Source organism: Megalobrama amblycephala, linkage group LG4 (assembly GCF_018812025.1).
Source record: "Megalobrama amblycephala isolate DHTTF-2021 linkage group LG4, ASM1881202v1, whole genome shotgun sequence".
NCBI classification, from domain to species: Eukaryota; Metazoa; Chordata; class Actinopteri; order Cypriniformes; family Xenocyprididae; genus Megalobrama; species Megalobrama amblycephala.
The window spans coordinates 14,000,770-14,144,948 of record NC_063047.1 but is presented as its reverse complement, the minus strand read 5'-3'; the positions used below and the strand labels follow the sequence as shown (position 1 = coordinate 14,144,948).

At 37.5% G+C, this 144,179-nt stretch overlaps 5 protein-coding genes across 8 annotated transcripts; 3 read left to right on the top strand and 2 right to left on the bottom strand.

The window, feature by feature from the left end:
* Positions 1-32,704: 32,704 nt before the first annotated feature.
* adamts15a (ADAM metallopeptidase with thrombospondin type 1 motif, 15a) lies at positions 32,705-58,380 on the bottom strand. Its single transcript, XM_048187721.1, has 8 exons — positions 56,985-58,380; positions 47,006-47,138; positions 42,613-42,780; positions 41,118-41,404; positions 39,487-39,664; positions 39,139-39,314; positions 37,495-37,670; positions 32,705-35,935 (listed from the first exon to the last, which is right to left on the bottom strand). The coding sequence occupies exons 1-8, from the start codon at positions 57,918-57,920 to the stop codon at positions 35,119-35,121; spliced, it is 2,871 nt and encodes a 956-aa protein (XP_048043678.1). The 5' UTR covers positions 57,921-58,380; the 3' UTR covers positions 32,705-35,118.
* Positions 58,381-60,687: 2,307 nt separating this feature from the next.
* On the top strand, positions 60,688-75,146 carry adamts8a (ADAM metallopeptidase with thrombospondin type 1 motif, 8a). Its single transcript, XM_048187718.1, has 9 exons — positions 60,688-61,678; positions 63,582-63,821; positions 64,774-64,906; positions 65,643-65,810; positions 68,357-68,655; positions 70,237-70,423; positions 70,567-70,739; positions 71,259-71,434; positions 72,714-75,146. The coding sequence occupies exons 1-9, from the start codon at positions 60,959-60,961 to the stop codon at positions 73,447-73,449; spliced, it is 2,832 nt and encodes a 943-aa protein (XP_048043675.1). The 5' UTR covers positions 60,688-60,958; the 3' UTR covers positions 73,450-75,146.
* A 574-nt stretch (positions 75,147-75,720) lies between these two features.
* Positions 75,721-92,570, top strand: zbtb44 (zinc finger and BTB domain containing 44). 2 transcript variants are annotated; one of them, XM_048187720.1, is made up of 6 exons: positions 75,721-76,053; positions 78,633-79,750; positions 82,921-83,005; positions 85,309-85,460; positions 86,756-86,839; positions 89,670-89,806. In XM_048187720.1, the coding sequence occupies exons 2-6, from the start codon at positions 78,664-78,666 to the stop codon at positions 89,693-89,695; spliced, it is 1,434 nt and encodes a 477-aa protein (XP_048043677.1). In that variant the 5' UTR covers positions 75,721-76,053; positions 78,633-78,663; the 3' UTR covers positions 89,696-89,806. The 2 variants fall into 2 exon arrangements, with proteins under 2 accessions (XP_048043677.1, XP_048043676.1); XM_048187719.1 differs by having other exon boundaries at positions 75,722-76,053; positions 86,756-87,056; positions 89,670-92,570.
* A 24,022-nt stretch (positions 92,571-116,592) lies between these two features.
* On the bottom strand, positions 116,593-117,356 carry timm8b (translocase of inner mitochondrial membrane 8 homolog B (yeast)). The gene is made up of 2 exons (XM_048187716.1): positions 117,114-117,356; positions 116,593-117,027 (listed from the first exon to the last, which is right to left on the bottom strand). The coding sequence occupies exons 1-2, from the start codon at positions 117,306-117,308 to the stop codon at positions 116,860-116,862; spliced, it is 363 nt and encodes a 120-aa protein (XP_048043673.1). The 5' UTR covers positions 117,309-117,356; the 3' UTR covers positions 116,593-116,859.
* Positions 117,357-117,888: 532 nt separating this feature from the next.
* On the top strand, positions 117,889-143,641 carry LOC125266748 (succinate dehydrogenase [ubiquinone] cytochrome b small subunit A, mitochondrial-like). Of its 3 annotated transcripts, XM_048187714.1 has the most exons (14): positions 117,889-118,047; positions 118,265-118,381; positions 128,476-128,526; positions 134,544-134,724; positions 135,075-135,286; positions 138,619-138,734; positions 138,814-138,916; positions 139,013-139,141; positions 139,363-139,523; positions 139,775-139,942; positions 140,227-140,364; positions 142,458-142,640; positions 142,736-142,846; positions 142,999-143,641. In XM_048187714.1, exons 1-14 carry the CDS (start codon positions 117,999-118,001, stop codon positions 143,113-143,115), a joined length of 1,836 nt encoding a protein of 611 aa, XP_048043671.1. In that variant the 5' UTR covers positions 117,889-117,998; the 3' UTR covers positions 143,116-143,641. The 3 variants fall into 3 exon arrangements, with proteins under 3 accessions (XP_048043671.1, XP_048043672.1, XP_048043670.1); XM_048187713.1 differs by lacking the exons at positions 117,889-118,047; positions 118,265-118,381 and adding an exon at positions 123,506-123,649; XM_048187715.1 differs by lacking the exons at positions 128,476-128,526; positions 134,544-134,724; positions 135,075-135,286; ... (7 more) ...; positions 142,736-142,846; positions 142,999-143,641 and adding exons at positions 121,335-121,485; positions 121,643-122,448.
* Positions 143,642-144,179: the final 538 nt, after the last annotated feature.

The following is a 144,179-nucleotide window of genomic DNA, read 5'->3' as shown; positions in this document are numbered from 1 at the left end:
GCAATATTATTTGAAACTGTCTTTACTAACTGATAAAAGACTATTTATTAGGTGCACTGAAAGGAATAATATTAATATACATCATCTGTGCACGAGGTAGGACCTTAAAAACATCAGCCAATCGTTTACGCGATCATCATGTAAGCAATTGGCCCTCTGGCTTGTCAATCACTGCCATTACGTTCCTTGTGAAAGACGTGCGCGGATTGGCCCTCTGGCTTGTCAATCACTGCCATGACGTTCCTTGTGCGAGACGTGCGCGGCTGCGCGCTCCAGTAACTTTCCACACTCTACAGGCGCCACATGCAATGTTTTTGTCAGGAGACAGGAGTAACAACTGCAGATTATGAGTTACCTGCGGTGAGTCCGACATAATGAATCCACTAACACGACACAGTGAATGCCGGTGGTAAACACTCGTGTTCCAATACTCGTGCACGCGTTTTGGGAGGCGTTCCCTCAAAATGAGCTGTGAAGGAGGGGGGTTGTTCTTACGCATGCGCTCATTTCAAAAACTCACTAACAGTCTTTGGTTTCTCAGTCGACGAAAAGATCCTCTTTAGCACCTTTAATATTTTTGTGGAAACTGATTTTTTTTTTTTTTTTCAGAACTCTTTGATGAATAGAAAGTTCAAAGGAACAGCATTTATTTGAAATATATAAATTTTTTGTTAATATGTAAAAATCTTCACTGTCACTTTTTATCAATTTAAAGTATCCTTGCTGAATAAAAAGTATTAATTTCTTTTTTTTTTTTTTTTTTATTAAATCTTACTGACCACAAACTTTTTTTAAAGCTATATTAAAGCTATTTGTAGCAATTTACTTTAGTCCAGAAGTTCTGTTCCATATCTTTCTGTTCATATCTACTTTTTTGTTTGGAATGCATTCAAACTGCACAATGAGACCCTGCAGCAAATCTAAGATGATCAAGAATTATTGCTAGATAAGAGCCAATGACTGCTTTGATGCTGTCCAGACAAGACACAGGCTCAAGAACCTGTCCAAAAAATCTTGTGAGGTCTGCATATTAAAAATATCTAAAAAGCTGTTACAAGACTGTTTTGACATTTACAATGTGCACACTTAAGCATATTCAGATATAAGTCTGAATGATTGTTATGACTCTCTTTTGCTTCTCAGTCTCTTGTTTTGATTAGTGCATCACAGTATCAAATAGATGGGATAAATTGCAGTTTCTCATTTTTCTGATTTTTGAGCTCCTACAGCCATAACTTTTATCAGTTTTGTAGCTGTGCCCAAAGCCTGGCCCTTGGCAGAATACAGCTGGCTAGAGTATAGGAATCTAATCGTGCCATTAGACTGAGCGACCCTGGCAGTTGACACAGCGACGCTAATCATCAACAGACCGCACTGCGTTGTTAATATGTCACGTTCCTTGATCATGTGTGCTCTTTTTTAAGGGTACTATAGACTTTATTAGTTGCTGTTGGCTTTTCTGGCATTGTACACAGAATAACAGGAAGTATATTTGGACAGACTGAAGTTTCATGATCTTAGCAACTAACTATAAGTCTAAAGCCAAGATGGAAACTTAATGTAACAGTATTTGAAATGAAATACATGAAATTACACACACACACACACACACACACACACACACACACACACACACACACACACACACACACACACACACACACACTGTAAAAAAAATCCCGTTGTTTCTATGGAAAAATACCGGCAGCTGTGGTTACCAGAACAATACTGTAAAAATGACATCAAACCGTAAACATACTTACGGAGTTACATGTGAATTTTACATTTTAAATATGTATATTTAACATTGGATTTCAGTACACTGTAAAAAAAAATCCCAGTAAAATTTACGGTAAAATAACATATTTCATTAACTGATATAATGTTAATTTACCAACCTAATGAAGTACTAATATCTGTTTTGTATCTTTATAATACACTGACACTAAGACACTAAGAGTCACAAGATGAATCAAAGTTCATCACAAGCAGCTTTTCCACAAGCTGAGGAGGACAATGCTAATATATAGAAGGAGCACACAGTTTCATTCACACACACACTAAACACCATCATGGTAACATGCATGAAATTTTAAAAATGCAATAAACATTAATTTAACAACATTAGATGTAACATAAAACCCTAATGTACATAACTGATTAGAAAAAAATGAGAAAAACTAAGAAGAAACAGAGTTATTTCAACAAAAATATATCAAATGTGAAGTGTCACGCAGGGAATTGTGGGAATGTCAATTTACGGTTTTTCACTGTAAATTTTACAGTGAATTGTTATTTTTCACTTTCAAAAACTGTGAATTTAACGGTATTTTACCGTAAAATTACATTAAATGTATCGTTAGATCTATTACAGTTATTCACCGTATATAGTACGGAAACTTTCTGTAAACCAATTAACAGTTTTTCACCGCAGCATTTTTACAGTCTTTTACTGTTAAAATCACGGTAATTTTTTACAGTGTGTGTGTATATATATATATATATATATATATATATATTAGATATACAGTCTTTAATTATTTTGCACAATATCTCAAAATATTCTGTGTTTATCTTTTGGCAAATACATAAGGATGAAGGGTAATTTGGCCCATACACTGAAATTAAGTGTAACTTTTCTTTGGGATGGTGGATTTTAGCTGCTTGGAAAGGGAGAGTCTGGTTTTGCTGAGATGGTTCAAGCCAAGAAATTTATTCCAGTAAAAGCCTGTTTGGCTCTCTATAAAACACTGCATGGGTGGGGTTCTATTTCCTCTGTCAAATTAACAGAGAAACATTCAAAACCTTCACGTCACGCTACTCAAGAACCACTACAGGGCTCAATATCTTAGGACCCCTTGGTGGATAGAGAAACTGAGCATAAGAAAAACACATGTAACGTGCAAGCAATGCATTTCAAGCCTGGCACTCCCCTTCAAAAGTTTGGGGTTGGTTTTATGAAAAATACCGTACAAACAGTAATATTGTGAAAATATTATTACAATTTGAAATAAGTTTTCTTTTTTAATATATTTTAAAATGTATTTTATTCCTGTAATGGCAAAGTTGAATTTTTGATGAATAAAAAGTTCAAAAGAACAGCATTTATTTGAAATAATTGAAAGTCTTTACTTTAGATCACTTAAATGCAAATTTGCTGAATAAAAGTATTAATTTCTTTAAAAAAAAAGTCTTACAGACCCAAACTTTTGAAACTGTAAAGTACATTACAAAGCCATTAAAGTTATCATTATTGATGTTGAGACTTATATGCTTCACTTTTTCATAAAAAAAAAAATAATAATAAAAAATCTAGTTTAGTCATGAAACTCTAGAGGATGCAGTCACATTACTGCATGGCACAAACTGATTGGCCTCTGTTGATCCTGCAGCCAATGAGATTGCTTGCTCAACATAGTTTGCTGTAAGCTAGTCTTTCAGCATGCTATCAGAGTTCCTCTGAGAACCTCCACCTCCCCCAGCACCACCTGCCTAGATCTGCAACAGGATTTATGTCTGTCTATTTATGCAGCAGCATATCTTACATGCTTACAGCAGTGTGTCTGTGTATTTATTAGCAGTAGCAATTCTGTACTTGCTCTACAGTAGCAGTAGCAATAATCAGGAGCAGCAGCAGTGTAGCAGATCTAGTTCGCTAAGACCAAATTCATTAACATTGCCATATTCAATAACATGCTAAAACTATTCTGAGAGTTGTCATGATTGAAATTAGTTTGACATCAAGGGGTCAGCATAATTGGTGGACATCCTGTAGTGATGCAGCAGACCTCCTGTTGAAGACCCCTTAGTCTGTACTGTAGACATAATCTCAGTAAATTCCAGCTTAAGGAAATTGTTTGCTGTTTATTTTGAGATAATATGCCTGTCTCTTGCTGATTATTTCTGCAGGCTATAGGAGGAAATGTTTGTAAAAGCAAGACCACATTTTCTAAACCTCAGCATGCCAAACCAAACAAATATCATTAATGGCATCAAGCTGATTATTAAAACTGTTTGATCTTTTCACCAGAATACCAGAAGTAAAACTTTAGGTAACACTTTACATCAATGCTCAATTCATTCATAATTTATAATATTAGTTAATGCATTTGGTATCATGAAGTAACAATGAACAATACTTTTAAAGCATTTATTAATTTTGGTTAATGCTAATTTCTACATATACTATACATATTTTGGAATGACTTGAAACCATTCTCATATGCTGTGCAATTTTTTTTTTTATATTTCCTCACACAAGTACTTCTTATACTTTTATAATGGCTATTATTGTTCATTTAAATATTATTGTTCAATAAATATTTTATTTTCACCAATAGTGATTGTGATTTTCGACTTCAGTCAAAGTTACATTATTACGCCATTAGATGGCGCCAAAGACTGTCTTTATCAGTGAGTCAGTAGCAAAGACTTTTATATTGAAAGGAACTGAAACAAGGTTCTTTGGAGTTATTTTTACTGTAAACCACACGTTATAAGACTCGTATGACAAATGTATTGAGTAGCTCTGTCATGGGAAATACCTTTAACTGATTTTTAAAAAATTTTTTTATTATGGATATAAGATTGACCTGAAGAATGAATGTTATATCAGACCAGTGTTGCCAAGCCTGCAGCTTTTCCACAGAATTGGTCTGCTTTAACTCTGTTGCCGCGAGTTGTTTTTCATGTCTGCGGGTTGAAGCGACCCCAAATAACATGATATTTAGCCCCTGGAATGCGAATTTTACCAGGGGAACCCCGCCAAAAACTCCCCCAGTTTTTACCCTCCAGTTTTTTACCGGAACGTGATTGGGCTAGTTTTGGGTAGCAATTGGGCGGGTTTTGTTGTGAAAACCTGGCAACCCTGTGTCAGACACAGGTAATACAGGTACTACTTAAAAATAAAAATAAAATAAAAATAAAATAAAAATGGCGTCAAATAAAAATTTCAGATAAATGAATCTGGAAAGTTGATTCAGACCTTCGCTTGCTGATGTGGACAGTAGGCCAACATCCAAATAACTCTTTCTTGTATGTTCAGACCCAATCGACACAATAGCACTGATGTCCTTAGTTAAAGTTACAGAAATAACATCACTGGCACTAGCTCACACAATTTAAGAATAAAACCAACAAAGGTTTTGTGTAGCATTTTACAATAAGGTTCAGTTACTTATTTTTTTTTATTTAGCTTTTTAATATTTTAAAAATATTAAAAAGCTAAAATATTAAAAAGCTAAATAAAAAAAAATTAAGTAATAAAGTGGATTTGAGGCCACTCTTCGATAGCCAAGCAGTTTCATAATGTTTGTGTGTGTGAATCTGTTGCATTTTAGAAGGGTTTAGGGGTGGATCCAAGGGAGTTCGGGGTGGCTGTGGTTTCAGCTCCTAAACTGAGTTCCCGGTACAGTCGCGCTGACTCCACATTAGACAACCACACACCAGGCCATGACTCATCCTGCTGGAGTGGATCCAGTGTGTGTGTGTGTGTGTGTGTGTGTGTGTGTGTGTGTGTGTGTGCACAGAGGGGGCCTGCTTGAGCGTGCATAGTTGGACCCACCATCCAACCATGACTATCAAGTGCATATGCAACTATTCAGAGTCCAGCTCGCAGTGCTATAGCTGATGCACTGATGCAAATGTTTTATTTGTGAGTGGGTCTTTATAAACCATAAGCAAAATGCATGTAAAAGAAACAGGTTTAGAAATAGTTTCGTACTATTGGATACAAATGTACACATGCATGTAAACACTTGCTTGTGGCCATCTGCCTGATATTTCTTCTCATCCAATGTTTTATTTGTTTAAAATGGGTCATAACCTTCATGCTTTCAAATGCACTGTAACCCAAAGCCTTTAAATATTACATCACTTTCTCACATGGTTTCTTGCCCAACGTTCTACTTTTATGGGACCTGACATTGTGCACCGGAGCATTTTTACATGTGGAACTAATCTACAGGTCATTAATGACTTTAGCAGGTGAAGCAAGGCAGTTCATTCTCCTATAAGTTAGAGAAGGGGAGAGATAGAGGTAGCGGATCTCTTTAGAAGCTCCATCAAACCTGCTTTAATTGGTCCAGGACTCTTTTGTAGTGGAGTACTGCACATTCCTTCCCTAGAATATGTTGATTGTCTTCAGTGAAAATAATCTGATCAAGAGCTAAATGCAAATGTTTCGGGATGCAAAGAAGTAATCGAGTCATTTATTCTTAAATGTCTGTGCTTTATAAGTGAGCTTTATACAACAAACAGTAATTACCCATGTGTTGAGTTTAATCATGTGTCTGCATCTTCAGCACAAGTAGAAACATCTGTGGCAGCATTTAGGCTCTCAGCTATTGCAAAAATTGTTCAATATTGGAATAGAATAGAATAGGATAGGCCTTGGAGATCAACAGGTCTGCGTAAACCTCTTTTCATCTGATCAAATACACCAACAAACATTTCTTAATCAGATCTTTGTTTTACTTATTTCAACGTTTTAGACATTTTGTTATCCATCTGGAGCTAAAATGACAGATGATTAACTATAGTCCTGTTGAGTCCAGAAATAGGAACATGTTTGAGACTTGTCCAGTCACATTGTTAACAGTTTATTTTTCTCTTTCTGCTCTCAATTAGGTTCAATTCAATAGAAAACAAAAACACATATGGATGGTTACCACAAGCCCTGCTGGGGTCAAATCAAACGGGTTTCTGTGACATTAAAAAGTTTGAAGTCTGCTGGACATGAATGATTCAGTGAAAGCATAGTCATCAGGGGCGGTCAAGCTCCAAAAAGAACAAAAAGCAACATAAAACAATGCAAAAGTGGTTCAGTTGATTTATGCACTACATTGCAATTCTTCTGGATCAACACAACAGCTTTGTGTAAAAAAAAAAAAAAAAACAAACTGAAATTTAAGTTCCAAATTTGGTCTGTTTTTCACTCAGAGCAATCAAATGGTTTCAGAAAACTGTCAATTTAATGCACAAGTCATATTGCTTTTTTTGAGCTTGGCAGTCTTTGCTCTCTGTATCAGCCAGTAAGTTTGTTAATCAGGGAAAAACTGCAAAATGCTCTTGAATTCAAAACATTACTTAAAAGGTATCACATGTAATCATGACCCTCAGCTTTCCATTAAAATACTGCAAATCACTGAAAGTTATACTTTTCTTAAGAGCAGGAGATTGGCTTATTTCTCATTCGTTTCCTTATCCATATTAATCCAAACTAACTAAATGAGGGAAGTTGGTGTGCAGATCCAAGTGCATTTGCCAAAAACAACCCAAGGGTTTTTTCTTTTACTCTGATCAACATTATTTGTGGTAGAACATTAAAATTGATTACTTTAATGAAACATTATTTTTCTTCTCGTTGTTTTAAAAGTGTGTGTAAATGTGTTGCATTTTTTTTGTATCTTTCCATTTTAGAATGTCTTATCAATACTCCTGGCAACAAACTGCCTCAGGCTCTGGATACCAGAACTGGCGGTACTTGCCTGGAATCATGCTGTTAGCATTCCTGTTAGCTGAAATAACGTGTTTGCTGAGGTTGTGTTTAACAAAAGTCTAGCAAAATGATGAAACATCTTTATTATAATGACAGTTTGGATAAAATAATGTGGGTAAAAGAAGCTTGCTAGCATGAAGCACTTAACTTCTTCCTGATTTGCTTTCTTGTTTAACCAATCTTAGCTAATAAAGGTTTGCTGTTGATAGTTGGATACTCTTCAAGGACTAGCCTCACTAGCCTAAATGCACAGCATACTAGGAATATATGTACACCGACCTATTCTCTCACCACAAACAAGGCTTTGTTTTCATCAGCCACATCAGTTTTGCTCAGTGTTAACACCTGTTTTAACTGCACTGTTTCAGACCCGGGCAATTGCTGAAAGAGCCCGGAGGGCTACAGTGATAGTCTTGATATAGGAACATCTTAATCAAAGGACCACAAACTTTATCTTAGTGCTGCTGGGATGGAGACAGCCAGACTCTCTGTAGAGGTGATGACTGAGGTTTGGGACATATTTACAGATGTAGGTACCTCCTGTCCTAGATAAAGTGTAAATATGTGTTAAATGCATTAAAGGATTGTTCTACAAACCCTATAGATATTCCAATTACCTGTTGTGACCCCTATATACATTGTTAACAATATGTTTACAGTTGTATAATTATCTACATGAAAAATTCATGAAAAGATTTGTGAGAGGAACAGACTAAAATGTAAGTTGTTAAATTATAACAAGTTTTTGATGTAAGAAACAAACAACTTTAAGACTAAGGTTAAAAAAAATATTCAAACTATGTAGTTTGTATGTAAAACCGTTAATTGATTACTGTCAAACATTTGAACATTTGGTGGACTCCACCAAGAAAAAGATTCTTGAACTATTGCAGATATTTGTATTCCCGCTCTGTGTGTTTACAGACTGATCGTGTGCAACTCCCATGTCATACAGCCCAGCAACTTTGAGTATGTTCTTGACAAGAGACAATAAAGGGGTAATTCACAGCTAGCATGATAGGCGTTTAAAACTTACCTGTCAATGCAGTCGAAAGGAATTTTGTTGTTGTTGTTGAGATCATGTGGCATGCATTTTTACTACACAGACAGGGAAACTTTAATGCCAGTAATACAATGAGCTCATTGCTGACTGTCTGTGGGCAGGGATAGTAGTATTTTTAACAAAAGCACTGTAGCTGTCAAATGCGTCATCCGACCGACTTTTGCTGACAAATAAACAGTGGAATCTGAGTGCAGGTAACATGGAGAAAGATTACACTGTTCATATACATATACTATAACACTATAACAATTCAAAGCTGGTTGAAATTTTGGCATACTTAATGCTTTTTTTGTTTTACTTTTGTGTACAAAGTGATTTATCCTATTATTCCAGATGTAAATCATTGCTCTTTGCCTATTTTGTTTAGAGTTTCCATTTGCCAATCTATTGATTTGTGTATTGATTTGCTGTTATGGTGTGTTGGTATTGTGATTAAAGCTATTGTTGTAGTTTATGTGGCAAAAAGTGCAAGGCAGGTTATACAGTTCATGGAGTAATTTGTCATAGTATACTATGTTTTATTTTCCTTTGTGTTCTATCTCTAGCATAGTGTTTAATTTTCAGACATTATTTCTTGTTATGCTTATAGTCAAAAAAGAAAAAGAAAAGATGACCATGATGTTATGACAGATCTTCTTGGCCCTCTCTTGTAATTAAGCAGGCCATTTCAATTGCATCCTTCCATTAGTGCTTTACTGTTCAGCTTAGGCCCTCTGTAGCTTGGACATGCCATGTCCTTGTAGATTACAGAAATGTATGTGCTATGGCCAAAATTGAGCTTATACAGCTATAAAAAAGTTACTTAGCACCACATCCACAGTAAATGCAATGTACCTGAATAGTGTCTGCCAGCTCATACAGCTTTATGAACTCAGTGCGTTTGGTGGCTACATCTAGTCTCATGCTGAATGTTGGAATTCTTCCCTCTGTGCTTGATTGAGGGGTTGTGACATTGACCCTGGAGACTTGTCCCTGGTCATGACCTAATTTAAACTTGGTGATCAATCATAAATCAGGCCTTCAAAACATGTCTGTTGAAAAGAAAGCAACTGCACTGAGTGATTCCTCTGGAGGGTAATCCAACACACAAGTCTAGATAAGCAGGACTTCTTAATTGTCCAGAACAACTAAAAGGCCAATCTGGCTTTTACTAGTGTTCTCATTTGTGTCTTGTATGATGGCTGTTGTATGAGTAGTCTTGTTTGTGTTTCTTAGAACCTAAAAGCAAGCAAGCTGCGTAATACTAACTGGTAAAAGCTATCCCACACTTCTTATTCCATCTGTCCATTTTTTTCCCCCCAGGAAATATTTACTATTCAACACAGTACAAATTTGATTTATGGACTTTTATGAACCTGTACAGTATGAATAACACTATTAACAGTAACAATTTGCAATGGCACACAACAAAATGCATAAATATATTTTACACTGCAACCTTATAGTCATTGTGAACACTTTGCTCAGTTTTTTTTTCTTATAAGCCATCCCATTTGTTATCCTCCCTCAATACACAAGCAGTTCTTAAGAAAAAGACAAATGTTTCGGCTGAGAGAGATCATTGAACTTGCAATGCTCTATAATTTGTTTATAAAACAGGATACTGCTGTCTGAGAGCAGCTATTAATGCTCAGAGTTCAAGGATTCACTTATTTTAAGTATATACTCTAGTGTGTAACTGGTAAGAAGAAATAAATCAAATAGGAAGGTGAGTAAATATCTGAACCCCATAATGTAACCAACAGGGTACTGTAGTTCATAAGAGCAATAATTTAGTAATGGCAGACAGTAATCAGAGGTTACAATCAGGGAGATGAAGATTTTATGAGCACTTTCATTGGGCTCAGATGTTTCTAATAAAACCTAAATCATTTTGGACTATTTTTCATTTATCCAAACCCTGAATGCCCAAGGGCCTCCTAGCTGTTTTTCACAATCTAAAATTTTAAATGAATGTTTGATGATAATTATTATTATTATTTTGAAATTAATTCATTTAAAATCATTTTCCCAGACTGCTCTGCAATTCTCTCTCTCTCTCTCTTTTTTTTTTTTTTTTTTTTTTTGAGGCTGGCAGAGAGTCAAAATCACAGTAGGCTTGGAAATCCAGATAACAGCAATTTTATTAAATTTGAGGAAAATAAACATTCATTTTTCTATTTGTTATTTATTTTAACTATTTGCCAAGTGCAATTTTATTAAATGTGATGTCAGATGCTGGAAAAAACATAGGCCTGTTAGCAGAGGCGTAGGTATGATTTTGCATCTAGACAAACGGGTGGACCAGTCAAATATAAAATAAAAATTAAAACCACGAATTGCAATTTTATTTGCATGAATGTAGAAAACAGAGTCTGATGCAAAATGAAAAAATAAAAATAAGGCCCATTTATTTTCTCATCTGTGTATATTTGTATCTATACTATATGGGCTCTGATTGACTTACTCATGTTGGGGGTCCAGTTGAAGTATTTCAAATATAAGTTCATTGAAAACTTGCAATGTTCTATAATTTGTTTATAAAGCAGGAGACAAGGAGCTTATGAAGAAATCGATCAAATACTGTAGCAAGGTGGGCATGGTTAGTAAAATATCTCAGCCAAACAGTGCATGATATTGATTGATTATTTGGCAGTTAATTACTTTTTATTGTTTTTCTAAGCATTAATCAGTGTAAATAATTCCCTCTGAATACAAAGAAAGATATTTTGAAGAAGTTTGAAACCAGGCCGCTTTGGGGCACCATTGACTTCCATAATAGGAAAAAAAATACTATGGAAGTCAGTAGTGCCACAGAATTGTTCAGTTTCCCACATTCTTCAAAATATCTTCCTTTGTGTTCAACAGATCAAAGAAATGTATACAGGTTTGAGGGTGAGTAAATGACAGAATTTTCATTTTTGAATGAACTATCCCTTTAGGTTTTATATTGCCCATACCCCTTGTGCAAAATAAATTAGATTGATGAGGTCTTATGTGTTATTGGTTTCTTTCAAGAAAAGATATGTGGTTAGCAGTGTCCTTTTTAGCTGATTATGTCCTAATCTTTTTTTCTTGTGTCTCTCTTTGAGTGTTTCAGCTTGTGTCTGTGCTAAATCATGCTGCTCACTTGCCTCACATTTAGAACAAAATATTTAAATATGTTGCCAGTCTTTGAAGCTTTGGGTTTGGGTTTTACCAGTCACAGTCTTTGTTGCAGAGAATGATTTTAGATTTGGCTTGGGTGGAGGCTCATCAGTTGCATAAGTGTAAGTGATCATTGAACACAAGCCCACCTGACTTCAATTCCATTCCATTTGTGGTGTCATAATTGAACAGTTCTCAAAAGCTCACAGGCCGCCCCACTTTAGATTCTGAGTAATATTTAAGTTTACAACATTGTGCACTGGGATGACGAGGGCCTGCTATATGCCTTTGCTGTTAGTATATTGGGATAAGATTTGCTTAGGGGGAAAACTGTAAAACTGAAGGCTTTTAATGGTTACAGTCAAGGGTGGGACAGCCTAGAAGAGGTCACTTGGGTTTAAATCTGTTTAGCTGCAGATGCTGGGAGAGAAAGGTTCTTTAAGGTTAAACAGCAGGGTGGGGTCTCATTCTAAATTTGATTTGTTCTCTCTAAACTCTTGGAGGAGAGTCTTTTATTTAAGCTAAGTGAATCAGTTTTATGTTAAGCCCCCAAATCTGTCAGAATAGCCAGCTTAAAATCAATTTCACCTTCTAAAATTGGTCCAGTGTCAGTTCATGTCTTGGTTTATACAGCACAAATGTAATCTTTACAGTCACTTTAAATCTCAAATTCAGGTGAAAATAATGTTAAAATTGGAGCTACACACACATTGGCAAATGGCTGGATTTAGGTAAACAACATAAAACTGAAAAAAAATCAGGAAATTCCTTACTTTCTTCACCTCCAGACCACATCAACAATACAGATCTGCCAAAGTCTTGTCAGTTGAGCAAAATGTGGTGAGATCATTTGAAATGGGTTGGAGCAGGACAGCAGGTGCAGTGGTTTTGGTGGGTTGATGCCTATTTTTATTTTTATTTTTTTCATATAAATGAAAACAGAAAAAGGCACCCAGTTCAAATTTAAAACAGCCTTTCACTAAATGTCATTTAAAGCACTTGTGTAGCCTACAAATTAATAATGTCATCACTGTGGAAATGCACTGTAGATATGCTTGTATTGTATAAATAAAATCTGGAAGAACTAGTTATTCAACCCAAACCTCAATCGCAAGAACGACTTGAGCAGGACGTTTCTCAGTGACGCGCTACTCAGTTTGTCATACATTATGAGATGTTGCAACTGTAATCCTCACCATCAGCATTAACAAGTGTATGTCCATCAACAAACCGATGTGTATATTTCTAATTTATTTTGGTGCACATGTGGGAACTGTATTATTAACGGTATCAATAACAGTGCATATGATAGCCGAGCACTAATGTGAATGACTGATGTACCATTAACCCTTAAACGCATACCTCGTTTCTTTAGCGACCCGAGATGTCATTCATTACCCTCCCTCTTGTTCATTTTTTTTCAATTTAGACACTATTCTTTTAAGTATTCCTCAATCTATTCATTTTAAACAATATGACAAAAACATTTTTAAATAATAATAATAATTTAATTAAAAAAATTAAATTATAAAACAATTTCTGTTTTCTAATTAATTTTTTGTAGAAAGTGTATAGGGTCACTAGCGACCCGTGGTATGTAATAGTGCAAGTATTTTTTTTCTGCATAACAATAATTGAATCTCTGATGACTCAATAAGTGCAGTTCACCTTTATTCCTCAAGGTGGCAATATCTGATTCAGAATGATGTGATGCTTCACTTAAAACAAAAGAATAAGCAAGTATCAGCAAAACTTAAAATGTCTCAGCGATTTACTGCAGAGCAAGTGCTGTACGCAATCAAATATTAGTGTCAGTGTCACTTGACAGTGGATCTGGTCTTCACCAGATGCTTACTAGGGAAAATAGCTCTTACTGTGACGATGATGGTAAAAAGCATCTGCTTAAATCGAACCCTTGCAATTCCAAAAGGTAATGAAATAATGCTATTGTGGTGGTTAGAGATCCATCCATTTTAGATATAGATCCGGGTCACCAAAGACCTGGATATGTAATAATGATTGGTAAAACAATTATGCACTTAAGGGTTAATGTTTGTCAAAAAATCTTGCTCCATCCTTTATCATTACTCAAAGTAGAAAGAACAACAGACAACCTGCATTAATTGACACAGTTTTAGGTAATAATGGGCCCACAGCTGGTTAGCTGGAGACTTACACAATATAAAACACAAAATTATGTATTTTGAACACCCGGTAGAAAATATATACATCAATAATTAATCATACTTACAGGTTGTTATTCTGTGGAGCAAGTTGTCCATCTTTAATGGACAAGCATTTTGTAAATCCCATTTAGACCTTTCAATTTGAGAAGCAATCGTTAAAAGGGTCTACTGCTATTGTATTACTGTTGTAATTATAACCTCATCCTCATCCTTTGGAAGTGTATACAAAGAGAATTTGGTTTTGCAGCGCAGAAACGGCGTCTTCTCGACACGTAGACAGCAAGAACCAGCTACAGTGTTTGAGAGCGGGTCAAAGTAAACGTTCGCGTACAGCCAATGAAAACCATAGGTGGCCATTATGCAAATTTGCTACATTGTTACCTACAGTATGTAAGTTAAGGATGTAAGGATGGAATTACTGACACCTCGTTTCGGCAGTTCAGAATCAGTTCTTTTTTTGGAGAGACAATGACTCCATTTATCTGCACTTTGATCTTTAAAACTTTGCAGACTTTTTACTTTCACAAACAGCTATATTACACACTGCATGAAAGGTAATATCTGAAATAGCATAATAGGGGCACTTTAAGTATACATTTCCAGAAATAGACACTGTCTTAAACATAGCTTAGAACTTGGTTAAGACTTAGTCATGCTCTCTAACAGATAATACAGTTCTTTACTGTTTGGACTGAATTTCATTCTGGCCTTAGCTGAGACTCTGATGAGTCAGTGTTATTCTTCAATAAGAAAAAGTAATGAATTGTTACACTGGCCAAAGTTATGGAGACAAAGCTGACTCTTTATTTGATTGTGCTCAGGGTTTACCTCACCCACCATAAGAGCTGATGTGAGAACGCACTTCAACCCAATAGAAATGAATTCCCAGCCTCTCGTGTGAAGAGGCATGAGTAAATTGATGATGTTTGCATTTGCTTTTTGGTTGATTTTGTCTAAGCCACACCATTCTCTCCAAAAGTAGTCAAGTGGCTTATTTGCATGTAGGCCTATGTCTGGAACAAATAAACTTTTGAGCCAAGAAACTGTGTGTAAATACTGATGAGTCCCACTGAGTTCATTGACTGAGACCTCCCTGATCGTCTGTGTCAGCATCCCTGCACTTAATTAATGGCTGTACATATCCTGCTCCTCTCTTTTTTATTTTATCTCTAAACGGGGGATTTCCTGATGGTTTATGACTTTTACTTTCATAAACAAAATCCCAAAATTAAATATGAAATCCATCTCTATTCTAACAAGACTTATTAAAATGAGAATTTTACCCCTCTAAGTTTATTAAACTATGGCCTGGTTTCACAAACAGGGCTTAGGCTAAGCCAGGATTAGGCCTTAGTTCAATAAGGGCATTTAATTAGCTTTTATAAATGTTCAATAGAAAAAAAACATTACTGGTGTCTATCTTGAGACAAAACAATGGCACTGACATATTTTAAGATCTGTCAGTAAAAGTTACTTTCAGTTAAAACAGCTCATGCATTTTAGTCTGGGACAAGCTTAAGCCTTGTCTTTGAAACCGGGGGTAGATATATTAGATCATTTGTTTAGAGTCACAGTTCAGTTGAGGCATAAAGTCTCTAAAATCTCATTTTTATTTATTTATTTATTTATTTTTTGATCATGGATTTATTATTGGAAATATAGTTTCTATAACCCCCTTTTGGAAGAATATGTCCCATTAAACAGCATGAGAAAATAAATGTAAGCTGAGGTGTCTTGTATCACCCTGAAGGGGTTTATTTTGCAATAACGACTGGCTGACTGTACATTATCCAGCTTATTGTAAATTAAATACATGGATATGAAACTTTAATTTGAACTGAAATTATTTTACAATTTTACGTCTATTTTCTTAAATCTTCCTCTAAGAAAAAAAAAACACTACATGATTAGCAGTCCACAAAATGTGCTATAAAGACAACTCTCTAAGAATGCTCAATACAATGTTCGAAACATCCTAAAGACACTAAAACAATATTACAAATATTCAATACAATCTATTATTGAGATGCAGGATCACTCTAGCTGTTTTTGTAAGAGACCGCAAATGTGCGGTGATACGAGAGATATGAAAGTATCGCCAGTTTCAGTTTGACAGCCGACTTATATATGGTGTTAACATATCTGACCACTGAATGTGCAGAATGACCAATCAGAATTGGGCACTCTTGAAGAGTTGTCTTTGTAGCTTATTTTGCAGATTGTTACTTTCTCTATTACCATGTAAGTGATTATCCACTATTTTCTATAATTTAATGTTTTTTTCTTTAGTGTTTGCATCTTTCATTAAATACCTGTCATTCTTTTTGGTCAATGTTTTAGCATCTAATTATGTTAAAGTTCTGGAGCTTTTGGACGTTTATCAGTCAACATATAATCAGTGTAAAAAATCATTACCTTTATTAGTGCAGCCCCCAGGCCCAGGTTTATTAAGTCTAACTGGTTGTTGTTTGTTCACCATAAAAGTGCATAACTCAGAGCCTCAAAATGAAAACTGCATGTTTGTGTTTAGAGTCCAGATTTCCATCTGAGAGAAATTGGGAAAGCAGGAATCCCCTAACTGTGTCAGGTTGTATGAACCTCACTCCTGCAGAGAGCTCTACTTGTAGGGATTTATAGCACATATGACTTCATTCCCCCCCCCCCCCCTTCATTTTGTGGTACGCTTCCCTTAAGATGTCCTGCATTGCAAGCCATCAAGCGAGTCTTCAAGGTCTGGCAGGCAAATTAACATGGCCAGAGCCCAACTGCTCTCAAACCGCATGCTAAAGAAAGCCAAGCTATGAGGCGAAACCCCAAGTGCAAATGAACATTTAGATGACAGTATAGTATCAGTTCACATTTCATTCAGAGAGTCAATAAACTAAAAAGTAAACAAATGTAAGTACTTCAACCATAGGAACAGCAGGACGTTATGGATATGTTTTGGGTGATTTCAGCATATTTCTTTTATGATCTTTAGTCAAACCTCTCTTGAGGCGGGTTAATGTGTTTAGGTCTAGTTCTCAGAGTCGCCATCACCATCTATGTCATCATCGTCCGGCTGCTCAGATGAGAGCCAACTGATATCAAGTCTCTTCTTGGCCTTCTCATTATTTAACCACTTCTCAGATCTTTATGAAGCTTCATCATCCATCTTGTCCTCTGATTCTTCTTTTCTTCTCTTTGTTTTGTCACATTGTTCTCAATCCCAAGGCAGCAATGGGCAGTAATATGTCAAACTTCAAACTGCAATGTGTTTAGGGAAATTAAACAAAGTGATTTTATTATAAGGTCTTACTGCCTTCTCAAATGTCTCCATTTGATAACAACAAAAGTATTTCTCTCTTTTTGTTAAAAATCACTTGATACATTTTGAAAGCTCTTGCACCCTTTGGAGATGTTCTGGCAATGGATGTTTTGGACAGATAAGTATGATAAAAGACGTTTGGCTGATTCTTAGAAGTCAATTTTATTTGCATAGTGCTATTCACAATACATTTAGTTTTAAATCAGTTTTAAGGAAAATGGTTCTCTATTACCTCCAGGAAAGCATGGAAAAATAATGAGAAGCCAAACTTTCATGTGAAGTGAAGTTAGGAAGGATCTTTTTTGGCATCACAATCTTTTTTCATTTGTATCTTATTGATGTGGCCTTAGGACTGTTTCACAACACATGCAAAGGCAGCACATATTATTTTGACAGCCATATTAAATATTTACACTGCAAGCATCAGTGGCACAGTGCTGTGTAATACTGACTATATTTGCCATTCATAGCGAATGTGTTTGAACACATTGAAATATGTTGGGCTTGATAAAGTTCCACGTGCAGTTTCAGGAACCCAGAGCACTTTCTAGTCAGTAAATCTGAATAAATCCATACAGTATGCAATATGCAATTTATAGATACAGTTTAGAGTTTGGCTTTATTGTAGATTCATTGTCATTTAGACAATGTAACTGTACATTGTAAAGACAACAGAAGATGGAGAATAACCCAGTTGCGGGAGTTAATTGCAAAACAAGATGATAAACCAGGTGTGTAGTGTGAGGTAAGTTTGCAGGCAAGTTTAACAAGTCTTTTAAACAGTCCTTTGAGGAACACACAGGTAAGTATTTACAGGTAAATTTTTCTCAAACAGGAACTTAGAATATCAGGTTCTTCATGAAGACAGGTCAACAAAACTTAATCCGCAGGAAACAGGGGGCTATACCATGATGGAAGTTAATCAAACTCAGGGTTACAGGATTAGTTTCAAGTTCACAAAACCAAACCAATTCAGTCAGGCTTTGTTGGTACCATGATACTAATCATCAACTTTCTCTTTCAACTCAATCTCTGAATCTGAGTTCAGCAAGTGCACATGAAAGTGTAACATCAGTTGTGAACAGCCAGTCACATGCCTTGAAACAGAGAAACGTCTCGGTTACGTATGTAACCCTCATTCCCTGAAGGAGGGAAGGGAGAAGGAAGTGACGCGTCTCTGGTCCCTCCTCCAGGGTACAAGGGTTACATACGTAACCAAGACATTCCCTTTCAGTCAGACACGTTTCACGTCGTGTCGGAACGTACCAACGAATTGGGATCCCTAACAAAGTGCCACTATTGCTGCCCCTTCCATGCCCTCTAGTAAGCCATCTGATCCCCCCACACCTACTAGGGCAGAAGATAGGACAGGGCTTATGTGTAGAGAGCCTATAACTGTTGTTCTGCTTGACCCATAAAGTAAGACTATTGGATAACACTGGGAAAGCATGCCCTTTCAAGGGGAAAGGAACGCTACAAAATCCACATCCTGCCTGCAAGGAGGTATCGTGTGGAGTTTACACATATGGACTGGGCATTAATCTCTGAGGTGGCTCCGGCCTAGTTAGGAGAGAGACAACACCGGCAGGGACGGTGGACTCTGCCAAGGGAAAGACACAGGCTCAATGACAGGGGAACCATACCGTTCAAGAATACACATATGGGATCACCGTGGGGATCACAACATATGGACACCTAGCCTAGCACCGGGGTCAACCAATGGTTCAACCAAGTGTTAGGCCTGGCATTGGACGCTCCGCCACGTGCTGTATGACTGCCGAGGGTGATGGAGGAACTCAAAAGGGTTCGCCATGCGGGGAACTGGACGTATCCAGTCCTTAGAGGCGAAAAGTGCAGCAAGCGAGACACCGAGCGATCTCTCCAGTGTTTACTGGCTGCTTGAGGTGAGTACATGGGAGGACACTGGCTCTATACAACCCTACCTATCAAACGTTTTGGGTGTTGCTTAGCCTGCAGCTCTACATATATCTGTCAGCGATATATGGTAGAGTGAGATCTCAACCTGAGGGGGCACGGCACACCTTGGGTTTGGTACGCCAAGATGATGGCATCCACTATCCAGTGGGCCAACCTCTGTTTGGAGACACTCTTTCCCTTCTGCTAGCCTCTGTAACAGACAAAGAGCTGCTCTGAGGTTCTAAAGCTCTGCATTCAGTCCGTACATATATACGTATAGGCGCAAAGCGCAAATCGGACAGAGAAAGCTAGGGCTGGGTCTGCCTCCTCCAGGGGCAGTGTTTGCAGATTCACCATCAGATCCCTGATAGGCGTGGTGGGAACCTTGGGCACATATCCGGGCCAGGGTCTCAGGACAACGTGAGAGTTAGCCAGCTCAAATTCTAGGCATGATTCATTGACCGAAAATGCCTGCAGGTCCCCTACCCTCTTGATGAAAGACAGTGAAGTTAGGAGCACTGTCTTAATTGACAGAATTTTCTGCTCTGCAGACTCGAAAGCTCGAAAGGGGTTCTCTGCAATGCAGTAAGCACCAGACAAAGATCCAAAGACACACCCCTCAGAAACCTGATGTTCAGGTCATGCTTTCCCAGAGACTTACCATCTACAGGATGGTGATGTGTGGCAATCGCTGCAACATGCACTTTTAGGGTGGAGGGAGACAGCCTTCACTCCAACCCCTCCTGGAGGAAGGAAAGGACAGCTCTGATTGGGCATCTCCGGGGCTCTTCCTGGTGAGAAGAACAACACTCAACAAACAGGTTCCACTTCCAGGCGTAAGCATACCTCATAGAGGGTGCTCTCACCAAAGTGATAGTGTCTACCATCGCCTGGGGTATATCACCTAGGACCACCACGTCCCATCTAGAGACCACACGTGGAGGTTCCAAAGGTCTGGACGTTGGTGCTTCCACAGAGGAATCTGCCAGGGAGGGGCTGTCATAAGGAGCATCAGTTCTGGGAACCAGGTCAGGTTGGACCGGTAAATCTAGAAACTGAATCGCATAACTGAGTCTGATGGTTCGAATAAGCCAGCGAGATAGGCTGGGGAGAGCTAGCCAGGCTACCAGAGACCATGCAAGCGAGACCGGAGGAAACACAGATGTACCCACAGTGGAGCATCGTGGAGCACAGGGACCCAACTCAGAAGGCATAGCGTTCCAAATTGGAGTCTGAGTGTGTGGTGCAACAGTTACCTGGCTCCACGGTTGGACAGGGGGCATGGGAGAAGGTATAGCGTTCTTGAACTGGGCCCTGCTGCCTGCTGAACAAAAGATTCTCCACCCGGCCCTCCTCCGGGGGAGGGAGCTGTTCCCACTATCTCTGGGTCGTCCATCTCAGGGTCTCTTGCTTTTGCACTAGACTCTCTGTTTGATGGTGCCATCTTCCTGTGGCCAGCTCCCCATTGTTGCCTAGGTGGATGCTGCTGCTAAGGCCATGCGGGGGAAGGAGGAAGCCACAGGGAGGCGCCCTCAGCGACTAGCAGGCGTAGCAGCTGCAGCCGGCAGCAGGGCAGAAGCAGCAGCGGGCTGCCGGAGCAGGATGTGTCTGATCGCCTCCATCTTCCTCTGGGCAGCCAAGAACTGCTAGGCAAAGCTCTCGACTGCATTGCCGAAAAGGCCGGTCTGGGAGATAAAATGATATTTGTCGGTCTACCGCATATCTGCCAGGTTCAGCCAGAGATGGCATTCCTGGACCACTAGTGTGGTCAATGTCTGACCAAGGGAGCACGCAGTGACTTTCATCGCTATTAGGGCAAGGTCCATCGCTGTGCACAGTTCCTGCATCAGCACTGGGTCAGAACTACACTTGTGCTGCTCTTTTTCAGACCGGTTTCGGGCAGAGAAAGGTGTCGTCCATGATCTAGTGGCCTCCTCATGCACTTCCAGAAAGAATGGCACTGGAGTGGGGGGCTGAGAACCAGCCCGAGCTGGCCCGAGATACCAATCGTCTAACCTCAAGAGTTTGGGACTCACAGGGGAAATGGCCGCTGCACAGCTAGCAGGGAATAGTGCAGCTTGCTGTGTGCATAAAGCTCTTTTCGGCTGTATTAAACAGCAGGAAATGTGCTCTGGAAGATTGCAACCACCACTGCAGCGCTGTCACACCCACACCGGAACAGAAGAGGCTTCTTCCTGAAGAGCACTCGCAGACACTCGTAGAACACTCTTGCAGTGACAGACAAAGTTGAATAGTTGAACCACTCATCTCCGAAATGAAAAGCTGAATATGCATTGCACGTGTATAATTAACATATATTTATGTAAACTTTGACTAAATGTTTAATAATAATTATTAAACTAAAATTGCTTTTGTTTTTAGTGACCTGTAATTTGCAGCAAGAGAAACTTCGTGAGTGACTTTATTGCATCAGAGGTGTGTCACCTTGCTCACAGCTGATCCAATTTCGGTTTGAGATCTCTTACATAGAACATAACCTGCCACAGAGCAGGTTAGCCATGAGGCGTGAGTTACCATGGCAATTAATACCGCTAAAAGCCGAGCCACTTTCATGGTGCCTAAAACCCAGGGTTGCTCTCTAATTACTCTCCTGGTACTTTGATGTCATACACCGATCGGTCTGCGCAGCACCGCTTCAAGTCAATCTCACCTTCTGAGTGAGAGAAGGGCAGAGTTCAGAGTATGCATGTGACATACATACAATATATTTTGTTTTTTGTGTTAGTTCAAATGACCAGTAGGGGTCATTGTGTCTGTTTTTTAGGGGGACTCATATTTTGAAGTGTTATCAGGTTTCTTCTGCCCTGTCTTCCTGTTTCTTGTGTTTCCTTTTTCCGATTGTAATTATTAGCACCTGTGTCTTGTTTAACCTGATTAGCATGTTATATATAGCCATGTGTTTGTTCCAAACATTTGTCCAAAATAAATTTGTTAGATGGTTTCCATATTGAGGTCTGTTTTCAGGTCTTTCTTTTTTTCTTGTTGTTTATCTTGCTCGTGGGGGTTGGATATATTTGTAATTTTGTCATTTTTAATAAAGAGCTGCACTTGGGTTCAGACTGAAGTTGACTGACAATGAAGAGATGATAGTGAGATAAAATGCACTACTACTACACAACATACCTGTTACGTGGCTGTGTAGTTTGTTTTAAAGACCCATAGGTGGCGTTGAGCTCTGGATTGGTGGAAGCATGATGACGTCACCGAGTTTCCGGCATAAATAAGCATGGATGGCGTCAATGGAGTCTCTCTCACTGGGCTGGTCTCGCTGGTGTCTCTCTCTGCGTTCTTCCCTCGATGCGGTGCCTTTGAACATCTATCGTCCGCTCTTATGGGGCGCTTAGTCTGTGTTTTGTTGTAGTTTAGTTTGTTTTCTTGATTTTTCATTGTTTTGTTCGATATGTTTTCTTTATATGGTTAATGTTTAATTTTAACAGTAACGGGTAGAGGATTTGCTTAAACAGGTCACTGTTTATTAATGTAGTAAGTATAGTGAAGGAAGCAGAGGCCCGGAAGACTCACTCTTTTGCTTTATCGGAAGCTAGGTAAGAACTATTGGTGAGAATAGCCAGGCAGGCGTTCTTTGTTCCTTTGGCGGTTTTTCCCTACCTGTTTACTGTTAATTCCTTTTGTTAATATTTTGTCTAATTTTGTTTGCAACATTATTTATGAATTGTTTATTCCTTGTTTCTATTATAATTAAATGAGGGCAATCGATTGTCCTGAAAATTAACTACTGGTGTCTGTGGCTCTTGCATGTGTGCGGTCCATGTCCTAATTGGAGTTATTATTTTAAACGAGCTGTTAACTTGGACATGGGCCGTAACATATTTGGGGGCTCGTCCGGGATCTGGATTAATAAGATCTGGATGATCTGAATGATCCGAATGATCTCGATTTTTGCGTGGCTTCGTTTGATCTTTTGATCTGTTCACGCGTTTCGAATTTGTTACTTCGTAACTTCGTTGAGTCACAGTTGCTTGGTGTGAATTTCGGCTCGTGTAGTGCATGTTTTATTTTTCTCTTCAACGTTTAAAATCTAACCATGTTTGAATTAACGGATTTTATTGCAAATCCGACGCAAGCGGAGCTGTTTCAAATTAATAGAACTGATCTTATGAAAATTGCTGCTTATTATAAGGTAAGTTTTCGCAATACTGCATCTAAACGCGAACTGCAGATTTTGCTTGTTGATTCGTTATATAAACAAGGCGTCTTTGGTGATGAGGAAAGGTTGGTAGACTATCCCGAATTAGTTGAGGGTAGTTCAGAGGATCTTGCACTGCAAGTTAAAAAGCTGGAGTTGCAAGCTAAAGAGCACGAAAGAGGTTTGTTAAGAGAAAGGGAGGAATGGGAACGTGAGAGAGAGAGACGAAGAGAGCGTGAGAGACATGAACTTGAGTTGAAAAAGCTTGAAATGGAACAAGCGTGCCGCCTCAAAGAAATGGAGTTGAAAGCTCGTGAAAGAGGTGTAACAGATAACTCTGAGTTTGACGTGAGTCGTAACATTCGCATTGTCCCTCCTTTTCGAGAGCAGGAGGTAGACAACTTTTTTGCGCTTTTCGAACGTGTTGCTACTAATCTTAAGTGGCCGAAAACATTTTGGCCTATGTTGCTGCAGTGTGTTTTTGTGGGTAAAGCCCAGGAGGCATATTCTTCGTTGTCAGTGGAAGAGTCTCTTGATTATGATCAAGTAAAAACAGCCGTTCTTAGAGTTTATGAACTGGTTCCTGAGACGTATCGCCAAAAATTACGTAACCATCGAAAAACTGATGAGACTTACGTTGAATTTATTAGAGAGAAGGAATCGATGTTTGATCGGTGGTGTGCTTCTATGAAAGTGCAATCTTTTGAAGAGCTCCGTGAACTGATTTTATTAGAAGAATTCAAAAACTGCCTGCCTGAACGTGTCGCAACATATTTAAATGAGCAAAAAGTTCTGAAATGTTCTGCTGCAGCTGTTCTGGCTGATGAATATGTGCTTACACATAAGCATGTGTTCAACATTGCACAGAAATTTCCATCTGTTAGCAATAGTCAGCGTTCTAAGCGTAATTCTGATCGTGCTCCGTCTGATGTCAGAGTCAATGAGAGTTTTGTCAAGTCTCTGTCCTCACCCGTTTGTTTCTATTGTAGGAAACGTGGACACATTATTTCTGAGTGCCCAGTACTTAAAAAGAAAAATAGTGTCCCTAAACCAGTGGGTTTATTGATGACGTCCTCGCCACAGTTTGAAGGACTGGAGTTGATGGCTTCTCAAGCTGACATGTGTGAAGATCAGGGGTATGTGCCGTTCACAATGGACGGATTTGTGTCACTAACAGGTAATGTTAGCTCGCGTAAACCAGTTAGGATACTCCGTGATACAGGAGCTGCTCAAAGCTTTATTCTGGAAGGAATATTGCCATTGTCTGAAGAGAGCTCTATTGGTTCAAGTGTTTTGGTTCAGGGGTTCGAGATGGGCTTTGTGAGCGTGCCTTTGCACGAAATTGAAATTGAATCCTCTCTTGTTACTGGCCGCGTTGTTGTTGGAGTGCGACCGTGTCTTCCCGTTCGTGATGTCACATTTATTTTAGGAAATGACTTGGCGGGAGGAAAAGTTTTTGCCAGCCCTGAGGGAACTGAAGTTCCTCTTCCCTGTACTACTCCTGATGAATTGGCTCAGAAATACCCAGAGGTATTTCCTTCGTGCACTGTTACTCGCGCTATGTCTCAGAGACTGAAAGATGAGAACCATGGTAAGTCAGAAGGTGAGTGGAACTTTGATCTGAATGATACGTTTCTCTCTAATTCAGATTTTTGTGAGGTGAAGTGTTCAAACTCTGTTGACGGTTCAGACATCGCCGTTAAAAAAGATGAACACTCCATGGGGCTCGATAAATTGTCTCTGTCACGCGAGCAACTTGTTGTTGAACAGAGGAAAGATGAGACTATGTCATCCCTCTTTGAAGCTGTTGTTCCAGTTGAACAACTCGACCATGTATCGCAAGGATACTTTGTTGAAGATGGTGTGTTGATGAGGAAGTGGATACCATCTACTGCTTCTGCTGAGGATGAGTGGCAAATCGTTAAGCAGGTAGTAGTTCCTTCCTTATATCGTTCTGAAATTCTGAAACTCGCACATGATTGTCCGTTTGCTGGTCATTTGGGGGTAAATAAAACATACGACCGTGTACTCCGTTGTTTTTTCTGGCCTGGCTTAAAAAACGATGTAGCAAGCTATTGCCGAAGCTGTCATGTGTGCCAAATGATTGGAAAACCGAATCAGAAAATTTCACCTGCTCCGTTGTATTCAATTCCAGCCATTGGTGAACCATTTGAGCGTGTTTTAATTGACTGTGTCGGTCCCTTACCTCGTACGAAGTCTGGTAATCAGTACCTTTTAACGATCATGTGTACATCAACGCGTTTTCCAGAGGCAATTCCTCTGCGAAAAATTACAGCACCAGTGATTGTGAAGTCACTTATCAAATTCTTCTCGTTGTTTGGCCTTCCGCGTACCATCCAGTCAGATCAAGGTACGAATTTTATGTCTTGTGTGTTTAAACAAGCTCTGGATCAGTTGCATATTCAGCACTGCACTTCTAGTTGTTTTCACCCCGAAAGTCAGGGGGCACTCGAAAGGTTCCACCAGACTTTCTATGCTACATGCATTTTGTTTGGAGTTCCAAAAAGACTGGGATGATGGAGTGCCTATGGCTATGTTTGCAGTGAGGGAGGTAGTGCAGGAGTCGTTGGGTTTTAGTCCGTCCGAGTTAGTGTTCGGACATACTGTCCGCGGCCCACTAAAACTGATCAAAGATCATTGGTCTAATGTTTCAAGTCCAAAGAATATCCTTGACTTTGTTTCAGAGTTTCGTTTTAAATTGCACCGTGCATGTGAGCTGGCTAAACAGAATTTGGAGATGTCACAACAACGAATGAAAAAACGTTTTGATCATTGTGCTAAACTTCGTAGTTTCTCTCCTGGTGACAAGGTATTAGTGCTTTTGCCAGTACCTGGATCAGCCTTACAGGCTCGTTACTATGGTCCTTACCAGGTGAAGGAAAAGGTGAGTGAGCTCGACTATGTGATTATGACATTTGACAGAAAGAAAAAAACTCGTCTGTGTCATGTTAACATGCTCAAGCCGTACTGTGAGAGGCAGCCAGATTCGTCTGGACAAAAGTCGGCTGTGTTAATTGTTTCATCCGCAGATTCCCCGGGGGTTAAAGAGCAGGAGCTGTCCGGTGCTGAATCTCTGACCTGTCCATTGCCTTCTGCCGTTCCTGATAACGCTGTCGCTTTATCCACACTTGAGGAGGAGGATGGGGTTAATTTTCCTTCTTCAGAATTGGTGGCAGGAAGGTTGAAAAATTCTGAAATAATGCAAAACCTTGATTCATTTTCTTTCCTATTTGAATGTTACCGAACGCGCTGATGTGAGTAACATTATTCGGACGTACGGTAATCTGTTTTCTGATGTTCCCTCTCGTACTACGCTGATCGAACATGATATTGATGTTGGCAATTCTTTGCCTATTAAACAGCATGCGTACCGGGTAAGTCCTGAGAAACGAACTCTGCTGCAAAAAGAGGTGACTTTCATGCTTGATAATAACATCGCAGAGCCAAGCTTCAGTCCTTGGAGCTCGCCTTGTTTGTTGGTTAAAAGGTCGGACGGAATGTTTCGTTTTTGTACTGATTTTAGACGCGTGAATGCTGTAACAAAACCAGATAGTTATCCATTGCCTCGTATGGAAGATTGCGTGGATCGCGTTGGAAATGCTGCTTTCGTTACTAAAATCGACCTGCTTAAAGGTTACTGGCAAGTGCCTTTGTCAGATCGTGCGAAAGAGATTAGTGCATTCGTAACACCAGACCATTTCCTACATTACACCGTAATGGCTTTCGGTTTACGAAACGCACCGGCAACTTTCCAACGGTTAGTAAATCGTGTCATTGCTGGCATGCATAATGTTGAAGCGTATCTGGATGATTTGGTTGTTTACAGCGCGTCTTGGTCAGAGCATTTAGAACAACTTGATTTTTTGTTCCGTCGTCTGTCTCTTGCTAACCTCACGGTTAACTTAGCCAAGTGCGAATTTGGTCGAGCAAAGGTAACGTATCTGGGAAAGATTGTTGGTGGCGGAGAAGTTCGTCCTGTTGAGTCTAAGGTTGAGGCTATTATTAATTTCCCTGCGCCTACGACGCGCCGAGAACTTCGTCGATTCATTGGCATGGTTGGGTATTACAGGAGTTTTTGCAAAAACTTTTCTGCTGTGTCCTCTCCCTTAACGGATCTTCTTAGCCCCAAAGTACCATTTAAGTGGACTGAAATGTGTCAAACGAGTTTCGAAAAAATCAAAGCGCTTCTGACTAATTTTCCTGTTCTCGCTGCTCCTGATTTTTCGTCCCAGTTTCTACTTGCTGTTGATGCAAGTGATGCCGGTGCGGGAGCGGTTCTCCTTCAACGAGATCAATTTGGTGTTGAGCATCCCGTTTGCTATTTCTCACGCAAATTTAATAGACATCAACAGAATTACTCCACCATTGAGAAGGAGGCGCTCGCGCTTATCCTTGCACTTCAACATTTCGATGTTTATATTGGTTCTGTTTCATATCCTTTGATTGTTTACACAGATCATAATCCCTTAGTCTTTTTAAATCGAATAAAGAATAATAACCAACGTTTGATGCGCTGGAGTTTGTTACTACAGGCTCGTGAGTTGGTAATTCGACATATTCGTGGTAAGGATAACCTTATTGCTGACGCCTTATCCCGTGTCTAAATTGAATAAATTGTATGTACTCTTTAAAGTAAAGAAGGTAAGATCATTTCTTTTCTACAATTTATTCACTTAAGGGTGAGGGTGTTACGTGGCTGTGTAGTTTGTTTTAAAGACCCATAGGTGGCGTTGAGCTCTGGATTGGTGGAAGCATGATGACGTTACCGAGTTTCCGGCATAAATAAGCGTGGATGGCGTCAATGGAGTCTCTCTCGCTGGGCTGGTCTCGCTGGTGTCTCTCTCTGCGTTCTTCCCTCGATGCGGTCCCTTTGAACATCTATCGTCCGCTCTCATGGGGCGCTTAGTCTGTGTTTTGTTGTAGTTTAGTTTGTTTTCTTGATTTTTCATTGTTTTGTTTGATATGTTTTCTTTATATGGTTAATGTTTAATTTTAACAGTAACGGGTAGAGGATTTGCTTAAACAGGTCACTGTTTATTAATGTAGTAAGTATAGTGAAGGAAGCAGAGGCCCGGAAGACTCACTCTTTTGCTTTATCGGAAGCTAGGTAAGAACTATTGGTGAGAATAGCCAGGCAGGCGTTCTTTGTTCCTTTGGCGGTTTTTCCCTACCTGTTTACTGTTAATTCCTTTTGTTAATATTTTGTCTAATTTTGTTTGCAACATTATTTATGAATTGTTTATTCCTTGTTTCTATTATAATTAAATGAGGGCAATCGATTGTCCTGAAAATTAACTACCGGTGTCTGTGGCTCTTGCATGTGTGCGGTCCATGTCCTAATTGGAGTTATTATTTTAAACGAGCTGTTAACTCGGACATGGGCCGTAACAATACCACATACTCTCTCTGACATTCCAATTTGTAACATGATGCAAGAGATTTTTTTTTACTTTTACTTTTCTTTTCCTTTTTACTTTTTTTTTTTTTTACTCACACAACTAAAACATGCACATTATAGTACCAAAGTATGACATCATCACTCCAACATTACTCTATTGTCAGTGTATATCACAGAACATCAGATCTATGATAGCTCTATGATAGATCTGTGACAGCACTTTTGCAACATCATGAGACCCACAAACACTAAGTGGGTGTGAATTGGTCATCTTAATGTGCTCAAAATTTTGCTACCAAGTTAAACAGATTATACAGAGATTGATGTTATAAACTTGAAGCTCTATTTAGATTTTTCCTGTCTACTCAGTTGAGAGTTATGCAAGAACTGTTCTTGCTTTAATAAAGATGATGAGAGACTCTACTGGGCTGATAATAGCTGGTATTCGGTCAAGTTTTGTTATTGCTCTCCTATTAGGGGTGTAACGATACGCTCAGGTCACGATACGGTACATATCTCGATACAGAGTTCACGATACGATACGTATCACGATATTTTGAACAAAATGAAACTGAAATTCAAACAAGATTTATTAAAAAAACATGAACAAATTTCAATAATTTTCCTTGTTGTACATACAAGATCACATTTCAATAAAATAAATAAATATACAATTTTAATAAAAACCTTCTGTATTCAAATTAACAGTTGAATAGGGCTGTCTGTCACTGAAAAAAAAATGTTAAATTTAACATGAACTTAGAATTATGAATAGGGGCCGTTCACATATCGCGTCTAAAAACGTGTGGAAGGCGCGGCCGCACCGCTTCTCCTTCTTTCCAAAGCGCTTGCGCTCCTGTGGCGTCGGTCGTTGCTATGCAACCATGAACTGAGCTCTCCAAGAGGATCAGGATGTTTCTGCAAAGGATAAATGATTTCTAGCCCTTGCATTAGTTTTACTACGAGATATATTGATGGAGATAAGATATAAAAACCACCATGAACAGCTATGATCAGCTATGATCAGCTGTTCGGCTGAGCTTTTGATGTTTTGTTACGGAAAGGCCCTAGCTGATCGGTTGATTCTTGTCACACGACCTGACTTGCACGCGGAAAAGACGCAATATGTGAACGGCCCCTAACTTAAAGCAAAGTATCGCAAGCGTCTTTTGCTTTTCTGTGAGCACAGCTGTTGCTGTGCACTGCGGTGAAAGAAAGCCACGACTTTTCTCACGCGACCATGCAAGAGACTGACATGAGAAACGTTTAAACCTGCTTGCAAGATTCAACGTGTGCCCGAAACACTTACTGAACTAGAGAGCTGATTGAGACACACCATCTACGATAAATCGTTACACCCCTAATACTTATAGTAATTTAAAAATGTGGTAGCATTGGATCTGGACAGGAAGGATAACTCTGGGAGTTGGAAGGGGTGTGTCGCGATTCTGCCTTCTCACATCGCGATACAGGTTCGTGGACCTGCGTATCGCGATTTCGGTTTCATATCGCATATCGTTACAGCCCTATCTCCTATAGACTGAAAAGAACAAAGTATAGTTTGTACAGTGAATTTAGTGCAAACATTTAGCAAGCAGCTGTAGTGGCTGTACATGGCAGTGAAATAGACTCAATACTTTCACCTCATACAGCAGTATGACTCACCATATGGGACCTGGCTGAGAACACATTTGGCATTTAGTTTGTTGTAACTGGACAAAATTTGATTTCAGAGCTTTATAAACAAAATGTTTTGGGACTCATTAAAGGAAGACTTTTTTTTTTTTTTTTTTTTTTTTTTTTTTACTGATTTCTGCAAAATAAGAAATGAAAGTATCTGCTTTGCTTATCTTCTCAGGCCATCACAACCTTCAAGAAATAGCTGAAGAACACAATACTTTCATAACCAAAAAACAAGAGCACTGTCTATAAATTACACTTCTCTTAGCACCTCCTCTCTCTCTTTTCCCTGCTCAAACTTCTTCACGCTTTACTGTTCTATGGAAACTCAGTATTGTGGTAGTACTAATATTATTAGCTTCTGTAAATTGCTGGTTTTAAATTCTTCTAATTTGTAAGTCACTTTGGATAAAGGCCTCTGTTAAATGATTAAATCATTAATTTAATCAGGCATTTCTGTTGAGGTGTTTGTGGTGGTTCTAGCACAGAAATTCCTGAGGACATATGTCCTTTCCAAATAATTTTGGTTGTGGTTTTTATCATGACCGTAGGAAAACATCAGTTCTTCCAATTGAAATATGAATTTCTAACATAGCTTCCACTTTCCTCCTATGATCTCCTGTCCATCTAACATATGGGTGAGAATGAGATCCCCAAAGATGGGGTCAAAGGTTTTTGGTTTCAGACAGGATATTAAGACAACGTTGTACTGTCAAGACTATATTTCCTTTTCTTGTTTGTTAATGATACGTAACATCAGGGAGCAAAAGATGGTGGTTATGAGGGATAATTGACAAACAGTGATTAAAAACAACACATCATATCCTCCATCCTTCCCCAAAAGTTGTAAAGAACTCCAAAACATGTTGTTCTAGTGTTAAAAGATGAGCAAAGCATTCAAAGAGCTTTTGATACCAGCATATTTCTTTAAAGATAAAGAGAGGACTTCAAACTGTGTTGCATATCAGGATTCAAAAAAGGTAATAGGAGGAAAGACTTGGAGCAAGGAAGAAGAGGATAAATCATCTTTCATTGTTGTTCAGTCTTGTTTTATAGTCTATGCTGGTCTTTATGTAGGTCAGTTGAAATCAGACTGTTTTGGCCACTGACAGAACAATGCTTTCTGCTTGATGTAATAGCACTAGTCTGTCTCACTACCCACAATGCACAGCCCTGATCCCGCTCTCCAAGTTATATACTCATCCGATCGAGGTCAGACTGCCTTAAAAGGCCAGAGACGGCAAGCATGCAGCTGTTACATTCAACAGCTTGAAATATTACCTCTTTTTTTCCGTTTTTCTCTGCTTTCGTTGTCTCAAGAGTTTAAAAATATTTCATTTTTTAAATTCCTGTGTGTAGACATTTATATTGTCAAACTAAGGTATCAATTGGGCCAAACAAGACTTTTGAGATGATTATTAAAGGCACAATCTAAGATTTTTGCAATAAAATATCCAAACACCATTAGCACAGTGTTATATATTTTGTTCACTTGTGTATTTACATTATCCCACATGTTTCCAACAATGTTTAAATCCAGAGAAATTCACAATTTTAACCAGTGTATCATCCCTCCTCATTGCATTGCCTGTTAATGGTGTCATGTCCACGTTATCCTTGGTTTCCGCTTTTACTGCCGTGGAAACCATGGCAACACAGTGAGTCTCATGAAAAAATGCGGAAGTAGTAGTTGTAGCGTCTAGCCTCTCTGTTGTTGTGTCGCACAGTCTTCATGGACCACAATTATTCATTATGATTTGCAGTAGGTTCTGTCGCCAAAGATAACTCCAAGAAATGTAAACGTATGGGTAAATCAAATGACCCAAGAAGAGATTTGGACAAGAGGAGAAATAAAACGTGGATCAATATCGGTGTGACATTTCCTAACACTGTTCAACAAGTCTCGTGAACAAGTCTATAGCAGTAACTAAAAACAGTATGTGTTACATAAATAGTAAGTCAGCCTTTTTGCAAATGCTGTGGGTACGTTTACTTGTAATATGATTGTTTTGAACATGTAAAACTGCGCTGCGTTACTCCACCATTTAATTCGACAAATAAAGTGACATGTATGAGTAGTAATTTAATCAAAAGTAGTAATTTGATCAAAACCTTATTTCATTACCTCATCATGAACATGATTTGTGCATCCCGTCAGATTAATTTCCATTGGCAGTGGAGGTTGAAGATAATAACTCCCATGATTCCATGCTCTTTAACAGTGTCATCAAGCTACGCCTTTGTTATTGTTTTGAATATGCAACCACTAGTGGCAAAAAAACACATACTGTGCCTTTAATAGGGAAAATAAAGAAAAATGACACAGACTGCACCACGAAATATTTCTAAATGTTTTATTTGGAATAAATACCTTGAAGCATGAAGAGAAAAAAATATGTATAACAAGACATAATAGGTATTTACATGACTTGTTTGTGCACAGCCAGATGGATGTATACATGGTATACAAGCCCATGCAGGACATTGAAATCTTTTGCTGTATGAATGCGCAAAAGAAAAATATGCATTAAAGTAATACAGAAACCATCTTTTAGATGGACGATATGGTCACTCTGATGAACCTTGATCACAAACGTAATGTGTTGGCGTATTACAGGGATTTTCACTGTGTACAATTAATGACTTGCCACTGAACCACAGGGCACGACACTGTACAACCTTGTGCCACCAGTTCTTAATATTCATTATAATAGTAATAACTTAGTTAAAATGGCAACTGTACCAGACAGGGCATGATTATAGCAGCTGCACCTCTGGCTCAGTGGTAGGTAGAGGAGGGGAGATAAACAGCATTACAAACAAACAAAAAAAATGTTCTGGTTGAAAGCTGGACAAGAAGACAATGTGTTTGGCAGTACAGAACATGGCTGACAGCAGGAAATATGCGGCCAGAAAAAATGCAGGTCTGCTGAACTAAATAACAGCGACTTAAAGGAGATGAATGGACATACAAAAAGAGCCAGACCACTAACATGCTAACACAATGCACTGATAAAACACAGGTCTTGTGTACATAAGGCTTTCTCATTGCTGTTTTTGTTTTAAGGGGGCTAATACATCGGCAAAGACTTAAACATTTCCATGATCTGTACTTTGTCAAAATGGACCTTTTACTGCAGTTACTGCACGTCATCTTGCAGTAGTAAAGGTGGATCACTGGATTGCATGAAAACCCATGTGGAAAGTAGTTAGAAGATTTCCAGTTACATTACAACACAGATGACATTTATTTGTATGACGTAAAGCATTGGGATAACCGGCTTTCTTGCTCTAGTTGTGAAAAAATGATAATATTTAGGCCTGTTTGTTGATACAAAGGATGTGCTGACAGGATGTGCTGCCTGTGCTTCCTCTCAGTCCTTAAGCAATGTGAAAAAGTGAAAAACTAGTGAACCAGTAAACTTTTTTGCAAATATTAACCTCTTTTACAAATACTCCAGTCTCATTCTTGGATGTTGATCTTAATTTTTGGTTAATAACTACTTGCTCCCCAGGAAAATAGGGGTAGATCAAATGGTAGATTGCAGCTAGTTCCATGCAGTACAAGGGCATTTTTGAGCTAGTTTATTATATACCCTGTGGAATGTTTCTGTTAGCCTAGATGGACTATATCAGTGCTTGGTTTGGCCTCCATTGTAGGCATTCATTAATGGCCATTTCAAACATCAATTAGCTCACACAAATAGAGATGTATACACTGTTGTCTGCAGAAAAAAAAAAAAAAATCATCCATTCAGTTAAAAGCAATGTATTTGTGCAGTTCAGGCTTAATAATTACACTGTTGTTTTGGCCTCGCATGGTAATGCCCAATGTCATCTCATTAGTAATCACAGGTATTCATTTATAAGTGTATACTATTAATTTTCACACGTTTGCATAGACACATACATTACAGACATATTAACAGCATCTCAAATGTAAGCTTTTTGCATATGAATGATTTAGACATACAATGTTTAAAATTCATACAATGGTTAAAATTTAGGTTCATGGAATATTGAACTGATAGAATATGTTCATTGTACTGCATTTAATTTCGAACACTCCCATTTTGATGCGCTTTTAATTGCAATTTAATTGTAATGCAATGAGTATGTTCAATGTCATCAGATTTTAAAGCTCAAACCTAATTTGAAATTATTTACATTTATCTGCCTTTTTTAAATTTTGTTAAGAAGTGGTTAGCTTTAGGATAGAGGTGGGGTTAGGGTATAATAGTGAAATGTAACTATACAAATATACAAAAAATAAAGAATTCATACAGATTTTTGTTTTAAATTCATAGTTAATGCTTATGTTTTAGATGCTGTCAATATGTCTTTATGGCATTTATTTAAACATACAAAAATATATGTGTAGATGTTACATACAAATACCTATGAATTTTAATGACATCAGGCTATAATTCCATTCATGATTATGAATCTGGTCTCATCTGGATGATTTACAGGTGATGGATAATTTAATAATTGTGTTACTATTGGAGGTAGAGTACTATTTGCATTTTTGTTCAAGCCTGTTTATCTCATGACCTCAGTTGTCCCTTTTATCATTTTTTTTTTGTCATTTTGTCCCCCACAGCTGTTCATTTTTGTTCTGTTGTCAGGCAGATGAGAAAATATAAACTATGAACCAGAACATATAGTCTTTTTTCTTTGTTCTTTTCTCTGTTGAATATGCATTTCGACAAAATAGAAGGTCCATGGAGAGCAATAATAAAGGGAGGTATGGATTATTTACAAGGGGTTAATGAACAGAAGTCCAGCTCCTGTGGCTTCTTCTTGTCTGCACACTTCTCCCTGGGAAGAAACTTTCCCGCATTTGTAACGCAGTGAAGCAGGCGCCGTTTGAAGCCCTTCCCACAGGTCTTGGAGCAGGGGGACCAGTCGCCCACCTCCCACATGGGGCAAGGGTCTCCACATGCCCGAATGGCACTGGGCTTTTGGGTAGGGTCACAGTCCACCCCAGCCCCACCATCTCCCCCAAGACATTGAACCATCCTCCTCTGGAGTCCATTACCGCAAGTAACCGAGCAAACATCCCACCCTGCCGCCACCCACTTCTCTGGTTTTGGTGCGATATCTTTGACATACATAGGTATTTTGTCCTTGAGAAGATCTACCCCCTTTCCACCTTTACTGATTCCGCCCTCTTCCCTAAGAACACTGTTTTCAGCATGTGCCTTTTCTTCTTTCTTTTGCACCTTGTTATCTTTGCTCTCCCGTGGCAAGTAGAAAGAATAGCGGATACGTGGTGGTGTCATCTGGCCCACAGAAAGCACTTCAATTATCAGGGCTTCACCCAGAGGCTTCACAGCCTGTAGAGTCTCTGAGGACCCAACCGTTCCACTGTAGCGGAGCAGACTCCCTTTCACCAGAATATCCTTCTCCATGGCTGAAACCACATAGTTTCCATTCAGCATGTACTTGCCCTGGCTGTTCTTGACAGCAAGATAGTTGTCATCACTCATGATGCCCTTGTAGCCACGCTGCCTGATGTCCACGTTGGAGGCTCCCACAGGAAGCATGACCACAAAATTGTAACCATGCCTGAGAAGAGAAAGGTCAGAAAAAGTATTAGAATGATTTTGGCATAATCTTTTCTTTCATAGTATGCCAATTGACCAGTCTGTATCAAAAAGAAATGATGAGAATGTGAGTCTGTATTGAATGTGAGAACATTTCTAAAAAATAATGGCAAGAAACTACCCTGTATAATTAAAAAAGGAGATTATAACCAAAATATACCCTAAATAAACAGAATCTAATGAAATCTAATCAAATTCAGAATCAAATTAGGGAAATCTGTATTGATACCCAGGCCTACCAAAAGCACAATGCATACATTCTTTTAAAGGGGTCATGAATTGAGAAATAAATTTTGACATATAAGAGGTCATTGTATTATAAAAATATATCCTGTACATTTCAGAACGCCTACTTCTACATCATTGCCTCTTTAGCACCGCCCACCAATTTGTTCATGTCATGTAGCAGTAGATATGAGACAGTCTCAAACACAGGATTACTCCAGCAACAAATCTATAGAGATGTCTCTGAGGAATACAAGACGTTCTGAAGTGCCAAGTTGTGAAAAAACAGTCTTTGCATTGCTGTCCCTGTAATTCTAACATTAAGAAAGCATCAGTAAGACACTTTTCATTGTTTGCTTCATTTATCTGCAGATTCGTTTTTAAACAAGGCACAGTTCGACGCAGGCTTTTCAGAGAGACAGAAAATAAAATATGATGCAGTGCCAACTATACTGGATCTGACAGTAATGTTGCAACACACAAGTGTGAGTAACAATGTTTTTACCATGTGTCACTATTGCTTTGTCTGATACAGATCATTTGATATGTACTGGGTATTTATAAAGTGGAGCCACAATCAAACTTAATAGTTGTGATTTGATCTTTTCTTTGGCATTTATGGGATTAATGCTTTGGATTATTGGATACAGATGAAAGCACATAGACAACGCAGCTTTTGTTTTTGTTTTGATCTAAGCCATTTGCTGTGATCCCGAATAGTGAGATCTTTTGTTTTGTCATCAGTTTTCATTTTATTTAAAACATGACACTGCAAATGACAATGTATAAGTTTTTCACTTTATCGAATAAGATGAACTATGAATAGCCTATAAGAATGACAGTGTGACAAACAATGGCACATTAATTCATCATTTTGTTTACACTAAACACTAAGCCATGCTTTGTCAATTATAACTGTGGTAACTTAGTACTTAAACTTTATTTGCCACAACCAAGAATTATGAAGCATATGTAATACGCATAAATGTTTCTCATTGTTGGCAAATGTTTCAACTATTTAACAAGATGTTTTTCATCATCACAAGTTTTCAAAACAATTCCACACGTGTAATCAGGCGAGAACTTTGAAAATGATTTTAATATGCAAAACTGTTACCCGATCATAGCAGTGGGTGTTTACTTTCAAGTCTTGAATGTGGCATGCCCATCAAAATGGAGTGCTTTTTTGAGGTAAAAATCTTGAAAACATTATAAGTGGACCTCAGAGAATGTAAACAGAAAAAAATGAAGTTCATGACCCCTTTAAGATTATTTGTCTGACACAACTTTACTTACATGGGCTTGGTGAAAAGGCCTGAGACCTTCTTGCAGTTCTTGTTATCTCCTCCACAGACACCACATTTGTCAAACTTCTTGTTTGATCCCAGTTTCCCATCACAGCCTGCCTTAATGCATTTTCCTTGGACACAGACTGATGAGGAGTCAGGAGAACATGGTGTACCATCAACAACCTATAAAAAGCAAAGAAAAATTATTCAAATGCCAACAATCTTGTGGATCCGTGTAATTGTAGCATTTTATGATGACTATTCTTATACAACAGTTTTTTTCTTTGAAAAACAGTGATTCATGTATTGTTGATTAAGATACATAAATTACACTTTTTTTATTTGTAATTGAGTGAAATTATAGATATTAAAACAAAGATATACAGAAGATGTATGCACTAGATTTATACATATACTGTACATTTACATTAGATAAATCCTCATTTTTCCAAGTGCTCAGTTTCAGAGCAGCTTTGCAACATAGGCTAATTTCTTTTCTTTTTTCTTTTTTTTAATGGGGTTTTTGCCTTTATAGCGATAGAATAGTATAGACAGTAAGTGAACTGGGAGAGAGAGGGACAGGATCGGGAAAGGTCCGCAAGCCGGGACTCAAACTTGGGTCGCCCGAAGCACAATCCCCCTACATGTTGAAGCGCTGCCCACGAGGCTATCGGCTCCAAAAAAAGGCTGATTACTAAGTATGATAGTATGTGCGGGGGTCCAGCCGAAAGTGCAAGAAATGATTCCCCTATGTCTACTATCAAGCTATTTCTGACTCTACTCTGTGGACCACTTGTTTTGGATGAGTCACACCTTCAAATTAGCAATGGGACTTACTGAATTAATGTATTGTCTAGTCTTTTTTTGCCTTTGGCAAAACATGTCTTGAGTGGATTACAGTTTTTTTCAGTCTTCTTAAGACTCTGAATAGTTTTAGTGTCAAAGCCTGGTTAAAACAGCATGTCAGTCTCATAAACATACCTCTAGCCATGCACTAGCCATGACGTAACTTGCGTCTGCACAATTTCACTCCACACATGACTATCTCATAAGAGATAGGCCCTTTTACCTTTGTTATCTTTCATCTTCCTGACCACTCGACTCTGTCTGCAGTGACATCTGACATAAGAGTAAAGCAGCCATGAAACAGCAGGTAGGCTCACAACATACTTTCTTCCCTTACATGCATATAGTAATATATGGTTTTAATTTAATGATTATTTTCCTTTCTATAAATTCTTGAATGTCCAGTAACTCAAAACTTTTCTGATATTGCATGTGTAGCCTTTCATGAACCAAACTATCACAAATGTATTTTATGGTGTTAAGGTGTCTTAGGTTCACTTTATATCATAATCTCCTGTACTCACTGACAGGATATATACCGTAGGAGACCCTATAAAATAATGTGTTTTCTGTATCCCACATAAAGCACTCAAACTTCATAATCTCCAGTGAGAGAAGCTCTTTTTCATGAGACACAAACTAGGTTTTATATATATATATATATATATATATATATATATATATATAATTTTATTAACTAATATACATGTATTTATATATGCTTTTGAACCCAAACTTCTTGTTAGATTGTTTTATAAATAATTTCTAAAAGTAGTAGATGCTTAATAAAAGTTTTATTGCTCACCTTTGGTGCAAGAACGTAGAAGTATCCTGTTCCATTTGCTCTGCAGATCAGCTTGCACATATCTTTGGCCGAAACACCAGAATATTTGGGCACCCACACCACAGAAGGGGTGAGCCGGTTAGTGTTCAGACTTAACCCATTGTAAGCTTCACACTGCTCCTCACGATAGCTCTTGCCTAAAAAAAAATGGGGCAGATGTAAGAGAAGCACATTCTAGAAATTGTTATTTTATTGTATATGTGCATACAAAAAAATACAAAAATTATTCCAAATTATTCTTGTTTACTTTATGTATCCATTGATTCTGATTTTTTTGGATAGAAAACATTTTTGAAAGGGTTTTTAAACCTGTGTCAGTGCATGGGGAAAGGTTGCAGGACCGGTATTTGACCCTCACTCCCTGACAGTATTTGCCTCCATTGAGTGGCACAGGGTTGTCACACTCTCTCTTAGACAGCTGCACACCACCTCCACAAGTTCTGGAGCAGGTACCAAATGGCCCCCATTTACCCCATCTGCCATCCACCTAACAGAGAGGAAGAGGAATAGGGGGTTGTCACAACTCACTTGACCTTTGAACACTGAACATACCTTGACAACTGGCAATTTTACTTCTAAACCCCAAATGACTTGGCCACAAAAGACGCAACACATTCACATGTCATGTGCAGGTTCTCTAAGCAACAGGGCAAATAAACCAAGTAGCAGGTCAAATGAGTACATTTAACTGGCTGGCATCGATGTGTCAAAGCTCTGTTGTGCCACGTGACATCTTTCACAATGCAGTGAGAGTTCCTTATGTGTTCAATGTGTCCATTCAACAAAACTGTAAATCCCCTTATCTAAAATTCTAAATTCTGCAAGTGAGCATGACCAAAACAGCAGAAACAGCAGAAATATATATATACAGTACAGTCCAAAAGTTTGGAACCACTAAGATTTTTAATGTTTTTAAAAGAAGTTTCGTCTGCTCACCAAGGCTACATTTATTTAATTAAAAATACAGTAAAAACAGTAATATTGTGAAATATTATTACAATTTAAAATAACTGTTTTCTATTTGAATATATTTCACAAAGTAATTTATTCCTGTGATGGAAAAGCTGAATTTTCAGCATCATTACTCCAGTCTTCAGTGTCACATGATCCTTCAGAAATCATTCTAATATGCTGATCTGCTGCTCAAGAAACATTTAATGTGTACAATTGTACAAAATATTTGTGTACAATATTTTTTTTCAGGATTATTTGATGAATAGAAAGTTCAAAAGAACAGTGTTTATCTGAAATCTAATCTTTTGTAACATTATAAATGTCTTTACTGCCACTTTTGATTGATTTAATGCATCCTTGCTGAATAAAAGTATTCATTTCTTTAATTTCTTTTAAAAAAAATTAAAATTAAAATTCTTACTGACCCCAAACTTTTGAACAGTAGTGTCTAATGCTACAGAAGCTTTTTATTTCAGATAAATGCTGTTCTTTTGAACTTTCTATTCATCAAGGAATCCTGGAAAAAAAAAGTACACAACTGTTTTCAACATTGAAAATAATCATAAATGTTTATTGAGCAGCAAATCAGCATATTAGAATGATTTCTGAAGGATCATGTGACACTGAAGACTGGAGTAAAGATGCTGAAAATTCAGCTTTGCATCACAGGAATAAATTACTTTGTCAAATTTATTTAAATAGTACACAGTTATTTTAAATTGTAATAATATTTCACAATATTACTGTTTTTTACTGTATTTTTAATTAAATAAATGTAGCCTTGGTGAGCAGACGAAACTTCTTTTAAAAACATAAAAAAATCTTAGTGGTTCCAAACTTTTGGACTGTACTGTATATAATATGTGTGTGTGTAATATTAGTATATTTAGAGTGTGTGTGTGTGTGTGTGTGTGTGTGTGTGTGTGTGTGTGTGTGTGTGTGTGTGTGTGTCCTATATCTACAGTATCTGAGATTTGTGAAGGTACCTTAGTTTTGGTGATCTCCTGTTTGTCCACGCATGTGCCCCGCATGCAGAGCTGTCCGTCCCCGCAGCTGGTTCCATCTGCCCACGGAAAGTGTCTTGTCTGGCAGACCAGTTGCCCACGGGTCTTCCCTGTGCACCATAATCGCTGACATGGTGCCTGCATGAATGGGCATGGCTTTGAGCTGGCACCGAAGGCAAGCTCACACTGCCGCTCTAAACCATATGATGCACCAGGGAGCACGTCTGGAAGAACTAATGGTTTCTGAGGTTGATCCAGCAGACAGTCACCTGCAAAGATGTCAAATAATAACAGAAATTTACATATATACAGTTTGTAAATTGTATTTACAACACTTCAGAGACTTTTGTTTGCACTCATTTTACCTGCATTTCTTATGACTACTTTATCAAATATACAAGTATAATTTCTATCAGTAAGGAACTAAAGTTTGAATAGATGCCTGGAATGTGGGCATGATATATTTGCTTTAGATTTTTATGTTTATCAGAGATGTAAGTGTATACGCATATGTCTTAGTCTGCAGAGGGCAAATATCAACCCTGAGAGGGGTTCTGAATCCCACAGTGACCCCACTGTAAACCTTCACAGAAACACTCCAGTCAAACAGTTTTGTCAGTCGCCACACTGTTTAAACAAAAATTTACATCACAGAATTTTTGCAAGCTGTAACTTAAGTTGACCTGGGGATATCTATTTCTTTGAAGACAGCTTTTTAGAAAGAACCGACACTTGGGTGTTAAAGCCAGACCTGAGCTCACTCATATACTATTCACAAGGGGACAGTACGATTTTTTAAACTGATTTGGTGCTCAAGAAACATTTCTTATTATTACCAAAGTTGAAAACGGTTGTGCTGATTAGTTGTTGTTTTTTTGTTTGTTTGTTTTTTGTCAAACAGGATGTTTTGTAACATTATAAATGTCTTTACAGTCACCTTTGATCAATTTAACACATCCTTGCTGAATAAAAGCATTAATTTCTTTAAAAAAATCTGTTGTGTAGCTGCTCCAACCCTCATGTTAAACATGCAACTTCATTAGACACTAATGCTGTCAATAAAAAAAAAACTTTTTAATGAATATTATTTTGTTTTATAAAGTTTAAAATTATATTTTTAAACTAAACACACTACATTTTGATATAAACATTTATTTGTACAGGCAAATTTCAACATATTCAGTTTGTGATAGATTAATCCTATGTCAAAAAATAGTGTTATATTTCAGTAGTGTAATTTCTACACTTTCATTGCATTACCTTTATACAGTAACCCTTGTAAAGGCCAAACCTACAGTATTAGGCATTATGCAAAAGTGCAGGCACAGTGGCGTTTATAATTCACGTTACAAACAAACCGTATTCAGGCCACCTCAGTTTGCTTCAAAATTCATGTGCACCACTCTCAGATCCCTGAATTATTGCAGGTTAAGTCTAGGCCAACAGAAAACGCACAGTATCACTTTCTTTGACTTACCATGTCCACTGTCCAGGTAATCAGTGATAATGGCAGCACTGCATGGGGACCAAGGACTGGTGCGGTTAATTCGGATTAGAGTGGGAGACATCATGTGATTGTCCTCCAGCTTGCCAAACACCTCCTCACATGCCTTAACATTATCATGTGGCATATTGAATACATGTCCTGCAGCGGAGAAGGAATAAAGGAGAGAAGAAAAGAGTGAGAAATTATAAGCACACAGCAGAGGAGAGAAAAAAAGGAAAAAACAAAATGCGAAAAAACAAAACAAAATGTGATGTGTGTCAGCACTCCATGTTTATTTAAATTAACCATCTCTAAAAAAATATACAAATGTAAGTTTAGATTTTTGCCTTTTAAATCATCAATCATTTCAATAGTTTTCATATAATTTTCCTCTTAGCAACCAGACCACAGCCATGCTGAGTCACTTCTGCAATACCTCCAACAGCTCCCCACATTTCCTCCCTGGCCTTGAGAGGAAACTTTTACAAAACCGCCTATGAGGCTTCCTACAGGGAAACAAGCCACTTCAATAGAGCTTATCTTTCCTCAGCTGCTCCACTGAGCTAATCTGAACTGAATGAACATCATCTCAGGGACAATGTTGTGGAGATCTTTCAAAAGATTTTGGAGACTGAAATTACTTCTTCTAGTTCCAGATATTGAGTAGAGTTGGCATTTGCAAGCATTCAGTTAAATGATTTCAGCACCTCCTAATAAAATAAATGGCAATGCAATAAGCTTGTTGTTGGAGCATTAGGTTTGTGCTGGAAACGATAATCTGAATGATAGTTAAGGAAAAACTGTTGTGAGTGTGTGTCATATATTAAGATATAATTAAAGATTGTCTGTTTGAAAGCTGGGGAACCCCGTCTGGGTGAACAGAAGCAAACCAGCAGCTGGTCAGTCTTACACCACTGGGCAGTCTGTGAACATAAGTTTCAAGGCCCTAGCTGGGCAAAGCTGACTGAGCTTCTCTTGGTCCACTGAAACAAAAGGAGGAGGATGAAAGGCCCGAAAAATTGTATAATGAGCTATGTTCGTGGCCAATTTAGGCACGTAGCCCAGTCTAGGGTGTAAGATGGCTTTGACCCTACCCGGGGAAAATTCTAAGCAGGAGGAGGCAACCAACAGGGCCTACAAATCTCCTACTTTTTTAAGAGATGTAAGAGTCAACAGAAATGCCATTTTTAGTACTAGTAATATCTCTGAAATTGAGTCCAAGGTCTCGAAGGGTGCCAGGGACAACCCTTCCAGAACCACAGCCAAATCCCAGGCTTGAAATTTCAGATGAACTGAAGGCTTTAACCTCAAAGTGCCATGAAGGAAATTGGTTACTAAATGGTGTCTCACTAAAGACCCATCGCAGCTATTGCCACCATGTAGTCTTTAAGCTTGGAGGGGGCTAGACCAGCAGAAAAACAATCCTAAAGGAATTCCAGCACTGAAGCCACTGGACATTTAACTGGGTAAAATTGGTGTTCTCTGCAACATAAAGTGTGGACCATAAAGACTCTCCACTTTAGAGAGTTTAGGATGGTCTCAACAACCTCAGCTGAGAGACCATAGTTCAAGAGTTGGTCCCTCTCAGGGGCCAAACCCAAAGATTTCACATCTCCTTGTTTCTTGAGAAGTAAACAGGTCTACTTCAGCCTGGCCAAACTTTTCCCTAATCAATGCCACCCTATGGGGGCACCACCACCCCTGCCTTGACAGGATGTCTGCTCTGTGATTCAGATACCCAGGGATGTAGACTGCTCCCAGGGAGAGCAGCTTACCCTGGGATCACAGGAAAAAATGGTGTGCCAGTCTGCAAAGAGGACATGACCTCAGAGTCCCTGATGATTTATGTGTGAGTCTACTGATGTGTTGTCTGTACAAACAAGATCATGATAGCCTCTATGATCTGGGAGGAAGTACTTCAGGGCTAGAAATACAGTCATCCTCTCCAGGCAATTTATGTGCCAAGAGAGGTGAAGCCCTCTCCACAGACCTCGAGTCAAGCGGCTGTCTAGAACTGCTCCCCGACCTGTAAGGGAAGCATCCGTCATGTTTTGCAATGACATGACACCCCCAGCACAGGTCCCTAAGACAGACATTAAGGTTTCTTCCACATAATCAAAAAATGAAGGCATCGGTACATAATCTTGATCATGCAAAATGGGTTGCACCTCGGGGAAAACACCTTGGTCTCCTTAGAGTTTAGTCTTAACCCCAAACACCTTATGTGGGTGAGATCGACATCTCAAACTGCCATCTCCTGAGTTAAAATTAGGTAGTCGTCGATGTCATTGAGTACACGGATGCCCTGGAGTCTCAGAAGAGCCAGAGCTGCATCCATGCACTTTGTAAAGGTGCGAGGGGATAATGTTAGGCCAAAATGATCTACCCGATACTGGTAAGCTTTGCCCCTGAAAGCGAACCTGAGGATATTCCTGTGTTGAGTAAGGATGGAAATATGGAAGTATGCATCCTTTAGATCATGCAACGTCAACTGGCGGCCCGCGGGCCAAATCCGGCCCGCCAGAGATTTCCATCCGGCCCCCAGAATAATACTGAATTCAGGAATAGCCTTGTAAGAGGAAAAAGTTTAGGGCTGGTCCGAATACCATTTTTTGACGAACATCGACTATTCGAAGCTTCGGAGAGAGGGGCTGAACATATTTTTCTCTCTAATAAAGGCAGGAATATGTGTCTTTATGTCCGTTTGCATTTTTATTATTTCGAGAACCGTTCATCCAATCGACTTCACAAGGGAGTGCAGTGTCGCATTTGGTGCAATATAGATGGACACGCGAGACGCGACACATTCAGAATTAATAAACTTTTAGTAAACTACAGTCAGAGCAGCGTGAGCGGGAAGCGGCTTATGCTCCGAGAACGGTCACTGCACTAGTGATATAAAACGCACACACACAGGTCTGTTAAATTAAGCAATACTTTTAAGGTAGTCTAATATTTTTCTGACTAACAAATTGGCACAGTAAGGGTATATTTAAATAAAGAAGAAACGAAATTTAAATAAAGAAAAAATGAAATTTAAATAAAGAAAAACGAAATTTAAATAAAGAAAAAACGAAATTTAAATAAAGAAAAACGAAATTAAGTTAAATTAAAAACGAGATTAATTTAGATTGATAATAACGGGTAAAAATGCTAATACATTTTGTTTCTATTATTCTATTTTCCACAATGTCAAAGCAACAAAACACAAGCTCAGACAGGCACTTCGGTCCATACAAACTCCGCTGTTCTGCGCTCTAGCCAACACTCCCGTTGCTGGAACGATAGGGCTGGAACGCGTCGGTTCTATTTCTAGCATGCACGCGTTTTCTGCGTGGCTCGAGCGCGCCTGAGACGCGTGTCTCAGTGTGCAAACTCCAACCTGTTAAATATGGGAGCCGAAATAAAAACGGACACGCCACGCAGCTGAGACGCTCACGCAGCCAGTGTGTCGCCGGCCTTATTCAAGGCGGAATGAGAACCGTTTTTTATTTTTAAATCTAACGGGGGAAAAAAAGCCTTCTGAAAAGTAGCTTGTGCCATAGCCTGCCTTCAGTCAAGAATGACGATAAACGCGTTCTCTCATTGAACATCTTTTATTGTTTCACGTGCTCATTTTTTCACAAATGTCAAAATTTTCCTTGCCTGGGATTTGCGCAGAATTGCTTGACAGTGATGGACAGCTTGACAGCCTCACAAATATGAAGCCTAAAATATCGCTATCGCCCCCTGGTGGCTTGCAGCAGTACAGGTAATATGTAAAAAATAACATAAATTTGGAATTAGAATTAGTATATCAAATAATAACATATTAGGATACAATTCGAATTTTATTTTATATTACAAGTATCTGGCCCTTACAGTGTCTGCAGTGAAAATTTCTGGCCCTTGGACAAATATAGTTGATGACCCCTGCTTTAGATCTATCATGATAAACCAGTCCTCTGATCTGATTTGAGTCATGATAAGAGGAATCGTCAACATTTTTAACCTGTATCTCCTTAGAGTATGGTTTAACTGACGCAGATCTATGATGGGATGCAATCCCGCATCCTTCTTTGGAACTATAAATTACCGGCTGTAGAACCCAGAATCCCTCTTGGAATGAGGAATACGTTCTATGGCCTCCTTCCCCAAGAACTTCCTGTTCCAGCTCCTGGGCTTGCACGCTGAATCTTGGTGGGCGAGAACCAAACTGGATTCTGTACCCCTTCTCTATTGTACTCAGGACCCATTGAGACACATTTGGCAGAAGTTTGGGTGTCCCTCTCATCAAAGAGGGAGATGCTCACAGTGAGTGCAGTCAGTCCCCTCAAGAGCATCGGAATCGGACTATAAATGCCACAACCCTACTGTTGCGCTTTATACATCTGTTTACACTTACCAAGCTCATGGGCAGTAGTGAAGGCAGATGGCAACCCATCATCTTCAATCACAGAACAACTTCTCTTGGGATCACACATGGTTCCAACATCTGCCATACCCAGTGTGTCACACGTTGAGGCTCCGCACAGGTCCTAGATCAACAGAACATAAACAAATTGTAGTCATTATCCTTATCTGAATTTTTAACACATTCTAAATGCTAATTTGATTTGTAATTATAAGTCAGTTTGAGTACAAATTACATTTCCGCATATTTAACCCATACGAGGGTGTGTCATTTTAAATTATTACATTAAAAAAGACCCCCAAAAAAAACATTTAGCCTTCAGTAAATATCTAAAACTAAATGTTAACTGAATTACTTATTTAGCTAATATACAAATTGGTATGGTTGGCGAAACCAATGGTGTATGGTTTCAATCATTGGCGCATAAATCCTGGTGTAAAGTAATAATATTAGTGATAAAAAAAAAAAAAAAATTTGAGCTACACTGATATGCAGGTAAGTGTAACTGAAGAATCACACTAGCACAATGAAAGGGAAAGTTAGTTAGTTAGCTGGAAGAATGTGCTTTTGATTGACGTGGAAATATTTCAGATACCCAAAATATCTCTCATTTTTATTGTGTAAAATAAAGTATCTCAGTCCAAAGGAATTTCCGGCTGACCTATATTGTGTTACCACAGTTTAATATGAATTTTCTCAAAATATCTGTTGAGCCCTACTGGCTCAACATCATAATAGCAGGTTTGCTGGTCAACCCTATCCCATGGTGCAACACCCTATACCAACTCCCAAAAAAGGACTAACATTGCTTGCGGTCATAACCTTAGCATTAAAAAGTATAGTTCCTTTCTGGCCACAACACACTTAAAGGGAACAGAAGCTTCACCACATTCAGAAGAGATCATGTTTATTCAACTCCTTTAACACTCAAATTTTGCTCTGATAGCTTTGACCATAAATTAAATTGCATTGTCAGTGTGACATGTTTGGTTACAGCTCATATACTTATACATGAACATGTAAAAGTTCAAGACAACCTAAGGGTAGGGGGTTTCTTCTGGTCTCTCTCTCTCTCTCTTTATTTATTTATTTATTTTTTATTTGACCTAGTTTTCACATCCTCTCTGCATTTCTTTATGTGTGAGAATCCAGCTGCTAACTCCTAATGATCATCATGGGGCTAATCATAAACAAATTCCACTGAATCTTTTTAGACCTTCTGACGATGTCTGCCTCATTCAAACATTCAACAGGTCAAAGTACTGCCCTGTAGTCAGGCATCTGCCAGAAGTGATTGGGAGTGTATTCTTCAGTCATAATTTTGTGTGACAACTAATCTGTGAGAAGGAGAGACAGGGATAGCTGCAGGTCGTAATAGCCAATGCATTATACTTTTTAAATAACTTAATAACTTTATTTAAAAGGTATGCAGGGTAGTTTCCAGGGTAGTTTGTGTGCTAACATTTTTTTTCTTCAAATATTTTTGCAGAAATTATAATATAGTATAATACTGGAATGCAGAAATACACAGATTAAACTGTCATATAACTTAAGACAGCATATTAGAAAAAGTAAATGAAATAATTCTTGAGACAATAAGACTAAACGTGTTGAATGTGTATATAACATGATTAGTTTTCTGTCAAGGAATGTATCCAAACAGTTGCTCCCCTGTCTAATAAAACATATAATATATTAAAGTGTCTTTTATGTTTCCATGGTTTCGACAAAATAAAACCGGAAATCGAGGGTTTAAGTTGCAAAAAAAATAAAAAATAAATAATTAAATGCAGCCTATTATTAAATGAAGGCAACATGGCCTCTTCCCACAAATGCATGTAACAGGAAAGGTGTGACCTCTCTTTCTAAATCACTCCATTCACCACTAGCTCAACACCAGCTGTATGCTCTATGCACAAGGGTTTTTAACTTTACATTAGTGCTTAAATTAGCCACTCTGCTCTAGTTAGAAATATACACAGTCTGAAGGCAGACGGTTTGCTGATTGGATTACAAAAGAACATGAACAATTGTAATTGTTCACAGTTATGGTGTTTAGGTTATTACTTTGGTCATATGTAGTCCACAAAGTAGACTCCTTTACACACTCCATTATAAACAAATATTCACAGAAAATTTCATGAAACAGCTGACCTCTTTAGCTCATATGATTAGCAATTCAGTTGTGAGAATTGGTGTTTTATGTTAATTTATTATTATAATTTGCAGGTTTTCTAAACTCAAATGAAAATTACATGAGTAAAATAACACATATTTAAAAAAACAAGTTTGGTTCAGTGGAACATATGAAACACCTGATTAGAAATGAGAAACACTGTAAACCGGACCCCAGTCCTGAAAACTCATACTTGTGTGACCTGAATTTAAAATCTGTTGGACTGCTGGTTGAAATATGAAGAAAAAGGTTTGTTTTTTTTAATTTATCAGATGCCATTTAAGATATTATCTGATCAGTTTCTTGTTACACCATTGGACCTAGTTATACCCCTACCCCAAGTTCAGACTCCAAGTGCCAGATGACATGCTTTAGTAATAAAATAAGGTATGGGCCTTTTCATTGGACTCTAGCCATCTGCTTGTGCCAGGTGGAGGAAACAAAATCAGACTTTTTCAGGTCATGGTTAAGCTAATGGTCTGTTGCTTTCACAATGTTAGATAAGAAATGAGAGACTTCCAAGTCATTTCAAGTAACTTATCTATCCACTGTTTTTTATCCATCCTCTATGTTTGGCCAGAAATCTCTTTATCCTCTGCAAAATGGGGGACTTGCCCATACTCTCCACAAGCAGTGCTGACCCAATTGGCATCCAACATTGCAAACATACGACTTTCATTATGCCTTTATAAAATCCAAACTGTTCCATATGTGCATTTCTCTCTCTATTTCACTAACTCTTGCCTTCCTTCGCACTTTCTATCTATATCATTGTTGTACTTTCTCTGATATACTATCTTACCCTACCCCTGCAGGGCAGTAGTGGTTATATGGTTAGCAACCTGGTTAGATGCACACAGCAGAGTGTCTGTGCAAACAGGCACATAATTAAATACAGGCCACACAGCAATCAAATTGTAGTGCTTCAAAATTACAAAATTGAGATGATTCTTCTAATGATTGCAACAGTGTATTTCTCAATTATTATTTGAGGCATTTAGTTTTCGCCATCTTGTTGTTGTTTCATTCTGTTCTGATACTCTACGGCCCAACACGCTCAATAAAAAAAGTTTCTCTTGAATCCTACCATGTGACAAACTTGAGAACCACAGGAACTGCAAAAAACAAGCTCACATGGCAGTCAACAAGCTCCAAGCTAGTGATCATTTTCAAACCAAATATGTTGTTATATAAAAATAGGAGATGGGCCTATGTAGCCCAAGGATGTTGGTTACTTTTAGTTTGCCAACTAAAAACATAGGAACGTAGCTGAGAAGGCAGATGTAGGATTGTGCAAATGTTTGATGCTGGTAACTTTAGCAATAGTTTACGGAAACCTTAAGAAGCCATGCATTATTATTTTTTATTTCTTGTTTTCTTGTGATCTCGACATAATAAAAGTTGTTTTCTCATGATCATGATCTCAAATTAATTTAGTCATGATCTCGACATAAAAGTTGCTTTCTTTTGATCTCAACATAAAAAATTTAATTATAACTGCAATAAAGATGGTTTGATATTAGAAGTTTGTTAGACATTCAATCTTTTCTTCAACATTAAATGACGTGGAGAACAAATCTGAGCAAACAAGCTTAGGTTAATGAATTCATGATGCTCGGGAGGCTAACAGCAAACTGTGATTTGAATGAACAAATGCATAGATATAGTACATTTGTATAACTATGAAGTACTGACAGTATAGTTTTATGTAATTATTGTACAGAAAAATCTGTGAAATGCTTATAGATCATTCACAGACAAGGCTTCAGCTAGTCCTAGACTAAAATGCATGTTTGAGCTGTTTTAACTGAAAGCAACTTATACTGACATATATTAAAATATATGCCATTGTTTTGTCTCAAGATGTACACCAGTAACATTTTTTCTAGTGTACGTTTATAAAAGTTACTTAAATATCATAACTGAACTATCCCGACTTAAGCTAAGCCCTGTCTGTGAAACCGGGCCTTAATGTTTATGTTTTATAGACCCCACTAAAGCATTTTTTTTTTCAAGTTGCCAGATATGATTCAAACACTTAAGTGTTAAACTGCAAACCTAAGTAATCATACAGACAGCACATTCTCATATAACCTGACACCAGCTCAGAAGCACATGTAGCTCAAGAATTATTTAATTTACTTTTTCTAACATGCTGTCTTAAGTTATATGACAGTTTAATCTGTGTATTTCTGCATTCCAGTATTATACTATATTATAATTTCAGCAAAAATATTTGAAGAAAAAAATTAGGACACATATGTTATGGAAACTACCCTGCATACCTTTTAAAAAAAGTTACAAAGTTATTTAAAAAGTATAATACATTGGCTATCAGCACAAATCATTCACTTTCCATTAGTTCCACACATAGTAGACAAATGCCTTTGATGGAGGCTACATTTAGCAAATGCAAACAAACTTCAGATGCACCTTTCTGTCTCCATGAAGAACTGCTGAGTCAAACTTTTCTACTGGTTTGCTGTTACCAATTACCCAAATTACATAACACAAGGATGCATTATAAATTAACAGCAATGCTCTATGTGAAATGTGATGTTAATGAGTATACAGATATATTTACAATTGAGAATAAGCTTTCAGCAAAGTGTGAATTTTGCATAGTGTATGTACACAAAAAGCAAATGTTACAATTTAAAGTAGACTGAATTACATCACCTTGTTTAACACTAAAGTAAACATTTTCTGGGAGGCTAACATCGGTAGTTAATCTGATTCTTTGAAACAGGTTCTGAAATCTGTGAAACTGTTCTTAATGTTATTGCACTAGCTGACTGTATACTGATTGCCTCAAAGTCATATAACTGTAACTGCCTCCTTAACAACACGTGTACATTGTAAACTGTAGTTCTTGTGCTGAAGTTGCATGTAAGGCTTTGAAATCCATCTTATGTCAGTATTGTAATGGTTACATTTCATGTTGCCATAGCATGACTCTCAGTCTCTCTTGCAACAGTGGCCTAGTTACAATTATTGCTCTGGTTTTTATTAAACATGAACTGTTGCAATTCTGCATGGCTGGCCAACGATGACTCATTTTGAGACTTTTCTTGTTTCTTGCAACAAATGTACTTCTTAAAAAAACATACTTGCTGCCATAATATTTAATTGGTGATTAAAAATACCTACAATAATCCACTGCTGGTTTTGATGCCACTACATCATTTGACAGAAAAATGAGGTCACAACAGAACAGAGTGGTTAGAAAGATATGTCGTTTTATTCCCAGGCTGCAGCTGGGATTGGAGCTCTACAGCAGGTGGGCCTGGAAACAGCAGGCATGTAGGTTTTCTCTCTCTATCTTCCTCTGCTGTTCTTTCTCTTCACCACCCTCAGCCTCTCCCTCATTAAACAGTAATGGGGAACAGACTGGAAGGGGGTGGGAGGAGGAGAAAGAGGGGTAAAGAGTCCGATCTCTCACAGCTGGGATGGTGGTTAGGGGAAGCTCCCCTCAAAACTGGACACTTCCCATTAGTGTATCTCCCAAAATCCTGTATGAAACTCCATTTACCTCTTTGGTCTTGCTGAAATAAACAGTTTAAAGAAATAGTTCTGTCATCACTTACTCACCCTCATGTTGTTCAAAACTCATTTGACTTTCTTTCTTCCGATGAACACAAAAGAAGAAAAATTAAATAAAATAATGTACTGGTAACACTTTTCCATTCAAGTAAATCCACTTTAAAAAGGATGCAAAGAACCATAAAGTACAATACATTCAAAGTCTCCTGAAGTTATAATAGTTTTGTGTGAGGTGAAGTCCAAAATGTAAGTCCTTATCATCATTAATTCAAGATTTGGATCAGTCTAATTCCTGATCAAATCAATTCAAAACCTGACTCAAATGATCTTCAAAGATCTGACTCAAAAGTATGATTGATTCACAAGTTATACAGTGCTACTTCTCACATGAACTCTTTCAGAGCAGAAAAGTGAATAAGTTATAAGTGCATAGCTTCAGAAGATTTATAAGAAATATTGTGCATGTGTCATAGGAACGACTTTTATTATCCTTTTCTGGTCCGTTTTGAAGCTTGAGAGCTCCAGTCCCCATTCTTTTTAACAGAATGGAAAATAGCAACTTGCACACTTAAAAAATTGTCTGGGCTTGTTAATCTCCCTATTTTATCCCTTTAGCATAATGGATTCCCAACGCATTAACTATGTTGTAATCTCCATTTAAATGTCTGCAGAATCTACATTTTTATAGCTGCAGTATGTCTATTTGTTCAAGACATACCTGCTGTAGTGTTCATCCATCATCCATTTCTGCATTCATCTGTCTATAAATTGATATTTGTCATTTCATTCATATTTCACTCTGTATTATTTATGCAGACTTGCATAATCACAACTTACTCAAGGTTGGAAATTTTTTTCTTTTATGTAGGTTTGCAGATGTACAAGTCTAACCCCTCTCCAAATCATCTTGACTCATCCAAGACCATGGAGAAACCCGACAATCTCTGTCTGTCCACAGGGAGTAATGAACATAACGAGTGGAAGAATGTAGGGAGTAACTGTGCTCTCTTGCTAAAATGCTTCATAAGTTCCCTTTGGAGAAGAAACAATAAAACATTTACTCCCCTCAGAATGATTCACTACAGCTGTCATCCAGACTAGGCAGACATAACTGGTCTGGATGTCCAGCTCAGGTCATGTGTAACTGTAGCAGATTACCAGCGGATACAATGGCTGCACTCATCTGGTGTCTTTGGAGCTGTTTTCACACATACAAGTGTTCCTAAAAAACAGCTGACAGCCTAAAATGAGTTCATGCGGGTTAGTAAGGGTGAGTCGGTGCAAAGTAGGAGTTTATGTGTGAGTAAAAGCATAAACTGACAGACTGGGGATTGAATGCTAAGCTTTGTAGCCATTCCTTAATATTGCCCTGGTCAGTGTCATTGAAAACAGTTGATAACAGCTGAAATGAATGGAAACAGTGTTCTATGTGTGAGGAGATACTTTTATTCTGCAGTGGGGTTAAATAAGGGCAGGAAGATGTGAAGCTGAAGGACACTACAGACAATAACAAGCAGAATTTCATACAGGTTTGGTAAACAATAAAGATTGTCAGTCATTTTCAGTCAAAAAACATGCAAAAAATAAGTCTTTATTAATCAATAATTTGCACACCATCATAATTTATGTGAAACTGAATAAAGGTTGTTGGTGTTTTATTACCACTTGTGTTCATTTTTTTTTTTTTGGTATGTATAGTTAGGTACGTTTTTGGAATTTTCGGACAATGTACAGTGCGCAGCATAATGAGTACACACATACATGAGTACATATAATATTCCAGCAAGTCTGCTAAATCAATTACCAAAGAAGCATGTCAAAATTATTCAGGAAAATAAGATTTTCTTATCAAGATGATAAAATGTAGTAAAAATGAGTACACCCTCCTAAAAGTTACAAAATAAAATGAAATAAAAAATTTCTGGTGTAAGTTTAAGGCAATGTTTGATCAACAAGTAAGTATGTTGAACAAAACATTTAAAGATGAGTAATTTCTTGACAATTAAAAGTATTATATAGCCCACTGATTCATTCTCAGACTTAATGCTGACAACAGTGGAATCACTTGGGAGAGAGACTTATTTCTTAGCACAGAAGAGGACAGTGGTAAAGAGGATTAACAAATCATTGTTTTAAGTGTGAAAATATAGCAAAAGTAACACAGAAATTCAAAAACAAGCCCCCTAAACTTGACTTGTGACAAGCCCCCTAAAATAATCAGGCCTTCATTTTAAGCTTTCATTTAGTGATGAGGGATTTTTTTGCTAGACAAATAGCAGGAGAAATACCAAGCGAGTGTCTCAGAGCCAGCAAAAGCTATGAGTGACTGTTTATCTCACAGAGTAAGATGCAGCCGGCAGAAATGACATGCATGGTTGTTGTTCTCACTGGAACTACCTACTGTAGCCAAAGCACAATAAAGTCAGTTAGCCATTTCCAAAGCCCATATTTACAAAATATAGATTCTGGGAATCAATACTCTGGTCTCATGAGACCAAATCAATCATTTTGGATCTAACAGCATCCAAAATGTTATGGTGTTGCTAGAGGAGGAGTACAGTGAGAAGTGCCTGGTTCCCACAGTAAAGTTCAGTGGTAGTAAAGCTCTTACATAGCAATGTATGAGTGCTGAAGATGTGAGGGAGTTGTGCTTTATCAATGCTGTCATGAATTCCCACACCACTGTGTAATTTAATACACAAACTTGAAACAGATGTTACCCTTTCCTCATTCCCTGCATTGTTGGGCATTTTTTCAACATGACAATGAGGATATGCATTCTTCCAAGCTGAAAAACCTTCTGTGGACATGTATTGCACTCAATCTTAACACTTTTGAGCACCTGTGGGGAATTCTGTAGAGACGAGTTGAGCAACACTCCACATTAAAAATCAGGGCATTTAAGGAGCTCATCATCCAGGAGTTTGTCAAATTTGTCATGCACTTGTACACTCCGTGCCAAGAAGGGTCAGAGCAGTATATTCAAAATTATGGAGGGCATACTAAGTACTACAATATTATACATATGATGAATTAAATCTCATTTCTGCAATCCTTGATTTAAACAAAATTGGCTAATTGACAAAATTGACAAAAAAAAATCAATTTTATAAAAGGATCATTAAAATCGGTAGGCTACATATGACTAGCACACTATATTCCAAATCTTCTGGAATCAAATGGTAGTTTTGTATGAAAAAACAATCTGAAATTTAAATAATTGTTCACTGAAGATTTTGCTGTGTGTATCATAGTGCATGAATTGTGAGGTCACCTTTAAGGTCATTTTGGAGTTTGACAGCACCCTTCCCCATTCATTTTAATGGTATGAAGAAGAGTGGCCAAGATATTCTTCACCTTTTGGGTTCCATGAAAGAAAGAGATTCATAGGGGTTTGGAACGACATGAGGGTGAGCAAAAGATAACAGAACTTTTATCTTTGTTTGAATTATCCCTTTACTCTCAAAGTTCACACTCTTTCTGTTTTCTCCCAAAAGAATCTTCTCAGACCAGCCAAGAGTTGATGTGACATTTAGATCTGACCTAATGCAAATGCTAATTTGACCTGCCGCCTGAAGACATTGCCCTTTTTTAAATTTAGAAGTTGTACATCTAGTGTCAAATCCTGCTCGAAATGCTATCAATTAAAAATAATAGTCCAATTTTTTTTTTTTTTTTATCCCTCTGCTAATTATTCTGCATATATGAATGGTATCTCTGCTGATTCAGAGCACACATTCCTACTCGCATTGCCAATACGGGGCAGTAGCTCCAAGGCAAGCCTGACCCATGACCTTAACAACACTTATAAACATGATGGGAAGCCCATGGCAACTGCAGGTTAACTGGAGAGGCCGCTCTTGTTGCAGCCTGCCCATTACTCTGAGAGACACAAAACATATTTCAAAGTTTAAAAAAGCTATGTATACCAATGTGTGTTCTGATATTGCTATTTTTTTTTAGTTAGAATAAAAACTTTTTTTTTTTTTCAAACAACACGAAAAAACACCATATTGATACTTATGCAGTGCACCTTGGACTTAAAAGCTGTGATTACAATGTCATCATAAATCATGTCTAAATTGGTTTGATTATTGGGTAAGTAAATTGCAGCCGTCTGTGTGGTGTTCAGTTTTGTTTCATGTTGCAAGCCATCTTGATATAATTACCACAAGATACATTAGCAGGATCATTCTATTCGCTGATTCTCAAACTGCCCCCCCTATTGACGAAACGCGCATTACACCTTACCTGTTTTGTGAATAGGATTGCCGTATCCCAATACTCCTCATGCTTGTCATTGTTTTTGTTCAGCTTCTTCTGCCAGGTGCAGAAATTACGCAGGGTCATCGCCGCGTTCCCGGAAACCTTGGGTCCTTTCTCTTCCTCGTTAATCACCATAAACTTGACAACCACGATGTTGATAGAGTTTAGAATGGTGGGGTGTTTGTAAAGCTTAGCCGCCACGGACATTAAGGTCAGCACGTAATGCTTGAGGTCATCACCGTGGAATTTGGCCATAGATTCATCGGCCACCACTAATGTCTCTACATAACGCGGAATGGAGACGAATCTTTTCGAGCGGTTTTTCAGAACTGACATAGTGAGGTTACTCATGTGTTCCTTCATGTGCTTGAACTTCGCCAAAGACTGTGCAACGGTGTGGGTCACATCGCTGTCCACGCCGCACCTTGACGTGGAGTTTCCACTCATATTGGCGTTAGATCTGCGTCTGATGACATGCGCATCCATATTGTCACGGTCGGTGTCGTTAATAGCCGGATTGATGAAATATTCCCAGCCATCGTAACCGAATGCGCCCTGCAGCCCCTTGCACAAGCTGAGCGCTGCATAGGAATATGGGTCAGAATTCACCTCACCGGCATAAAAACACCGGCTCAGATCTTCGCTGTGCGCGGAATTTTGAGCAGTTGAGTCGGCGCGCGTCGAGAAACCTGGAGCAATGAAGCTGGAGTCCGACTGCAATTCGAGTACAAAATCTTGTTCAAATGCACTTATTTTGAATACAACTTTTTGCGCCAACGTGTTGTCTTCAGCGCCGACTAAACTGTTCTTGACATGATCCAGTCTGACCGGCACGCAAAACTGACTCTGCATTGAATTCACAATTTCCAATTGAGCATAGAACACGTTAACAAGAAGAACTGATCTTAGCAACAAAAACATGTTTGTGCGCGAGAAATATGATTTATAAAGCGCAAACTGAGAAAGAATGAGATGTGGATGCAACAATATTCCAGGATGCGGTTGCACTAAAATGTTTTCTTTGCGCGTCCACAAAGTGTGAAATCCGCCGGTCTGTGATCCATCCCTTTCTTGTACCTGTATACTGAAGCGGCACTGCTCATCTGTCGTCTTTATGCGCGCACGTCATGTGTAAACATCTAGCGCTTGTAATCAGAAGATTTTGGGGAGGTGCTCGAGTGCGCTCATTGGGTATGCCTCTCGGTTTAAGGTTAAGCCAGCAACTACTTGTGGCTCTGTGAGCTTTCGCATCATCAGCCTGCAGCGCTCCAAGAGCAGGGTTTCCCTCCCACTTCATCTACAGCATCCAAACAGTCACTTGTGATGTGAAGTTCGCAAGGGGAGGACAGTGCATGGACATAGACATATCTATGATGTACTGCAGAGTTCTAAAGTGATCTAAATTATTTTTTTTTAGTCTTAGCTTGTATCTGTTTTGTCTGCATTCATTTCCATGTCCCTTCTCTTTTCTGAAACCTTCAAAAACCAGTGAGCGATATATTCATCATTTAAGGAGAGGTTATAATGGACCTAAATTCCATCATTTATCCAGTGATTCAATAAAAAGCATCCATCAATGCTTCGTGAATCGTGTGCTTGATCGTTTCCAAACATATTTTTGGTACAGTACACTGTCAGAAAAAAAAGACGAAAAATTAGGGGTACAACAGGGGTACAAATGAAAATTACCCCAAGCTTTTCTCACACTCAAGCCATCCTAGGTGTATATGACTTTCTTCTTTCTGATAAACACAATCGGGGAAATATTAATAAATATCCTGACGCATCCAAGCTTGGCAAAGCGATGCGTTTGTCTAAAAAAAATTCCATGTTTAACAAGTTATGAAGTAAAATATCTAGCTTCCGCCAGACCGCCTTCCATATTCAAGTTACGAAGAAAGTGCAAACTGTCGTCGCGTCAGTTACACTTTTTTCATAAGTTTATTCACGAGTTCACACTTACAAATAATCAGATAGTAAATAGTATGCTTAGTAGTATGCGTATTTGGCGTGCTGTCCGGGGAGAGGGCTCCGAGCTTGGCATTTTGGCCCGAACCCAGAGTACTCCCCCCATTTCTGGTTTTAGGAAGTTAGGAAGTAACCGTGCAGGTGTGAGGAGACAGGGTGGTGGAGGGATGCTGTTAAACTGTCGAGGAATATGGGTGAGTCGACCATGTCTATATATGCTTTCAATCGTGCTGATTGGGTAGATATGTTAATTACTGATTGCTGACAGCTGGCTGAAATGACGTGATGATTAGTCTGATTATTTGAACGTAGCTCCTCCCGAATTTTGTTAATAAAACATCATATAGGGAAGGCGTAGGACGTAGCGTAAGCTTTTTGATCTGCAAGAGTTTTACACTTTCTTCGTACATAATTCACAACACTTACTGAATACAGAATGCGGTCTAGTGGAAGCTAGATATTTTACTTCATAACTTGTTAAATATGGATATTTTATTTAAACAAACGCATCCCTTCACGCTTCACTTCAGAAGGCCATGGAGCTTATAAAGCTCGGATGCATCCGTATATGTATTAATATTTCTCTGATTGCGTTCATCAGAAAGAATAAAGTCATATACACCTAGGATGACTTGAGGGTGAGTAAAGCTTGGGCTAATTTTCATTTGAAAGTGAACTAATCCTTTAAAGGTACACCTATCCTTAGGATGCATATTATTAGTATCTTTCAGCTGCATTATAGTATATGCACTTTTTAGGTGGCTAAGGTATAGAGGGGTACCTGAGGGGATGCTTGTAACGGTGACATGCCAAAGATACAATTTCTTAATTGTGTCTCTGTCGTGACTGCTGAATCTAAAAATGTGATATACTTGTTCAATGGACCCCATTCAGTTATGCACAGGTGTAAGAGCGACATCTTGTGGTGAAGCAATTTCAGCACAACTTAGTAAAAACCTTTAAACTACGACCAATAATTTCAGAAAAAAACTCTTTCTATTCCATGCAAAATCATTATAGTATTATCGGACAATGTTTTTATACTGTAGGATGCCATACGATCTCTTGATAAACTGTTATATTAGCAGAAAAACCTCTAGTTTCCAAAATTATACAAATGATACAATGCTGCCCCTCAGCGATGGTTTTGAATTCAACCTGTACGCTGCGCTACGCATATGTACTGCGCTATGATAATGAAGACCTCTCTGTGTGTTTTGAGAATAACCACTTAGATGTCCCTATTTATTTTGAATCATGTGTCTTTCTGTTTTGTTCTTTAGAGGTTTTATGAGTTTAAAGTGTATTCAGGATTTAACTAAATCAATGCCACAGACATATGAGAGACAAGCTCAGGATTTCAAACTGATGTGCACTCCAAAACGTATTTGGGAACTTTAAAACCATTCATTTTGATTTAAGGTTCACCTAGCCAGGATATTCAGATGTCACCTTGCTCGTGGGTACACCGCGTTTCTTCCAAGTTTTTGCCTCGTTTAACACGCTCTCTAGCATCTACATGGTTGACACTCAACACATACTTTGAGTGTCCTGCAGCATTCCAGCCGGCTGTTATAATAATAGCTGTAAGTAAGACCCGCAGTAGTGAAAAGGGGGCGTGCCGGTAGCCCCATTGGATCAAACTGAGGTTTTTTTCCCCCCCTTGCTCTGGCGCACGAGGGGGAGGAGAGAGAATGAATATCAAAAATAAACCGCGTACGCTGTAGAAGCCCAAGACAGTATAAATACCAGCAACGCGAACATTCTTCACTTATACAGTTAGCCGGATGAGTATTTTCTTACAAGACTGTTTTTATGAACTCTCGAGACTTAATTTTAATTCTTATTAAGTCAATATTAATATTAGGGGTTTCTTTTCATTTTCATAGGATTTTTCATTATCATCTTAGTTTTAAAATAGAACTATCTGTGCGTCCAGTTTTCCTATTTTACAACATACAGTTTTGAATATTTTCGAATTCACTATTAAAATGGTATCCACAATAGTTTGTTATATACTTTTCTTAGTAAATATTATGTCTCAGTTTGCTCTCGGTGAGCTAAACGAGGAAGAGGAGACTGTGCCAATAAACCTTGCATTCAGAAGAGGTGTTTTTTGGAGGAATGAAGAGAGACAGCGTTTTAAGATCAATGCCTTTGGCCAGCTTTTTGTGCTTGACCTGACGCCGGACAGCAAGTTCGTGTCTCCAGCATTAAGCGTCCAGCGCATTAAAGCAAAGGATCTCCCCGCGATTCTGGACGCCTCCAGGAGCGGAGGTGCTCTCAGGGATGTCACCCAGTATGGAGACAGCGGTGCGGACCTCAGAGACTGTTTCTACACAGGAACGGTCAACTCTGAAAAGGAATCTGTAGTTGCTGTCAGTTTATGTCACGGCATCCAGGGTACTTTCATAACGCAAGGGGACGAGTACTTTATTCAGCCCAAAGCAAGTGCCAAGACCACCGGGAAATCTTTTACGCAGGTGCACGTAGTTAAAAGGCGAGTCTTTTCTAACATCCGGAGAGCCTCAAATATGGTCTTTGATCAAATGAAAGTGGACCGTTATGTGAAAGAGAGAAACCTGAACTCTAGTGAAGACGAAGACGGCAAAATGAGACGCGCAAAAAGATTTGTGTCAGCTGCGAGATACATCGAGACACTGATAGTGGCCGACGCTTCCATGACACGTTTCTATGGAGACGAGATAAAGGTTAGTCAACTGTCTTTAGACAAGTAGCAAATTCAAAATTTTTATTTTACAAATTTAGTCATTTTATTTTGAATCTGTCATGCGCAGTGGTTAATATTATTTGCATAAACAACTTTTCAGTCATTTAATTAAGTCTGAACATAATGTAGCTACAGTTCGATTGAAGACCTTTCGTCCACACTCATATATATATATATATATATATATATATATATATATATATATATATATATATATATATCATTCTTATTTTTGTGTTTTACAACTTTGATACGGTAGGCTACCTAAATAAAGCCATTCATTTCACAGAGATCCATTAAGTCTCCTCCATACGTTTTCCAGGTGACATTATACGACATGATCTCTGTCTGAGCATGCGCGGGACGCGCGAGAAAAGTGTGCATTAACCGAACTCACCATTTTCGGCCAATATAGGCCTACGGTGTTGTAGGGAGCAAGGATCCTGGAGTGAAGAACGGGCTTTTTTTAAAGTCGAGGCATGAAAAGGAGGGAATTTGTATAATTTTGGCAGCAGCAAGGGATGGGTTTTGGAAAGCGTCAAGTGTTTACTATGGTCGCTTGCAGCGGGGTTTCTCTCACTGACAGAAAACCAGGAGTGGTGTTAGATTGGAGTTTCAGAGCGAAATCTGTCTCTCCGCTCAGCATAGTCCGGTTTTCAGTCTGCACGTTGCATAGAGGTGGAGCTAGAGAAAGCCAAGATCAACCCATGACGTCCAGAGAGGTGGAACTGGACAATAGACATCATTTGGCTCTTCAGTGAGAACCACTTGCGTTGCTTGGAGAAATGCGAAACATAATGGAAGTGGTGTAGCGTAAACTTCTGCAACTCCGTCACCCCCCTCGGTAGAGATCGCGTTTCCGTCCAAAACGTAACTGCTTGATGGCGTCTTTTGGAGGGATTTTGTAAAAAGAAATAGGCAGACTAATTTCATGTTTCTCCGAGATGCACGTTTCTGGATAATAATTACTTAGAACTATATGAAAAACACATTTTGTTGACACCGTTACCCTCAAAGTCTGTATTGAAGTAGGCCTAGGTAAACACTGGGAGTAGGGAATATGTGTTTATCCCTTTAGTTGATGTGCCACTAACTAAATGTATGAGTGCACTCAAAAAAGCTGTCATGTGTGCTGTTTCACATTATCAAGTATTTTAGGGCAAAACTGAAATTCAATTTTCTTATGCTGCATTCACAAGTCGATTTAAGTATCATAGAAAAGGTTTTAATAAAAACGAAAACGAAGTAGCTCTTCGTGTTTGGTCTATGGTTTACATTTGAAAAGTAACATAAATCAGGCAAACCACTAAAACTTGTGGTTTAAGGGTGACTGGGGTTGGTTATACAGAGTGTAACAAAATATGAATCTAGTCTGTGAATCAATGTGAGAGCAACAAAAAAAAGAAGAGGGGGGGTGAAAGGACCATCTGGAAAAGAAGGACAGCCAGGAGTTGTTTTTGACCCATTTTATTGATAGAAAGAAGAACAAATGTTTAAATATTTTAGTCCCACAAGCTACCCCTTTATTTCTCCCCCAAAATGTAGTGTCAAGTTTAATGAAGAAAATACTTATTTTGTCTTTACTGAGTCTACTATGATGTGTGTGGCATCTGCATTAATTCAAATGATTGAGATAAAGCATGTGAATATGTCTAACATGGAAACTTATGCCTGTTTTTAAATATTTTGTCAAGGCATAGTCTCTGTCCTAGAGTATAAGACTGAATACAGTCAATCAGACAACATCCTGTTTTAACGTCAAAGATATGTTGCTACTATATAACCAGGGCTGTATTTTTAGTATCTTTGAGATTTATGCAGTTTATCCACAGACCATTTTGGTTTTATTACTAATTTTATATACTCTCTCTTAATTTCTATAGCACTACCTCCTGGCAGTGATGTCCATGTCAGCGCAGATCTATGCACATCCCAGTCTGAAAAATGCTGTTAGTCTGGTGGTAGTAAAGATGGTGGTTGTTGAGGATGAGGAGGTGGGACCTGAGCTTTCAAGCAATGGCGGTGTTGCCCTGCGTAACTTCTGCATGTGGCAACAACTTTTCAACCCAGGCAGCCAGAGGGATCCTGAGCACTATGACACTGCCATCCTGTTCACTAGAGAGGTGAGAAACACAAACCATTTTTTTTCCCAGAACAAAATAATCAAAATTTGAGTGAAACACCAACATTAATTGAGATTGCATCATCTCATGCACCATATAAGAACCTACATTGGTTCCAATAAAAAAAAGTATGACACAGCTAGACTTTCAATAGCAGATTTACTTTTAATATTAGAAATGTGTATGTTAATTAATTTTTCCATAAGGAAAGATGGGAAATGTTTCTCCTCAACTTTTCCAGTCCTCACATTTTACAACTTTTGATTAACTCACTTGGCTACCACTTTTTCAAAACAAGACATAATTTCATTTAGGCAATGACAGGGGTCATGATCGCAATGCTCAGTTGGGAACCCCTTGTCCAGTCTTGGAGACAGAAAACATGAGATTGTAGCTCTGCCAAATCCAGAGGGTTAGCACCACATAAAGTAGATGGAGGAGAAAAGAAAATTTGGCTGGACATCCAGCTGAGAGCAACACAACAGAACTCATGGAGGTCTCAGTCCTGCTGTGGCTAGGTTGAGAAACAGGTGGTTTTTATTTAGTGGAGGAGGTCTGTGTGTCTTTGGTCGTCTCACATGGCTTCACTGAGACGTCTTCCACAGTCAAAGGTTATCCCTGTCTGGACAGGGAAGTGCTGGACAGACTATTGGTCTGTCTGTGCTGTGTGGTCCAGCTATCTCACAGTTAATTTTCCCCTCTTGTTTTTTTTTTTCTAGTACGCAGTCTGCCTTGTATTTGCTTCATTTTACGATGGAAACACTGACAAATATGTTTTGCTGGCAAGAGCTTGCTTGGGGAAAAAAGGGCTGTCTGGAACTAATGGAGCGATGGCTGGATATCAGTGTCTCAGATGTGTCCCCCTCTCCTCTCCTCTCCTCTTGCTTGTCTTTTTTGTCTCACATCTCTCTTTCTCACTTGCCCACTTGTCACTCTCTCTTTTTGACCTCAGGATATTTGTGGATATAAGGATTGTGACACTCTGGGTGTAGCTGATGTTGGCACTATGTGTGACCCCAAAAGAAGCTGCTCAGTTATAGAGGACAACGGCCTTCAGGCAGCGTTTACTGTGTCACATGAACTCGGTATGTTCACACACATGACCAGACTCCATGTCCATAGTTGGACATTTCACCCTAACTGACTGTCTGGACAAGAGCATGTGTTCCAGACTTAGTCATTAATTCATGTAAACCAGCTGTTTTCAGCACCTAAAGGACACTGAGAGCTTTATGTGATTAATAGGACCTTTGATCAATTTCAAATTCATTCAAAATGTAATTCTGATTAAAGTCAATATTTGGTTATATAATGCAGAATCACATGTCAATATCTTGGGAGACAAAATTAAGATAATTCAAAGACATTACATTATGGTAGTGGACCAGTAAATTATTGAATATACTTACTTACATATTGTAGTGGCTTTAGAAGTCACTGTATTGCCAATTTCTATATCATTGAGTTGTCAGTTCTTGTATTCCATCTATTTTATTTAATCATATTCTCAGGAGTGCGCTTAAACAACCCATACAGAATATGCACACACAAATAGGTGTACAAAATACAGGGAAATGTATGGACTCTGTTCAATGAATGAGCACCAAGTTGCAGGAGTGGCTACAGTATTGTTGTCAGTTTGAATGTTTGGTTGTAAGTGACACCCTCTGGAAAGTCAAAAACTTTGCAGCAGTGATAAACATCAATAAAAGGATATATACAGTAGAGCTCAGTCAAATGAAGGAGCACAGCAGTATGAACTACAGTGAAGTTAAACTGACTGTACAGGTACATCTTTCTGTTTTTCTCTCCTTTTTTCAGGCCATGTACTCAGCATGCCACATGATGATTCTAAAAATTGTGAGAAATGGTTTGGACATCTCAATGGACATCATATGATGGCTCCTTTCTTCGTTCACCTCAACAAAACTCTTCCCTGGTCTCCGTGTAGTGCACTATACATCACAGAGTTCTTCGACAATGGCCACGGTATGATCCTTTTCTTATTGTCAGGATACTGTTTTAATCATTTCCCTTCTTTAGAAGTTTTATGCCAGTGAAAAAGAACTCCCAGGAAAGCAGTACCATTTGTTTTTTCTTGTCTTTCTGAGTGTATCTTTTATTAATGGCTGGTTTTCTCTCGGTTATCATTAGGTTTTCAGTTTTTGTTTGGTTTTGGCCTTAGAACATAATGGTGCATATTTCCCAGAGACCCAGAGAAAAAAACGATAATAACATTCAGTAAAGTTTTTGAGACATTTGGCTTGAATTGTAAATCTGTCATTCTAAAGTTAATGGAAACATGTCACAGAGAATCTACTGTATAATTTTGATCTTAATGTGTGGTGAAAAATCTCTATAATGTAGATGCCTGTGTTTTATGAATTTACTTTCTTTCAATGTTTTGCACGTTTCTTGTTTAAATGCCTCTTCTGTCTGAACTTACTCCCTAACCACTAATAATGGGCTGGTGGGACCACACTGTGTAATTTTGCTGAGAGTGTCAAAACTAACAGTCTTTGCAGAGCAAGCTCACTCTCACTCACTTCATCTACTCATGTATTGTATGAATATATACACTACTGTTCAAAAGTTTGGGATCAGTACAACACCTGATTTTTAGTGTATCTTATGCTCACCAAGGCTGTATTTATTTGATCAAAAATACAGTAAATATAAAAATATATAGTTTATATAAAAACAGTAATGAAATACTGGTACAATATTAAAAACAGTTTTAATATATTTTTCAACAGCCATTATTCCAGTCTTATGTTCACTTGATCCATGATGAAATCATTCTAATATGCTGATTTTATACTCAAAAAACATTAGTTAGTTCACCCAAAAGTGTAATTTCTGTCATTAATTACTCACCCTGATGTCGTTTTCTTACCTGTAAGACCTTCCTTCATCTTCGGAACACAAATTAAGATATTTTTGGTGAAATCCTAGAAGATTTTTATCTCCCATAGAAAGCAACGTAATTACCATCATTCTAGGTCCAGAAAAGTAGGAAAAACATTAAAACAGTCAATGTGACTGCAGTGGTTCAACCTTAATGTTATGAAGTGACAAGAATACTTTGTGTGCAAAAACAAAACAAAAATAACAACTTTATTCAACAATATCTTCTCTCCTCTGTCTTTCTACTACGCTGTTTACGTTCAGTGCTTCCAGGTTCTACATCAAAGCGCCGGCTCATTATTGTCCGGCTCCTGCGTCAGCATCACACGCATGCGTCGGCCAATACTGAGTCGGCGTTCTGACATAGAACCCGGAAGCGCTGGACGTAAACAGCATTTCGTTGAAGTAGAAAACTATTATATATTTACCGTCACTTTTGATCAGTTTAATATGTCCCTGCTGAATAAAAGTATCACTTTCAAAAACAATCTGACCCCAAACTTTTAAATGTTAGTGTGTATACATATTTTTTCTATCTACAAAGCTTGTGAAGTTGTGATATAACTTCATCAGGTGAAAGATATTTCAAAAGGGACTGCTTTAGGTTTCTGAAAGTACACCGCCAAGGGGGGATCTGTCCAGACTGCCTATTAGGGATACCTGGTGTTAACTGTGGTTCAAATAAAATAGAACAATTCACAATAAAGATGAGCTCAGATAAGAAAAGTGACAGCTCAGGAAATACGGTTGACATATTTTCTCCAGTTGTTGATTTATCTCTGTCGATATCTCAGTCTACACTCTCTTGTTCCCGCTCTTCCATTGACTCATCTTCAGTGACTCACACATTCCAGGTTTAACAACTGTTTTCCCCTCACAGAAACAGTATGCGTAGCCAAGCACATGCCGTCTTTACCGGTCCGACTGTTGCCACAGGTAGACTATGAACCGATACGACTTCAAGGCTGTTATTTTCTATTGTTGTTATGCCTGTATCCGTTTCAACAAAAGCCTTTCATTACTAAGCATTCATAACATTCATTTAGGTGTGCAAAGCTGTATTGAAACGTCCAAATTCTAAATACTTAAGAAATTAAGGTGTCCTCAATACTTTAAGCCTAATTAGATTTCACAGTATCAATCTTAGAAAAACACGAAGGGAGTCGAGGAGTCTGCACAATTGTTTCAAGGTGTTATACTGTCTCCATATCTTTATCCATATGGATAAAAATATGTTTAGGAATGACTCAGGGTAGACATTCCTTACAGTAAAATTATACTTTCTTTTGTTACTGATTTTTGTTCTAGAGTGAGCTAACTCCACAATAATAGGTTATATAATGGAAATCTCCAGATGGGAGACGATTAAGTCTTACGCACATTGGGATTAGAGGAGGTACAGTGAGATCTCTCTGCTATGAAAATAGTCCCCTCAAGCTAACTTGCACACCTGTTTTAGACTCGCTGAATGTAAGAGATTGTTTTATTTGAAGTAAACACGCAGTCAATGGCAACAGGCTTCAAGAAAACAGTCCAAACCACCTCATAAGCATCATTACATGAGCTAGCAATTAAAGCAGTCTCTACAAACATACAGCTGAATAAGACCCTGCATGTGTTTTCCTCAGGTGACTGTTTGCTGGATCCACCAGAGAAGGCCATCCCTTTACCCACTGAGCTCCCCGGTTACAAGTTTGGTCTACGCCGTCAGTGCCAGCAGGCGTTTGGGGACAAATACACCCAATGTCCAAATGCTCCTGAAGATCAGGCATGTGCACAGCTGTGGTGTCAAGAGGAAGGAAAGATACAGTGCACCACCCGGAATGGAAGCCTCCCATGGGCCGACGGTACTCCCTGTGGGGAGGACAGGCGATGTCGTGAGGGTTTGTGTGTGTCGAGCGCACTGGAAGAGGCGGGAGAGGAGAAGGTATGCATGGCCAGGATGTGTATGTGCGTCATCCGGTTTTATCACACTTCACCTGTCAGCACGTATGCATCTAAAGTAAAAAAAAAATGACTGGAAACACCTCTGTACAGATTTACGGGCACCACTATTAAAAATATCTGACAGTTTAGGTGACGCCTTGCTTATGGGCCCTTGTGCTTCACCCTACTCTCCCTTAAAAACTGTAAACATTTGCACATACTGTCCCAATTTTCTCTTTCTTCTGTCTCTCTCAGATTATTGAGAGATTATCAAAGATGACACATTCTTTTCACCATACTGTTTACATGTTTGAAAAAGACTTAGAGTCAGACTGTTCTCTTTTTTTTTTTTTTTTCCACCTTCAGAAAAAAAAACGTATTCCTCCTCTTGGATCCCAACCAGGCCCGTCTCTGAGCAGCTTAAAATAATCAATCTACTTTAAATCCAGCTTCTAAATGCCAAAGAGAGGTTTTATATAGAGGGAGCCTTTAAAAAGCTCAATTATTTTTTAGCCTTTCATTTAAGAAGCCGTTGCAATGTATTCAGCAAAGCCTCTTAAAAAGTGTGATTATATTTGGTGTAGTGTGTTTAAAAAAAACCAAGCTTGTGATCCCAGACGGCCTGGCTGTGAGAAGGCATCCCTCAGCCAACTCATAAAAAACTCTGACAGAAATGCAGTGTGGTATGCTCACATTCCGTCAGCACTACGCTTACTGGAAGTGATGTTTAGGAGCACTTTGCAAGGCTACGTACATCAGGGGTCAGCATGAGCACTGTGATAGAATCAGATAATACACTGAAACCATTATTTATTGGCTAAAATTATTAGTTATCGAGACATTTGAAGTTTATAAATATATATACAGAATAAAAATTGTGATTTTACAAACCGTATATAATATAAAAAAATATACATATAAATATATACTGATAATAATTGTTCCCTTTCGAATGGGAACTCACACTGCGTCTGAAGACATATTGGCGTTCCCCAATGTCTTCGGACGCAGTGTCTCGTTCCCCTTCTCAGGGAACCATGGTTACATTTTTCAATTTTTATTAAAAAAAAAAAATTCTTTCTTTAAGAAATTAATACTTTATTCAGCAAGGATGCATTAAATTGATCAAAAGTGACAGTAAAGGCATTTATAATGTTACAAAAGATTTCTGTTTCAAATAAATGCTGTTCTTTTGAACATTTTATGCATCAAATAATCCTGAAATAATGCATCATGATTTCCATAAAAATATTATGCAGCGCATCTGTTTTCAACATTGAAAATAATAAGCATCTTGTTTCTTGTGCATCAAATCACCATATTAGAATGATAATGATTTATGAATGATCACGTGACATTGAAAGTGGAGTAAAAGCTGCTGAAAATCGGATAAAAAGTTGTTTGTAAACAGTTTGTAAACAATGTAAACAGCTATTATAATTTTTTAAATATATTTTACAGTGTTAATGTTTTTACTGTATTTCTTGTTTTTTTGTTTTTTTTACTGTATTTGGATTATTTTCTGCTTGGTGCTACATATTACAGTGAAATGTATATCTAACAGCCTCTATTTGTTTTCCAGGTGCCAGTCAATGGTGGGTGGGGAGAGTGGGGCCCTTGGGGGCCATGTTCACGGACATGTGGTGGGGGTGTGGAGTTTTCTCACCGTGAGTGCACTGCTCCAGTGCCACAGAACGGGGGATCGTACTGTGTGGGACAGAGGGTCAAATACCAGTCCTGCAATACTCAGACTTGCCCAGAGGACCATGGTAACATTTTATAAATAAACCTCCATACATACTTTGTGTAGCATAGGTCACATGAATGAAGTCAAGAGGTCAAAAAACCATTCACTTGTTATGATCACATTATTCTTAGTGGTACACCAGTGACTTTTATTTTTTATTCACAGGAAAAAGCTTCAGAGAGGAGCAGTGTGAGAAGCATAACAGTGACCGTTACTTGGACATTCAAGGGAACATAAAGCAGTGGATCCCCAAATATTCTGGTGTCTCTCCACGAGACCGCTGCAAACTCGTCTGCCGAGCCAAAGGGAGCAATGAATTCAAAGTTTTTGAAGCCAAGGTGCACATCCGTTGAAAACATTTTCTTTACAATCTAATCTGATCAGCGGTAATGACAATATGTGAAAGAAATTTTTGTCTCTGCTGTGTATCTGCCTGCTCTGCTCTAAAGCTTTACTAAGATGTCAGATGATCTCTTTCTTAGACTTCCCTCTTGCCACAGGCCCATTGATATCTTTACACTCCCACTAAACTCTCATGCATGAAATATTTTCCCTGTTGTAAAATGTGAAACCTGAGCCCCCGTATCCTACAGTCCAGCTACTTGCTTAAGCTCTTGAGTGCACCTCTGTAACTGATATTTCAGATACAGCTGAAATGTAGTTGGTTTTTGCGTCATCAGCCCAGAGTTTTGGCCATTCCGCTTTACGTGGAATAGCCATTATGTGAGAACAGAATACTTAGATTAAAGCACATAGCACATAGGCTGCCACTGCAATATAAATGCACATTATTTCTTTAAACATTTGTGTAGTGTTTCTGTCTATTCTAATGCTGATTTTTCATATGTTCTGGGCAGGTTGTGGATGGCACCACCTGCGGGCCAGACACCACATCTATCTGTGTTCAGGGCCAGTGCATCAAAGCCGGCTGTGACCAGGTGATAGGCTCAAATGAAAAGCTGGATAAGTGTGGTATCTGTGGAGGCGACGGTACGAACTGTAGGAAAATAAGTGGTTCCCTAAACAAAGCTACGTAAGTAAAAAAAAAAAAAATGGTATAGTTAAGCATTATGCAATGTTAGATATGTAATATCAACTCTGGGAAAGGAGTAAGTTGCTGATATAGCTGAGCATATTTAGTTTTTGATAACGATGTCCTGATATTAATATACTGTCCAAAAATTATTCATGTTACTGTATGAATAATATTAAAATTCTACCACTTTAAGTGAGCATAAAAGACAGCAAAGGTGGTCTAAATATAAAAGTAGGGGAAATGAGCATGTACAATTAAGTATCCAGTATGAGTCAATATATACCGATAAATTCAAAAGTCCAAGCTCCAAAAGGAGGTTTTCTTAGCGATACAATAGAAGAACAATTTTGTGTTCCCCAAAGAACCTTTCAGTGAAGAGTTCCTAAAAGAACCATTTTTTGTCTTAGTGTAACGTTGTGTAGTAGTCCCAAACCGCGGGACGCAGAGATGACAAACAAAGTCTTTAATGAACACGGAGAATAACATAGGAGAACACTCCAAGTGAACTGAACATTACAGGCAGTATAAATGCAAGGCAAACATAACGACAGACAGGTGAAAATCATACGTAACCAAAGGAATAAATGACAATATAATCAGTAACCAATGAAACCAAAACTAAACATAGCGGGGAAACAGGAACTAAAGGAAACAAAACAGAATATCAAGACAGTAGTCAATAACCATGACACTTAAGGCCCGTTCACACCAAAGACGATAACTATAAAGATAACAATAAAGATGTAGGTCTAAAAGTCGTTCTCAATATTAAAGAATAGCAGAGTTCACACCACAGCTATAACAATAATGGCACAGGAGAAACAATATCGTTGGAATCACTTTCAGATTTATTTTATCCAGCTGATGAACAATAAAAACATTGACAGCCAATCAGAATATATCCTGCTGTAACGAGTTTGAGCATGTAAAGTGACAGACAAATTGCGCTTAGAATAAACAGAACGATATCATCTGCTGGTGTGAACGCTAATATAGTTATCTTATATAGTTATCGTTCTTGGTGTGAATGGGCCTTTAGTGTGAAGAAAATTAATTTTTAGTTTAAATAAACTAAAGAACCTTTTTCCACTATAAAGAACCTTTTGTACAGTGTGAAGTTTCCATGAATGTTAGAAGTTTTTCATGGAACCATAGATGCCAATAAAGAACCTTTATTTTTAAGAGTGTAATGTTAGCCAGTAACCAATATGGTACAGATATAGCATGCACATCACCCTAGTTCATGACATTCTGTTTGCTTATAATATCTCCACAGTATTGGCTACATTGATATTGTTACCATCCCGGCTGGGGCTACTAATATTGACATAAAGCAACGCAGCCATCGAGGCATCGCACACGACGGTAACTACTTAGCCGTAAAGGCGGAAGGTGGAACCTACATCCTGAATGGAAATTTCTCAGTGTCTATGGCAGAGCAGGATATCCCAGTGCCTGGTGCCATGCTTCGCTACAGTGGCTCTTCCACCACCTTGGAGCGACTTCTCAGCTTTCAGACACTTCGGGAGCCCATCACTGTCCAGCTGCTGTCCACTGCTGGGGACACCTCACCGCCTAGGATCAAGTATACTTTCTTTTTGCCCAGGGATGTGCCTTTTAGCAAACCTGGCACAGAAAGCAGGATTTCGGCACATGTTATCTTGCCTTTTGGTGGAGCTGACTGGGTCTTGGGTGAGTGGTCTGAGTGCTCCAAGAGCTGTGGTGCTGGATGGTCCAGGAGAAGCGTGGAGTGTAGAGATGGGCATGGATCCCTGTCTTACCTCTGCGATGCTGACCTGCGACCGGCAGACATCCAGCCCTGTGGGGATCTGCCCTGTCCCTTGTGGCAAATGGGGCCATGGTCAGCATGCTCACGGACTTGCGGACCCGGAGAGCGCCACCGTACCGTGGTCTGTGTGGACTACATGGGCAAGGTTCTAGGGCATGAGAAGTGCAACCCAGATAAGAGGCCAGAGGTAGTTGTAGGGGAATGTTTTTACCAGGACTGCTAAAGCTGTCGTTGTGTCCACTTTTAGAGAATGAGGAGGTGGTGGGATCTGTTGTGTCTTTAGTGACTGAGAAAGCCCTTCCAAGCTTCAGAAGCAATCAAAGAAGCTCTTAGGCATAACAAGGGCGTTTGTTATGAATTATTACCTATATCATGGTTTAATCTAATTCTCTGTCTTATTTTGTTTAATTTTATCCACAAAGGTAACCTCCCACGGAGATCTACCTCAGTCAATACAAGCTTCATAATGTTCACAGTTGTTTAGAGAGAAGTCCTTTGGAAAACACCAAAACCTTTGAACAAACCTGCTGAAATTCTGTTCAAACATCTGTCAGATACCTCCATAATGCAGTACAGTTGAATGAGTCCAAATTTAATGATATTTCTGAAGGTGGTCACACAAATTATTCAAGTCAGAGCACCTTCCTAAAAAAAAAAACGTCCAGGACGGACTTCATTTTAGTGTCTTCATACATGCTAGATGAATTGATTTCACGCATTTAATTGCCAGCTTTGTAGCATTGATTCTGTTTCATCTACTACTTTTAATACTGGCATTACCCTTGAAGGCTTTCAGATTTTTCATATTACAACACTGGAAGAAACAGTATTTGGAAGTACATTCCTTTACTGGCCACACGATAGCTGTATTTGAACAATATACACAGAGAATAGCTGTTGGAATAGATACAAATGTGCTAATTTTACATTTAAAATGTTACATGGTTACGACTGTTAATTTGGATGAATGATTTTAGTTTGTAATGAAGAATCAAAGTGGAATTGCCTTCTCTCACACACTGTTGTCTACAGCCATTAGTCAACAAGCTACCCCGGTCTGACAGCAACAGTGTACAGACTGCAAAGAGTGCCTTAAATTAATTACTTTTTCTATTAGCATCCACTGGTGCACATTACTTAAAAGGGATCAGATAATATAACCGATACTGACATATGTGACTTTACAGGAGAAAATAATTTATTGCTAAATGTTCATTTAGAACTGGATAATTACTGTATATTACTGGACACACATGTGCCCACAAGATAGTTGCAATGATTACTAAAAAAAAAAAAAAAAGAAAGAAAATACACTATATTATGTTTATTGACACTGTATAAATACATTTAAAAATCTATCACCCTCACACCCATCATAAGAATGAAAAAAAAATATAAATGTGTATATATATATATATATATATATTATTTTTATATATATATATATATATATATTTCTTAATGTAATGAGACAAATATAGGTCAAGAGTTTGTTTTAATGCAGTAGTACTGAGCAGACAGGCCTGATATTTCTGAAATTTTCCCTTTAGCCAGAAGAACACTGATATTTTTCAATAAGTGCAAGAGCTGTTTCGCATATGGTGAAATGAGATTAGATTTGATATGTAGTTGCAAAATTACCTAGCCTATAATTTAACGGAATAGGACCTGTAAAGGAAAAAAATGAGAGAAAAGATTTGCATTCCATTGAGTCTAAAGTATGCAAGTTTTTGAATGGTGCATATTTGAAACTAAAGCATTCTATCCCTTCAATGAAGGTCTGCACAATGCTATTGTTATAGCTTCCTTTTACAAGCTATTTATTTTTTCTACCTTTAACACCTAATGTTTTTTTTCCCTTGATGCTGCTGTCTGTCTTATACATGATTGATGTATGAATTTAAATCAATTAAATATGTGTCTACATTAAAATTGTCCTTGATTCATTTGTAAGGCTCGAAGAGACAATTATCTCATAAAGAATTATTAATTTTACAAATTAATTATACAAATCGTTCATAAAATATTTCAGCAATGAACAAAAAAGCTGTATACTGTACATACAATAGAGAATATATGGATGAAAAGCTGTATCCAGAGTAATAAAAGGCTGGGAACTAAGACAGATCGTGAATGAAAACACAGAGGAGATGCAAATGTAGTAAAATATTATTCTGTGTTAGAGACTTGTGTGCATGTCTGGCATTTCAATAGATTTTGTTAGGGAGAAAGGTAAGTTTTATACTTTAATCAAATCTTATTTTAATAAGAACAGATCAGTACAGATTAGTCACAAGTAACATAAACAACAGTCAAGTGTTGATTCTAAGTTATTCTGTTATCTCAAAAAAAGAGCTTTCCACAACCAGAAACATAATACTGTAGTCTGAAACAAAACTCTTAAATACTCTACAGATGATGTACAAAATGAAAATCATGCTTTTATTTTGTGTTATTGCGTCATCATAGCGCTTTTCAGGTCATCCCTAAAAAAATGAAAGGTCAGTCGCACAAGCCCCGTGAAAAGCATTCTGGGATACAGTATGTAAACATCAGCCTCAAACCTGTCAGAGGATATACCAATGCATTTTATACATAATGCAATCTTGAACAGGCTTCTTTTTTATGATTTTGCCTTTTAATACAAACGGGGAGCACTCGACTTCGTGATTTATCGGGATGTGACTATGCTTTCAACAAGCGACAGTACTTCTGTGCAAGTGTCAGAATGCTAGCGGCTAAGTAGTTAGCTCGCTGCTGGATCACATTCATGCGCTCATAGTTGAATTACATTTCAACGGATTCGTCCATTCTTCCTTTTTTACCGGTGAGCTGCACAGACATCCATCTAACTCGAGTAATGTTTTGTACACTGTGTTGACACTGACGACACTGTTTTAGTCATCGTCTGAGATTAGCGAGCTAGCCAATGAATGCTGCAGGTTAGCTGGACGTTGTTTTTTTGACTCAGAACGGTAAAGCACGTTGCTGTTCTTCTTGAGTATATTTTCTGCCCAAGTTTCTGGTAATGTCACATTGTTAACTCTTGGGTTTTTCATATATAGACCGTAACCCTACTCTCTAATTTACTTTACACTCCGCACAATAGCAGGCCACATCCAACCTGTCAAAATACGCAGCTTTGGGGGATCAGGAATTCAGTGTGCATCAAATGCGTGAATCTAAACCTTTGATATCGGCGTTGAGAATGATATTGCACGGCTGCTACAGAATGAATGCTTTCGATTTAATACACAAACAAAAGCAACTCGTGTGTAAAGACACGCCCCTTTAACGTTCTCCGAGAATGAGTTTGACAGCCATCAACAAGATGTCATTTTGCAAAGTCCTCTTCATTCATTACTTATGGATGAATTATGTCTGTAATTCTGCATTTTGATAATGACTAAGTGTATCTAATTTTGCTACATTTTCCTTGCACTAAAATATCTTCCATGGATAATCCACGGATAAATTAACTTTTTTAATCACTTTTTTTTACATTTCGAAACTGACATCTTTATATTTGTTTTTGGGAAGCCTTCGCCCCTAAATAAAAATGGTCTCATATTCACCCTCATGTTTTCCCAAACCAATAGGACTCATTTTCTTCTGGGGAACACAGAACATATTAACTGAAGAGAATATTAGTGCAAGGGATCCCTTCTTAATGGCAGCAATGTTTTTTCATGTATGCAATTATATACTGTGCAATACTCATAAATAATAATAATAAAAAAATGATTAGTCATAATTCAGTGTTTCCCATTCATTAACTAATCTGTCCCTCCACAGTTTCATAATGAACCGAAAATATTAAACTTCTCATAATACCATAAAAGGTCTTTAACGTTGTTTTGCACCATTGCTTTGGCAAAGAAATGTACTTCCATTACTTTCTTTGTTGGCTGTACATTTTTTTTTTACTCATTTCTTTATAATGATGTTAGACATAGCTTTAAAATAAACTGATTTCATGGATTCTAATTATTAATAATTTTAATTATCTTAAACATTGTTAAAAGATATATTTTGTAATATCTTTTCTGTTCTTCAAATTTGTTCACGGCCCCCCAATAACTCTTGGGGGTTCCAAGATTACAGCTGGCTTAGAGCATTGAAACCTTAAAAAGTGGTGGTAGAGTTTTTATCAGTATTTCATCCGTGTCGTCCAGTTGCTGCTGGAGCAGTAAATCAGAAACTTGCAGAGGCAAAGGGGTTTTATGGCTATTTTATAGCTCTACGCTTTCATTTGTCCCAAAAATCTAGTAAATTCTCTGTCACTGTGGAATGTAGCTTACCATTCTAAGAACTCAAAGTATTATCTTTCTAAGAATTAAGTGAATTTCTTAGATGTTTCTTAGCTTACGTCATCTCCTTGTTTAATTAGACACTGCAGTTGTAAATGTTTAACAGTGTGAGTCAAGGACCAAAGATGATCTCTTCCTCTCTAAACCGAGACAGACTCATTTGGACATCTGTATAGTTTAGACATATCTGCTATCACTCCGTTAGCTGTCAGCTAGATCCAAGCAATTCTAAACCAATTTTCTGCAGATGTTATTTAAGGGAGTTTATTTGGGCTTGGAAAAGTTACAAAATCAGGATTCTTCAGCTCTGAATCATGCTTTATGTCATAAGGATCAGTGGAATTGAAAAAGTGCTGAAGGTGTAAAGCCTTGCGTCTTCTGTCTGTAAATCCAGCTTTGCTCGATCGGCAATGAGGAAGAATATTCCTTGCCAGTGACATAAGTGAGATTGATGAACTATGATGAGATTGATGAACTATTACTTGGGAGGACTTTTTTTTTTATTATTATTTAAATTATATTAAATATGATATTAAATTATAATTTAAAAGTAGGCTGTGTGTGGATGGTATTTGGAGTTCTCATGTTTTTGATGATACTAATGTTTAACGATTAACCTGTTAATTGATCGTTGTAGGGATAATTCATCTAAAAATTAAAAATCAGTCATGATTTACTCACCCTCATGTCATTCCAAACCTTTATGACATTCTTTCTTCTCTGGAACATAAAGGATATTTTGAGAAATGTTTTTTTTTTTTTTCTTCTTCTTCCATGCAATGGAAGTCAATGGTAACCAAAACGGTTTGGTCATCATTCTTCAAAATATCTACTTTTATGTTCCACAAAAAAAGTAATTAATGCAGGTTTGGAATGACATTTTGGTGAGTAAATGATGAGGGCTTTTTGTTTTTAATTTTTGGATGGAGTACTCTTTTAACTTTAATGACAGTCAGTTATGTTTATTCCTGCAAACTTACACCCCTACTTCAAATATTAAATTACGAATTCAAATAAAAACCTATTGTAGCTCGCATATAAATGTACTTGCTTTTGTTAGCCATTTTGTGGGACTAATGTATCTTATTCTTTCCAGGCAGCCCAGACTCCTCGTCCTACTGTGAAGGATGGGTGTGAAAACCTTCACTCACAACTCCCCCAGCCACAGCCAGGAGCTTTTGGATAAGCTCAATACCCTGCGCAGTGAGGGCCACTTCTGTGACGTCACCATTCGCGTACAGGGCCAGCTGTTCTCAGCCCACAAGGTAGTTTTAGCCTGCTGTAGTGACTTCCTTCGGGCAAAGCTGTCTGGGAAGCCGGCTGAAGAAGACACTGTAATTGTAGGCGAAGATAACAAACATGTGCTGGATCTTCAACACGTGACGGTTGCTGGTTTCACTCCTCTTCTGGAATATGCCTACACATCCACCCTGTCCATTAGTACGGAGAATATCATAGACGTACTCGCAGCGGCTAGCTACATGCAGATGTTTGCAGTAGCTAACACTTGCTCTGAGTTCATGAAGTCCAGCATTCTGTGGAACTCGGCATCCTCGGGAGCAGGAGGTCCTGGTAGCACCCAGCCCCCAGGTTTACACAGGCCCCAAGAGACCCCTGAAGGCCATGCGAGCTGCACCCTCGCCCCTGTAGATGCCCTCTCACCATCTCCGGTCTCATCCGAGTGCAGCGTACCAGAGCGGCCCATCCCTGTGTGCCGCGAATCTAGGCGCAAGCGCAAAGGCTTTGCGAGCCCGCAACCAGCATCCTCTACCTCTCCACAAGTCCCCAACCCCTCTCCTTCCTCTTCCTCCTTCCCAGAGAGTTCAGCGCAGGCTTTGGAACCATCTCTGGCCTTCTCTTGGACATACCCCTTTGGTGTGGACCGGCGGTTTACACCAGAGAAGTCAAAACTACCTGAAGGTCTCCTGGAACCATCCGGCGCGTCGGGGCAGGACTCTAGTGGACGGGCACTGGTGGAGTATCTCGCCTGCGAGGGCCCACGCAGCCTGGGTGTAGGAGGTGCGGCAGGGGTAGAGGAGGAGGAAGAAGAGGATGTGCAGGTGAAGGTGGAGAGGCTAAGTGACGAAGAAGTGCATGAAGAGGCTTCTCATCCAGTCAGTGCTCCACACAGTTCTCTGAGTGACCAGCAGACGGTTCCTGGGAATGAACATACCCAAGAAGATCTACTCATCAGCCCCCAGTCCTCATCCATTGGTAAGACTCCTTAAGACTCCTTCCTGTTTGTTTTTTTTATAATGATGTTAATAATTAATGATATTTGTAAAAAAAAAAAAAGCTTTTACCTTGAAAAGTACACTACTGTTCAAAAGGTTTGGGTAAGTAAGATTTGTTTTTGAAAGAAATTAATATTTTTGAGTGAAAATTCAGTGCAAATTCACTGAATTCACTGCTGAAAATTCAGCTTTGTCATGACAGGAATAAATGAATTTTAAAATATATTCAAATAGAAAAGAGATATATGAATATATACACTTACATATGAAGTGACAAGTGACAAGCACATGACAAGTCATTAAAGGTCCCGTTCTTCGTGATCCCATGTTTCAAACTTTAGTTAGTGTGTAATGTTGTTGTTAGAGTATAAATAAAATCTGTAAAATTTTAAAGTCGGCATGAAACGGAAGTTGCGATTGTCTTTTCTTCTGTACTGTGACGTCTATCCAAGTGAAACCATAGACTGTAAAAAAATATGGACGTAGCGTCCGTGACGTCACCCATAGAGTTCTGAACAGCAGTTTTGACGCCTAAATGAGGCCGCGGCCATCTTAGCTGCGCGTCACCGCACGTCACTCCCGGATAACTGAAAATGGGCAAAGAGGCGGGGAGGTGGTTTGAGCTGATATGACTGGTTGCTGAAACCACGCCCGCCTAGCTCGACGTGACCATGTTAGCAGCAAAGGAGCTATCTATCTTAGATACGATCTAAAATATTAATGAAGATAAGTTTTATCATCCGAACGTTCTAAAGGTTTACTGTCAATCTACGGTGTTTTTTAAGATATAGATGCTCCAACACCAGTAGTGTTGGTTGTGCAAATAACAACATGGAAAATCAAATGGGACTTCATACCTTTATAATGAAATAGAGATCGCGAGATGAATCCAATCCGTGGCACTTGGGTAAAATATGAATGTCCATTGCAAAACAAAAAAACATGTCACATTTCTTCTGAATGATCTGCTCTCTGTCATCGTTCTTCAAGAAAGGATGCAATCTGAGCAGCGATCGTATCTAACAAACAAATGAGCCTGTGTCCAAAGTATATTTTTTTCAAAATAGTGCAGCAGTTTTAGTTATAATATCCAAGCAGTGCTGTCGGATTTTGATATCCTCCCGCCATTGTCATTGCAGTAAATCTCACAACCAAAACTTTCAGCCAATGCCACGATCCAACAACGTGTGTTCTGTGTCTCTTCCCCATGCATGCACATCTACACAGACACACATCAGTCTCGAATATTATGCAGCAAGCCATATTTTATAATTGTATAAAATAATCGAGCACAAATACGGCTGAGATGCCAAATTCAGCGGCAGCTGAGGTAACATGACGGCTCACAGACAGCAGCGCAATCTACCTGTCACTCAAGTGACCACGCCCTTAATTATGCAGAACTTTAAGGCTTAATATAATTTAAACGGATAAGTTATAAAAAAATTCACCCCCCTCAGAGTTGTCATGAAGGGCAAAAATAGCAGTATAGACCAAAACCACAATTTGAACCAACTTGTAAACATGTTTTTTTCTGCTATAAACTTGGCCAATTTAACATGGGACTCTATGAAATTCTGCTCTCTTTTGGAGCCTGTCCCTAGCGGCCAGTCGATGAATCGCAGTTTAAGTTACTTCCGTATTGGCTTCACGAGAGAAAGGGGGAGGTTGCCGCTTGAGTGAAACGGCATCTGAAATGAGAGGGCGGGACTTGATTTCGTCCTTCGGAAATTGATTGGAAGTTGGCCGTTGCTAACGAAATGGAGGCAGATATGAATTACTAACTCCGAGCACTCACGTTACTGTAAGAGCTTTATTGAGGATGACGAGGACGGTTAACGGCACTAAACAGCCAGAGAGACTGACTGGCTGACTGACTGATGGTGTGTGTCCGTTGGCGCGGAGCGAGCAGTTAAAAAAGCGAGTGTTTTCGGTTCATTCCTATGGAAGTTGAGCCGCGCGTAAGTTAAGTGACGCTCAACTTCCATAAGAATGAATCTAAAAATGCTCTGGTTGCTTGCTCTGCTCCAGTGGACACGCAGCCTGACTGACTGAGCGTGTCGCAGGTTCCTTTCCATGTTTACTGTACACCCCAATGACTGGCATCAGCGGTGTTTAATGCATTAATCTCTATAAAGTGAAGCACAGCATTTACCCCATACGTCACTGCAATTCCAGATAGCTCCACCCTTGCGCCATAGCATGTGACAGGAAGAGACGATGAGTTGTTTTGAAGGGGGATGGGAGGTTAATGATTTTGATTAAAGATTATGAGGGCACATGAATTTTTTAAAAATAATGAAGTTCACGGATACATTATTGATAATAAATACTACAATATTCCATAAAAAAATAAGAATTGTTAGTTTTGATTTCATGCCGACTTTAAAGCTCAAAGTTCAATGCCAAGCAAGATATTTTATTTAACAGAAGTCGCCTACATCGAACGGCCAGTTTGGACTACATCCCTCTACTTCCTTCTTTAATGACGTCACTAAAACAGTTTTTTGACTAACCTCCGCCCACAGGAATACACAAGAGTTGCGTTTGTAGAGTGTGTTTGTCGCCATGTCGTCGAAACGCTGTTATTTTCATCCCGCAGTCCAATCACCGGGTCTGATTCCGGCTCAAATTGATAGGGTAAAATTAAAGACATGTTTACAATAACACTGAGCGCATGCATCTCCACGTTATGGTAAGAGGCGTGACCTTTCCGGGCACGGTGCGCTAAACTGCTGTCGAATCACAACACAGGAACCGCTGGCACAATCAGAACTCGTTACGTATTTCTGAAGGAGGGACTTCATAGAACAAGGAAGTCATCAGCCCGTTTTTATGACAGTGGAAACAGCGGTATACAGATAAGTAAATTATGTGAAAAATACTGGGGTTTTTTTTTACACGCGAAACATGAACACATGTTATATTGCACACTATAAACACAATCAAAGCTTCAAAAAACCACGAAAAACGGGACCTTTAAATTGAAAATGACATATTTACCTTATATTTATCAGATTGCTACTCTCTGATTTTTTTTATGCACTTTTGAGAACTTCTGAGGCAATATCTGTATAAAGAAAACAACAAAATATTAAGACAGTTTTACTGGAGAAGAGGTTCAAAAACAACATTCTGCTCTCTCTTCAGGCTCCATGGATGAGGGGGTGACGGAGGGTCTCCAGTCCATGCAGGGCACTCCAAACACTACTGGTCACATGGAGGAGGATGAGAGGTAAGACTCCTTTGGGTGTCTGTGTTGTTTTTACAGAGTGTCCTTTTATGGCGTCTCACATTTATGATTGAACTAAAGGGCCCCTCTGAGGAGGGACATAATTTTTTAGACTTCTCATCATCGTTCCTCATGTATACTTATTTATAAGCAGTTGAGGCTTCTGTGATATTGTAGTGCTATTAGGACGAAGATTTCTTGCCAAGAGGCCAGAGAAGCTAGTTGGCAGGGTTTCTGGAAACTTCTTGGACCTGAATTTGCCTTTTGGAATACTGGAAGAGTAGGGAAATGGTATGATGCAAAACAAATGGGATAGAAGAAAAAAAAAAAAAGACACTGCTGTCCATCTCAGGAGTGGAGTCTGCTTTTATATGACAACTTGATATGCCTGACTAAATGTGTTATATGTTAGCCTTAAACCTTTGTGGGGTGATCTCTGTGGATCTGTAGACAGAGGAAATTGTAGCAGTAGCATGAATACAAATCATAGAAAATACTCAATTCACAGTGTTCTCATCACACTTTCTTTATATTCCCACCCAGATTTACATGTATTCCTTTCAAGAGGTCATGAAGTGGAAAATCATGTTCCTGATATTTACACACATAAGAGGTTACTCTACAATAAAAACATACTACAGTTACCATTCTGAAACAGACTGTTGCAGTCATTTTAGTTGCCTTTGTTGATTTTCTTCTAAATTGGCCTCAAGCATATACTGCTCTGTTACGGCACTGGCCATCTTGAGCATCAAAAAACGCATCACACATACTGTGAGGGAGGAAATAGATACGGTCCGACGAAGTTCACCAATCACAGCAGTGAGAATTTACATGCATTTCTGAAAGAGGTAACCCCCCCTTGAAACAGTGTGATATTTTGGTAATAAAATAATCCAGAAACATAATATAAAGACATGAAAATGCATTTTATGACCCCTTTTAACAGATTTTAAAATGTAGGTCTAATGAAAACAAACAGGACACTTGTAAATCGATTTGTTGCACTAATGGTAAGATTAGAGAAGATAGTGACATCACACGTACACTACCATTCAAAATTTTTTAAATGTTTTTGAAAGAAGTCTCTTATGTTCACCTGTAACATTGTGAAATATTATTCCGATTTAAAATAAATATTTTCTGTTTTAATATATTTTCTAATGTAATGTATTAATTTTCAGCATCATTACTCCAGTCTTCAGTGTCACATGATTCTTCAGAAATCATTCTAATATGCTGATTTGCTGCTCAAGAAAAAAAATATTATGATTATCAATGTTGAAAATTGATAATCATAATATTTTATAAGCAGATATAATGTTAATTTACCAACAACAAATAATGATGAGAAAATCACATGATGACTCAAAGCTCATCATAAGCTTTTTCACAAGCTGAGAAAGTGTGTACTAATAAAAGGTGCACAGTGTCATTCAGACACTAAACACCATTATGGTAACACACATGACATTAAAAAATAAACTAGTATTGATACGGTGTTAGAAGAACTGTCAACTTATTTCATTTGAATCTAATCTAATCTAAGGATTATTTCTTAACATAAAACAGCAATCACCGAATGTGTAATAGTGAAATAATCAAAACATAACTTTGTCTATGGAAGCGGCAATAATAATTTGTTCCATTATATGACGTGTTATATTAATATCAGATAGATATTAAGTAAGCAACTGTAAAGTTTACTCTGTAATTCTCAATGAGAACTTCTGTAGACGTCTGACAGAAATAAAGTCTGGTTATAACTGAAGCTGGTAATGCTGTTTGTGGAGTTGCTAAGATCAGATCTTGAAACTTTTCATTTATTCTTTCATCTTCAGTTAATTTCATCCAAGGCTGTGGTTGAAGTCAGCTGTAGTTCTTGTTTTTCTCTTCCCTTCACTGATTCTGCTTGTTAACAGCAGGTGTTCATCAGTGTAGTTCACTGTCTCAAGTGGACTTTATTAGTAAACTAATGTAGGGAATAGTGAATGAGGGTATAGGGTATGATTTGGGACACAGCCTCCGAGTGTCAACTTTGAGCTCTGCTAATTCACGTTATAATGCTGTAGGCTACTTTCTCAAAAACAACAGATATTACCCAGAATGCATTGTATTGTACAGTATATTACTGATTATTTAAATAACAGCAAATATCGGTAAAACAACAATTATTTAATTGTATAATGACAGACCATTGCATGTAAAATTACATTTACTTTAAACAGTGTACTAACAGTCAGTGTGCAATTTGCTCATCTAATTAGTCAGTCTCTTTTCTTCTTTTCTTGTTGCTTTTTCTCCAGGCTAGAGAATGTCCAGTACCCATACCACCTGTACATTAGTCCCTCCAACCGCCCAGGTCTCAACGGTCCTGAACGGCCCTTCCAGTGCCCTACATGTGGCGTCCGCTTCACTCGAATACAGAATCTCAAGCAGCACATGCTTATCCACTCTGGTGAGAGAGCCTCTGCTATTACAGGATTCAACATTGACAGGGAAAGTGCATGTGAATGCAAAGAGATTTTGTTTTTCTTCAAACACTATTCTCTTTATATTCCTGATGCCTCATCCAGTGCTTCATTTGAGTTGGATCCTGCCGAATCCTATTTTGGAAAATGTCAGATTTTGGAATTTTGCGTTATGGCATTAACAAGTGCATGGCATGGTGACAATGCATGTGCGTGTAAGACAGAGCTTACATGGGTTTGTTTTGTGCAGTGAGCAGTGGAAAGTGTATATAGGCTACCTGACGACTTATTTTATTAAAAATATGTTAATGTCACCAAAATGTCAAAAAGACAGTCAAGTATTTTTAAGTCAAGCTGATGGTGTTTCGGATCAAAAGAGATCCCAAGAAGATGGAACTGCACCCCTGGACAGTTCTGCTAATACTAATCAGGATAGCGGGAGACACGAGCAACGGGAGTTAGATCTGTCAGAAATCAATGTAATGGAATCACTGATCAACTAAATGATACTTGGTCTCAACAAATATGTGACAGGATAAAACACTAGGCTGTAGTTAGGGCAGTGCAGAAACTTGTGAATGATGCTCTTATTTAGTCGCACTACCACCATTTAGTGACGTCATTGTATGTTCCGGGAAAACTGAAGTTGTGTGGTCAGCGTCGGTCACAGCGCCTTTTAATTGTTGTTTTGGATTCGGCAATTATTCATTTACAAACGAGGCACTGGCCTCATCCCATTTTTCTAATGATTAATGTACTGAAGCTTTATTGTTAAAATGTTTTAGGACAGCTGAGTTAAGCTTTCAGACAAGATCCTGGAAAGGCTTAATGTCGGGCTCTGTATTACATAAACTTCTGGTTTGCAGAAGAGTACAACATGATTCACCATAATCGACTTGTTAGTTTACACAGAGGTGGTGTCTTGTTTGCTGTCGATTATCCAAACAGAACTCCTCATCATAGCAATTAGTTATGGACTGGTGAAAGCGATTTTACGCAATTGATTTAGTTGTGGTTTATGTGGCCAACATGCCTAATGTGATGCATTGCTGGAGTGAACCTTCACAATAAACATCCTGACTTCTTTGCACAAGTAGGACAATGTGTTTGGTTATTTTGTGTTTTTTTTTTATTAAGCAGTTAGCACACAACAAACTAAAGCAGACACATTCTTGTTATGGTCCCTTCAGTCTCATTGAACTTCATTATCATCTTTTATTTGCTAATTATCTCCTGTTTTCTTATATGGTAGACAGTAATCTTTCATGGCTTCCCTCTACAGGTATTAAGCCATTCCAGTGTGACCGCTGCGGGAAAAAGTTTACGCGGGCTTACTCCCTGAAGATGCACCGGCTGAAGCACGAAGGTAAACGCTGTTTCCGGTGCCAGATCTGTAGCGCCACTTTCACTTCCTTCGGTGAATATAAGCACCACATGAGGGTGTCTCGCCACATCATCCGCAAGCCTCGGATTTACGAGTGCAAAACGTGCGGCGCCATGTTTACCAACTCCGGCAATTTAATCGTACACCTGAGGAGTCTCAACCATGAGGCGTCAGAACTAGCAAACTACTTCCAGACCAGGTGAGGAGGAGCTGAACATTCTAAGAAAATATGTAGAAGTACAAATTTAGTTTTGTACGGTCGGCCGTTCATCTCATGTTGAGGTAGCAGATGCGTTTTTGAATTGGGGGGAGAAATAATTTAATTGTATTGAACAATGTGTATTAGGTGAAACACTTTACAATAAGGTTCAATTCGTTGACATCAGGTAATGCATTAGGTGTCATGAATTAACAGTGATTGTTACTTTTATATCATTTATTATTTTATTTTTTTAATAATTTTGAAAAAAAAAAGTTCAACAAGGCTGCATTTATTTGATTAAATATGGTAAAAACAGTAATGTGAAAAAATATTACAATTTAAAATAAATGTTTTCTATTTGAAAATATTTTAAAATGTATTTTTTCTTGGCAAAACTGAATTTTTAGTCTTCAGTGTCACATGATCCTTCAGAAACCATTCTAGTATGTTGATTTGGTGCTCAAGAATGATTCATTTCTTATTATTATCAATGTTGAAAAGTTGTGCTGCTTATTATTTTTGTGGATGAATCAGTCAAAAAACAGAATTTTTTGGTAACAATGCATCCTTGCTGCATAAAATTATTAATTTCTTGAAAAGAAAAAAAAAAACTGTGTCCAAAATTTTTGAGTAGTATTAATGTATGTTTATAATACATAAATCAATGTTAATGGTAATTTATATAATTTGAATTGTACGTTTCAAGTTATATAAATTATCTTTAGTTTATGTATTATGAACATACATTAATTAACAATGACCAATAGTATATTTATTAGATAACAGTAACCTAGATTAATAAATTCTGTAATAATTGTTAATTAGTTCATGATACCTAATACTTTAGCCAGTGTTAACTAATTGAACCTTATTATAAATGATTAGAGTTGAAACATTGTGTATTTTCAAAGACAGCTGAAGATGACAGGCTTTTCTCGTTGAGCTGTGACTGACAAAATGCTTCTATCAGATGAAATGTCTTTCCTGCTGAGTTATAACAGGTTTACCCCAGTCCAGGCTAACGCCCAATTCCATTGTGTTTTATTTGGAAGAACGTCATTAATTACTGAATAGAGCTTTCAGGAAATCACTGAAATCTCCTCTATTGACTGTCCTGATCAGTATTATGCCAAGTATAATATAATGTTTATTTATTTCTGAATAGCTTTAACACATGGGCACACCCTTCAGTTTCTCTTGCATTCTATTCTTAAAATTGCACGTGTATTTCTCCTAGATGTGTTCTCCAGAGAAAACCAACTAAGTGACTTTTCCTGTTTGAAAACAAGTATTTTCAAAAGGAAATAATCATGGCTTTGATTCCATTTTGGAAGTAGTGGGAGCTGGACTGTGCGTTAGGAAAAGAAGCAGTGCGATGTAAACAGCTGGAGCAGGCAGGGAAATCAATCCTACATCAGCTGAATAGGTTTTTTAAGTGAAGTTCTCAAAAAAGCTCAGTGGAATCACTGTCTGTAAGTGACGTTCTTCTGAGGTAATCTTCATGACGATAGCCCTTCATTAAAGCAGAGGGAAGGGAGTCCGGTGCCTTTATGTATTGAGCTCCTGCTACACGTAGACTCCCTTATTTCATCCAACTGTTTATTTGATTTAAGCCCTCTCGCTTTTAGGATCTCTTTGGTCTATTCATCTTTGTCAGGCACAAATAAACAGTGTTTTTGAAAGCTACAGTGGTGAGGCAATAGTTTGGCTCTGCCGTGTGCTTATTAAGAGAGGGAGTGGTCGTGTAGTGTATCCCAAAGAAGTTTTATTTATTCTGATTACGAGAAACAGCCGGCATTGCGGCCATACTTTTCAGAGATCTTTGATGGACTTTTAAGTGTAATTTTAAGATGAGCAAACAAGTACAAACTGGGTTAGATATCTCACATGATATTTTTTTAAATGATTTTGAATACATTAAAAAAATGAATACCTGTCAATATTTTGCTTTTAAGTTTGTGCTAAAGAATTCGGAAATCATAGTGTCAAGACTGCAACAACTTACTGTAAAGAAATAGGAAATGATGTCATTAGTATCTAAATCCTATTCATGGATTAAGCTATTAGTGTTTGAATTGTGATTACTTGCTATATCACTTTTTCTGCCAAGCCACAATCCTCAATCTAGTTTTGAAGCTTCAATTTTGACTTTTCGTTTAGATAGCTGGAGTGTTTTTGCCAGAGGACATTTTGCCAAAGTTTATTGCTAGACTTGAACATGCTAGGACTGGCTGTTCAGTGTTCATGGGGGGGGGGTTGGGAAATCCAAAGAATCTTAGACTCATGTACCAAACTCTTACTCTTTTGTTTTGAACTTACTTTTTGTTTTTTGACCAGTAACTTTTTGAACTTGCGCCTGAGTGGTTTGACATCCTCTGATTGTGGCTTCACAGAGGAGATTGAAATCGGTAACTTTGCCCATTTTTGTGGTTTTTGCCCATTTTTGCCTTTTTCATAAAAAAGTTTGAGCTTTTATGCTAAAAAGTCAATGAAGGTACTAAGATTGGGAAAGATGATTGTAAACCTGTCAGTTTTATCTTATGTTAAGTTAGTATTGATGGCAGTGATGATTTTCTGAACACTGGCGCTTCTCTCCCTTTGTTGCCCTAGTGAGTTCCTCCTCCCAGACTACCTGAGTCACATGCAAGAGGAAGAGGGGCTGGGACACTTTGAGATGAGTGAGCAGACCTTTGAAGCTTCTTCTTCCTCTTCCTCAGTCCAAACACCAGTTATCTCTCAAGTTTCCTCTACCATGAACTATGACAACCACACTTCTGCACCACCTTCCCAAACCCCAAACCCCAGATCAGGGCACGGAGGGGAGGGTGCACCAGGGGACCATCCGAAGTCCACGGCCGCTGTTACCTCTCTACAAGACCCAGAGGAAGATGAGGGAGAGAAGGAGAGAGGGGGGAGAAAGAAGAAAAGACTTGTGTCAATTACAATTGAGTGAAAACGTTCCATACATTTAAACCTGTATAATAACAGTCCTGTTGCACACTCAGTACTTCTTTTGTTGACGTCTCATTATGTTTTAACAGCTTACAGATCTGATTTGTTACATTATCAAAAAGGATAATGCCTTTTGATATTTGTTCATTCTGATTTGAAATTCAAGTCAAATCAAGTCACCTTTATTTATATAGCGCTTCATACACTTCAGATTGTTTCAAAGCAGCTTTACAGTCATAAACAGAAAAATAATGATTCAGTGAAGCAAACAGTCAGTCAGTAAACAGTCATTTGTTGTTTTGTTTGTTCCATGTGTTGTAATATCACATTTTTCATTTGGATTTACTTGCAGATCTTTATGAAAGAACATCCCGGTTGTAAATTAAAAAACAAAAACTTGAATCAAAAAATGTGACTTTTTTTTTTCTTTTCTTCTTTTTTTTTTTTTAGTAACTCGTTAATATCTGTGACTATAATGAATTTGTTCCATGGAACATTTTCTTAATTTTAATTTTATTTTATTTTTATTTTTTTTTAGAATATAACCACTTTGTGGCAGTCTGTTGGGGGAAAAAAATCTAATTGTATAAATGTGATGTTTTGTTTTGTTTTGTTTTTGTTTTTTGCATTACGTTCAACTATGACTGATCTCTTTTTATTATTTTACTTCCTTTTTTCCAATTTCATGTCCGCGCCTTAACTATTAGCAAACTGCCCCTTCTGACTGTAAACAAACCTGTTATAAACTGGGAAGCTTCGACACTCGGAGGACCGTTCCTAAAAATGTGAAAGACTGTGTTACTTCTTCCATGTGTGTTCAGAGCGGAAACAAAACACTGAACCTGACTGGCACAAAACAAGCATGAACCCTTGTTAATGGGTTGTTGTGCGTGGATGGCGACTAATCTAATGTGTTTTAGCGTGTTGTTTTGAATGAGTGTATATGTGAAGAGTAGCCCTGTTTTCCTAGCCCTCTTTTCTGCTGTATGTGTAATGCTGCTAAAATTTTGTAAACTGTGCCTCTTGCCCAGCTCTCCGAACCACTCGTCAATTCGATTGAAAGAGCTGTACATGAATTCTTTTGGTTTAACATTCTTCGTTTGATTGTGACATATGGAAGAATTGGGTCACAATTTAATAGAGTGGAAGGTGATTTTCCATAGCCTTTCCCATTTTATTGCTGTTGGAATTATACTATGGAATTTTTCTCCATAACTTGATGCCATAGTTGTATGTGCCTAACAGTTTCCCACACAAAGTTTATGAACATCTTGTGACTATGGCATGAGCCTCGATTGAAGATGTAACTTGATTGCAACTTTGGAATATGTAGCATTTGTTTTGTTCGGTGATTGTAATGATCGTGTATCTTGCGTACAAATCCGCTTCCTCCATGTGATATTGCATCTGGCAATCAGTCTCGAAGCTGCTCCATTCCAACATGATTTTGTAGGGAACAAACCTTTTAATAGGCTTTGTGCAATATTGTTTTGGATGATTCACGTGTTCTAAAATGAAATTATTTGAATTAAAACATTTTATACTGCAGTGGACAATGAGATGAATGACTGAAGATAATGACTAGAGGAGAAGGGGGTTAGTCGAGCTAAAGCATGTACCCTTCGATAAACAGTTCATATGAATTGTTAGTGTACAGACAGCGAAAGAAATCACATTGTGTTACAAAAACTAGGCTGCAATATCATTCTCTGATGTCATTTCCCTCGAGACGGTCTCCAGCTTATCTCACTCTCTCCATTTCTGCAACCGCGGACTGTTGCTAGAACTCAATTACTTCATAGTCTGAGAGTTTGTAGTGACGCGTTTATCCAATTAGACAATATTGGCTGTCTGTCCCAGATTGCTCTTTGTGCTACTTGCATGTTTTCCGTGCAAAAAAAGACATATGGGGGGAAGAAAAAAATCAATATAGCATGGGTTGATTCGTTTGTTGGATGTTGTTTCAGATATGTGCAACTACCATTTTGTATACAATATTCAATCTTTGGTGTTCAATTGTTTGAGCAGAAAGAAAACGTGATATTTCAGTAGTCATAATGCTTTTTTCCAGATTCTGTATCAATGACAGTTACCTTAAAAAGTGTCAATTTGTACATTTGTAATATCAATGTGAGTGTGAGTAGTTATTTGACTTGAGCTTTGTAGTGTTCGCTTTTGTGACCATGTCTTATTGGTATATACTCTATATTCTTTTTTTAAAGCCTATAGTTTTAGTCGTATCTCGTGCCTTTGGATATTGGATCTGTATTGTATTTTAATTGGCTTAAACATGCATTGGTATGGATTCATAATGTTTTGTAGACAGAATGCTGGTAGACTTCAAATGTAGCTTGAAACTAAAAATATTTTTGAAGTGCTATTCGACAAGTTTAAACTGTATGTTTTGTGTTTATTTTCATAAAGACAAATGTATTAGTCATTTTGTATCCTTTCAGTGGTTCTTATCATCCGTTTCTGTGCCAATTCAGATTTATTGAATGATGTTTTGTAAAAACATTATGTACATTAAGATTTACAGTAAATGGTTACAGCCTGACACTCCAAGTTTGCCTTAATTCATTGCTTCCATTCTTATTGCTAAATAGTCATTCTGGTTTATGTTCTTTAAATAATCCTACACATGTACACTACCATTCATTTATTTTAATTAATGAAAACAATACTCGTATTCAGCTAGATTACATGAAATCTGCATTAGAATGATTTCTAAAGGATCATGTGACACTGAAGACTGGAGTAACGATGCTAAAAAAAAATACAGCTTTGCCATCACAGGAATAAATTACATTTTATAATATATTAAAATAGAAAACGGTAATTTTAAATTGTAATTATATTCAATTTTTATCTAATAAATTTAGCCTTCGTGAGCATTAGATACTTCTTTTTCCCAACCCCAAATATTTGAACTGTAGTGTAGAGTTTGTGCATGTACTACAATTCAACTAGGGAAATAAAGTACAGATTAAATTAGATTCTTACTGTATATATATGTGCATGACAACACCATGTACATAAACTGCTGAGGAAGTTATTTGCAAGGCTATTGAACTATAATTAACTTCCCACTCGACATTTTTGCGAATGTACAATGTTTTTCTAGCTCATAACAAGCTCTGGTGTGTGAAGGGATAGAAATAAGGAAATTCTTGGCAACCAGGTGCACAAACACATGCTAAAAGAAACAACGAGAGGCTTTTAATTTTTCCTTGGCCTCCTAGATGAAGTATTTGTGACACAGCACAGTATTTGCAGACTCCAAGCACCTGCTCTTGATTTGGTGTCCTCTGACTGTCTGACCCACATCAACTCTGGAAGGGTGGTTAAAGAAAGCCCTCTAAATGGGTCAAGTCAGATAATATTCACAAAATGGTTTTTGATTCATTGTGACTGAACTACTATCTTAAAATGTCAAAAACTGTCTGTGACATTGACCACTTTTCCACTGTTGTTGGCCACAACGGTACTTGAGACAACACGCCTAATATCATGACCTAGTGTTTCAATAATTTACTGCGTGAGAGACATCAATGGCTCTACTGGGTATAAATCTAAGGGCACATCTTGTGCCAAACCTTTTGCCTCCTGCACCTGCAAACATTAGTCAAATAGAGTTATAACAAACACCTTTTGTCTGCCTTTTATCTGCAAAGCTTAGATGCTATTTTGTGGTGATGGATTGGAGTTCTTCAATATGGCCCCACAATCCTTTTTATTCTTTACCAAAACACATCAATATCAAATATAGACTACTATATTTCTGTGTAAACTTTGTTCAAGCTCTGAACATGAACATGTAATTTATCTTTTTGCTCACTACGATTCGATATTTCAGTGTACGTATTCTGTCTAAAGTCTTCCCATATTTTTTTCTGTATTCTTAATCTTGAGTTACACATGGCATTTATCTATAAACTTAATCTTGATTTACACAAACCATTTTCCCTAATGTACCTCAGCACTGTTGGGAAAAAAAAACATTACATCAGTCATGTTATAAAGTCTATTATGAGTAGATTTATTGAAGTAGAACTAGTTGAGTCTTAAAATAATTTAAGACATTACTTATTTCTGCCACTTTGCTAATTTCAGCAACACTTCTTTCCAAAATCCTGCACTTTCAAAGTCATCAAATCATGAAATGCATATGCACACAGTTATTCACAAGCAAGAGACTGACTGGCTGAAAAAGTGCAGGCTGCTCTAATGACTTTTTTTGCTGCTGAGCCTGGTATTGCCCTGTAATTTCTCAGGATGATAATCTGTCAGGTAGGGACATTTTATGTGTGGTATTCCAAAAAATAGATTACAGAACCTTTATGTTTTCATTGCTAATGACATTTGAGTAGAGGCTTGAAAAGAAAAAATGTTCCACACTGGTCAGTGATCGCATGGAGAGCTCCACCGTCACCACTGTTACGTAATGGCCAATCCTAAGTGAATAACTGGAAAGTGTTTCAACATGATTCTTGTTCCAGTGACTGCTATTTCAAATAATGCCTCCTTTTTTATAAACACCTTGATCAATTTTCTTCTCTTATTTGCCAAAGATTCTTAGTAAAGTAGAAAGATTTAAGAATAGTTCCAGCAATAGTAAAATCATATTTATCAAACAGGATCCCAAGAAAACACTAAGTACATTAGATATATGCTAAATGTTCTCCAGATGCAGCTGAGGTTGTCTAAAAATGATATAAACGCGATCACGTAATGTATAAACATGAGTACGTTTTAACATCTGGCACTGATGTGATTTACACAGCAGATTTGTCAAAAGACCACTGACCAAGACCATTAGCATGTGCCATTAGTCTTTCAGATGTAGACAGCACTTCATAATCAGAACTGTGATGCCTCGGCGAGTTTGATTTGCCACCAGACAGACTGGAGTTCTTTTTTAATGTGTCTATTGGGAACACATATCCTGTTACTGAAAAACTATATTGACTGAGCTTAACCCAAATGAAGATTGTAACACTGTACGCTCACATTTTTCTCTCTAATGTCTGCCACAGTTATGATTGTATCTCTATCTGAGGTTATTTTGCCAGTGTCCACCTGTGCTGGATTAGGCCGCACTGTATAGTTACTGTTCTTGTAATGTCAAAACAACAAGGAAGCTTCAAATCGAGCAGTGAATTTGATGAAAACAGATTCCAAAACAGATGGGTCATAAAAGAGATTTCCCTGAAACGTTCCCTTACAAAATTAAGTTTACTTCAACTTCATTTTATTTACTTTAAGTAAAGTTTAAGTATATTTTTATATACTTGAACTCTATATTTGTATACTCTATGTATACTAATATCAATGTACTAGTAGTATACTTGTAAGTGTACTATTTCCGTACTACTTGGGACTAAACTTTTTAGTGTATAAAAGTATACTATTAAATATACTTTAAATGTCAATGTTGAGTACTAGTTTACAACTACGTTTTTTGTTTGTACTGCAAGTATATTACAAGTGAACTTATAGGTATACTGATAGTTTACTAGAAAAAAACTTAATTTTTAGTTTATGAAAGTACACTTTGAAGTAAACTCTTTGTCTGGCTATCACCAGACCAAGCTCAATTTAAAAGTGAACATTGGTCTGGAGAGTCTGTATGTATTTTCTACTGCACAAGAGGCGTGATCAACGAGCATTATTCACGCAATTGGATAGTACTTCAACCAATCAGATCAATGATCCGGGTGACGTACTTTGCAAAGCGACGCGAAAACTCCAGACAGGTTTAGTTTGTATTGGTTTGTAGCATTGATCAGCGGTTTGCAGAAGCAGCAATGGCATCGAGGGATTTTTGCAGGTTGTGAAAAAAAAAAAACATGAAAGTGAGTGGTATTTACACCCACTCGAGAGATTTGTTTGCTAAACTAAAGAAGTCATTCAGCATCGTCGAGAGGTTAAAAGGAATTGGATTGACGGTCGTGCTTGCCGTCACTTCTCTATCGTCATCGTGTTATACCCGCCAATTTCGAGCAAGGTGGATAAGCCAGTCTGTGATTGGTTCCCACAAAAGTGTAACAGAAGCAGTAGAAATTAATGTACAGGTTTCCAGACTGAGTTGCCGGGCGAAGTCAAATCGCCGGCAGATCAGGCTGGGTTTACCCAGTCTGGTATACTCTCAGAATTTGAGTAGTTTTATACTGCTACTTGTAAGTTCTTTATTTCTTAATATTTTTAAACAATGTAAGTTTATAAGACAGTAAACATACAGTTTATATGTAAAACTAAGAAAAATATTTAAAGGCTACGCAATCAAAAGAGCAAACACAACTACAAGCCAATATACTTGGAATATTATTAGAACTTCCAGATCCGGAAATATAATTGTATGTGTTACTGTAGTTGGACACACTGAAATTTAGCAGTAATTACTTGCATAACTGAAATGGGAAAGAAACTGAGGTCAAATTATGTTTATCCAAAATGTTTGACAAATGTTTCAGCTTCATTTTCAAAACAAATAACCTTTATGTTTGTCCACAACAAGTCCAAGTGGTAGAGAGAAAAAGAAAAAGAAAAAATACATTGCAAATGAAAGATTATGCTCAAAAAGCAAAATGCAACTCAAACATAAGATGTAATTACAACTGATGTGAAATCACATATTTGTAGCTGACTACAAGTATACTTACGGAAGGTAGATTTTACCAAATTAGAACAGTTAAAATCAATTCATTATTTGACATTTACACTGCAATTCAAATTAAAATACAAAGTTTAGTTTAATTTTATTTCCCCCTTTAGTTAGTTCAGTTTATCAGTAGGTGTTTGAATGCTTGGTGTTTTTCTATTGTGTCGATCATTTCTGGTGGCAGTTTCTCTTGACATCCATCAACACCGACGCTTCTTACTGCACAATTTGTTCGCTCACTGAACAAAGTAAGTGTACAAGATCAAGCATGTTTTATTAGTTTTAGGTTTAAGTCAAATACAATACTTGTCACTGAAATGTACTAGATCGGAAGTAAAACTAACATGTAAACATTCAAGTAAATTACGGTACTTTACTATGTAATGTTTGAGAAGACTTTTAAGTCATAGAATCTGTGTGGCTATAAAGTTAATACCAAACTGTCAGGGAATAATACTATGCTTTTGAGATCACTGCCATGTACAACAAATCAAACGTCAAGACCAGGCAGGCTGCAACATTTTATGAAGCCAAGAAACTGATATAACTCCTCGGGTGCAATATAGGGATGACCTGAAAATGAATGGGGTGTTATACCAACAGATTGTGTAATGAAAGGTACGTCATGATCACACAGAGTTGAGCTATTTCTCCACGTTTTGTCTGTTGAAACTTGAGTCTGGATTTCTAAGAAAAAAAAACCCTGATGACCTATCATAACAAAGGCAGCTAAATATTAAACCCATTAAGTGACAGAGAAATGTTAGATTTCCTATTCTCCTCCTTTGTATGATATGAAATTAACATTCCAAGGAACTGGCGTAGAGAGATAACGTTTACCCTGACTAATTTTTCATTCTGAGCCCAAGAATGTTTTTGCCTCGACAGAGCAGTTTCTTGGCACGTCACTAAACTGTAATATACACTCAGACATACTGTCATCTGATGTTTGGTGCTGTTGCCTAGGAAACAGTCCACGTAGCTCTGCTTCGGAGTGAGTGGAAAGAGTCTGGAAGCAGGAGTTCATCTCCTTCATGTCACTGAAAAAGCAGCCCACAGATTAAATGATGAGGAGTGCTACCTGTCACAAATGATGAGCTCATTCTGTCGTCATTCAGATATTCTGAGCTAATCCTACATAGATGTGCCAAACTCAAACTGACAAACAAGTTCAAAACTGTAGCTCAGATTTTTAGATGTCAAGCCTAATGGTCAGTTGAAACATAACATTTGGCTTCTGTAATTGACACTTATTTGTTCTGCGATCCTTTTTACTTTGTACCAATATACACCAATCAGGCATAACAATATGACCACCTTTCTAATATTGTGTTGGTCCCCCTTTTGCTGCCAAAACAGCCCTGACCCGTCGAGGCATGGACTCCACTAGACCCCTGAAGGTGTGCTGTGGTATCTGGCACCAAGATTTTTTGTTTGTTCAGCACATCTGGGGAATCTGGGGAATTTGGAGGCCAAGTCAACACCTCAAACTCGTTGTTGTGCTCCTCAAACCATTCCTGAACCATTTTTGCTCTGTGGCAGGGCGTATTATCCTGCTGAAAGAGGTCACAGCCATCAGGGAATACTGTTTCAAAGAAAGGGTGAACATGGTCTGCAACAATGCTTAGGTAGGTGGTACGTGTCAAAGTAACATCCACATGGATGACAGGACCCAAGGTTTCCCAGCAGAACATTGTCCAAAGCATCACACCGCCTCCACCGGCTTGCCTTCTTCCCATAGTACATCCTGATGCCATGTGTTCCCAAGGTAGGTGACGCTCATGCACCTGGTCATCCACGTGATGTAAAAGAAAACATGACTCATCAGACCAGGCCACCTTCTTCCACTGCTCAGTGGTCTAGTTCTGATGCTCATGTGCCCACTGTTGGCACTTTCGGTGGTGGACAGGGGTCAGCATGGGCACTCTGACTGGTCTGCAGCTATGCAGCCCCATACACAATAAACTGTGATGCATTCTGTATTCTGACACCTTTCTATCAGAAACCTGACACCTTTCTATCAGCATTAATGTCTTGAGCAATTTGAAATACACATGCATCAGTGAGCCTTGGCCACCCACAACCCTGTCGCCGGTTCACCATTGTTCCTTCCTTGGACCACTTTTGATAGATACTGACCACTGCAGACCGGGAACACCCCAAAAGAGCTGCAGTTTCAGAGATGCTCTGACCCAGTCGTCTAGCCATCACAATTAGGCCCTTGTCAAACTCACTCAAATCCTTACACTTGCTCATTTTTCCTGCTTCTAACACATCAACTTTGAGGACAAAATGTTCACTTGTTGCCTAATATATCCCACCCACTAACAGGTGCCGTCGTGAAGAGAAATCAATTCACTTCACCTGTAACGTTCATAATGTTATGCCTGATCGATGTACAGTAGTAGTGCACATTTCCTCATTTGGGAATCTTGATTTTGGTTAAGTTAAGCAAGTGTTATAAAATTAATGGTCAAGTGTTTCATTTCTTTGCACATGTGACTGTTTTCAAACACTTGCCCAGTCTGCCACTGCTTGGATAAACAAGTAACTCCGGCCCAAACCCATACCATTGGTGGATCAAATATTATGATGTTGCTCAGATTACAATTCCACGGTGCCACAAATGGCACAGAAATTACACACGTCATCTTTAAGTGATAGTCCATTCTTTTCTTTTCATTTCTTTGCGTTCCATTATTTCATGAGAATATGTATTCATGAGTTATTTTATTGCAGTTTTCCATTGCATGTTGGAAAGCAGATGGAAAACTCAATCTAATGCAAATGACATAAAGTTTCACATAACACGATAAGAGTGATATTTTCCAGAAGGGTGTCAGTAGATTGGGAGTGTTGTAGATGGGAAGAAAAGAAAACTTCAGTGTCCATGTGAAAGAAGCACAGATACAGAGCGACTAATGAATTAAATTTTAAACTTAAAGTATACTATACTGAAATATTTAAAAATATTAAAGTCGAAAGCACACTTCTGGCACACTAAACTGCAGGCTATTTGATCATTTCTTATGAGGTCACAGTTTTAGAAGAAGAACTTTATGAAACAATGCTCCCAAACCCCAATTTTCCAAAGAAACTCAAAAATCAATTTCTCTACGCAATGTCCAGAATGAGGTTTTTAAAGCTCCTGTAGTTGTAAAAAGTAAATATGCAGAATAGACTACACATAAAAAATTGCAGCACGCATGCTGAGTCACTTTAATAAGAGCTGATATTTTTCTATTCTATGTGATCCAGCAGGTTTGACGCAAATCAGTATCTCTCCTCCCTTCCAAGGATATGTTTGTTATAACGGCAGCCAAATGCTGCTCTGAGACAGTTGGAGGAGAATTCTTCATCATTTCACAATGATGAGGAGACAACAAGAACTCTTTGACATTTCTCACAAATATGAAAAGGGTCCCAGCAGACAGAAATATGCCATTCAGTAAACTAAGTCATATGGTTGATATTTTGAAGATGTGGTGTCATAATTCTGATTGTTTTGTGGTAAAAGCTAGAGATCTATGAAAAAAACTCTGACATTTATAGCTAACAAATGATCCCCTCAGTAACAAAATCCATCAGACCTCTTCTGTCTTTGCAAACAGTCTCAGTCCTGCTTTCCACTATTGCCCTGTGATAACCATCACTGGCCCATGTGTCTGGAGCAAAACCCAACAACGTCACGCTAGGAAGTGAATCAGCCTGCCCCTCAAAAAAAAAAAAAAAACAGAAACAGTGTCCAGCCAAGTGTGGTCCTTCCCATCATAAATAAGAAAAACGTTTTAGGAGAAGGAAAGCCATCAGGAGGAGCGACTGATGACACTAGCATGTGTTCACTTCCTCCCCAGTTGCCTAAAGCCATTGTGATCGCTTTCACAGACAGCAGAACCCAGGCATAGTCCACCCACCGACTGTCTGACCTTTATATAAGCTCAGCTGTGGGAGGCAACCTCACTTTTACACTCATAAGCACAAGGGGAAATGTGTCAGGATACAGAACAATGGAGTAGAATAGAAGTCAAATACAAATATATGTGCAAGATGACAGAAAGGAGTCCATTACCATGAGTTACAAACTGCAGCATCCCACATTTTCACTTTAAATGTTTTCCCTAAATACACATCTTGCTCTGTCGACAAGTCTGGGTGACAAAATAAGTGTCACCTTTTTAGTCTCACTCTGGCAAAACACTTGTTTATATTGTATTTAGCCATTAAATACCTTTTCTTCACATTAAAGAGTTGAAGCTACGTATAGCAGAAGCTCACACTCTCAAATGTTTCATAGCAACCATTTTGGTGGGAAAATATTTGCCCATATACTGCGCCTACTGATAATATTGCTAACTGTGTCAAATTTAGCAATCTTTTGACTATTTGATCTGATTTTTTTTCACCCACAATTGTCTACATGTAGTGATAACATATAAAATAGATAAATTATTTATTTAAAAATTATTAATTCACTTATAAATATATAATAATGCGATATAAATAATGCATAAATGCAACAATGGTACTTTTCTATCCACCACTTTTAATGCTATTCACACATTTAGTAAATTAGTAGTAGTCTATATGAAACTCTGACTGAACATACCGCGTAATCTTTTCTAGCAATACCGGGAAGGAATTTATAGAGGTCATCAATACTACTCTGCATCAGACCTCTAAATATTTTCAGGTATTTCACAGGCAGGTCATTGAGGTCTAGGAATATTCCAGGAAGAAATGTTTCCTTGCTGGAAAAGCTTCTCAAAAATGACAAAGCATATGTACTTGTATTAATTATGCAGTGGTGACATTTTGCAACCTTTAAAGCTCAGCATTACAATTTTTCATGCACACACACACACACACACACACACACACACATATATATATATATATATATATATATATATATATATATATATATATATATATATATATATATACATATACATATATATATATATATATATATATATATATATGCTTTGGTCTCTAAGGATTAAACGGGAGGGAAAGACAAGCTGTTCTTTCACAATGCCTGAATACAGACACATAAACCTACACATAAATAGATGAAAAGAGCTTCTTATGGGTAAGATTTTTTTGAAGTTGCATAAAAATTGAAGAGATGAGGAATGTGCTACTGGATCTAACACACACAGACACGTTTATGCATGCTGGACAATGTTCTGCTTAAATAGTTCACATCTGGACACCAATCCTCAATCACCCACACGGCCAGGCTCTGCAAAACACAGTGGAGTGGAGTGAACTGTATCAAGAGAACAGTGAGTTCAGACGGCCTCATTCAGCCAAAATATTATCCCTCTCTCTCACACACATGCACATATACTGCCATGGATCTTTGTTTCTCATCACAGTACCATGTGTGGCTCTGCTTATGACAATAAAATAGATAAAAGGAATAAAACTGAGAGGAAAAAAAGTGAGAGGAAGAACAAGAGTAGAGCGATGAAAGAGAAGAGAATTGTTGTTTACGACTTGCAAAACATAAATCCTCTTCGAGAGAGAGATGACATGATGATAGTTAAAAGAAAACGTGTGGATTTAAACAAAGGCTTATGATACTTTGTAGCACAAGGCAGCAAGTTCTAATTCCTCCACGTCTTCTGAACATTGGCGTGTGTCCCTGAGCAAAGCGCTTCACTGTGTTTTACTATATACTGCAGTATGGTACACCTCTTTGCCCACACTTCCTTTTTTTCCACAGGGTGTGCCGATGTTCTTTCATATTATGCAAAATAAACACTTGAAATAACCATAAACATCTGTTTTCAGGCATCCTCTGCTCTTGGATTGACCATTTAGAGGTTGCAACATGTCTGCATGTAAAGATGGTAAAATCATCAAGTGTTCTATGCATGTCATACAAGTTTATATCTGCTCTGTGGAACGAAAGGAATGTTGTTAAACTGTAAACTGTAAGTACTTGGTTGACCATGATAACTGCATCATAAAGCACCATGTCATTAATTTTTAATACTTGCTTTTTAACGAGAAAAACACATTATATTAGCCACCAGGGACGAGCAATCGATCCTTTCCATACTGTTATGCTAAACTATTTGAATGAAAATAAACTAATGAAATAAAACAGAACCATATGCAGAGAAAAGAATTGAGAAAAAAACACTTTTTGCACTGTTGGGATTAATGATGAAGCTATTCATGCTACTCCTTATATAGTCCACATGGCTGTCCCATCTGAACAGTGTCTGTAGTCTAAATATCCATAACTTAAGTGGATTATATTGTCAACACAACTGTCAGACGAGGGTTTTTACAACCTAGCAGGGCACAGATGATTGCAGGAACAGTGACTCCTAGTGGTAACATAGACAATTACATATAAGTTGCACTTATTCTGCGGTATTACAATAAATACAATTCCCCGGAGAACAGAAGTCCTGAGTCAGTACCTTCAAGACATTCATACTGCTGAGAGGCATTACAACACATAGAAACACATAACAAAGTCAAACAAAACCTGCTCACCTGCTGGGTGGAGAGGCCCTGCAGCAACTAATGGCTTTAATAATGACTTCATCCCCTTCATGTACTCAGGTGAGGTCATCCACAACAAAGACGCCTGCAGCAAAAAAGATCAATGAAAGGAGTCGAGTATATGAGCATCTGCCCTAGATAAACACAAGCCCTCCTCTGACCTCTAGCCTAGTACAACATTAGCGGCGTTGCTGTCATTTGCTGTCAGAAAGTACATGGGGTGATGAATGTTGAAATGACAGCAGTGTAAATCACGTATCACGTCATCTTCTTTTGAAGAATAACTGGGTAGAAAGGAAATCGCTGCAGTTGGGCCTAGGGTTTTTTTGTGACTATATAGGGCTCCAAGCTGTGACTAAAACAGACGCTAATGCGACAATACCCTTAAATTTAGTCAGGAAAGTTTTGTGTGCATCTATAAGTGGTTCTTAGTCATGTCATCTATTTAGAGTGCGCGGTAGTGTTTAATGCACGCAACAGGGAACACAGCGCGAGCCGCAATGTCCAGTTTGCGTACAAACAAATCTTATGAATCACGAAACTTATGAATCAGACCCACTCAGTCAGTGAATCGGTAGGAGTCGTCACTGAGTTCACAGCTGGCTCCCTCACTCAAGTGCTAGTCATCATCTATCAGGCTCCTTTGAGAGCGTGATTCACGCTCATGTGCTTTGTTATAAACTGGATGTAATATAGCCTACATTCTGTTGCTTTTTTATAAAATAAAAGTAAAATATGATGAACAAGACATTCAAATTCATTTATTTTTAATTTAAAGCTGCAATATGTCAATTTTTTACAGTAAAATATCCAAAAACCACTAGGCCAGTGTTATATATTTTGTTCAGTTGAGTACTTACAATATCCCAAACGTTTCCAACTATTTATAAATCGTGAGAAAACTATTGTTATATAGCTCAAATCTGAATCTGATTTTCTTGATTTTTTTGCGAGTACCATGTTTTACATGCCTCAGAGAAAAACACTATTTTGTCAAGTAGCTAACATAGCATAATCAGACGCAGCTTTATTTTTAGTAACAGTAATACAGAATTTTCTCCATCATACAATACGTTTTAAAATTAATTGCATGCCATTTATCAACACAAGCCATCCAGCATTTAATATGATATTCTAAAATCAATCTAGCTTGCTGCAGTGTGCAACAAGTGTCTCACAGCAGCCGCCGAGCGAACGCACAGACTAATGTTATAATATTTTCAACACACTCAAATGTATCTGATATGATAAACAGAGCTGCATTACCTCATACTCATTACCGGAAAAGTGGAAGCATCGCCGGCGACTGCGGCATAATAAAAGTTCCGCTGCTCACAAGGCATGTTGTGCAATCGCTCCAGCGGCCTCGTTCAGCTTCCACGGTCCTGCACTGCTTCATACTACAGTAACATACTAACATACTACATTAACAATCGCATCTATGAACATGATTTCTGCCCGAGTCCAGTCCCGATTTATTTCCACCAGCTGTGATGTGAAGACTACATGTCCCAAGATTCCGGGCTCATCAAGCTACGGCTTTGTTTTGAATAGGCGCCCCCTAGCGTATGGAAAAGCTACATAGTGTACCTTGGACAAAAACGTGTTGTCCATCCATTTTATTTTTATTATTGTTGAAATATTTGTCATCACTCACCCATGAGAGTGTTTCTGTTGAATGCTCAAATCTGATTGGTTGACAAACGTTCTAAGGCAGGGATGGGCAACTTCAGTCCTGGAGGGCCACTGCCCAGCAGAGTTTAGCTCCAACCCTAATCAAACACACCTGAACCAGCTAATCAAGGTCTTCAGGATTAGTAGAAAGCTATAGGCAAGTGAGTTTTTATCAGGGATGGAGATAAATTCTGCAGGACACTGGCCCTCCAGGACCGGAGTTGCCCATCCCTGTTCTAAGGTGTGCAATTATTTTCAGGGAAACGCAAGGCTAAAGTAGTTCTAGCAAAGACTATAGAATAACACAAGACGTGTCACTTGTATTATTGTGAATGGGAGAAAGTGCAATGCACAAAATGTCGGAATAAGTCCCGCCTTCTAAATAAGAGCCAATCGCCGACTGGTAAAGTCGCGTCACTGCAGAGGCCGTTAGAAACTCCAGTTTCTATAGACCCCTTAATCGCCTACGTCACTGTGACGTCACCGCTCTAGCTGGAGGCAAAACATAAATAAGAACTCATAGCAGGCGCGCTAAAAGTTTGAGGTTTTGACTTTAAAATGTCGTCTTGTTGTGTTTTTGGCTGCCAGAATAGAAGGAACAGGACTTTTGGTTCAAAACTAGTTTTACCAGATCCCGGCAGACATTCCTTCACAGAAATCAAAAAGATAATTGTGGTTGAATGCAATACGGCGTACAGACTGGACGGAGACGATCATAAATAATACTCGTGTTTGCAGTGCACACTTCATATCAGGTAAAATAATCGATGCATATGTAATGGTGTGTTGGTTTTATCTAGTACTAATCAGCAAGTTTCTGTTTTATAGGTGAAAAGTCGCCAACTTTCAGCGCACTAGGTAGCTTAAATGTTAAACAAACATACAGCGATAGACGTGTGTGCCATCCTTTGAATGGTCTCTTAAAATAATCCACATTGCTAGCCATAATCATAGTTAGCCCAGCGTTAGGTTACATTAGACAATAAGCCTTGACAAAATTCCTCGAACCACCCGAAAGTAATTCATATGTTGTCTAGGAAATATCCAAAACTTAAGTTAATTTACAAAAATAGCTGTCACGGTCCCGCAGAGTCAGTGACTGTACATATTCGGACAGTTCTGAACCTTCTTCTGCATCTATGTTTAATAAATCACTCCTAAACATGCTAGCTTACGCTTGTCAACATTGAGTCCAGCGTCTCTTTTTGCCTCCAGCTAAGCCCCGCCCACCAAGAAACGTTGCAATGTTTACAAACTTTTAAGGGGTCAGATGCTCGCCTCTGAAATGAGGCACAGCATTTAGGACTGCGCATGCGCATTAGGTTGATCCAGCATGAAAAATACCGTTTTTTGTCATGATTCGAGCATTTAGAAACAATATTTATGAGACAGTTGTTGTCAGATTTCATTGGTGATTTCAAATATGAAATTTAATCGAAAGCTTGGCAAACAGCTTTAGAGAATTTGATGTTTCCCCATTCAAAGAGATAGGATGGAGATGAACTTATAGTTTAGCTATTAGTAGAGACACTGCTGCCTTTAGAGACAGATCAGATAGGCTAATTCACATATGCTGCTTATTCATTCTCTCTCTCTCTCTCTCTCTCTTAACTGCGTTAATAACTGTATCAACGGTATTATTCTGCCTTCGTTAATAGTTCTGAAATGACGTTTTGTAATTAGCAAAGGAGGCTTGTGATGAGATGCGTAAGAAATTAGTCCCACTCACAAGAGTGTTTTAAGGACAAAAGCCTGACAAATGTCTTGAAATACAACATCGGAACAGTGTCTTGAGATGTGGTAACCGTAGTATAAGCGGAATATTGACTCTGGGCCGTTGAATTCTTAGAAAATAATGCACACCCGAGGTGGTAATGCGGCCAAGACACCTTGGGTGTGCATTATTTTCTAAGAATTCAACGGCCCAGAGTCAATTACATAATTTATTCACATGCAAACATGATATCAGAGATAAACATCAAACATTTTAAAAACCAATGAGAATTTAGCTGTCACAATAGTTGTTTCCATATCGTGCCTTGATCGTTGACTATGTGCAGATTTTGCTCATCTCAAACAATTTTGATTCAGAGTTTAAATTACTGTAATGTTCGACAAAGTGAAATTAAAGATATCAGTATTGCTGAGAATATTGGTATTCAAAAAAATCATTCAAATATTTTTCAAACATATTACTGCCTGTTTATATCAGGTCCAGTTGAGGTTGAATCAATTGGGGAAACTTTGTGTGACATGTTGAAACCATAATAATCACAACATTTATTTTTTATATTTTTAATGTGTTATTTTGTTAGCTGTGTGAAGCACTGATGGCTATGTTACGTGACCTCATTGACACAGGGTTCCTAATCTCTTTAAGTACTGCAGATTTCAGAGGAAATAATGAACGTATCACTGACAGCAGCACTCTGACAGAGAATGGAGCGTGGCCAAACCAGGATGGATTTCCCAGACGGCCCCTTTGCTGTCCAAAGCAAACACAGGTCCCACTGTCCCCGAGGTGTCAGGCTCAACGTGTACAGTGAAGCTTCAGACACTAGGTCTCTTTCAGACTCTGTCAGACTGACACAGGAAGAGCGATGGCACAGGCATAGACACAGATCATGCCAGATTTAGATCCTATTATACATGTTTTAATTAAGAAGTTGTTGATCTTGAAGCTTCAGCCTGGCATAATTTTACAGTGGGTCTTTGTGAAGGTTAGAGACAGGGATTTATTTTCTCCATATAATTAAAAAAGATATGAGGATTGTTGTATCAGATACTGTTTCCTACATTGATCTATTATATCCGGATGTTTTTTTTATTAATCCAGCAGACTCATTATCAAAAAAGGACACTGAAAGTGGCCATATGCAGAGGTGGAAAAGGGGGAAAGGATTATTTTTTTATTTTTTTTTATGATTCAACCATTCTGAAAATACTCTTTGATCACTCTTCTGCATATCTTGTCACAATGTCTCTGGTATTTTTCTTTCAAAGGGTTCTCTTTTGAAGAAAGCTTTTGAAGAGAGAACTGAGGCATAGTGGGCATCCTTGATAAGACGGAGACTGAATCCTACATCACAAGACTGTGTTCCCGCTGCACAGTCAAATCTTTCATCAGAGCATCTGAAGATTGAGCCATCAAAGCTAACAAACTCATCTTGTTTCTGTCTCACACTGAGTCACACAGAAGTGATGGCCCTTATTTATGTTCAAATTAATTATTAAACACAAATATTGATCTTTTGCATGGTTAATATTTGATCATATATGCTTTGAATAATGAAAGACACCTTTAATAATAACAAAAACTACTACTAAATAAAATGATAATCATGTCAGAAACACAAGTTTAAATCCTGCTTATAACATTTCCTGATTCCGTTCTTTTCCACTCATCACATTGCTGTAAGAAAAAGGGCCAAAAAACCTAATGATCAGGACATTAAAAAACATAACTGCAAATACATTGGTTGCGTCCCAAATGACGCACTATACACTATGCACTTATACACTATGTACTTACAGTATGCACTATGTACTCATCCATGTAGGGTCTTATCTAGAGATTGTATATAATTGTATATAAATTAAAAATTATATACGTTTTAACCATAAATGCTTTGAAGCTGCACTGAAACTAATTTTGACTTTCAATCATTTGGAGGCCATTGAAGTCCACTATATGGAGAAAAATCCTGGAATGTTTTCCTTAAAAACCTAATTTCTTTTCGACTGAAGAAAGACGACATGAACATCTTGGATGACATGGGGGTGAGTAAATTATCAGGAAATTTTAATTTGAAAGTGAACTAATACTTTAACAACAGAGTCTGATACCCCCTCCCCCTCCGATACGTAATTAAAACTGCGGCAGTTGAGTGCATGTAGTGCCTAACATTCTACACTTTGTTTTTTCCGTTAATTTAGTGCATCATACGGGTACTTAAAGTTCGCTTTCTCTTTTTGGAATTTTCTGTGTGAACGCACTACTCGCACTATTTGTGCTTAAAAACGTCACAGAATAGTGCATAAGTACACGAATTGGGATGCACCTATTGTTTTTGTATTTGATATTTCTGTTTTTATCCAATTTTATGTTTGAATGCTAAAATACACATAATAATAATAATTCAATAAATAATAAACCAAAAAAAAAAAAAAAAACGCCTGTCAATTCAGAGCTTTTGAGTGTTTTTTTAAAGGTGCAGTATGTAAATTTGCGAATTGCAATATAGATAAGCTACAGTGGCCAACACAGGACAAATATGTTGTCATCTGAGGATGAATCCCAAATGGCACCCTAAACCCTCACAGTCTTTCTCTGAGTCCGCACTTTCATGGCGTAATGCCGCTTTGGGTAAAGTCCTCTGCGTAGCTCAGCTGAAGTGCACATCGTGAGCACCCTTCGGTCGGCAATAGGCTGCCCGCTGGCCAAAAGTGACCCGACAGCAATAATATCTGGCCCACGCCCGCAGGCACATTTTTTAAATAGCTGCCGCTTCTGAAATAGATCTTCGTCTCATGGTGCCTTCTAATATTATCAATGTGTCTACACCAGACACGCTGCACCGCAACAACTGAAAGCTGTCTACACTGAATGCGGCAAACCGAACATTGCAAAGCACTTAGACTATGTCAGAAATATAACGGGGAATCCGTTTACTGACGGGAATGTGTTGTGTCGCGCCGCGCCGCGCCGCATCCAGTGTAGACAATATCATTATAATAGGTTCTATTATCTTTTGTAGCATCAGTGTCGGTGTTATATTCTTTGAAAACAGTGACAACTTTGTTGCAGATAAGACACATCTGCTTTGCATTCACAAAAGTAGGTAGGATAAACGCATTGTTGTCTTTCCATTCTTCTTTGTATGCCCTATTTTTTCTAACAACTTTCCTCTTCAGACTTTCCTCTTCAGTGCCATTTTCTCTCACCAATATTAACATCACTCTGCACATGACGTAATAGCATACCTCCAGCATGCAAACAATAAAAAAAATGCAGTTTAGTATGTGAGGATGCCAAGGAATAATTCTGAGTGTAAAAGTAGGCTACGTAAAATAATTATTACAATAAGTTAGGATCCATTGTGTAACAAGCAAATTAAAATGTTACACATTTATTATTCACAATATGGAAAGAGGAAATAAAACAGGCTAGTTCATTAAGAGCATGACTCAAACATTAATGGGCTTATTTAAGTTATTTTTATCCATTCTGCATCACCCACATATGTGTGTTTTAGCAAGGAGGTCTGTGTTGCAAGTTGGAGAATGAAGACACTTGCCAGGTTACATGTCACTACTCTGCTTTATTAATTTATCCAGTGTAAAACCTGGACACTGCCACACAAATGTGGCTTTTAAAGACTACAGGATTTAACACAGAGTAACAGCTCACTACCAGTTAAAAGACACTGTAGAAGTTTTTCACAGGCAATTCTAGTTGCATTTTTCAATGAATTTCGTAAATTATCTTTTGACTATGTTCTGACCCGCCATCCAGTGGCGAAAATTTTTACTTATACTTAATTGCCCTACGGTCTCGTGGATTTAACGGACACGCGTACACAGCAGCCATTGTAAGTCCACAAGACCGAAAGTGCAAGTGTGCCATTTGGCATTCAGCCTGAGACAGCAGAGAGTAGCTAGTCAAGCAAACGCACTCTGTAGAGCAGTTTGTCTGTTTAGGGCTACTGTAGAAACATGCCAGTGCAAAATGGTGACTTAACATGTAAGGGGACCCGCGGTGTATGTACATAGAAATGGCTCATTCTAAGGTTATAAAAACATAACGAATCATTATTTTAGGTCTTTATACACCACTGAAAACATATTATATTGCATTTCTGTCAATAGATTCTTTTAAAATGTACACATTGCACCTTTAAATAAGAAGTCTGAACAATAATCTCAACAGAAGCTTTTCAGTTGCCGTACATTTTTAATAAAATAAAAATTATAAAGTCAAATTATAAATCTAATCCCATATAATGTATGGATTTTAGAATATATTTTTGCTATTGTATGATAAAGATTTTTTGTTTCAAGAGTCTGTACACACACACACACACACACACACACACAGTATGTTTGGTACAGTGTCTAGTCGTTTCCTTCAAAGCATCAAAGGCTCTGTTTGAGGACCCTGAAGGCTTCCTGTATGCTCTGATAATCAAGTTAGAGCGCTAAGCTAACTTATCTGCTTCCTGACTTTAATTAGAACGGCTGAAAGAAGCCCTGCCTGCAAGATTTACACACACAGGTCTATCAAAGGCCACTTTGTACTGAGCACACTTAACAACAAAGAAGGGCATCGCCTCAAAGCCAAGAAGCAGACCTCTGCTGCCCTAAGACTAATCCTGCTGTATGGAGTCCTCTTACAATATGGTATTGTTTTGGATTAGAAGGCAAACCCAGATTTGGTTTTAGAGTAGACCAGAGTCTGATTAAACTGATTTTAGCTTTGGAAGAGCTTTTTTATTATCTTGTGACATTGTCTGTCTAATAGACTGCTGATGAAAATCAAAGACAATTTCCGTATAGGAAAGTGTTTGGCAAGCAACACCACCAAAGTTATGCTACAATGAGGATCTTGAACCTTTTCTATCACACTTCAGTGTTATGAAATTATTATCAATCACAAGAGTTAGATTCCTGTGAACAAAACATTAGTTGAACAGGTAACTGGGTTGTCGTTATGAGCACTTTTTTGTTTCTTTTTGATGTTTATCACTGCCTAATGTCAAAAATATAAACAAAAATATATTTTTACAAAAATTATTCAATGGATACACTAACTTTAAAATACAAATAAGGTGATAAGTATGCTTCATGTTATGGTCGATAACCAATAAAAAGATTATTACTGCTGTGCTACAAAAAAAGAAAAAGAAAACTTGACCACTATAACTACATAACTTTCATGCTACAAATAAATTAAGGGATCTGAACATTATAAATAGAACTCTTAAAAGTCACCATGAAACAGAAGTTTCAATAATCCTTTCTTCCCTATTGTTACGTATATCCGAGTAAAATGGCTTGATCAAGATGTAGGGAAGGACTTGATTTTGTCCATGGGAAATTGATTGTTGTTTGTTATTATCGCTGTGATCTCATATGTGACAGATCATCCTGCCCCTGTGCCAGTAAACACATCAGTGAAGAGAAGTCCCTGCAAGTAGTAGGGGAAGTTGTTTTGTTTAAAGATTACAAGGACAAATGATGTTTAAAGTTAAATCATTTACAATAATAAATGCTGCAATACTCTATAAAAATAAGAATGGTCAATTTGGATTTCATTGGGAATTTAGAAAGAAAAAAAAAAAAACACTTCAAAATAAAGTAAAAGGGATTGATTTTTGCCATCATCTATCACCATTCCTTCAAGTTACTAGATGATGATCTAAATCTTCAAACATTAGCCGATATTAATTCAATATTAGCCGATAATGTCCAATATTGGATAATGATGCTGTGCCGATACAGTGATTCCCAACAAAATAAAATTTTCAAAGCCTTAGGCACAAAACAGCTAACAAATATTTTTTGTTCATTTGCAAAACAGAAGATTATTCACCGTATTAATTTGAAACATATAATTTAATTAAAGTCACAATCAAGATAGTCAGGTTTACAGATGTGGGCACTAGTGACTGGAAAACTGCCAGTAGCCTACTGATAATTTCCAGCAAACGTAATCATTCGTTGCAGGCTGTTTTAACAGATCAGCTATGCACATATCATAAACATTATGAGGATGGGCTTTGGAAAAAAAATCTGAAAAAGGTTAAAACGTTAATCAGACCCTTAAGGAGCAGTAAAACAAGCCGTTTCTCAATATTCTTGTCTGTACTTATGTTCTTGTGGACTTTTGAAACTTCATCGTCGCTGCCCAAGTACTGTTCCAATTCAAAGTTCACATCTGGTCAAGTACAGGTCATACTGATGTGTTTCATAGCTGGAAGGCAGAGTTTGCACTGATAAGCGTTAAGAACAGTTGTATGTATTATTTCTGTGATTTTATAGACTAAACTCACCTGAAAGCAGTGAAACAACAGCGAGAGATGGGAGTTTTGCAGATTGTCAGTTGTTGTTCCTTCTTTTCCATTGCAAATTTGCTGTCTCTCGCTCGTTCCAGACACGCCCATTAAAACATGTTATGCATCATTTACATAAATAAACTAGATTTTGTATTATTTTGTTAAGGAACACTCAACCTAATTATTTCATTTCAAACCGTGGTGGTTATATGAAGACAGTATTTTTTTAATTCCAACACTATGCTTTGGTTATATATATAGTCTCACTATTTTTTATTCAGTATTTTCAGATTCTTTTTAACTGTAAAAATACATTAAAATAAATATACATTTATAAAACAAAGATGTACTGTAAGCACTCAATAGAAACACTAGACAGCTGGGTTATGGTCTTACTGCAAAGGCCATAATTACACCATGGTTACTGTAGTAACACCATAGTTAACCATGGTTCATTTTGTAGTTACTATGGTTTTACTATAAAAACCATAGTAAAACCATGGTTCAGCCATGGTTCATTATGCGGTTACTATGGTTTTACTATAATAACCATAGTAAAACCATGGTTCTTTTGTAGTTACTATGGTTTTACTACAAAAACAGTTTAACTGTGGTTACTTTAGATAAACCATGTTTCATTTTGTAGTTACTATGTGTTCATTTTCTAGTTACATGTATTCCGTTACTCCCCCAGCCCTGGATTTGAACTGTACTTGGCTAGATGTGAACTTTGAATTGTTTTCCTAAATCCACAAGAACAAAAGTACAGACAAGAATATTGAGAAACGCCTTGTTTTACTGCTCTTTAAGGGTCTGATTAACCTTTTAACCTTTTTCGGATTTTTTTTCCAAAGCCCATCCGTTTATGATACGTGCATAGCTGATCTGTTAAAACAGCCTGCAACGAACGATTACGTTGCTGAAAATTATCATTAGGCTACTGGCAGCTTCCAGTCACTAGTACCCACATCTGTAAACCTGACTGGCTTGATTGCGTCTTTAATTAAATTATATGTTTCAAATGAATATGGTGAATGATCTTCTGTTTTGCAAATGAACAAAAATATTTGTGAGCTGTTTTGTGCCTAAAAGAAGGCTTTGAAAGCTTAATTTTGTTGGGAATCACTGTATCGGCACAAAATCATTATCCAATATTGGACATTATCGGCTAATATTTGATTAATATCGGCTAATGTTTGAAGATTTAGATCATCATCTAGTAACTTAATATTATCCAATATTGGACATTATCGGCTAATATTTGATTAATATCGGCTAATGTTTGAAGATTTAGATCATCATCTAGTAACTTAAATTAATATCGGCTAATGTTTGAAGATTTAGATCATCATCTAGTAACTTAATATTATCCAATATTGGACATTATCGGCTAATATTTGATTAATATCGGCTAATGTTTGAAGATTTAGATCATCATCTAGTAACTTAAATTGACGATTTTTGCCATCATCTAGGAATGTTGATAGATGATGGCAAAAATCGTCAATTTATTGGGCCTGTACTGTACCATGAAGCTGACTAGCCAGGCTAAGTTTCAGATTAGTTTGCGCCAATCCTGGGTTTTAGGTACCATGAAAGTGACTTAACTTTTAGCGGTGTTCATCACCATGGTAACTTATGCTGCGTTCACGTCACCTCGTATTTACCGGAATCTTGAAATGACAACACATGATGTTATTCGGAGCTGTTCACGGCACCACTATCAAGTTACGCCTAAATGAATCTACAACGGTCAGGTGGTACAGCGGCCACGTGGTACATGTGGGAGCTTTCAGAAAACTCCCAGCTTACAAGCTGTAATTACGAGCTCTATGAGTACGTGAACGCTTTTTACAAGCTAGAATCTCATAACTACAGGAATTACGAGGCCGCGTGAACGCAGCTTTACGCTCCACGGCTAACCTGCTACGGGGCAGGTTCTGGGTTAGAGATCTCAAACTGAAATTGGACCAGTCAGATGTAAGATAAGTGACACTGACACACCCAACACAATAAAGTCACTCCCCCAGTTTCTCTTCCTCCAAATTAAAGGTCATTATATAGTAAAAACAAATATTTAACGATGAAATTGTGTGGTTTTAATGATAATTACTTATAATTATTTTATGATTTAGATATGATTTGTATAATTATATGATCTATATTTTTATTAATCCATTACACACATGCAAGTTTAGTTTAACAGTTGTTATTAAGAATTTAGTTTCAATGAATATTAATATATATAGATCATATGTAATATAAATAAGGTGTAAATATACTCTTTAAATATGACTACATGTGAACTTGTATGTTTGAGTCTCTATCATTATATATTATCAACTATATAAACTCAATTTCACTTGCACTGATAGAGAAAGATAATTTCTTTTATTTGTCCTCTTTCACAGACAAGTATTTTCCATTAGTGTAAATGTGTTTAAATTCTTCATGTTCAGCAAAAGAGTTTTAAATCGCGCTGGCTCTCTCGCGAGAAGTGAATCATAAGGTGTGTTTGAGCTCATGCAGCGCTGCGCAGACCGATCGGCGGCTGACTTGAAGCAGTGCATTCCGGTTAGTCCTTTTGTCCGACTTGAGTTGGCGCTGAAGGCATGTGACTATGACGTATGATTTCAAAGTACCGCGAGAGCGATTCGAGAGCAGCCATCTGAGTCAGCCAGCGCAGCATCTCTTTTTTTTTTTTCCAGCGCAGCATCTCAAGAGGAGCTGCACGAGTTCTGATGACGACACAACTGTTTCATGATTGGCCGGTTTCACTGGATGACAACGATCACGTGTGTTTCAGTTCCACTAATGCTCACAAATCTGTATTTTTATAACAGTTAAAGCTCTTTTCATGTAGTCACAAAGTTATATTGTGTCGTGTTTATCAAAATAAAACTGATAAAAAAGCGTAGTCCCCGCTACATTGGTATTTAAATAATATATGCTTATGTTGAACTTTATTCTTGTAAAAATACGCTGTAAGCAGTACATAAAGTATTGAATGAAAATGTATTTTTGAAAGATCGGTGTGTTAGACAAATCATGGTACCAACAAAGCCGGAGAGGAGTGGTTTGGTTTTGTCAACTCAAAACTAATCCTATAACCCTGAGTTTGTTCAACTACCATCATGGTATAGGCCCCTGATTTCTCTGTAGCGGTTAAACACAACATAATTATTTTTTTGTATATTTAACAGGCAATCTTTGGTCTCATGAATCTATCATTTGTTCTGTAGCAAATCGTTTCAGCTGAGGGCAAAAGTGAAGTTTCATAACTTTATATATTTAGGCTAACTTTACCATTGTAAAGCACTAATTTTGTACATTTGACTGAATTGTTTGCTTTATTTCTTATTGTATATTCTTATACCGTTTATAATGGCTATTACTGATCATTAAAACTGACATTTAAAAAAGAGAGGATTGTGTTTTATGTTATATTTCATTTTTTTAATTACAGTGAAGATCAGAGTATGCGCATATGTTTATATTTTTTTAAAATGTAAACAAAAAGAGACAGGGTTGTTTAATGTTTCGTTTTCTTATAAATACTTTATGCAGACATTGAAGTTAATCAATGAATGCGTTTCCTGAACCACATTTGTGAGGCTAGATATGTTTTTTATATATATTTTTTTAAATAAAACGAAAAGAGGCAGAATGGTGTTTTATAACACATTTCGTTTTATTGTTGCCTAAAATACACAGAGATAGCCGGAGTAGCCAGAGCGAGCTGCTATGCCATTTGCAGAATCACCAGGCCTGCGTCCTCCAGTCCACCGGAGTCCGTTCTCCTGAGTCGAACTAAACAAGTCCTAAGGACGTAAGTCCGAACTTTGCGAACTTGAGAAACGCCAACAGTCTCCTGGACGCACACCGGAAACATTAAGAATACGTGCTTATTGTCCTTGAGGACGGTGTCCTTCAATCAGTGCGCGCCCTTCTGGACCATCTGCGTAAAGCGGTTGGTGATTGAGAGCGTCGTGTCGATGAAACGCTCCACGCAGCTAACCAGACAAGTCTCAGTTCGTGAATCCAACTTGGAGCTAGGTTTATCCATGCACTTATCCCAGCAAACATCCGTAAAGTTGTGAACCTATGAATAAAGCGTTAAACACTGTTAAAACCTGCCACTAACACTGGTGTTGAATGAGAGTAGAGCGGTACAGAAGAGTTACCTACCTGCGCTTGAAACTGAGCCTTCTGCTGCTCCACTGCAATCAGACGCTGGAGTTCCGCAGATTCGGCGTTTTCGGATGAACTAGCTGACGGCATATCAAAGCTAGAATTAAAATCAGCCATTGCAAGACTTAACTTGATTATATTAACAGGAAAATGCGAAGGATAAAGCAAGCAACTGCGATCGCTGACAAGCATGGACGTAAAAGGAACTACTTCCGCCGCAGAGATATGACGTCATGACAAGGTTAAAACCACAGTCTGTGGTTAAAACTGAAAGAATTCTGGCTTCGACAAAAATCTCTTATGCCCAAAAAATATCTTGAACGTCCTTTTAAAATTAAAAGATTAAATTATAAACTTGCAAAGTTTATTGGAAGTATTTCACATAGTTGATCCTTTTGTCATCACTTTGTCATCACTTTGTCATCACTTTATTTATTTATTTATTTATTTATTTATTTTAATTTAATTTAATTTAATTGTGTTTATTGCAGTGTTGTGGACTGAATTATCTAATTTTGTAAAAAGGAAACCCGGAAATGTGAAAAGGGTCTCTTTTCATATTTTTTACAGTCATACATATAAAAGAAAATGCATTTTTTTTGCATGCCATGTTTTTAATTAGCTCTCTATTCATTTTTATATTGTGTAATTTAATTGTGTGTGTGTGTGTGTGTGTGTGTGTGTGTGTGTGTGTGTGTGTGTGTGTGTGTGTGTGTGTGTGTGTGTGTGTGTGTGTGTGTGTGTGTGTGTTTTGTTTGCCTACTGTACCCCAGAGCGATAGACGGCGTAATCGAGTAGTTATAGTGAAAAAACGGACTCATGAAAAAATTACCCGCTGTTACAGAAACAGCTCCTTAACTGACCTTGTAGTTATAAACAATCATGGCGAGCTTGATTCGTTTGAGCACTGTCTGCCAAAGAGGAATAAGACGTAAGTTAACGTTTTAACATTTTATCCGGATGAATTATTATGAGTTATAATATTACACAATATGGCCCAAAGAGGCTGTTGTCATGTTAGCACATATTCATGTATTAGCATCACATAACTATTAGTGACGGAACATATTTTGTCTTTTAAGTTGCTGATATTTGTACCATGTATACTGTGATATTTTTTATGTAACGTTATAATATACTACATGCAGCTGTGCTTCTGTGCAACACACACCTGTCTCGTGGATTGGTTGCCTATCAGAAGAATCGAGATGTAGAGCCTTTTCGTTCGGCTGCAGTGAGGATCCACGCAGCTTCATCACACTCAAGTGAGCGATGGTGACTCTGATCAAATAAGTTCAATAATGTAATCAGTTTTTCAGCCATTTTCTGATGCATTTATAACGCTAAGAATAATGTTCTATCATTAATGAATAACTGCACAGGAGCAAATGAGTAACGCAATATTAACATTCTAGTAACTGCTATTAACTTTTTAAGATACTGAATAACTAAGTAAAAGTGCTCAGTTGAATGAGGTAGTTCACTATTAGCTAATCAATAACTACTATTTTTTTTTTCATACCTCCCAGAGGACTAGTAAGAAGATTCTATACAAATTCATAATTAATATAAATAATGCATAATGTATATTTAATTCTAAAGTGAAGATCATGGTAACCCACTAGTAATGTGACTTATGTATTACCAAATCCTTCAGAAGGAATTACTTATTATTTGAAACAGTATTTTAAGTGAAATCCATGATAACTCTCTAGTAATGACTAAAGTCATTGTGAACTTTTGAGGTTTTTGGATAGTAATTGCTTTTGATACATTTGGTAATACTTGAGTCATTACTAGAGTGTTACAGTGATCTTGACTTTAGTTCCAAATGGCCAGTAATTCCTTTAGAAGGAAGTAGTAACACTTGAGTCATTACTATGCAAAACCGTACAAAAAACTCAAAAGTTTACAGTGACTTCTGTCATTACTAGGGTGTTATCATGCTTTTCACTTTAATACTGATCCAAATAATAAGTAATTCCTTCTGAAGGATTTCGTAATACTTGAGTCATTACTAGTAGGTTACCATGATCTTCACTTTAGAATTAATTATACATTGTGCATTACTCTCAATTATTATGAACCTGTATATAATAGTTCTTACTAGTCCTCTGGGAGGTATGAATGTGTTACCATTTAATGTTGCAACAATAGTGCTACATTAACAATGAACTGTTGTTTGAACTGCACATTCAATAAAAATGGTTTTACAGGATTTTAATACATTTACATTTTTTGAGGACATTGACATTTAAACCTCAGTTCTTCTGTTTAAATCATCAAAACTGCAGTGTGTGTTTGCAGGCAACATTAGTAGTCAGTAGTATTAGTATTATAAAAACTGAATTTCCTTTTGTGCTAAAGTGAAGACACTGTTTCTTGGGCTGTGTCCGAAATCACCCCCGTCCCTATACCCTTAAATAGGGGACAGCCATTTGTAGTGGTGTTCGAAACCATAGTGGATGATAGAGTGCACTCATTCAGTCCCATAATGCATTGCAATAACGAGTGGACGGCTGCGTCCAAAATCTTAAAAATTCTGCCGTCGGAGGATGCATTCCAAGGTAGAGTAGGAAGGCATCAAGGCACGTCCGAATCCAGTGTTAGCTTCACTTCTTGTCTCCTGAGATACTTTCATCTGATCGATTTTTAAAGGCAGCATAGATGTATCCTTCACTGCCTTTGATATCCCACAGTCCCGTGCGTTCCAATCCGTGATAGTTAAGCTAAAAAAGAAAGATGGTATCTGAAAGTTGCGGTTGGTGGTCAGTTTGTGTGTAAATGTACATTTTTGACCAACTTTTTCCACTTTTGATGTCATTTCTTGCGAGAAATTACTATTGTAGTAATTAAATATTTGCTTAGTCATGACCAAAGCTCTCTATTTTGCCGTAGATCATTAAACTGTTACGCTGCCTCAGAAGTCTGTCCAAAATCAGTTTCGTGAGGCACCTTTGTGCACAAACACTGCCTGCAAAGTCATTGCCAAATAGGCAATTTTGAGGCAACAAGTCAGCTGTCAAGTTTTCGTACACATTCCTACAACTGATGTACTTTTCAATGGCTAGGGAATACCCATAATGCACTATGAGGGTCGTGACGAATGAGTTCCCACATCTGACAAGAAGATGGCACCCATCCATCCATCCATTTTCCAAATCGCTGGTCCAATGTGGCTACAGTGTGATATCACACAGGTAAATTCCTTTTTATTTGAAGGTTTTCCTTTTTATATAAGGTTATAAAAGGTAGTTTCCATGACAGAGTTCAAGATACATCTTTTCATTACTACTGGAGCTGCCAGTTTGCTAAGTTTCAAATGATTATTAAAGGTAGGGCAGGCAATTTTCATCATAAACATTTTTTGTTATTCTGGTTGAAACTCTCTTCACATTCTGATAGCCATCAATAATAGAAGTGGTCTAAATGTTAAAAAAGTACATATCTTCTGAGGAAGTCTCAGGCTAAAAAAATGTTTGTCCAACAATGTCCTATCTGCCTGTCAACATGTACTTCTGCGCACCCTGCTTGTGGTGACATCACATGTCATCAGCACGTTCCATGATGAGGCTATGCAGAGTTGTAGACGCACAGTCACAGAGTGCTGCAAACAAACAGCAGCTGCCTTTTACAGTTCAGGAGGAACTGTAAGCTTATGCTGCTTTCACACTATGTCATAACTTTAATTACAAGATGGTAAATCCAAGTCCTCAGACTTGGATTTATGCGTTTCTCTGGCAACACTTATCAACGGCGAATTGAATCTGCAGCAGTCAGTAGTCAGAGCTCTGTAAGTTGTTTACGTTCAATACTATTGTAATGTTATGTGCTTTGAAACATGAGGTAATTTGACGCCATCTCTCATGACGCTCTGCAGACTCTGCTCTGGCTGTGCACGTTCATTTTTTGGACAAGTCGTGGCTTTGGAGAGAGTGCTCTGAAGGGAGGGTGGAATCTAATGCTTTCAAAGCTATTGCTAGCATCTCTGAAATTGCCTACCCTACCTTTAAACAGCAAGCACAAACTATGCAAAAGCGGCAGCTGAATTCACTCACTCGTTTTCAATCACTCCTTCAAGTGGACTATATTAGTGAAGTAAAGTAGGGAATAGTGAATGAGGGTACAGGGGGCAATTTCAAACACAGCTTTGAACTCTCTTACTTTGTATACACAAGACAATAACAAATTAAATGAAATTTTCTAATTGTTTTTCAGCTGTCTTAAGTTCAAGAGCAGCCTCCAAGCACTGGACAGGTGAACGGGTATTGAGTATAGCTCTGCTAGGCATGGTTCCAGCTGCATACTTGTGTCCTGGTCCAGTAGTAGATTACTCTATTGCTGCAGCTCTCACGTTGCATGGACACTGGTAAGTGTGTGTCTCACTCATGTATCTGAAGAACCCTGCTCTATTATGATTGTTGTATCAGGTGTTTTATTGAAAGTGGATTATAATGAGGCACATCATTTATCAGTGAGGTTATGTATTTAAACTACACTCTTTCTGTGTTTTTCTCCATTTGCAGGGGGATTGGTCAAGTCCTAACTGACTATGTCCATGGTGATTCTAAGATCAAGCTGGCTAAAGCTGGCGTTTTTATGCTCTCCACAGCAACATTCTTTGGTCTCTGCTATTTCAATTACCATGATGTTGGCCTCTGCAAGGCAGTTGCACTGCTCTGGCAAATTTAATGATTTGCCAAGAACTGACTGACTTTGAAGGATTTATCACTGTTTTAGGTACTTGTCCCAGTGTTTTGAACAGGGGCATGCCTTCAATTAAAATAAAATAAAATAAAATAAAATCACTTTTACTGTCATTACCAATAGCACATGTGCCATGGTGAGTTGATTATTGTGTTAAAGTGCAGTGCATGCTACATTAGAGTCCAGTTTGAAGCTTAACATACTGTATGTTACATGTTTGAATAATTTTTGTCATTATATTTTACAAAGACTTTTTAGTTGTTAGTCTTCTAAATGAAGAGAAATGTGAAATAAAAAAAAAAGATTTTGCTTTGGTGATGGCCTGTAATTACTGAGCATTTTAGATGACCACATGGTTGTTGATAATTATTTTTTCTTATTGATATATGAGAACATAAGCAATGTGTATGTTTAGGACTCGCTTTGTTAGTGTTTATTATTTCAGCAGTTATTGTTGGTCTCCAGCAGAGGTCAGTGTTTTTCAGTTTTATTGGGAATGCATGATCATAGTCACATTGTATGTGCAGGTCACATCTGTTTATATGCATTAAAAACAAGAAATTTACTCGTGTATACATTTGTGTATTGGTTACTTGAAGCATGACAATAAAACTGCTAAGATCCATTGCTTTGATTTTTGTTGATTCATGGTTAGAGTTTTCTTAACCAAAATAAAAAAACAAAACACACATTATTATGCTAAATTATTGGACTGTATTATACTTTTCCTTAGCAGTGGGAATCAGCAGTATACATGATAAAAATTCAATTAGATATATTATTGGAGTTTGATATTTGACAACATTTTTTTACTTGGCACCAATAACTAAGATGGAGCCACTCACAGATTCCATGTTTCACAACAAGTATGTTTTGTAAGATTGATTTGTATGTGGATGGGCACCTCTGAAAGGCCAGTAGGTCCTTGATCTTTTCACAGAATACAAGTAAAAGGTAAATAATGATTCCAGACTGTTGTGGACTTGGGGGGGAAAAAAGGCATTTTTATTTATTTTGGCTATTGCAATTGTAATCAAAGTTCTTTAGTTAGTTTGGACGCATTTAACTAGGAAGCTCCTTATAACCCCATGAAACACTGGTAGTGTAGTAAGCCATGATCAAAACATGTCATAATATTTATCTTATTCATTGGGAGGAAAAAACAAAACAACATTTATATTTGTATAGTTCTTCTAGAGCCATAAGATATGTAACAAGTGAAATTATAATGACAGTGTCAACTGACAGTCGCAGACCTACAGTGACCACAAAAAGTAATAATAAAAAAAAAACAGACAATATAATCAAATTCTAAAATAGAATCTGTAATATAGAGTGAATGAACGTCTGTCCATTGCCAAACTAAGTCAAATTCCTTGTAAGATCAATCTTACCTGCTATTTTTATTAATTATTATGAAATACTTATAATGCTTGTAATACTTTCTAAAGAAAGCTGCAAAAGAACCTGGCCTCTGGACCATAAGGTCAAAAATATACAAATATCACACAGTTCTCCCATAATCTTTGATTTGACAGATATCTTTGTCATTATAAACATAAATATGGAATTTCATAAGAATGTTGTGCATAGTAATACTTCACCGTCTCAAAACAATGAATCAGCTGAAAGGTATAAAAACACAGTGAGGCAAAGAATGATGCTGGCTCATAACCAGGAAGTGAAGCAGTTTATTAGGGTTAAAGTGTACTGTGGGTGTAAAACTCCGTCGAGTCTAAATAAGAATTTTAAGCTAACTACATTCTTTGTATATGCATTAATCATGCAGACAAGTGTGCTTAAAAATGCATTTAGGACTAGCACAGGTAAGATTTTATTATTGATTATCTCTGCGTTTTATCATAACTTTGTTGTTGTAACCAAGAGCTGCGACCATTAGCTTGTGTAATAAACTGAAATCCAGTCAAATGTACAAAACACAGATATGTAAAACAAAGATAATAAGAATAAAACATTTAGCATTGCCTAAATGTAAATAGTGATAGAAAGTATTTTTTTTTAAAAATCTGTTGTAAAACAAGAACCACTAGACCAGTTGAGTGATTTGGTTTTTGAAGATCTCAGTCTGAACCAAACCTTGTATTATATACAGTATTTATTAGCTTATTGTAACAAGTGGCTGATGTTATTATTGGTATTAATCGTTTTAAGTCTATATGACATTATTTACATAATTAACAATAACCACAACAACTATGATGTGCTGCACAAGGGGTGTAGCATGGATTTAACCAATGAGAGAGAGAGTACATCATATCACCTCATGGTATAGGAAAGTGATACATATAGAAAATCAAGTCTAAATATGGTCAACTTTCGGAGAGTACATAAAGAGTTATAGAATAGAATACAGCTTCAACAGAGGAAAAAAAGACCTTCTGTCTACGTTCCTTTAATGCTGAGACCAGCACTTTAAACATAGAATCTTTATAATGCTTAATGCTCCATGTGATCAATGTGGGTGTGGGGGTCCCAGTCCCAGTCCCGGGTAACTTTTGAGGTCTGGTACAAATAGGTCTATGATATGATATGATATCCTTTGTTGCAAACATACGAAAAATTGGACTAAAGGTTTAGTCTGGATATAAAAAACAATATTGTGGCTTCCGCAATCAAAATGAGTAAATTACCTTTGAGCCAAAATATTCATTCAAACAAAAAACCTCTAATTAAGTTTAAATAATAAATTGAAAAGGTGTTCAGCATTCTGCAACAAATATTTTTCGGATTTTTTTTTTTTTTTTAAGACGTAAAGTGAGCAGGATATTAAAATTAATGAATGGCTCCGGCTGGCATGTAACGTTATTAAGATAAGTGGGGCAGCCCTTCTCGAAGCCCTCCCTAGCTCTACAGCGCCCCACAATTTTCCAATGTAAATTTGTGGTAAAAATGGAACTGGCGCGTTGTATTTGTGAGCTAGTCTGTCCCGCTTATTTTCACAGTTCTTTGGGCTTTTTGATTTTTTTAAAAAACGTTACAGATTCTAAATAAACTTTAAAGACTGTTTGAAAATGAGCAAAATTGGTTTTTGAGATACTCCATTTAGTTTGATGAATATAACATTTTCCAAATAACAAAAACAAATCGATAATAGGCATATATTTTTCTTTTGGAAAAGTCGTAGTATTCATTTGAATGAGATGTGTTTCCCTCATTTGAGTGGGAATTTTTTGGGAGTTCTCGGTATTGTCAAAGAATATAGGCTACACTAACAAGAAGCGGCACTTAATAGAACGTTCCATTGAAACACCGGCGCTCAGCAGCAGCCCTGCGTTTCCGCCATTTTGGGGTGAAAGCGAGTCGGCTGTCCACTAGTTTCTATGGCAATATCAGCTGCTTTGTTTAAAAAAAAAAAAAAAAAAACCTACATTGAAACTGAAATCCAACCTGAATGATGACAACACAGAATAAAATACTATCACTAATGATCGAATCCTTTTACAGACTTTGCGTTAAGTCTTCCACTTTTCACAAAACCTTTGCTCTCTAGAAACCCAGTCAGTTATTTGGGTTAAAATTCTTTAAAAGGCTTATAAACACTGAATTAATACCAACATATGAAATTAAATTAAGGACATGCATCAGAAAAATTGGGAATGTTGGACAATAAATATATGAATATAACAGCTTGATTTTGCAGTGTTGTCTAATATCCGTTAAAGCAAAAGTGTCCAAAAGTGGGAATTATGCGATAACGTACACAGCAATGCATCATGTATTATAAGATCATTATGTTTGTAACGTGATCCATTAAAAAGTATAATATAGCCTATTTTAATTCAGACAGATACTATTATTATTACTCGAGTAATAGTAGCCTAATAATAGTATCTGTCTGTCCACTAGGTCTGAAATGTATTGTTCGCTGCAAACATGATGATCTTAAACTTATTAATTATTAATTTACTATTAATAAATGTGTAAAGTTGCATAAAATGAGAATACTCAATGAAGTAGGCTAACTACGTTACCTTAGATGGATGAATGGTTGGATTCCACAACTGGTAAAATAAAACATAAGACAATACAACATTTACTGTAGGAGCCATACAATTTACTGGTGACTTAATTTAAAAAACGGTTCTATTGCGCTTCAGATTTGGCAGTGAAGTTCGTCGATTTCTGAACGAACTCTGAATGAACCAAGTCTTCATTCATTAATTCATTAAACAATTTTACATGATTAATTTAAATTAATAAATATTTTAATAGACTCATTTATAACATCTAAATCTACTCATTTATAACATTAAAAGAACATTTTGTCAGAACCCATTATTTTGTTTGGTTATGTTTTCAGAATCATGGGAGAAACGTGATCGCTATATCTATCTCTAATATATATATATATGGGTCATTCTACAGAAACGTCCACTTTAGGTATGACAAAATGTCTTAAAATGTACTTCTTTTTTTAACATTTAAACTTAGACCACATTATTATATTACACTTGGACTTTATGAATACACATAAATGACAGCTTAACGATTTTTTATTTTTTTTGTACATTTATTTAAAAACTGCATGTCCCCTCTTTTTGTCACTGGTGTTACCTTACTTCTCTGGCATTTTTAAACATTTTTATGAAATTATTTCTCTTTTTTTTTCAACACATGCAGTCAGAGTTACAGAATAATAATGATAATGCAAAAAATAAGGAGATTGTGTGTTATTTATTTTAATCAGGTTTGTTAAAAGTGTGATTGAATGATGTTAATTCAATTGCGCAACCATGTATTTGCTATAACAATAAAAATATTTGAAAAACAATAATAAACAAGTAATGATACAATCCTTTACATCTTAATTCTTGAGTGTAGCAGAATTCAATGAATGTAAAATTATTATCATGTCACATATGACATTTTATTTAATGTGACAGACAAAAAACAGTAACACCAGTGACACAATGAATCACCAGTGACGTATACATAGGACCAAAGATCCTTAATTTTTCAACTATAATTAAGTAGTTTGGACTAAATTTTTACATTTGGTGTACAATAAAAGACTGTCATTGACACTTAGTGAAAGCAGTCAGTAAAAGATTATAAACAACATTTTAAAACTGTCTGTAAAGTCGCTGCACTGAATTTAGCCAAATCCCCTTAATTTAGCCATATCTGACCAAAGGAGGATTAACAATGAGAAAGAAAAGTTAGAATCATGTAATCTTAGTGCTTTTTTTATGCAAAAGAACTAAATGAATAGCTTTAAATAAAGTTTATCTAAAAACAGGTAACACCAGTGACGGTACCACCAGTGATATTTTCATAAAAAGGTAACACCAGTGACAGTAACACCAGTGACATTTTTCATGAAAAATGCATTTTACAAAATGGCTGCTGCAAGGAATCAATCCACATGTTGTAAATTATGATATATTCACTAAATCAAGTAATTTAATCCATTTGTATTCTAGTTTTTTAAAATTCCCTAGCAATAAAGTAGGTCACACCAGTGACTTCAACTAAAAGCTTCATATGAAAATATGATTTTATAATTAAAATATCTGATAACTGAAAAGAGATAGTGGACTTTCCATTGGCCTTTCTTCATTGATCTTCAGGAAATAGAAAGAAGGAAGTCAAGTGATGTCATCAGTGTGATTTTTTCTTTCAAAATAAGAGATTTTTGTTAAAGGTAACACCAGTGACACAACACCAGGGGACAACTACATTCATTAAAAATGTTATAATATTTATTTAGCATTTGGTTTTTTTATGTCATTTACATTATATATTTGATAGTTACGCATACATTATTGTATTTGAAATGGTAGAAAAACCTGTTTGTGAGCTCAAAATAAAGCACTTTCCCTCTGTACATGACTGTGGGGACGAGCACTTCTGTGGCGCTTGGAATTTTTATAATTAATTAAAAAACAAATATTGCCACATTGATGGCTCAACAAGGTTTCATTGTTCAAATAACATATTGTTTCATATTAAAATATAAAAAAATTGTAATCCTAAAGTGTTTTTTAAGTGTAATATTTCTGTAAAGTCTAGGGACAGAAAAGTGGACGTTTCTGTAGAATGACCCATATATATATATATATAGCCTAGATTATCCAGTTATAAATTAATCTTAAAAGAAAATATATCTGGCATCCAACTTATAGGTCACTATTAGCACTAATATAAAAAAGTAGCAGTCTGATGTAAAATATACAATACAGACTAAGATGTCTTTATGTAGGCTACATTAACAATGATTTGGGGCAATTAAAATGCATTATAATGGAGAATTATGTAAAGTTTTTCTTATTTAAAACGTACGTGCTTCTCATCCAGTGTCCGCAATCCATGCCCTGTACTATAAGCACCGTTGCGTAGGATAATGCAAATCAATTTTCTTCAGTTAAATAAGTGCATTTTTTATTGTTTTACAAGTCCTATCTTAAACGCTGTTCAGCTAATATTTATTTCAGCCTTGACATTTCTGTCACACATGCCCTCCCCTTCACTGTTGTGTCGCGTTACTCGTGTAATAGTGTGTGATGTAACAGAGCTGGCAAAGATCCAACTTACATAAAGAAAGTTTGTCTCCTCCCTTCTGCCTGCACATACTTTATATTGCTCTTTACAATTTGTCATACAATCTTCTTTATCCTCTGTTCTGATCAAGGGTGCAGCCTCACATCTCTCTACAGGATGTCATCCAAGCCTCAAAAAAATGGTAAGAATGAGAGCTCTTCAAGTTTAACTTTCTGTTGTACGCTACTGCGCACAGGCTTTGTGATTGTTCGCATTTGTGGCTGCGTGAAGCAATGGAATGTACGAGGGAGGGTACATGTCTGTGTATTCATATGAGAGAGGGTGAGATATAGCCTACATATAGTCTGATGGCTTTTGAGTGTTATAGGCTTAAATTTAGCTGCAGTCACAGCTTACCTATATGAATAACTGAATTTAACTCCTTTTGAATTGTATGTTTCTAACAACATTGACTTCTCTGAAAGAAAAGTCTCTGCATATCCATGTAGTTGTTTCATTATTTATGCATTAGTGTATCACAGTACATGTGAGCATGTAGAGAGGGACAGTTTTTTGTAAAAAGGTAACACTTTTCTTTGTAATATCGCTGACTCTCTGCTATTTCAGCTCTGTCATTTGTTGACTTTAATCCTTTGTTCTTTGAGCAGACCAAAGTAATGGTCAGAGCAATGTTGTCTGCAAATCTGTTACTTACTACGGCTATATAATATAACTCAGGCTTAGCTAACCTTACACTTTAGATTGCTGAGAAACTCTATATAGAAGTGACAGTACGGTGACCGGGAGGGGACATTTTCATGTTCATGTTCGGGGACATGTTCATGTTGTTTCGAGATCATATGGTGAGCAGTGGTGTTGTAGTCCTAAAAAACTGTTCCCCCCGACAGTAAATGTGTTTTATGTTGCTGTTCACTAACATGTTTCATTAAAACCAAATAAATACAGTGCATTCTAGAATTGGTTGACATTTTGACATCATGCTTTACAGTTTGACTATTATTTAAACATGCTGCTTTGGAATTATATTCACTGTGAAAAGTGATATATCTGAAATTAAAGTTTAATTTGATTCAAAATAGTGTGAAAAAGAAGCCAATTATTCAACATCGAATTTATTAACATTATAAAAATGTGGTCATGAGTTTCACAAACAAACAAAAACAGTAGTCAGGCTGAATGAAAATTTTAACCACTCTGTCAGTAGGTGGCGCTGCAGAAATAGAGCTGTTTCCCCGGTAACCTCCGTCAACTTTTATTTTACGCACATGCAAATTTATCAGTTTGACAGAATTTTCTACTTCATTGTGACATAAGAAGTCAAACTAGCCTATATCATTTCCATTATCATAGCATTTGTTATGAAAAATAGCAACCTACACATAGCCTATAGAAACAACAGAACATGTCACTCACAGGTGTAATATAAATCTAGTGAAAATATATTCCATTAATAGGCCTAGATTATAAATTATACAAGTTAGCTAAATTTACCTACAATAAAATCGATATAAATTCTAGAAAGGGTGGGTCATGAATAGTTTAAAAAGCTCCCTATAATAATTGTTGGCGCAAGATTATGTTTGTCCTCTTTTCAGACTTTTGTTCATTTTGTTCGTCAGTTAAGATCACGTTTGACTTTCTCTATAGCACTTTAAAGTGATTAACTCTCAGTAGAATTCAAATGGATCGCACATTTTATCATCAGTGTCAGTATGGCTCGTGGAAATCCTATCAAACTTTTGGAGCGTTATACGATTCAAAGTAGCCTATGTTTATGATTCCCGCACCACTAATGCATTAAATAAACAGGGCTTCAGTTGCGCTTAGGGTCTTTTCAGTTTGTACGGGAACCTAGAGCTTATAAAAGCTCTGAATGCATGATGTAGGCTATATAATTAATTAATAGTCTCAACATAATATTTCTCATGCCGTGACCGCTGCAGTGAGAGATCTGTGCTCAATGCACTCCGAGCGGCTTTGATCGGAGATCTCTCACTGCAGCGCGAACACGCACTGTGAAGCCTGGTTTTTTAGCCGATGATGGGCGGGAAAATGTAATGACAGAAGTGGTCATGCACCAATTACAACAAAGAATCGCGAGTTTACACAACAGCATTGGACACACAGTTAAAGTGCAATCTAACAGGACAATATTTTATGGACTTTCGAAGCAAAAAACAAGTGGGTATACGCAAATATTGATCCTTAGAAGTCGTAATACGCAAACAGCCCTGATCAAAAAGTAACGTTAGCATATACGGCGTATCGCCCCGACTACACCACTGATGGTGAGGGAACGATAGGGTGAATTGCCCTAATGTGGGACATTTTTTGCATTTCAGACTTCTGTGACATATTGCGATTTGTAGCCAAAACATTAAATTCACACACAATACCATTTTAAAAAACCCAGGATGTCTCCTAATCAAATCAAAAGAGAAAATGGAGATAACACATTCATAAAAGAAATTATAGACATATTAGTGCTCTTTGTGCAAGTCGTCTAAAAAAATCTGGTGCTTCCTAATGTGGGACACTGAAAATTCTATGATAAAAGGCCAAAATCTGATGTTGATAATAAGAATAATGATAATAATGATGATAATAATGATAATAATAATGATAATAATAATAATCATAATAATAAAAGGTCTATGAAAAGGCCAAAGTCTATGATAAAAGGCCAAAATCATTTGAATCATGCAGAATAGTAAAAATCTTCTTAAGTTAGTAATTCTCTTCTTGGTTATGGATGGACTGATTGATAATTGAACATCATCAGAAAAATAATACAATATGATAGTTTTGATGCATTTATTGTAAAGACATTAGGCAACTATTTTCATAGGCTATGTTATGTTATATATAGAAAATAATTAAATGCACAGTCAGAATTATTTACTGTTCTCTTCAACATATAGCCTAGGCTTATTTGAAGGCAAAATATAAAATCTTGCAACCTGCAAAAAATTAAAAAAAGCCTTGAACAAACTTTAGGCTGGATTTAACATTAAGTCAAAATTCATAAAAGTGCTGTGAACTGCATAAATGTTTATTTGGCCTAATGTTTTCTATTTCACTAAACAACAAACACACACAATCATTCATTTAATACATAGCAACACTAAAACACTGTAAATAACCATTTTTGTCCCACAAACCATGCCCCACCACACATTTTTGACTGACTAAAGTACTGTCCCACATTAGGCAATAATACTGTCCCACTTTTTGAAACCACATTTCCTAAAGTGGGACAGTATGGAAATTTGATAAAAATATAAAATATATAGTTTACACATACAATGTTATAGTATTTTTTGATGGACATACATTTCATAAGCACATTAGGCCAAAAGATATCATGATTTTTTTATTTAAAATTAATTTATACTCCTTAATGTCAAGTTTGTCAAAACTCTATGTCATTGACCTTTGGGTGGCTTTCATACAAGGTCCTTCCTTTTTGATGATTGCTACAGTCTCATATATGACTGGACATTTGAGAAGCTATGTGATTTTGATAACCTATAGTTTCACTGACATTCATGTATTTATGCGGGACCTACAAACACTAAACCTTAGGTGTCCCACATTAGGCAGTGTCCCACTTTAGGGCAATTCACCCTATTTTCTCGTAGCCACGAGTTAAATGTGTAAACAACCTGCGCAACCATGGCAACGTGGAATTATCAGGAATGGATAAGACTAATAATATTTATTTTTAATTAAGAATGAAAAATAAGGGTGGAATTAAAGGATTAGTTCACTTCTGAATGAAAATTTCCTGATAATTTACTCACCCCCATGTCATCCAAGATGTTCATGTCTTTCTTTCTTCAATCAAAAAGAAATTAATGTTTTTGATGAAAACATTCCAGGATTATTCTCCTTATAGTGGACTTCAGTGGTCTCCAAACGGTTGAAGGTCAAAATTAGTTTTTAGTGCAGCTTCAAAGGGCTTTAAACGATACCAGATGAGGAATAAGGGTCTTATCTGGCGAAATGATCGGTCATTTTCTTTAAAAAAATGCAACTGTATATGCTTTATAAACAGAAATGATCACCTCTGATATAGCCTATATATATATATATATATATATATATATATATATATATATATATATATATATATATATATATATATATATATATATATCCTATACATAGGCTAATATATATATCGCTTGGGAACGGGCGATATATATATTAGCCTATGTATAGGATATATATATATATATATATATATATATATATATATATATATATATATATATATATATAGGCTATATCAGAGGTGATCATTTCTGTATATGCTTTATAAACAGAAATGATCACCTCTGATATAGCCTATATATATATATATATATATATATATATTAGCCTATGTATAACGGGCGATATATATATTAGCCTATGTATAGGATATATATATATATATATATATATATATATATATATATATATATATATATATATATATATAGGCTATATCAGAGGTGATCATTTCTGTATATGCTTTATAAACAGAAATGATCACCTCTGATATAGCCTATATATATATATATATATATATATATATATATATATATATATATATATCCTATACATAGGCTAATATATATATCGCCCGTTCCCAAGCTTTCATAGGTTATATACAAATTATAAACAAAATATTCTTTTAACATAGGCTATAGCCTAGGCGTAATTTTAAAGGAAGCCCTTTGAAGTTACATAAAACACTCCTAAAGTTATACACTCCTATAGTAGCCTATATATTTTGTCTAATAAAAAGTCTCCCCATATTTACAGTGGTATAAATCCAATATCGCAGTGTTATTTTACAGAAAACCATTTGAAAATACATAAAACACTGCTGAAAGTGATATATATTATATATTTTGTCTGTGCTATAAACAAACAAACAAAAAAGAGGCGTTTTATGATTTTGATAAGTTTTATTCTTTCAGGAGACACAAGACTCTATTACAATCTAGAACATCCTCATATGTGCATCATTTTTTTTTTCACCTGTGTTGAGCATCACCTCAGCATCACCCGTCTGCCTCCTGGAGATGTGATGCCAGCTGTGCCAGCTGCTGCTGCTGCTCACTAATCTTCAACAGAAACCGAAACTACTGTTTATACACACAGTTTTTGCACTGTAATAATACCAATTTCACAATATCAAAATGTAGATTTACTGAAATGGCAATTCTATTCAAGTTTGCACACTTGCAGACAGTACAGTGTGCAAGTAGCCTTTGCCATATCCCAAACGGTTTTGACTTTTTTTTGGTCAAATAATAGTTTATCATATTAGTTGCTGTGCTTTCACATTTTAAAATAATAATAATTAAATAAAAAATGAGTTAAGCCTTGTAAATGCAGTAATGCAGTTTACGCAGAGTCCTCGTACACTCCCCATTGTGTCGCTGGCCGAGGTAATAATCACTTTAGTTTCGCTTTCAAAGATCTCTTTTATCGGTGCTTTTCTTTTGCTACGTGTGATTATCTTATCTTATATATTATATTATACAAAACAGTCCATAAACTATAAATCCTCACGAAAACTCACAAATCTACTTAAGTCAAGCCAGCTCGCGCATCAGCCGGAACAAGAGAGATCATCCTGTGTAAAATTTCTCGGTTTCTGAACTGTTGGCTTGTTTGACGTCTCCGCGAACGCTAACTTTCGGGCATGATTTATAAACCATCGACATGTGCTCAGAAAACGTTAGCACGCTTTGATCGATGGTTTGGAGATTGCGCGTTTCTCCATTCGAGAGCGCATTTCCTCATTTTCCTACACATCCGCGACAAAACAGTTGATAATTTACGAACGAAAGCTCACAGAAACGTGAAAATGGTCTCATTTGAAAGAAAATATCCTTAGCTAGTTTGTAGCTTTTTTGATACCGTTTTAGTGTGACACTGACTTAAGCAGCCCTTATCAAAGTTGCGGGGGTCAATTTCTGACTGATCCCCCTGTCCCTCCCTCCCAGTCACCGTAAATATTACAATTTAATTACATTATTCAAATTTTAGAACCTTTGTATTCTTAAGTTCATCTTTAGGCTATAACATTTTCCAGATCTTTTTTTTTTCAGTTTCAGTTTTGATCTGTTTCTGTTCTGTCAACTTGCTAAATGATCAGATTTTGTATATCATGGAAATCACAGTTTGTGATTTTTCCAGCTGCTGCTCAGAAAACATACTTCACAGAAGTACATGGTCTAGCAAACATTGCTCCCTTGGTACGTTCGGTAGAGGAGACACCTGAGCCCATCCCCACCACAGTTAAAGGCACCATCCCAACATGGATCCATGGGAGTCTGCTGCGGAATGGTCCAGGAAAGTTTGAGTTTGGGAATCAGCAGTGAGTATGGCGATTCTACTGTTAATATATGGTGATTTATTTTAACTTACAAGAAGAACATCACTGGAATCTGAGAAATAGTAAGAGAAATTAACTAATCTCTGTTTCTATGGTTTGCAATTAGCAACTGGCTATAAAGCTAATGACATACGGAAAGGTGGTTCTGTAATTTGGGATATGTAGTGGTGGAGGTATAGTGACCCAACTAGAGACAACTAATGGAAGCCTTTCACACAAGGCTGTTATTCTAAATTTCGATTTGTGATTTGTTTGATCACAATGATAATATGTCATTCAAACTCTAACATGCATATTCAAGCTCACGTTTGCTCATGTAAATGTTTCCTCAGCTATAACCACTGGTTTGATGGCATGGCCTTGATGCATCGCTTTCAGATCGAGGATGGTCAGGTGACATACAGAAGCCGTTTTCTGCGTAGCGACTCGTATAAGCAGAACAGCGAGAAGAACCGCATCATGGTGTCAGAGTTTGGCACTTTGGCTCTACCTGATCCCTGCAAGAACTTTTTTCAACGCTTCCTGTCCAGATTTGAGATGTTAAGTACGTATTCATTTACAGTGGTGTACAGTAGATGGTGAATACGTGAGTGAATGATAGTAAGGAGGTTGACTAGCTGTGTTGACAGGGAAATGGATCTCAATTGTTTTAAAAAATCACCAATAGCAAACTGTTTTCAAATGGGTTATAAAAGCTCTTTCTGTTTCTGAAAAAGTAAAGAGGCATGGAGGGCCTTGCTCAAGAGCACAACAGGAGTGGTCAGTGGAAGCATCCAAGTGTGTCTAAAGTGCGTCCTGGACAAACAACTCTATGTCTGTAATCATGAGAGCACATTTAAATCAGACACCATAAGCACTCGATTAAGATTAACTATGAATCTACTACTATTCTACTATCAATCTACTATTGAAGTGTTGAAATGGAGTTGGCAGAATGTTCTGACACTATAACTTGTTTGGTCCTAAGACTTCCACAGAATATATACGTTTTAATATTTAGGCCACTTCTATTATTGATTGTTATCAGGATGTGAAGAGGGTTTCAACAAGTATAACAAAAAGTGTCTAGAAAAAAATTGCCCACCCATTTAAGAGATATAACCAGTTTAGACTGAAAGGATCTCAAGCTGACTTGCTGAAGACGTTACTGTGCCCATTAATAGATACCCATTAATGGTAAAATAAATTCCAGCACAGCGCTACAACAACCCTTGAAAGCACAACATGTAAGATTTTTGGATTAAAATATCCAAAAACCACTTGAACAATGTTATATATTTTATTGAATTGTGTATTTACTTATGACTTGTGTTTCCAAGAATGTTTAAATCCAGAGAAATAAGCAATTTTTACCAGGACATGGACCGTGTCCATGCGTCGCCTATCAATGATTTCATACCTGCGTTACCCTTGGTTTCTGATTTAATTTTGTAGAAACCATGGAAACGCCAAAGACACTTTAATATAAACTGCTCAAAAAAATGAAAGGAACACTTTGAAAACACATCAGATCTCAATGGGGAAAAATATCATGCTGAATATCTATACTGATATGGACTGGGTAATGTGTTTGGAATAAAAGGATGCCACATCATTTGATGGAAATGAAAATGATCAAAATGATCAATCTACAGAGGACTGAATTCAAAGACACTCTGAAAATCAAAGTGAAAAAATAATGCAGCAGGCTAGTCAATTTTGCTGAAATTTTATTGCAGCAACTCAAAATGGTACTCAGTATGGCCCTCACGTGCTTGTATGCATGCCTGACAATGTTGGGGCATGCTCCTAATGAGGCGACGGATGGTGTCTTGGGTATTTCCTCCCAGATCTGGACCAGGGCATCACTGAGCTCATGGACAGTCTGAGGTGCAACCTGGCGGTGTCGGATGGACAGAAACATAATGTCCCAGAGGTGTTCTATTGGATTTAGGTCAGGTGAGCGTGGGTGTCATTCAATGGTATTAATTCCTTCATCCTCCAGGAACTGCCTGCATATTCTCACCACATGAAGCCACATTGTCGTGCACCAAGAGGAACCCATGGCCCCCTGCACCAGTGTAGGGTCTGACAATGGGTCCAAGGATTTTATCCCGATACCTAATGGCAGTCAGCGTGCCATTGTCTAGCCTGTAGAGGTCTGTATGTCCCTCCATGGATATGCCTCCCCAGATCATCACTGACCCACTACCAAACCGGTCATGCTGAACGATGTTACAGGCAGCATAATGTTCTCCACGGCTTCTCCAGACCCTTTCACGTCTGACACCTTTCAGTTTTGGTGTTCAATGGCAAACGCCAATCAAGCTCCATGGTGCCAGGCAGTGACCACAGGGTCCACAAGAGGACGTAGGGCCTTTAGGCTACCCTCATGAAGTCTGTTTCTAATTGTTTGGTCAGAGACATTCACACCAGTGGCCTGCTGGAGGTCATTTTGTATGGCTCTGGCAGTGCTCATCCTGTTTCTCCTTGCACAAAGGAGCAGATACCGGTCCTGCTGATGGGTTAAGGACCTTCTACGGCCCTGTCCAGTTCTCCTAGAGTAACTGCCTGTCTCCTGTAATCTTCTCCATGCTCTTGAGACTGTGCTGGGAGACACAGCAAACCTTCTGGCAATGGCACGTATTGATGTGACACTGACCCTAGCCAAATGCAAAACTGGGGAAAAACAGTCAGAAAAGATGAGTAGAGAAAAAAATGTCAGTGGCCTCCACCTGTAAAACCATTCCTGTTTTGGGGGTCATCTCATTGTTGCCCATCTAGTGCACCTGTTGTTTATTTCATTAAGACCAAAGCAGCTGAAACGGATTAACAACCCCTTCTGCTACCTAACTGACCAGATCAATATCCCAGGAGTTTAACTGACTTGATGCTATTCTCTAATTAAAAAGTGTTACTTTAATTTTTTTGAGCAGTGTATTATGTGTTTTAGTTTACAGGTGAGCAATTGTTTGGATGGATACATTCATCAACAGAAAACTAATCATGTTATATAGATACACAGATAGTTCACACAGCTCACTCGGCCCTGCTCTGCTTCATACTACAGTAACGTTAACAATCTCCTCCATGAACATGATTTCTGTCCGAGTCCCGTTACACTTCTTTTCCACCTGCAGATGTGAAGACAACACCTCCCATGATTCCGCGAAATCAAGGCGTCATCAAGCTACGCCTTTGTTTTGAATCAGCAGCCTCTAACAGTGAAAATTTACATATTGTGCCTTTAATGAAATTACCTTTCACAACAGATAATGCTTTACAATGAGAGAGCTACTACATATGGCAAGAACTATCTTACTCACCTGTTGAATAATAGAACATTATCTCCACATCACTTTTACAACATTTCAAATTCCTCGTTCTCGCCATCTCCGAAAAGCCAATGTTGATTATCGTTGTATTACGAGCTCTGTCGTGTTCTCTTTATGCTAGCAGACTTTCCTCTGTTCTGCTTTTTTCACCAAGGTTCGAGATTTAGCGTGCTCCATGTCAAACTTTATCGCTTATTGTGACAACCTGGGCGAGTGACGTAAACCATCCCATCAGGTCTAAAATATTTAAGTTTATAATAGGCTTACCATAGTGAATCAGAGAAAGACAAAAACACATTTTGATGATGTATTAACTCATTCAATTTTGAACAAAAAATAAGTTAGTGTACCTTTAATAGCCTATAATCAATAATCCCAGTTCCTGTTAATAAAAAAAAAAGTCTGAAAACAAGCAGCTTTGTCAAAATTACAGAAGAAATATCTTTAAATATTAAGGTCCTTTGAGTCAAAAAGGTTGAGAACAAACGTTTCAAATCCATTTTGGCCTCAAATTACAAATAAAAGGTATTTGTTACACTTATTTTCCTCTCTCTAATTCCAGAGCCAACAGATAACGCCAGTGTCAGCTTTGTTAAATACAAGGGTGACTATTATGTCAGCACAGAGACAAACTATATGCACAGAGTGGATCCAGATACTCTGGAGTCCAAACAGAAGGTATGAAGAATAACCAGCTTATAGTCACCAACCTAGACCAACCAGTCATGTCTAATTTAAAAAGTATGATTATTTGTAGGTGGACTGGAGCAAGTTTATAGCTGTGAACGGTGCTACTGCTCATCCACACATTGATCCAGATGGCACAGCTTACAACATGGGCAACTCATACAAAAACAAAGGTTAGATTCCAGTCTTCTCCTTATGTGTTGACCAAGTGCAATATCACCTTAGGAGGATTTAAGAGGCATGCTTTTGTGTTTTGACCTGTTTTATAGGGGCTTTCTATAACATCATCAGGGTGCCCCCAGAAAGAGACAGTCCAAAGGATACTCTAGAGGGAGCCAAGATTTTATGCTCTATCGCCCCTCTTGACAAATTCAAACCCTCCTATTATCACAGCTTTGGTGAGTGAAGAAGAATATCTGTCATGTTTGTTATCTTCAGATCTCCTATACAGGTAGTCATTCAAGAATGACTATCATGTGTCATTTTATTGCACAGCTACTGTATGTAATAAAATATTTTATTGCTAGGCACTCTTAATAGTCTAATCATATAGTCTGAATGGAGCGATCATATGAATGTGCAGTACTGAAAAAACGTTTTATTTTCCTGAACCTTTCAGGCATGTCAGAGAACTATGTAGTGTTTATCGAGCAGCCCATTAAGTTGGACCTGTTTAAGATAGTGACTGGTAAACTAAGGGGGAAATCGATAAATGAGGCTGTTTACTGGGACCCCAACCAGGAAACCATATTCCACCTGATTGACAAACAATCTGGAAAGGTGAGGCAACAATCATGACAACAGTCTCACAGAGGCACTGAGAACAATTAGGAGGAAGTGGACTTCCTGTGGTTTCTCTTTTAAGGTTATTCTATATTTGTTCACTGATAGTGTTTCATATGAAATGATAGTGATAGTGGTTCAATGAAAGCTGATGGAGAACCTAAAAACATTATAAGATAACGTTTGAGGGGACAAATTATCAAAGACTTCTTTAACAATTTAGCCAACTACTCTGCATCTCTCTGCAGGAGATGCCAGTGAAGTACTACACCAAGGCCTTATCCACCTTTCATCAGATCAATGCTTTTGAGCAGGATGGATTCCTCATGTTAGACATGTGCTGCTCTGACGACGGCCAGGCTATAAACAACTTCCTAATCCAGAACCTGCGGCAATCAGGAGAGGGACTGGATGAGGTTATGTTCTTCCTTAAACTATCTTTCTCTGTCTATACTAATTAGTAGTAGTAGTAGTATAGCATAAATTACATTCTGTCTGTCCTGTCGCTCTCTCTCTCAGATGTACTATATAAAACCATGTGTATTATTATTACAAAAATATACTGTTAACAATACTACTGCTATTATTAGTAGTAGTAGTATTAGTATTATGCAATTTATGCCATATATTATTATTATTATTATTATTATGACATCAATGACATTCTCATCTGTCCTGCCACTCTCTTTTTTTCTGTCAGATGTATAACACCATGTGCCAGCCGCTTCCCCGTCGTTTTGTGCTTCCTCTCAACATCACCAGTGAAACACCACTGGAACAGAATCTCAACACACGGCCTGACAGCACTGCCACCGCTGTCTGCCGTACTAAAAACCAGGTGTTGTCTTTGTGCTGGTTACCACAGCACTATGTGTGTTATTTGCTCATTCAAAACTGTTTTTTCTTCAAAGCACTTCAAGGAATTTGGTCTGTAGTATTGTTTATAGCATTGCTTATTTTTGCCAGCCTGTCCACTGGCACATACAGCATAGTTCAAAAGTTTGGGGTCAGTATTTTTATTCAGCAAGGACACTTTAAATTGATTAAAAGTGACAGTAAAGACATGTATAATGTTTTCAATTTTCTATTCCTCAAAGAATGTATCACAGTTTTCACAAAAGTACTTACCCATTTGTGCCCAAATTTTTCTGAATGGTTTCATGCATATAGTCGTGTTAATAGTGTTCTATGTGAACATGTTGTGCATTTATTTTCCCCAGGTTTTTTTTTTTTTTTTTTCTTAAAAAATCATATTTGAATGTGCAGCAACTATAGTTGCCAGTGGGCAAATATATTGTATGCACCCCCTCAATGTAAAATTTAAATAGGAGGAGAACATTTGGCATCTAACTCAAAATAACTGCTTTCAACCGATCAATCTTTTATACATAATAAATCTGTTTATGAATAAAGTCAAAGAACATTCGATGTGAACCCAAAAAAGATGCATCTAGATTATAATCTCTTGAATATGAAAAAACAACAAACAACAAATCAATTTTAAAGTGGTGGAACATAGTTTGGAACAAAGTGCAGCCATTAAGTTGCCCCAGCAGGGCAGTGTGTATCAAAAAGTTAAATGAAAATAAATAAATAAAAAATAAATACAATGAAGAAAAACTTCTACGGGACATGGGAGTGGGACAGTAGAGCTGTGGAAAGATTGCTCTCTCATCTCCTCCTTTTGACAGGTTTATTCATTTTATTCTATTTATAGAGATGTCAGTTAAAGGGTGAAGTTATACTCTTAAAAACAACCCAAAAAGTTGGGTTGAAAATGGACAAACCTAGCAATTGGGTTGTTTTAACCCAGCGGTTGGGTTAAATGTTTGCCCAACCTGCTGGGCAGATTTATTTAACTCAACAATTGTTTAAAAATTACTGTATTGCTTGCTTAAAATGAACCCAAAGTACGGCAAACGTTGGGCAAACATTTAACCCAAATGCTGGGTTTGTTCATTTTCAACCCAACTTGGGTTGTTTTTAACCCAGCATTTTTTAGAGTGTATGTTTTAAGTGGGATATTATGAAAGCAAAAAGCACTAAACAAGACCAATAACCTTGATTTATTAACCTATCCACAGTACCCCATTTCCTCATGAAATATACTTACAAGTAATTTGCCCACTGACAACTATAGTTGCCGCTTGGACTTTTGACTAAATATGCCAAAAACTATAGATCTCTTGTAAGATTCGTCTCGTTTGGATGATTCAAGAGACCTTCACGATTATGTAGATATATATATGTCAATAAAAAGTATTTATTAGTAAATTACGTTTCTTTGAGAGGGTTTGCCTTCGCCATGCTTCCTGGAAGTAGGGGTTGGAAGTTGGCAGCCTCATGTGACAGGAAGGAAGTGAATACCTTTTTTTTTTGTTCTTGAAATCCTTTATTTGGTTGTTTTCTTGCACGTCATTGAGACAAAAAACATGGATAACATCTAAAAAAATAGGCTACTTACAAAAGGAAAATGACAACTATACTCTGCGCTAAAATGGGTTAAGCAGCACAGCCATCTTAACACTGATAATAATAAGAAATTTTTCTTGAGCATTTGAGTAATGACTGCTAAATATTCAGCATTTTCACATTTTAAAATGTATTAAACTAGAAAATTTCAATTGTAATAATTCACAATATTACCGTTTTACTGTATTTTTTATCAAATAAATGTAGCCTTGCTGAGCCTAAGAGACTTCTTTTTAAATAAATTAAAAAATCTTACCAACCCCAAATTTTTGAACGGTAGTATAAATTACAGCACTTAGACTTGGTGTATTAAAGGGTTAGTTCACTCAAAAATTAGATTTTTTGTTTTTTTATTTTTTTGTGCTCTAGATAACAATGATTGATTTATGACACAAAATGTGCATTTGTGTGTTGGAGAGTCTTCAGCTCTTTTAGGACTACATAATGTCTCTCTCTCAGGTGTTTTGCACATTTGAGGACCTCTGTGGTGAAGACCTGAAAGACTATGGCGGCTTGGAGTTTCCCCATATTAACTACGCCAAATATAACACCAAACCTTATAGATACTACTATGGTTGTGGCTTCCGCCACCTAGTGGGTGACTCCTTAATTAAGATGGATCTGGAGAGCAAAAGTTTCAAGGTGAGATCAAATTATGAAACAAGAAAACTTTTCTTGTCCATTTGGCACACAATGTTAAGAGTGTTTGTATGTTTCATACATGAATTCATTTACAGGTATGGCGCCAACCTGATCTCTACCCATCCGAGCCTGTCTTCGTTCCTTCACCCAATGCTGAGGAAGAGGACGATGGAGTCATCCTGTCTGTAATCGTCACACCAGTTAAGGTGCACCCTGAGTGTTTGTTAAAAATGTATATATATATATTTAAGAAGAGACATAAGCTCTATACTTCACCTGTTCAGAAAGTGAAACATGTTGAGAAAAGTCAGTCAAGAAATTTTATTACATTTATTATAAATGCCTCTTCTCTCTGCAGGATAAGAGTACATTTCTATTAGTCCTAGATGCCAAAACATTTGAAGAGCTGGGAAGAGCTGAAGTACCTGTCAACATTCCTTATGGATTCCATGGAGCCTTCAATTCCAGTGCATGAATCTCTTGGTACCTCTCCAACAACAAATGACAAGTAGCTCTTCAAAATGGTTAATACACCACTTAGCTGCTACTATTGAAAGCAAGAGACTAACAGAATAATATTTCTATGAAATTTGCCCAAAGAGATCCTCCACAGATTGATTTCATATTTTTTAAAAATAACTACACATATAAACTAGTTAGTTCCCTGTGAAAAATTCAGCCTTAATTAAAATACAACAAACAAGGCTTTAAATTTGAATGAACAATTTTACAACTTTAATTTAAATTATTTTTAAATTTTAATTTTAATTTTAATTATTTTTTTTAATTTAATTTATTTTTTTTATTTAATTAAAAAAGAGCATTTACTGAAACAAAGCTTACACATTACTGATGCCTATTTGGCTCACACAGTTTTGATATATATTTGATTTCTCAATACATTTATTTTCTCTTGTGTTTTTATTTTTTAAATTGTGGACTGTATGTTTATCAGTGTTGGGCACGTTACTTTAAAAAAGTAATTAGTTACTTCTAAAAAGTAATTAGTTACTTCTCACAAATAGTAACTGAGTTACATCATTATAAAAGTAACTAATTACTTTCTTTCTTCAGTCGAAAAGAAATTAAGGTTTTTGATGAAAACATTCCAGGATTGTTCTCCTTATAGTGGACTTCAGTGGCCTCCAGACAGTTGAAGGTCAAAATTACAGTTTCAGGGTCTTATCTAGCGAAACGATCGGTCATTTTCGAAATTTTTTTTTAACTGTATATGCTTTATAAACAAAAATGATCACCTTGCACGTGATTCTGCTTTCCGTATTCTTCAAAAAGCTTATGCCATGTGTCCTATTCTACCTACGGAAAAAAACGAAACTGACGCCACGTTCATTCCTTAAGTTGAATAGGGAAGGTGTAGGACATACAGCGTAAGCTTTTTGAAGAATACGGAAAGTGGAAGAACGTGCAAGGTGATCGTTTGTGTTTATAAAGCATATATAGTTGTATTTTGTTCGAAAATGACTGATCGTTTCGCTAGATAAGACCATTATTCCTCGTCTGGTATCGTTTAAAGCCCTT

What these genes read in the sequence shown, in the direction of transcription:
- timm8b (XM_048187716.1), bottom strand. Translation starts at nt 117,308, where the DNA reads ATGCTTGTCAGCGATCGCAGTTGCTTGCTTTATCCTTCGCATTTTCCT. An exon ending in AGGCTCAGTTTCAAGCGCAG is followed by an intron (nt 117,028 to 117,113) that starts GTAGGTAACTCT and finishes CTTTATTCATAG; the next exon opens with GTTCACAACTTTACGGATGT.
- adamts15a (XM_048187721.1), bottom strand. Translation starts at nt 57,920, where the DNA reads ATGTTTTTGTTGCTAAGATCAGTTCTTCTTGTTAACGTGTTCTATGCT. An exon ending in CAATCCTATTCACAAAACAG is followed by an intron (nt 47,139 to 56,984) that starts GTAAGGTGTAAT and finishes CTGTTGATCTAG; the next exon opens with GACCTGTGCGGAGCCTCAAC. An exon ending in TTCCCCATGCACTGACACAG is followed by an intron (nt 39,315 to 39,486) that starts GTTTAAAAACCC and finishes ATTTTTTTTTAG; the next exon opens with GCAAGAGCTATCGTGAGGAG.
- adamts8a (XM_048187718.1), top strand. Translation starts at nt 60,959, where the DNA reads ATGGTATCCACAATAGTTTGTTATATACTTTTCTTAGTAAATATTATG. An exon ending in TCTATGGAGACGAGATAAAG is followed by an intron (nt 61,679 to 63,581) that starts GTTAGTCAACTG and finishes TAATTTCTATAG; the next exon opens with CACTACCTCCTGGCAGTGAT. An exon ending in AAGAGGCGGGAGAGGAGAAG is followed by an intron (nt 68,656 to 70,236) that starts GTATGCATGGCC and finishes TTTGTTTTCCAG; the next exon opens with GTGCCAGTCAATGGTGGGTG.
- zbtb44 (XM_048187719.1), top strand. Translation starts at nt 78,664, where the DNA reads ATGGGTGTGAAAACCTTCACTCACAACTCCCCCAGCCACAGCCAGGAG. An exon ending in CCCCCAGTCCTCATCCATTG is followed by an intron (nt 79,751 to 82,920) that starts GTAAGACTCCTT and finishes CTCTCTCTTCAG; the next exon opens with GCTCCATGGATGAGGGGGTG. An exon ending in CACATGGAGGAGGATGAGAG is followed by an intron (nt 83,006 to 85,308) that starts GTAAGACTCCTT and finishes CTTTTTCTCCAG; the next exon opens with GCTAGAGAATGTCCAGTACC.
- LOC125266748 (XM_048187714.1), top strand. Translation starts at nt 117,999, where the DNA reads ATGGCGAGCTTGATTCGTTTGAGCACTGTCTGCCAAAGAGGAATAAGA. An exon ending in CTGCCAAAGAGGAATAAGAC is followed by an intron (nt 118,048 to 118,264) that starts GTAAGTTAACGT and finishes TACTACATGCAG; the next exon opens with CTGTGCTTCTGTGCAACACA. An exon ending in ATCCAAGCCTCAAAAAAATG is followed by an intron (nt 128,527 to 134,543) that starts GTAAGAATGAGA and finishes TGATTTTTCCAG; the next exon opens with CTGCTGCTCAGAAAACATAC.